This window comes from Haliotis asinina, chromosome 11, assembly GCF_037392515.1.
Source record: "Haliotis asinina isolate JCU_RB_2024 chromosome 11, JCU_Hal_asi_v2, whole genome shotgun sequence".
Classification (NCBI taxonomy): domain Eukaryota; kingdom Metazoa; phylum Mollusca; class Gastropoda; order Lepetellida; family Haliotidae; genus Haliotis; species Haliotis asinina.
This window is the reverse complement of record NC_090290.1, coordinates 20343631-20483453: the sequence shown is the minus strand read 5'-3', so window position 1 is coordinate 20483453 and position 139823 is coordinate 20343631. Positions and strand designations below refer to the sequence as shown.

General features: G+C 38.6%; 3 protein-coding genes across 3 annotated transcripts; 1 reads left to right on the top strand and 2 right to left on the bottom strand.

The window, feature by feature from the left end:
* Nucleotides 1-22203: 22203 nt before the first annotated feature.
* LOC137256305 (E3 ubiquitin-protein ligase HECW2-like) lies at nt 22204-86608 on the bottom strand. Its single transcript, XM_067794064.1, has 30 exons — nt 86579-86608; nt 85001-85476; nt 72556-72666; nt 71870-71970; nt 65656-65725; nt 57176-57339; nt 54274-54422; nt 53372-53469; nt 50801-52768; nt 49259-49363; nt 44641-44791; nt 43816-43907; nt 42401-42525; nt 42122-42204; nt 41381-41483; nt 40621-40773; nt 37988-38036; nt 34069-34095; nt 31783-31963; nt 31492-31595; nt 30970-31087; nt 30205-30318; nt 29401-29553; nt 28317-28415; nt 27295-27427; nt 26492-26638; nt 26170-26284; nt 25583-25668; nt 24722-24834; nt 22204-24244 (listed from the first exon to the last, which is right to left on the bottom strand). The coding sequence occupies exons 2-30, from the start codon at nt 85281-85283 to the stop codon at nt 24133-24135; spliced, it is 5307 nt and encodes a 1768-aa protein (XP_067650165.1). The 5' UTR covers nt 85284-85476; nt 86579-86608; the 3' UTR covers nt 22204-24132.
* A 187-nt stretch (nt 86609-86795) lies between these two features.
* On the top strand, nt 86796-109568 carry LOC137256018 (BRCA1-associated RING domain protein 1-like). The gene is made up of 11 exons (XM_067793674.1): nt 86796-86942; nt 95483-95539; nt 97424-97602; nt 98797-99833; nt 100790-100870; nt 102888-103060; nt 104429-104534; nt 105745-105874; nt 106686-106787; nt 106964-107085; nt 108594-109568. Exons 1-11 carry the CDS (start codon nt 86878-86880, stop codon nt 108924-108926), a joined length of 2385 nt encoding a protein of 794 aa, XP_067649775.1. The 5' UTR covers nt 86796-86877; the 3' UTR covers nt 108927-109568.
* Nucleotides 109569-114695: 5127 nt separating this feature from the next.
* Nucleotides 114696-133121, bottom strand: LOC137255637 (elongator complex protein 2-like). Its single transcript, XM_067793096.1, has 20 exons — nt 132980-133121; nt 132056-132149; nt 131367-131437; nt 129845-130007; nt 129137-129217; nt 127257-127321; nt 125993-126059; nt 125203-125367; nt 124643-124738; nt 124176-124276; nt 123736-123858; nt 123439-123594; nt 122869-123060; nt 121402-121561; nt 120409-120539; nt 119789-119960; nt 117803-117921; nt 116790-116911; nt 116179-116277; nt 114696-115405 (listed from the first exon to the last, which is right to left on the bottom strand). The coding sequence occupies exons 1-20, from the start codon at nt 133103-133105 to the stop codon at nt 115255-115257; spliced, it is 2454 nt and encodes an 817-aa protein (XP_067649197.1). The 5' UTR covers nt 133106-133121; the 3' UTR covers nt 114696-115254.
* Nucleotides 133122-139823: the final 6702 nt, after the last annotated feature.

Genomic DNA, 139823 nt, shown 5'->3' with positions numbered 1-139823 from the left:
TGAAGAAATTGCTACTTCATAAGTTCATGAGTATTTGACCCTCACTAAGAGCTGCTTATTTATAATTTTGGATTGCGTAATTGTGATGTGTTTTGTGTATTTTCTGCTTGGAATACAAAGGTACAGCTGCATCCTCCGTAACAGCCTTGTTTTGGTGACCTGGGTCTGATCCACAAAGTATTCGTAATGTTACGACATGTCGTAACCCTATAGTTTATCATAAGATTATGAATGTTCTAGGGCCGCAAATGCTTTGTGGATTGGGGCCCAGATGGATCATCAGATGTATGACCTTGCTACCCACTGTTTAAGTTTTTTTTGTATTTTTTTGGAAACACTTTAAAAACATTTGTGGTACTTCTGTTTGCCTTAAATCTTTTCAATACACAGTTTATTTGAGGGAAAACGTCATTTATTATATGAGAAAATATAAGACTAAGCATTCCGATTAATTTGTGTTTTTTGCACAACCTAATTAAATCATCAATTTCATATTCTATTATTTATATTGAATATTACAGAATCTGACTCATGCTAAATATAGTAATGCCTAGTTTTTAATATTAACGTGATCTTAGATAACTTCATTTACTAAGTTATGATGAACTGTTCATTTCTAATCATGTAACATTAACTTCATATCTGTTTACTTTGTTGTAAGGTTTAGAATATTATGCAGTCAGGCTCAAGTCTCTTCACTGAAGACAGTTATACAGTCTTGCTTGTAAATAACTGCGGTTCTGTGAATTAAAGTTGCTTCAAAGCTGTATGCAAAACAGGAAATTTTAATTCCAATTCATTAGTGATTGTTATATAAGCAATATGTTTACTGTACAGATCCTCAATAACTCTTAAAGCCTTATTATTTTCTCATGCAGGAAGTCTGAAATTCAAATCTTGTTGAGTGTCTCATGTATTTGGATAAGTGTGTCATGGACTGTGTTTTGTATTTTTTTTTTTTTTTTTTTACATGCCAAGTCAGTTTGATATTGATGAAAAGCAGATTGTTTTTCCAGTCAAAGTAGACATAGCCCCAGTGCTATTCGTTACACTCCTACACTGGGTCTAACAAAACCTAGTAGGAGTTCGCATCAGGTAACCTTTGAGCGACCCATGACCATACAATCAAATGCGAGAAGGCTAAATGGATTTAACCAATCAGACAACGGCTAGTGTTTAGGGTTTGGTAGGACTTACAGTATACACCGGTCACTGACAAAGATATCTCAACTGAAGAAAATGCGCATATAACACTGATATTTGACCTGCAGTATGTACACATTTTGGTTATCTTGACTTGTTTCCATTAGCTAATATTTCCACAAGCTGACATACTTGAATATTGCCCAAAACACTATTGTCAGTGACTGTTTATTAACTGTTATCGAGTGCTTTATGTACATCACCCAGAAGCTATCGTAGGGAATATACCATTCGGAATTGTTCGGATACAAAACTTTGGGTGGGTTAAAGTTCAAAAGGTATGTGCAAAAGGTATGATTTGGTAAGCTGTGCTCTGATTGGTCAGTCTCAAATGTTACCTGATGCGACCTCCTACTAGGTTTCGTTAGACCCAGTGTCGGAGTATAACAAATAACACTGGGGCTGAGGTTACTTAGACTGATTTTTTTCAGATTTCAAACCTTCACTGCGAGATTAAATTTTGAAAATAAGTGAAAAATGAAAATAAACCCTTTGGTCTTGCTTTAAGAATAAAAGAATAAATTGTCAGTTTCCTTTGTTTATTAGCACCTGTCCAATATTTTTTGTTTAGAAAAGGAGTATAAACTATGTAAGAAAAGACAAAATCCAGTCAAGGAAGGTACAATAATGGTGATTTTACAATATCTTATTGTCTGCCATTTTCTAAGATGTACTGGAAAATTCCAACATGTGACAGCCCAAGGTCATGTTAACATTAGATTGTTGTTTACCAGGTTCATATTTCTACGTTGTTTAGTTGTTGCACGAGAAAAGTATATTTGAAATGTTGATACTGTTTCTATTACAACTGGTTCCATCCTTTCCACAAAGATTGCACAATTTTATCGTGGAGAGATGAACAGGGGAAATTATGATGGCAAACTCACATAATAGGCAAAGTGTTTCTGGTCTTAGTGAAAAGTTATCACACTTTGAATTCCATATTGTGTTGTATAGACAACTTAAACAAAGGATGACCTCTGAATTGTGTTGTGCAAAATCAGGTCAAGGTCAAGTACAAGGTCACTCTAGCTAAGCCTTGTAGGATCAACACAGCTGTTCTTGAAGTTCTGATTTTTCCATTGGAATCACCAAAACCATTATAAGAAAGCAAGGAAGTTGAGTGGTCAATTGTGCCATGGTGTGTTTTCCATTGTCATTATGTCGACCCAAGTTCACTCTCCCCCTTTGTTATGTAAGTCAAGTGCCTTTGCCTTGACCATATTTGGTGAGGTGTTTTGAGCCGTTTAAGCACTTTTTATCGACATGATGACAGGTAATCAATGGCAAATGGTTGCCCTGGTACAGGGAACCAATATTGAACATATCAAATATGTTGTTGCACATGTGTTTGTCATGCAATCCGGTCACTAGTGTGTTGCTACCTGCACGCTCTATCACTGGTTGATTATATGATGTTGCTGCAAATTGTAGGCAAATTGTTCCTCGTATTCCTCCAGTACCTTCAGTGAGCTCTTTTCATGTTGTGTAAAAGGTAGGTAAAACTGATTAACATTTCTCTGTCAAAGAGGTGTGAGCACCATTACCATGGTTACAGCTGAAATAGTAATATCCAAAGTATTCCTTCCTTATTCCCATGTCTATGTGTTGTCATGACGATATTGTGCTCAGTTGACTCCTTTGGTTGACTGTATAGTGTAGAATTTTGACTTGTAATGCGATAGTGTTTCATTCAGGACACATGTTTATGATGTAATGTGTGTTTTTCTTAATTTAAGAAGGATTTTTCCGATCTGTAAATTCTGAAATGTTTATTTATAATATTATTAGCTAGAAATTGTATGTGATTCTAAACAATGTAATCCGCCAAGTGTGAATGTTCAACTTGTTATGTTACAAATGCTGAGTTGAACTTTTTTTTCTTTTCTTTTTTTGTTTAAATTCTGGGGTGTTTTTTAAAATATTTTTTTCTGCAGTCATTGACTTAATACTCATTTGTGATTTTAAGAATTGTGATTCAAAGTCATTAAATAATTCTACTTTTGAATAAATGAGTGATTCAGGTAATACCAGAATCAATTTTTAGGGGACTGGAGACAAATGTCTCAAGGTATGTTTTGAGATTACTTTGTCCAAAGTGCTTGATTGATGGTTTAAGATCTTAATGAATGAAACCCAGATTGTATGTGTTATTTTTAGAGTATTATGGCTCCAGCATTAATATGGTATTCACTCAAGCATTTGTAAGCTTCCTTTTGTTTTGTGGCTATAGAATTGTTTTTACAAGTGTAAACTTAGATCTTTTAGAAGAGCTGGCTCAAAGCAGCATTAGCACAATCAAGGGGAGGTAAGTGTGTGATACATTTCTCATTACCTCCCTTTGGTGATTTGTGAAATGGCAGTCATTTACTGGAAGGAAAATTTTGTATTGTTTATGTGAAAATAAAGCTTGCAGTTCATGGAAAAGTTAATTAAATGGTAAAGTTTGTCAGGGTAAATGAATCGTAAAGTCAGCCTCCAATATTCATGATTTTCTGAAAGAAGTTGCTCAACAAATTCAGTTCAGATTGTAGTTTCTGTTCCAAATAGATGAGATCTTTGTTTATGGATACCAAGCCTTACTGCCATGATATGTCATCACTGTCAGTGAGATTGGGTGTATTAGCCAATATCATGGGTCCAGGTCCAGTGGTTTTGTCTGTCGTGCTGTATCAGTGTCCACTCAACTTTCCAATGTTAATTCTGCTATTTATTTAAATAATCAACAAGCAAACTGGCTGGTATAGCAGACATTTTAGTGATTTTTACATGTGCTAGTGAACCAGAGAACACCAGCATTTTTAAAGTTGTTTCCACCCCCTGAAAGGTAAAATGAACTCCATGTGTGATTAATACGCAAAGAACTGATGGGTATAACAAACTGGGTGGTTGTATTTTTTTTTTTATACAAGCCACTTGCATTATATTTTAGTTGAAATACTTATAATGGCCTACAGTTATAAAGAGCTGAAGACAGTGATCGCTGTGAGTTCTTCAGAACTGTAGTTCATTGTTTCCTAAATATGGATCTGTTGTTGATTACCCTGACTCACTATCTCTGCCGTGTCTTACTAACTGTTCTGGGGTTTTACTTAACATAAATCACATTTTCCAAGTTACTGTAACTTGTTCTCAGAAAGCTGTGATGACTGTAGAGAATGCCATTATGTTGAAATCAAAATTGTAATTTCTTTTAAAAAGCATTTTCTCTCAAAGTCAGTTACTCCCAGCTTTAGCTTCCAGTTTCTGAGCTAGTTTCTCTTGTCTCCATGTTGATGATATGGTCAAATGCCACATCTTTACTGTGGTTGGTATGTAAAAGACACAAAAGCCATCGGCCCCTTTTTGTCCATAATTTGTCATCTTTCTAATGTTGGATGGAACCTCGGATAACTTGAAGTATTTTACAACTTTAGTTTCCTTTCAACTTCGACTCAGTGATGTTTAACAGTATGTACATAATGACTGACAGTGTTCAAATCATGTCATGTTGTACTTCTGGCAGTAATTAAACTGAGTTATTATCCTCTAATATTCTGATGAAGAAAAAGAATTTATGGTTCATGTTCCAAAAGTTGACATTATGTGGAGCAGACCTTCACATTGGATTCTCTTCTTTGTATACACTTGAGAGACCATAAGGTGGCCTATTTGTGTCCACTTGAAAAGCCAAATTTATGAAATGATAACAAGCTTTCTTAATGTCACAAATTGAATCATACATGTTCATTTGACTGCTGGATATCTCGAAATTTGTCAGTTGTCAGATAACAGTAGGACATTTGTGGAGAAAATAGCTCCTAATTGCATCTTCTGGGGAAGTGGGGTACTCTAGTGGTTATAGAAGTTGCTCATCACATCAAAGATCCGGGTTTAATTTGTCACATGGGCACAATATGTGAAGCCCTTTTCTGGTGTCCCCCTGGATCAGTATTGCTGGAGTATTGCTAAAAGCATTGTAAAATCATGCTCACTCACTCTTTCATTCCTGTGACATATTGGTTACAAAAAGGTCCAAAACTTACAAGGGTTACAAGGAAAAAGGAGGCTAAATTTTCTTACTTAAATTTTGACAATATTTTTAGAATTAGAATTTGAAATTTGCCTTTTCATGTGGTCCAAACGGGTCATAAAAATACCATACCATTAATGTATGAATTTCATAATGAAATTGAAGTCAGTATATAATGTGTGAAAGTTGTTTTGTCCTGTTCCAAAAAGCAGCCTTAGAGCTATGACGGTCTTAACTCTGATACTTTTATACGGACTTACTGCCATCTTAGCACTACCATAGCTTTGTGGAACAAACAAATGTCCCCAGACATTTTGTTGATTGGTCTGCAGACTGTCTGGCTTGAAATGGCTGTCGAAAGTATTGAGAAACAGTATTTCCAAAGGAAAAGCTCAAACTCCAGTTTCAAGACAAATCAGCTGAATTGTTGAATTGAAATTGGCAGTTTTGTATGCCAGCATAGCCAAGAACTGATTGTCTTAGAACGCTTTTCAGACTTTATAAAATCACTTAAAATTTAAGTGTTATGTTTTTATGTATTTTGTGTATAGATTTTTTTCATAGTAACATTTTCTGTAAGTGTTCACATTTAAGAGTCACCTGCCTGAGTGTACCAATTGTTTGTGACAGCAAAAATGTTCTGAGCTACATTTGTAATTTTAAAATGTTTTTCTACGTCCTCCATGTCTTGCTTTTAATGAAGTTTCAGTTTTATAAACTGGAAATATCCATGCTTGATGAACATGGTAATGATTTAGAAAAGTACACGAGGGTGTATTGAGAATGCATTATGACCTTCCATGCAGTCGTCTAAGGTTGCACATCTGAGTTTTGTGGGGCAGTGGGGAGGTGTAATGGTTCAAGCATTTACTCATCACGTTTGTGGATCCCACACATGGGTTCAATGTGTGAGGCCCATTTTGGTGTCTACATATTGCTTGACTATTGCTAAAAGCAGCGTATAACTAAACTCACACTCGGATTTCCTTAATACGTTGTCATACAACTAAAATACTGTTACAGCTGGCCTTTAGACAGCTCACTCACTCACTCAAAAGTTGTCTGACTGGAAACACCTCACTTCTGTGTGAAGGAAGTTCCTTTCATTATGGTGTTGTCTTGCAGTCTTGGTAACCTTCAGTGAACTGTATGGGACGTGCCCCAGCAGTATTGTCTATGTTTGCACCATTGTGGTCCGAGTCAGCAGTATGGGAAGTACCCCTGCAGCCTGATTGAGTTGTCCCTGACAGTAAAGTGTGTGTTACCATTTGTGTGGCAAGGGAGAGCTGTAAGGATGGTGCCCCAACAGAACTGCCTGTGTTTCCATAAGTGTGGCCTGAATTAATATTTGGAAGGTGCCCCAGTAGAATGGGCAGTTTCCACCAGTGTGGCCCATGCAAGCTGTATATACGGTGACCCTATAGTATTGCCTCTGTTTCCCCAACTGTGGCCAGCGCAAGCTGTATGTAAGGTACCCCTATATTATTGCCTCTATTTCCCCAACTGTGACCAGAGTGAGCTGTATATGAGGTACCCCCATAGGAAGAAGTAAAGGAGGTGCCCTACATAATTATCTGTGTTTCCACCAGAGTGTACTAAGGGAGCTGTATGGAAGGTGATTAAGCAGTATTGACTGGAAAGTAGCCAGTTGGTGACCATGTGCAATAAGTCCTCATGTCAGCCTTCTCTGTTCTGTATATATGTATGTATATATATCCAATGTTGATTGTAGAGCTTGAAGATAACATGTGTCACAACTATATAATAAAGCACTAGAAACCTGAACTGAGCTTTAAATTGTTCTTGTTACCAATGGGTTTACTGTAACCCTCTTGGAATTTCACACCACTGAGAATCCAGATCTGAGTTGGTCTAAGGACACTGAGTCTGTCTGGAAGAGGCAATTGAAGTGGATCAGATAGTTGTGTTTGATGATGTTGATGTACCTGTCAGCACTGGATATGATCATTATTTACCACTCAAGATTTAACACTTACAATGGTAATATGTCACCAAATTCAAGCAACTAAACACAACGTTGTGGGAAGAAATGTTTTATGAACAGTCAGTGGCCATGTGCCTCATCACCTCCCTTTGCTGTTTTGTGAAATGGCAGTCATTTACTGGAAGAAACGTTTGCATTGTTTATGTGAAAATAAAACTTATATTTTATGGGAAAATTGATTAAATGTTAAAGTTTGTCAGGGTGAATGAATCTTAAAGTCAGCCTTCAAGATTCATGCTTTTCTAAGAGGAGTTGCTCACCACATGCATGCAGTTCAGATTGTGTTCATTTAGTTTCCATTCCAAATAGATGAGACACTATTTTTGTTTATGGATGCCTGTCAGTGAGATTGGGTGTATTAGCAAAGATCATGGGCTTTTTTTCCCCTTTTTTTTTTTTTTTTTTTGTGTGTGTGTGTGTGTGTGTGTTTTTGTCAGGCAAGCAAATTTGTATATTGTACTGTACCGGTGTCCAGTTGACACTCCAATTTTAATTATGTTGTTTGCCACACAATGCCATGAAACAACACATGACCCACAATCAGTCAGATGTGTCAGGTTGAGAGTATCAGACCAACACAAGCATGAAATATCACACATTCAAATTCACTGAAACAACTCTCATCCAGTCCATCGAAAGACACCAGCAATCACAGCCTTCTGTCACACAGTCCAAACAAGTGTCTGAATGCATGCCTGGAGAAGGTTGCACCACCTTTCAGTAACCAACTTTGTTTCTGAAGGAGAAGGCGTTATGTGGGGGCGGTCTGTCTGCAGCTTGGTTCTTATGTGTTCAATAGGATCTTAAAGTCAGCCTCCAAGTCTGGTAGACGGGCTGATCATTCCAAGCGATGGCTCTGGAATGGCATAAATAACACTGCACTATGAGGCGCTGAGAATGCAGTTCAGTCCGATTAAACAAGCTTGCTTATACTGTCTCGCTCACATCCAGAATGGTATCCATGTAACACACCTGTCACCATAGCCAGCTGTAGGACACAGAGATAGATATTGCATGGGGTAATGCAAAAGAGATTTTTTATGACACAGAACGAATATTCGACTGTGAGGTCCTTGAACAGGACATCTCGATGACCACATGTCTCAGGGCATGTGGGTCAGGGCAGGTTCTTGGGTGTCATCGGTCATATAGAACTTTCTTTTAGTCCTCCTCTTGTCTACGTTGGGAACAAGTGGAATGAAGGTGTCCATCTTGATAAGCAGACAGTTGATCTTGTGAACATTCAAAATCCAAGATGATGAACTTCTTGACCTTGGGTTTGTTGTGTGTAGTTAGTTAGTTACATGTGATAATAATTATGACACAAAAGGGCCATTTTTTTGACAGCTGTATCGGTTACTTGTATTGGATACATGCTTGTATCTTTATTCTGCCAAATGGTCTGATCTTTAAAACATATGGAACACCACCAGTAGGACTCACACTGTGATGTGTAATTACCTTGTTTGTTAGTTTGGGGTTTGAAATTGAAAACACCCTTCAGATGAAATCTTTGTAGGGCATTTAGAAGTGGAATGCATAAGAAAAGCAAGATTTATGGATGTCAACTTCTTTATTGTATATAACACAACGTTTCGGGGCGTATGGGTGCTCCTTCATACATGATTTGCTTTACCCACGCGTACGAATAGACAACACATTTGTGGTGCCACTTCCTTGCTGATGGTTCTGTTCTGGTTTAAGTATTCGCTTGTTGTACTAAACGTGGGTGGGTACAATGTGTGAAGCTCATTTCATGTGATGTTGACGGAATATTGCTAAAAGACACGTGGGGTTGTTCCTGTGTCTTCAACATTGTTCAATAGTTCTTAGTAATTTAACAGTACGTAAAAACTTTCCGAATACAGAAATACTAAAGTCATCAATTTGTAATAAAGCTTTTGTTTTATCAGCGTCCCTTTCTAAACTGTATTGATCTTGTTCATCAGTGACCATGTACTCTATGCATCCATACCACGATCCTAAAAGTTAGGAAGGGATAGTCACATGGGCTGCACTTCTGATTGTAACACAGATTTTCATTCCACATCATCTTCATACCACAACTCTTTAAATACAACCTTTATGTCGTCTGCAATGTCTGTGGGTAGACTTCAGACGATGTACACGTCAACATATCTAAGCTTATGGTGTCACAGGGCGACAGTGTGACTAACGTCCAAGAACCGTTGACCAATGACTCCTATAAGAACGGAATAGATCGGCTGCATCGGTCTAGGAAATCATAATCAGAACCATGGATATTTGTGCACCATGGCGTATAGTTATCCCATTGATGACATCCTGTCATTGTCAGTGTGCTGACGGGATTAACCTCATTGGTCATGTGGACAAGACTTCAGTCTCCTGATCAGAAGGTCCGTGGTTCGAATTCCAACACGGGACTCGGAAATTTAATTTTTATGGCAGCTATGTTTGCAAAGGAGGGCTAAACAGATAAGCAATCGTCCCTCCTTCGGAGAGCTAGTGGTGTCATATTTTTTAGGCGACCAAACGAAATGGGCTTCATGAACCTTATCTACGTTCACGAGTCAATGAAGTCTTCACAAGCCTTCTTGATCACGTTCTTGATGCCTGACACCAAAGTTGCAACGAAGAAATGCAGTTACTGATTATGGTTCAAGGTCACATCTGGTGCTTTTAGATGATTCCCATGATGCTGATCACTGGATTGTCTGGTCAAGACACAATTATTTACAAACCACCGGCATGTAGCTTGATTGTCGCTGACTGCCGCATACCGTTGATTCTTTGGTCGGCAACACCTTTTGGCTGAATCAACCAATGTCTTCTGAGTCATGGATGTGCACATTTCAGAATGTGCCCTTGGTGGTGGACCATGAAGAGTGCCCCCATGTTCACCTCTGGTCATTTTACTCAGATGTTCTCATTTGTGAAACTATTCACTCTTATGATCACTTCACTATCCACACATCTGTCTGTCTCACTGTCTTTAAACGACAGTATTTCCCCTACCGCCTAGCCCTCCTTGCAACGCTAAAGCCCCAAAACGAAGCGAGTCTAGATTTCCTTGCGTTGAATCTTCCATCTGACTGGGGCGCCTTTCCGTTCAAATGGGTTTATTTGTTACTATAAAAATCATATATATTCGAAGACCATGCATAAGCCTATAAACTTACATCTTGTAGTGGTTTCTTCATGCGTTTTATGTCGTAATAAAAACCACACACAACAGGGCTGCTTTGAGATTAATGTCTATCTCTATTGTGATCCATGAAGATCCGGGTTAGAATTGGTCTTAGACAACCCCACCCCTGAAGGTCCCGGGGTAGAATAGGCCTTCATCAACCCATGCTTGCCATAAAAAGCGACTAAGCTTGTCGTAAGAGGCGACTAACGGGATAGGGTGGTCAGGTTCGCTGACTTGGTTGACACAATTCGGTTCCCAGTTGCGCAGATCGATGCTCATGTTGTTATCACTGGATTGTCTGGTCCAGACTTAATTATCTACAGACTGCCGCCATATGGCTGGAATAGTGCTGAAAGCGGCGTAAAACTAAACTCACTCACAATAATAAGTGTTTCTAAAGTGAAAGAGAGATGTGACTGGTTCATCCAGCATCCCAGAGTAGACGCCTTATTGCATAAAAAGTCAGCCAAGGGATCATTAACAACTACTTGTCATTCTGGCAAGCTGGATGCAGGTTATGGAAAGAGGCAAGTAGTTACGAACGCCAAGGGAAGTAATAGATATATCAGCCGTAGATGCATCCAGGGTAAAGTGGAGATCCATCGGAACATATATCATGGAGGGGTCGAGGATGGATACATGATATATCAACCAAGTCTGACCACCCAGTAACATCAAGCAGACTCTTGCATCCATCAAGATGCTAGGCAACTTTTTAAATCTGGAATCACCATGGGGCCATGGCTTCGTGAATCATGCCTAATTATACATGTTACACTCAGTATTTGAACCCATGAAGGTCTGTGTTAGAGGTGGTCTTCGGCAACCAGTGATGCTTGTTGCAAGAGGAGACTAACAGGATCTGAAAGTTATGCTTGCTGACTTGGTTGATAGGTCATGTCCCAATAGAATAGATGTTGATCACTGGATTGACTGGTCCAGACTTGATTATTATTGATTATTATTTACAAACCACTGCCATATAGCTGGAAAATTGCTGAGTACCTGTAAACAATATTCAAGATTTGCTAAGGTCCAAGATGGACATCGTTTGTTGACCTTAGAAATGTATTGAGCAGTATATTGTGTAAAACAGACAAATTGTCTAGTTTTGCATATTTATTATTTGCATTTTCTGGCAATAAGAGTCGCAGGCGAGGTGAAATAGCTTCTCTCACTCGCTCACTAGACAGGTAGCAAAATGGGGAATATTTACAAAATAAATAAATAAACATGTGGTTGGACAACTATTTTCAAATAATACATACGACACATTAACAGAATCATGTAAAACCATACAAAATCACAAATTTATACATACAGTACATGGATATACAGTGGAAATTGTAAAAAAAGTGATTATCAATAACACATTGATCGTAACAGTTGTGATTAATACCTAGCTATTTCTCAACAGATACATGCACAGTCTATGAATATATATATGACATATCACTATCAAAGAATGGTGCAAGTGAATGCTAGATGAAGTACTAGGCACTGTTAGGCTGACAGAAACATGTAATAATAGGTGGACAAGTGACTGTTATATTGGCAGCATCACAATTTCTTGGCTTGTGGGGATGCCATGTGGGGATGTCTGTATATCCTGGTGTCTGTTGCAGTAATAATAACAAAAATAATAAACATATTTTGTAAAAGAAAAGAGTCCATTATCATAAAATTAAAATTCATCTGTGTCTGTTCATAAATGAGGCTTAACTTCTGAAAGTCAGTGGAACAGTTCCACATATGTCTGCCATTGCCAAAAAAACCTCAAAACATCCCTACTTATCAAAAGACAAATATTTTCAAAAGAGCTGTCACCATCTTCTTTTTGAAAGCTGGGAAGCTGCCAGTAGACAAACCTTTAGTAATGAGGAATATATTTTGATCTAATTCAGGACAATCTCAACATGAATCTAGCTTACACAGCCTACACTTTTTAAAGTCATAATACCCTGAAACATATCGGCATGATCCAGATGATTAAAAAAAATGTGGGTTTTAACGACTTTGTCTGGCATGAATACATTGTTCTTTGAGACTGACTGATTCATCCGAGTGTTGCCAGTAGTGATTACCTGTTTGCTGAATCATCGATTTGGTTAATAATGAGGTAAACTTTATTCATTCATCAGCTGACAGCAACATACAAGGGTCCAAGGTACAGGACTATCACGTTTACTCAAAGTACAGTTCTGATTTATTGCACTCCTGACTGAAGAGACGAGGCCTATTGGTTATAATTTACATAAAACAGATACATGTAGAGAATTTGAATTCTATTCTAGTCAGAACTGACAGTTGTAATTGTCTCTGAAAACATGGAGTTAAACTTTATGCCAATTTTAGTGAGATTCGAGCAATAACATGGTGGTGGACACCTGAAACAGGCTTAAGCCATGTGTGGAACTGAACCCACTTCCTTGTCATGATGAGCGAACACTTTAACCACTGGGATACCCCATCGCCCCACCTACTTTACAGCAAAATAACCAAACTCTTCTTCAGTGAACTTAATGATATAGAAACTTATTGATTTTTATTAGAAATCTTGGCTTGTGATATATATGTATCGGAGACTTTATGACAGAATACAAGTGCATTCTTTAAGATATCATGAATATGGATTATGCTCTTTTCCAGTTTTGATAGAAAGTAATTAGTTGAATAATTTATTACAAGGCACATCAACAGTGTATGGGTAAACTGCAAACTGGATACACAGTATTGAAGTTACGGTGTTTCTCTGTCAAACAAGTTCCTGGCACAAGTAAGGGAAGCAACTCTTCAATAATTTTATTATAAATTTTATTATAAAATTATTTCAAATCACCAACATTTTTGCAATATCTATATTTGATCATAACTGCCTCTTGAGGAAAACATTAAAGAAAAACAAAAATAAAGTCTGTGAAAACAATGGAATGACTATCAACTTGAGCTTTATGATGTGAGCTGACATTTGACTTGGGATATATGACAAACAACCAAATGAGTATTGGAGACATATTCTCTGAACAGGTAAAACCATTTATTGTCTTTGTGACTTCTTATTGCATAACTGGACTCTCATGGTTATAAAGTACATCTTAAATACCTACACACAAGCATCTAATGGTAATATATTTTTTAAACTAATGCTCACTCTTCCTTGAGTTTGTGAATAAGGAAATGAAATTAGTCAGCTCAAGTGAGTTGAGTTTTACCCTGCTTTTAGCAATATTCCACCAAGAGTATGGTGGAGGGAGACCAGAAATGGGCTTTATACACTGTACCCTTATACCACCCTAAAGAGGAAAGTGAAATATTGTGGCAAGACCCAACAGGTATTTGTGGTTCTTGATTGAGTTTTCATTGAACAAATGAATGGGAGAGTAAACAGGATAATGTCTGTGAAAAGAACAAAAAACAATTTCAACCTGTAAAACAATGACTTAAAATAATGCCATTTACCTATGTAAACGTTCCCTGTATCACAATGAAGAAAAAAAAACTGACATACATCCATACATATGGTCATCTGTGAATATGAGAAACACTAAAATATGCACTGCCAGAATGTGATTTAGCAAGAAAAGCCACCGTTATTCAAGATTTCCTTTCAGTTAGCCTTTTTATCTATATGTCTAAAGGCAGTGAGTGAATATGGTTTCAAGCCACTGTTAGCAATATTCTGTCAGTATCACTATAATGGAGTACCAGAAATGGGCTTAACATGTTGTACCTATGTGGGGAATCGATTCCGTGTCTTCGGTGACTTGTCAGGAGCCTGTATCTAGTCAAAATGTGCTTGATTCAGTAGGATCACCTAATAAAAGTCAGTATGACAAAACCAGAATGTATTGATATTTATGCAAAAAGCCATTTTGGGTCAAGGGCTCAACTAATAACTAATTTTGCACTTGGGTGATACTGGTTCTCTGTAATAGGACAAGTAATTACTTTATTGATATGGAGAGAAATTAAATGATTCTACTCCAGGTAGCAGCAGTCTCAATGAAATCAGTCACATTAATGAATATGTAAATTAACAAAATTAGATTACAAAATGACATCAATGAACACATTATAAACTTGAGGTGCTTCTGGATTAACAAACAAGGTTTGTTTATACATCATGGTAAGTGGGTTTTCAATGTTTGAATTAAACTTCCAATTAAACTATTCTCACAGCAAAGTTAACCACAACCAAAACAATCAATATAGTCATGCACATAGAGGTTTCTTTAAAATACTGTTAGCTTATCTGATTAAGCAGAAATACCACTCAAAGCATTTCTGTTTGCTTGATGACGGTATATGAATCTATGCTGCAGTGAGCCAGTCAGTTAAGATTTACATAAGATGTCACATCAGCAATATTTTAGTCAAATCGTGATGAGAAGATATTTGACAATGGAATATGTGCTATACCGGAAAGTTGCATCACAATATAAAGAGAATATTATCCATAAAGTATTCCTTTCTTTCTGTCAGCTTCATGTAAAATGACACATACATTCTAACATTAAGTTTTTCAGACCTTGTCCATCACTGTCTAAAGTAGAAGTTCTGTAAAATTCCTAAAAATATTCAGCTATATTTTCATTAGCTTCTTGCATTGTGGAAATGCCTGAGCTACATGACATGACTTTTATCTGCGTACATAAAACAAACCTGCACCATTATGCCCTAAAAGTAACAAGCAGTTATGTCAATTTCACGAAAGTTCAACAGGTTTGAAGTTGGTGTGGACAGCAGAAGACAAGGTATCACGAATAACCTTCACAAGTCAATTACACGTTCTAATGGGTCTGTGTCAGTAGACCTGTCATCACCTCTCTAAGTCCTCGTTACTCAATTAACACGCAACTTTATCTGCTTGTACTGCTCACTGGTGAAAAGCATCCTGATCCTAGAACACAAAGGAACACAAAGAGGAACCTGGCAATGAGCAAACTTTGTCAGTAATTATTGTGTACAATAAACATTTCAATGTTTACATGTATGTTGATACATCTTCAAATTTGATTATCGTATAATATATACTCAACTGTGGTTTGTACATAAACTACAATCTGTCTATAAAGCACTGCCTATTGGAAGACTCTATAAAGCAGTTAGAAAAATTACTAATACCCCTGGGCCCTAATCTGCAAAGCATTCATAGTTGGTGTCATAACTAAGTAGATCTGACTGTCGTAAACTGTCTAGTTTAAAGTAGACCTACAGTTATCGTTACTGTCTAGTTTAAAGTAGACCTACAGTTATCGTTACTGTCTAGTTTAAAGTAGACCTACAGTTATCGTTACTGTCTAGTTTAAAATTGACCTGCAGTTGTCGTAAGTGTCTAGTTTATAACAGACCTGCAGTTGTCGTAAGTGTCTAGTTTATAACAGACCTGCAGTTGTCATGTCTAGTTTATAACAGACCTGTAGTTGTCATAAATGTCTAGTTTATAACAGGCCTGCAGTTGTCGTAAGTGTCTAGTTTACGTTATGACTGTTTAACTATAGTTGCTTGCAGACATGTGACTGTCGACCTATCACTGTCACAAAGATATAAACCCTTTGTGGATCAGAACTGTGGAGTTGAGGGATGACTCCAACTATTTAGCTTCTTAACACAATTCAATGTAGGATTAGGTTTTGAGACATAATCAACTTGACACAAAATATCTATGGTGAAAAATTTAGTGTTATCCAGATCGTGCCTCAACTCCTTGCAGAAAACATGAAGATAATTCTACTTCATAATGATCTACACAGCTGGTGATGCAGCACAGCTTTTTAGGATTTCAGTTACCTTCTGATAGTCTGCTTGTCTTTTTATCTACAATGATCAAGTGCTGATGGGTCTAAACAGCACAAACAAAATATATATACACCTGTCATTTATGATATAACACTTCAAATTTTAATGACATAAAATGCTTCCAAGTACCCAGGACTTCTTCTGAAAAAGAATCACAAGATCAGATAACTCTTCAGATTTAACAAATTACATTTTCAACTGATACTGAAATCTGTACTGCTCTGATTTTGCGTTTGTTTAAAAAATAAGGCTGTTTCTTAAATACACCATATGAATACAATTATGCAAGATTCGTGTTTGGTGACAACTCATTTTTCAACATGAAAGCAGTGTAATTCTTACAAAGCATAAAATACTTTGGCCAATACATTATAAAACAAACCCAGACTTTGAAAACAGATCTCCAAAGTCCCAATGCTGCCATTACTAAATGTGCATTGAAGCTCTTGAACATTAACGACAACAGTGGAATCAGTTAGTGACATCATTTGTTAGCAGTTCAGTTAGATCAGCATGTCATATCTAACACATATCGCATTAGCCACAGATTTGTATCACTAACAAACAGAATTTGATTATACAATTCTGCCAGTAACAAAGACTTCATATACACCTTGAAAGATTCAGCCACTGAATTTGGAAATGAAGTTGGAAACAATGAGTGAGTGAGTGAAAGTGGTTTTATACCACTTTCACAATATTCCAGCAATATGGGCTTCAAAGAGTCTGTTTATGTGTGGAATCGAACCCAGGTCTTTGGCGTGACAAGTGGATGCTCTAACCACTAGGGCAGGCTAAAATGATCAATATCAGAAACATTGTTGAACAAAAGAGGATTAATGGTTATCAATATGAAGAGTGTGTTATTGATAATATCATACATAAACATTTGCTACAGAAAAAAATTTTAATTTCCTCAAACAACATACAACAGTAGGACTTGAATCATGTCCTGCTTCTAAATTATGTATGGGACACTGTTTTGTGAGCAGTCCACGCTAAACATAATGGCTTCACATCTGATGTCAAATATATTGATTTTTATCAGACTTTCATGGCATATTTGCTCAAAATGATGACTTTGATATTTGTCAATAATCGATTGATATTTAGTTAACAATTATCCATCTCTGTGATCTATATCCAGAGATGGCAAACCCAAGGTGTTGCAAACAGTAGTTACAAGGTTCAAAATTAATAGTTTGGCCATAAAATTAGTAGTCAGCTAAATACTTAAAATAATGATTGATTCCGAGAAAGATAATATGACACTGATAAAAAGAGTGAACCTTCAATTTCACATACCTTCCGACGGCATATTTCCAAATTACACTTCTTGTTTCTTCAATTTACTTCAATTTCTACTGCAATCACATTGGTGTAGTTTGAGGCTAAATTTGTAGTGACTATGATAAAATCGTAGAGACTGGCATATCTGTATATTGATAGCAAGCACTATTAGACACTAGGCTACCCCACTGTCCCTCATTAAAAAAGTAAGGAGCAGTGGGGTAGCCTCGTTATCAAAACGTTTGCTCATCACACTGAAGACCCGGGTTCGATTCCCCACATGGCTACAATGTGTGACGCCAATTTCTGGTGTTCCCTGCTACGATATTGCTGGAATATTGCTGAAAGCTGCATAAAGCTAAAACACACTCACTGAAAATGAAGTGTGAAACAAAATGAAGGTGATGTGAAAAAGGAAACGTAATAACGTAAACGTAAAAACGTAATGTGAACAGTTGAATGATTCTTGTTACTGACTTCTGATTCATTCCTCTGATTAGATACATGGTGACGTTCAGCAATATTTACAACCAACAAAAAGGGATTGCTTGGTTATGGAAACTGATCAGACTACAACACCCTGCTCTTCGTCCACAGTGATGGAAGTACCTGTAGCAGTAGCATGTGACAAGGCAAGAGAAAGCAAGGAGCATGCAAGGATGTAGCAAAGGACGAGGTACTCCTTCTGCCACCTTGGGCCTCTGGGTCTGCTTAAGGTTCGTGGTAATCTATTTCTTGTTTATTTGTAATCTAAACAGATAACCAAGACACTGGTCCAGAAGCTTAAGGAAATCACATCTTAGAATTTAGCATATCCAAAATATTTTCACGTATGTGTTTTGTTATTTGACTCTGCAATGTTCCAGCAATGTGGGAGTGGATTGCCAATCGAATCAGTGATCCAGTGATAAACAGCATGAACTTCAATACAAAATGATGACATGCTCAATCAGTGAGCCTGACCACCCGATCCTGGCTGTATTGTAGTGTCAAAAGTAAACAAGATAATTCAATACCGAACTCATGCCTCTCAGAAAAATGAATCGAATACACGTTGTTGTTTGTAAGGATCGTGTTTAATGTCTCATGGGATTTAGTTTGGAATTTTAACTTGTACGAAAAAAAACAAAACCACCAATATGCTTCTTACTCACAAGTCAATATTGAAACTCCCATCACCACCCCCTCCAAAAGAAACAAACAAACAAAAACCCAACAAACATCAGCGGTGAGCAAATTTGGGACAAAGGACTTATGTCAAATATCATAGCAGATCAGAATTAGACATCCGAAAAGCATTTCTTTTTCATACCCCTACCCCCCAACATCTTGGTGAAATAATTTGCAATGTGTAGTGTTGTGTAGTAGGATATAGTGTAAATAATTATGTTTACAGCAGGACCTTTCATTTACCTAATTCTCAACAAGAAACTAAATTAATGAGCATCTCTTTGGCTGCAACATATATTTTTGTGTGTGTAGATTGTAAACATCTGTACATAGCAGATGCATATTTCTGTGTCTTGCATTGCTTCAATTTCCAAAACATAAAAGTGTACATAACTGCTAATGACTTCGGAAATCTTGGCCCATTTCTTATTTTAAATAATTCTTGTCAGCATGATAAGATAAACTTTGTCTACCAAGCCCTTGAACTGATTCCACTTGCATGCTCCAAGCACTGTGTAGTTCTCTGGTAATGAAAGCTGGCGGTAGGCACAGAAGACATAGGACACACATCTCATACAGCTTGCATAAGTATACAAAAATATACATCTCAGTCATTACCATAGCAACAGGCATCATCATGATCATTTGTACAATAAGGAAGAATCCTCGTCTGGCTGTACAGTCATTTATAATTACAATATTAAACATCCACAGCCACTAGGATCTGGCGACTACAACCTAGTGCATGAACAATACTTGTGGTTAATATGCTTTGTATTATGCACGTATATACAAAATGCTGAATATCGGCAGATCTTACAGAGACATGGCAGCACAACACTGGATTACAGAGCGTAATTATGTGACAAGTGTAAACAGAATGTAAACACAACACACATATACATATACACAGCTGGACTAGAGTTAGTGGATAAAATAGTAATGGGTACGATCCACAAAGTGTTCATAACGTTATGATCTGTCTTAACTCTATAGTTTATCATTGGCCTATGAATGTCGTAGCGCTATGAACGCTTTCTGGATCACGACCCTGGTTTCAAAAACGTGTTAACGACCTTGACCTTACAATTTGTGCTTGAACTCACAAATTGTCTACAACTGTTATTTCAATAATATTTGTTAAGTAACAACAGTAAAGAATAATGTTAACATACTCGTAACCATGGCAGCATGATCCAGATACTTCAATGTAATGAACAAATGGTACATCCCATAATTGCATGTACAAGATAAAAGTAGTAAATCTTCCAACATTGCATTTAACAATGTAATCAGTTCATTAACAGGTGCTGACGACATTGATCAAAACTGTACAGTTAGCAGTTGCAACAAACAGCTACCAGATGCATTTAAGAAATGTAAGATGCTAAAACGCATATCTATCGTGAATTTGTTAAATGCTGTCCTTCCTTCACATAAGGAAAGTAATCCTTATTTACAACCATACTGTGACAAGGCATTCACCCCAGAGTGATATATACAGTATTATGTACACAGTTATTGACAATATTCTGGACATATTCAAGGGAGTGAGCAGCAACAGCTTGCAGTGTGCAATAACCGATTCTCAGAGTTCATGTTCAACTTGCCTATCCATATATAAATGCTATAAACATGACCATATTGAGCCTCATCATTGTAAACAATTCATCTAATCATCAAAATTCATTCACAACCTATACTGAATGAAGTAACTTTTCATGCTCCAGCTGTACGCCATTGTACAAAGCGGATACTGACAAAGGACATCCTTTTCCAAATCCAAACTGTCCATTTCTGTGGTATATACAGCACTCCAGATAAGCTGTACTTGGGAATAAAGTATGCAAAATACTTCACAAATTATTTTTAGTGGCTTGAATACGAACAAATGTACCCACAGCATTTCAGGAAATCAATTGTGACATAACCCTCACAGTATTTATCCAAAGTTATCTTTTGAGCTTGCTTGCTGGCATTTTTTCCCATATCTAAATTTATTGATTGAATTTCAGCATCACAAACTCCACTGCAGTGAAAAATGCAGAAAAGAAAGATCTCAACAGTGCTATCGTGTGATACTCATACACATTAAAAGTCTCATAAAACAGCATACCTCTACATTTATTCACTCAAAAGGGTCTCTTTTCAAATTATCTACCTAACTGAACCCCAAAATGTATTGATTTCCTAAAGAAAATTCCAAACATAAATAAAATGAGTAAAAACATTATCTGGAGCTGTGTATAAATACTTATTCTTGATATCTAAAGTCTATTTTCACCGGCCTATATTATCGTGTGACTCTACTTCCTATGGCAGTTAATGGGGGTTTTCATGATCCTCAGCACAGATGGGTATTCAGGAGATAACCAGAAAATATTTTACCACAATGAAAATTTTGTTTTACAATATGAGTATATAATATTTTTTCCCCAGAGAGAAACAATGGGTTATACCATGACATGTTAATTTAGTTTCATGGTTGTCCTCTCAAAAATACAAATCAACACTTTAAACCTGGCCAATGATATTTCAGCAAGTATTGGCCATGGAAATGATATTTCTCTAAAGATCTATAATACTACATACTAAACAGCTGGAGCAAGCAGCCAGTATTATTTCTATTTAGTCCTCACTAAGACATCCTTGTTCCTTGGTTTACATATCTGCATTCCTAAAAACCAAGACTGAGGATAAAATTTTCTGACTTTACATGTTATTCATCATCTTGAATCCTAATAAGAAATATCAAGATCTCACAAATTGTTTGTCTGTTGTAAAAGAAAATAGATTAATACTGAATGACCAAAAAACGTGTCCTAAAAGCATCAGATACAGCTACAGCAACACTATTTATATCTTCATCTGTTGTATCCATGGCAACATTTTCACATATTTATAAACAATTACAAAAATAAAGGAGAGAACGTAGGAACAAATTCATGGAACTTTTGTAATAATTTTGAGTTTTCTTGAAAACAAAATCATAAAAATATTTTTGTTATTTAAATTACCAGTTTCTCTGAAAATAGATTTGCAAACCAACCAACAAAGGCTTTAAGGGAAATACTGCGCACACAACTACAGAATCTTCAAAAGGAATCTTTCACATCATACAAGCACTATATCAAATGGTACCTTAAAAATATCCACAATCACACAAAAGCATCAAAGCATCTCGTGCCTGTATCTTCTCTCAACCCCAACTTGCACTAATCATTCAAGCACTATATTAACACCATGGTGTAAAGAAATGGTGCAGAAAGTTGACAGCACTATTTCTAGTATACATTCAAAATGTTACTTTCATTATCAATCCTTGTTACACCTGATCTTTGAGAGTTAACAAAGATGTTCACTAGTCCCTATCAAGAGCGTCAAATTGTTTCAAAGATATATACAACATCTGAAGTAAGTATTTTTTCACCTAACATTCCAAATGTAAATAAAAACCGCTTGTGTTCATAGTAATTCTAGATTGTTGTGAAATACAATGTCAAAATGCAAAAATGTTCAGCTTCTCATGAAACATACTTTAAGTATTAGATATTTTTCGATCCACATATTAAAATGTAAGAGAGCACTAACATACGTACAGTTAGTGTCATTTTTTTGCATATTCATGAAAAACGCACAATTTCATATTTCCCTCAATTTCTAATGAGTGACGTTCCAATGATACATACTACTGCACTGAGAACACAATGTTTTAAAGTAGTTGTTAGGGAAACTGCAGCACATGTATAACAATCATGCAGTACAACAGTTGGCTCCCCTTTCTGTTCATAATGCTGCACGTTTGACTCTGATTCTCAGCTGTATCACTTCATTATATCAATAGGCTGACTATGAACTAAATACAAACAGACACTAACTTGTGAATTCTAAATCACACTATGAGACATCTTCAGTGAACTTTGGTGATGGGGCTGGACTAAAGCTGACAAGCTGATGTAGTCTTTGGTATGGTGCAAGTTACTTCTTTAATAACTACCACTCAAGATATGCAGTCGTAGCTACTTACTGCCATTTTGACTATCCAGTACCAACAACATCCTATTATTTTAAGAGCATTACACTGCTTTCAGTCTTATGGAAACTTTATTGCTTGTGTATCATTTGAAGTTAGAAGTTGTATGTAGATTTTGGTGTTAAGGGTCATATTAACAAAAACATATCTTCATTTATAATATATATGTCTCCAAACCTGTACATGGAAGATCTTCAAATTTTTTACACTGAAATTATGAAACTATATTAGGAAAAACACTACCATGAGATGGCAGAAAGTGAATTTCAGTCCATGGAATTTCTAGTTTATACAGCTACAGTTTAGTGACAAATTATTTTTTAACAATACTCTTAATTTTACACAGTTTTTACCCAATATCAGACTTGACGTTAGCGTGGCTGTAAGAAGGATAGAGATCCATGGCAGTAACCAATACTGGATAGTCAACAATGGAACAGCCCCTAGTGATGATTATGTTGCTATTACACATCACGCTTGAGCTAATTTTGCATTGTGGGGGTTCTTATTGCCAATGTATCTTGGAGCCTTGAACCTGGTCTTTGACCTGGAAACTTGACGCTACATGGCTGAAACTTGGGTCTTTCTCCATTTTGCTTGGTTCATCCTGCAAGTGGATTGATGCCCTGGGCAGAGATTAAACCAGCTTTTGATGGTAGATATATAGATGTATAGCTGTGTTCGAGCTTTCCTCGACAAGTTACACCTATTGTCTATGGAAACAAAGTCAAACTTGACTATTGTGTCCTTTGTCAGTGAGCAGAAATAAGGCAATGGCTTTTCATCTTCATCCTACAGCTTGAGTAATCACACTGTTTGACCTTGAGCTGTGTTGCTTTGAGCATGACCTTCCCGTTTGACTAGATGTGTGAGTGAGTGAGTGAGTGAGCTGCTTGAAGACTAGGTGGCAATTGAAGCTGTGTCTCCACACCTAGAACAGAACAGCCTATATCCCTGAACAGCATCTGTCCCAGATGCACCATCTATATCAAGCTCTGACCTCAAACAGTACATTTGCCCTGTATGCAGGGCCAAACAGAATTTTTAGCATGTTCGAAACAGATCTCTACCTGAACATGGGACCTGAACACCCATTTCAAGCCCTGAGCAGATTTCTAACAGAACACAGGACCTGCAACACAGACTCTATCCCAGCCTGAGTCATGACTTGAACAGATCCCTCCAGGAACTTAGGGCCAACACAGTCCATCACAACTTTTATGATGCCCTGAACAAATCTCTACCAGAACACAGGACCTATAACACAGATTCCTATGTCATGAACTGAACAGATCCCACTCAGAACATAGGACCTGTACACACAGCCAAACACAAGCCCTGGGCAGGTCTCTACCAGAACACAGGGCCTGTAAGACAGAACCAAGCACTGCCAGGATCAGTACCTGAACAGATCTGTACCAGAACACAAGTGATTGTTCCATCTTTGTTCACTCAATGCCGAAGGTGCTTGTTTCCTCGACTGCCATGACAAGTTTCTCAAACAGGGATTCAGAGGAAGAGTATGGTGGAAGATCAAGTCTGTTGAAACATGTGTGAGCTCTGGAACAAAGAGTACACTGGACTGAAGTCATGCAGGATTTTTCCTTTCTCCACTTTTAAGTGAGGCAATTTCTGGGACCATTCATGCAAACTCAAAAACATTGGTTACATAACATTCCTTACTGAAAAGCAAAGGAAACAAAACTGTTGGTCAAGTTTTAAATGGAGGACATAAACATGAATGTTTACTTCCATGAGAATGCTCTTTATGAAACTTGTGTTTCTTTTGCCGTTTAGCATAGAGTAACATATGCATGAAGTTAAAACTCTTTTTCAAAATATCAGGAGTGAGCGAGTGAGGTTATTTTTGTGGACTCGGCAATGGCTCAGCTTTATGTTAACATCAGGAACAAATAGACTAGCTTCCGAAAGAATTTGTCCCAGAGATTGTCCTTACATCAAACTACTTTCAAAAGAAGGATCAATGCTGTTTTTACATGAAAAAGCAACACAAACATGATTTTGATGATGACAAACCTTGGAAGACTTGTCTGTTTGCCCCACTTCTCAATACAGAACTTCCTTGGGCCGTTACTGCCCCTCAGTGCCGAGAAACCTTCATAGGGTATGCTAGAGGTGCCTGTTACAAACTGGAACCAGAGTGAGAGAGTGAGTGGGTCTATCGCAGCTTTGTATAGTATTTCACATACATCATGACATGTCTTTTTGATGTGGATGGAAAATCGCGTAATAAAGGCATTAGAAATTGTGATGAATCCAAATTTACTAGTTGGTGACCCTTGCTTGCACTTGCTTATTAGGCATCACTCGAGGATCCTCTTATGTTTATGCCTGTTTAGTTTTACGCCCTAAGCAATATTTCGGCTATATGGCGAAGATCAATCATGGAGGAGATGATGAAAGCTGGTTAATTCTAGACCACCACTGCAGAACACACCCAGAACTAAGATGGCTGTCAATAGTCTGTAGCCTATGCTCTACCAAGAGGGAGAAGGCCTAAGTAAATAAGTATGGCAGCAGTCTGTAAATAATCAAATCTGGACCGGACAACTAAGTGATCAACAGCATGAGCATCAATCTACGCAACTGGGATATGAGGACATACATGTCAATTAAGTCAACGAGCCTGATCACCCAAATCCTGTGAGTCACCTCTTACAACAAGCATGAGTTACAGAAGATCAATTTTAACCTGGAGCTTCATGGCTTTCACCTTCTGGGATTCTGGAGGACAGAGATTAGGTCTGCTGGGAGTTATAAAGTTACAGCATCTTGCTGACCCTGTTTTGAGTCAGGGTCAATTAAATACCCCATATACCTAGCTCTACTTCCTAGCTCTAGGAGGTAATGAAATCTGGAGTTAAACTCCAATATTACCTGCAATAAGCGTAGCCTCCTCTCGTTATTGAACTTCTCTATAGCCATCCAGAACCACTGTATGACAGTGTGCTGGTCGTGGTAGCCTGAAACATCAAACAATCATCAATCTTGTTCCTTTGTGAACAAGAGGGGATTGTAGGGAGATTATGGGTGCCTTAAGGTGAAGGTGCAAGTCTTTTCTGTCTAAAAAGTTGTTTACTTTTCCCAGATGAGCAGAATTGTGAATAGTTTTTTAAAATGTATTTTTCGAGGAAAAGACATAACAATGGGGCACGTTTGGGAGTGAAATTTATGGGATGTCTGTTTACTGCCGCCATAACAGCTCTCTCTAGATCCATAACAGATTTGTGATTTTAATACACTATCATAACACTGAGAGCAATGATGGGATACAAATGCAATATATAAACTCAAGTACGTTGTGTCCATAAACATCACTTGCTAGTGAACATGTTCAACTAATGCAACCCCTGGTAGAGGTGCTAACATAACTTTACACAGAGATGCACTGTCTTGGACTAAAGGGCTCAATTTGACTTGACCGGGCAGGGCAGGGCAGGGCAGGGCAGGGCAGGTTTCCTCACCAGATCTATACTCCGTGTTCCTTCTCCAGTCCGAGATATCGATCTCCACTGTCCCGGCAATCACAAGTTCTAGTTCCCTTGCATCAAACAGAGACACAAGCCGCGACTCTATCACCTGTAATGCAAAACACCTGATATGAAAATATCCTGGTTTTAGTACAATGTACTTCATAAACGCTTGATTAGTGTCTGTCAAGAAAGACATCCTATCCTCCTTGGTAAACAATGATTGCCTCTAGATCTTTATTGGACAAAAGTTTCAGCAAAAGCACTAGTGTTGAGCTGCCAAGTGTACATGAGATAGGAAGTAATGGTCACTGACCTCATGGAAGCCCCTGATGAGACTGTCGGTCTGTTCTGTGACTCCCCGCTCCAGCCTCCACTTCACCATTTTCTCAATGTATTCCTTCTTGTTTCGTTCTGTCACTGGCAGGTTCTTGCCGTTCGGCCGCAGCTCTCGTTCTGTCACCTGGAGATGGAAACTTTGGATCAAAACTCATATTCTCTGGCACGGCTCACTGCAGTATCTTCTAGTTATGGTTGATGAAATGAAAATATCCGGCCCCTGGGCTTTAGATCATTTTCAGTTCCACATTGTCAATATACAAACTGTTTGCAAGCATGTAACCTTTCCCTTGACATATGCCCTGTATTATACAAGCATGCTTTACACATGTAGTCAAGGTTGATATGAAAGTTTGGAATCAGAAATGAATCGCTACGAAAGTTTGACCATTGTACTGAGCGTCAATCTCCAAGGGAGAGAACTCTGTACTGAACCTCGGCCTTTTATGTCATCACATTCCAAACTACAGACAAAAATAACTGAGGTTGAGAATCAGAAATATTTTACATCCACCAGGGCAAGTAACTCTATAAACATTTATCAGAGATGTATCACAGATGTTTTGTTGACATGATCAATGCAATCACTGTCATCATACCTTACCACCTGGTCCTGTTAGTCACCTCTTACGATAAACATGGGTTGCTGAAGATTCTAACCCATACCTTCATGGGTTGATCTGGTATGCAATGTCAGTTGCCACATGCATAATGCTGTACACAGTAGTTCTAAACTTGCATGAATTCTGCTGGTTTGTGAAACTTAGTTCCTCGTCTCACCTGTCCGAAGACTTCCTCGCTGACAGAGAAGGTGATGTCCAGGTCAACATCAGTGATATCATTGTCTTTAATCCACAACAGACTCTGGTAGAACTCTGCATCTATCGTCTCCACATCCTCCAAAGACCAAGGCCTGCAGCCCACAAATACACACACATCAGTGAGTGATTGATTGAGTGAGTGAGTGAGAGAGAGAGTGAGTGAGTGTAAATAATCCAGTCTGAACCAGACAATCAAGTGATCAACAGCATGAGCATCAGCCTGTGCAATTGGGAACTGATGTCATGTGTCAACCAAGTCAATGAGCCTGACCACCCAATACCGCTTGGTGCCTTTTGCGACAAGCATAGTCGCCTATTATGGCAAGCAGGGGATGCTGGAGGCCTATTCTATCCCGGGTCTTCACAGGTCTCAGACAGTGAGTGAGTGAGTAAGTATGTTTTTTTGCCGTTTTTAGCAATATTTCATCATGGCCCACAAATAAGCTCCATAAAATGCATCTATGTGGGGACTTGAAACTTGGCCACAGGCATGACAAACCCACTGCCGCACATCAGGGAGTAACAAGTATCGGGAGTAATTACCACAGACATAGAGCTCGCTGAACAAAGTACTACTCAAATTTCTTTTGTCTTCTAGTTCATATCTAACATATAGTGAAGAAAACCCCAAAACTTTGAAGAACCATTTCCCGTTGATTTAACTTCAGTTCATAATTTCAGAGGCCTGTTGCAAACTGTCATGTTGAGAAAGAAAAAAAACCAAAAAAAAAAAACCAACTAAACAGATGTGCTGATTAAATGTCACGTTAAATCGGATTTTACAATAAAATAGGCCTCATAAGTTAGGAATTTAATTTCCAATTACGGACATGTCAAGTACAGCGATACAAGGTCGCAGGCTACTGTCACTTCTTGGGCTACTAAACTTCCAACCTTTCTTATTCTGTTTTGTGTCTATGTGCGAGTGAGTGAGTATGGTTTTATGCCACTTTTTGTATTCAATGACTCAAGGAGACTCACACTCTGAGTAAAGCTTTATAAAAGGGTCTTGTGAAGAAGGCATCCAGCAGGTACTGATGGACTAAAGCCAACCCAAGGACACGACCAGCAAATCGAAACCTGAAACAAATCAAAGTCAGTCCATAGTTCCACATTAAGGCTGTTATGATACATTCACATATTTGGGGAATCTGACTGTAGCCCTTCATGAATACATTTCGTTATTAGTGGTCACCAGAAGTGAATATGAATTACATTTTTTAATATAATCTGAGCATGTTTTACTTGAACCCATATTAAAGCGAGATATGCAAGAATGTAAAATGTACTAGCACTGCAGTAGTGAAAGTCATGTTAGTGTGCAAAGGCTGCACATGATGCTGTGGGCTACAAGCATTAGTGTACTACACACCACATTTACGTGTCATGTCAGATCACTAGTTATTTCAATGACAAATCCATAGTTAACGTGAGCATTCCATATTGTCCATCAGTCACTTAACTACAATATCATATTCACAAATAATCATTCATATTCGTTACCCAAAATTCGTGTTACATCATAATCACTGCATAGTGTATTCATTGCAGCCCTATTCCACATAGATATTATTTATGACAAAGCCCTACAGTAACAGCCATTATTAGTCACCAGTGTTTCAGCTAATGTCCTGTAAAAATCCAGAGACAAGCCAAGATGGAGTAGAGGGTGGAATAATGAGAATGACAACACAGTTTGGACTTGATCACACAGTTCAATGCCCTTTTACAACAACCAATAAAAAACATAAAGACCTGTTCTAAGCTGGGTTTCCAAGGAGTTCTCGATGAATGTGTAAAGATGAGTAAATAGGTCAATGTGTTTTTCAGGAACAGCCAGACAGAGTACAGGTGAATAGGTGTCTGAACACATTGCTCAGGACAACCAGTCACAGACATTATGTACCTTCAGTCACTTCTTTAAAACATGAAAATACTTCCTATGAAACAAGTTAACCAAATGCATTTTTGATATGTTTTGCAAAACATGCTATGATATTGGCTAGCATTTTCTGGAGCACAACTTGAAGCCCAGACGTTTAGTCTTAGAGCTTCTGTTTCTTACCACTCATGGGCGTTCTCCACAAAGGCTGACATGGGACTGATCTGTACAGTGTAGGTATCATTGGCAGAGTACTCAAACAGACCATAGTACGGGTTGAACAGCTCCCGGGACAGGAGGAAGAAGAACTCCCTTGAAGGGCCACCATAGTCTAACCTGTGAAGCAAACAATGGGGTTTAGTGTTGTTGTATGCAGTAACTGAGATCATTGACTCTGATAAACAAATAGTTAATGAGTGAGTGAGTTTAGTTTTATGTTGCTTTTAGCAATATTCCTCCAATATCACAGAGGGGGACACCAGAATTGGGCATCACACATTGTACCTATGTGGGGGAATCGAACCTGGGTCTTCAGCGTGATGAACGACCCTTGATAAACATCTAGCGTTCAGTGCCACACAATCCACCAAATCACTGTACAAGACCACTAGATTCAGTTACTAGCTCTAATCTGGAATCCCTTACAGCTCAGCTGGGACTGAATAACCAAGAAATATAAGCTTTTCCATGGCATCCAGCCAAGGCAGTTTTTTGACAAGTAAGTTTGCCATACGCTCACAATCAATATCGATGAGTGTATAAGCTCATACCTGAATTATATTTCATGTGACCAGAAAACTGTTCAGACTGAACATTGCATACGAAGACAATTCAATGACTGTCACGAATGGGACAGAGAACTTTGTTTTGGTTGGTATCACTTCATTCAACAGAACAGAAAATAGTCCAAGGTACTGATCATAACAGAATGGACATGATATACTGGATAACAGGTGAAGGCGGCCATGATATTTTAGATGCACTTACCCTTCTTCCCCAGCAAAGGTGATGTACAGTTTACTCTTCTGTAATTCTTTCTTTGGCGTGGACATGATTTTATTGAAAGCATCTTCTAGCACATGGTCTCGCCGTACTGTCAGCCTGCAAACACAGTAGCCTTCTGTATTGATATGCAACCACACAAATGAGCTTAAGGTATACACGACACTCAACATTTTCAGTGACCTCTTCTTTTCACCCTGAGATAACTCATTAAGAGGGTCTGAACCTGGGGGCTTGAACTTGATTACTTTACCATATCACTTCAAGAAAATGTAAAAAAAGTTTCTGTTTACCATGGTACTTGATGAAAAGGACACCTTTTTAGCTACGAAAATTTTTGTATAAGCTAATCACACCTTCAGGTAAATTGAGAAAAATAAGTCATCTTGTGACTTGGATCTAAATTTTTTTTTTTAAATCCTTGTGCTAAAAAATTCAAAAGATATGTTAAGATGTTAATCATAATTTCAGTTAGTGAGTGAGTCCAGCTATAAGCCCCTTTTACTACTATCCCAACAATATCACGGCTAGGAACACCAGAAAAGGGCTTCACACATTGTACCCATGTGAGGAATTGAACTTGGGACTTGGGTGTGACGAGGGAATGCTTTTACCATGAGGCTACCCGACCGCTCTTAATTTCAGTTAGAATACTGCAGCACTGACAGAATATCAAATAGACCACTGGAAGAGAAGGTCACCACTATGGTATCTATACAAGTTTCTCACAGTAGTCAAAGCAGAACTTACTTCAACTTCCCTGGCCCCTGCCCGAAACCTTTTGATTCCAGTTTCCTATAGAAATTCCTGAGTTTAGCTTGAAAGTCCCTCTTGTATGGTGCTGGCACCCTGGCTGGGGCTCTTTGGACTGGAAATAATCAGTGATGGATTATGAGGACCAAGGAAAATATTTTTGTCAAAATACAAAAATAACAAGACTTTTATTTAAACGTTTTTTCTTGAATGTTTTATGTGTTTCAGTGGAATAGCTGTGGAACAGAAAGTGAATTCAGAAAATTGTTGGCAGCCATGGCACATAATCATACAATACTTCCATTAAAATCTGGAAAGGGTCAACATTGAACAAAACCTGAAATGGTATAAGACAAAAATTATGGAAATCCTGGACTACTCTGGTTTACATCGAATATAGACAATGACCCATATGATGATCAGATATGAAATACAACTTATCAAGAACCTAGCCTGAGATCGATATTGAAATCAAGTGGTACATACTGGACTGCAAATGTCTCTTTGACCTGTCCCTACCTGGTGAGCCTTGAGGAGAGCCCTGTGTAACACCATCGTGAGCCTGTGCAAGTCTTGGCGTAACCGTCGGAGGGACATACGACATTATTTCATTCTCAAACACACTGCAAAGACAAGGTCATGACATACCATGTAAGCCTTCTTCAAACCACAAGCCTATCCCAGGCGAGGAATATTCAAAGCATGTAACATCATTACTCCAGTTTATACATCAGATCGCATCCAAATTGCATATATTTCCCAGCTCCCTTGGAAGAACACAACTAGTATTGACAATAACGTAACTCTCACCTAAGTAATATTGTGAGATCAATATCGTTACAGAGTCTGTCGAGGGCGTCAGTGCCATGTGAGCGGATCTTGTGAATCTTCTCCTTCAGCACGTTATTGTTGGAGTACTGGGGGAACGTGTCCTTCAAGATGTCATCAATGCCTTGTTGCCGTAGAAACAGGACCACTTTCTCATTGTATGCTGAAACAAAAACAAGAATACTGTTTCAAAACTCTTCACAGATTCATTCTGTGAACTGCATCTATTATGATGATGCAATAGACAAACATCAAAACCAACAGATTAGAGTCTATTACCTTACTACTGGCAAACAAGGATAGTTGTGCACCGACCTGACAACTGTCCCACACGAGCATGTATGAGTGCTGCCCACTGGTGCTTGTCACTGTGATTGAAGGGGCTGATATGATGAATCAATATCATCATCATGCACTGCACATGCACTAGCCCACATCCTTTCACAAACCAAACGGGTATGTTCCTTGCTGTGCATCACCTACTTCTTCTCATATACACATTCTCTGCGTCGGTACAACTTAACCGTGTTTGCCTACTGACCACATGTAATTTTTCTACAATTTTGTACGATGACCTGATAAGTCAGTTGTATTAGTACAAAAAGCCAAGTGAATATCTCACTTCAAAAAAATCATCCAAAGTATAATCAGACTAGTTTTACATATTTCACTGACTGAGGCAGAGTGAGCTACATGGCGTCTATCATTCAGAAGTGTAAATCCTTATATGGATAAAACGTGTGAAGCCAGTTTGTGGTGATCTACTGTCGTGACATTGTTTGTTGTTTAATGCCGCATTCAGCAATGTTTCAGAGTGAATAGACCCCTTACTGATAATGAGAAATCAGAAACTTCATCTGAATTAGCATAATGATGGAACATTATGTGTCAGTGTCCTCAGGATATCATACTGAGGGCATCATATCATTATTTGTTCGTTGTTTAGTGCCATACTCAACAGTATTCTGGATATATAGCTGTGGTCTGCAAATGGCCCCAATTTCTCAAAATAAACTTACGTCTGATTTACTCAAATTTGAAAAATTGCATGAAAATGGGTTTACCAGAATGGTCTAAAATTAAGATTTTAACTTTAAAACACAGTATACAAAATGAGATCAGTGAATAGATTATTTAAATTGTTTGGGCTTTTTTTTTTTTAAAAAAAAATAAAATGTTACAAGGTACAAGTTTAGCTGTTTCAAGTTGTCAACTCAGTTTGAAATTTGAGTAAAAACTTAAGTTTGTTTCAAGAAATTGGGGCCTGGGCGAGTAAATTGGACCAGATAAACCAATGATCAACAGCAAGAGTATCAATCTCTGCAACTGGGATACACACAGCAAGCCTGACATATAATTCCGTTAGTCACCTCTTACCACAAACATTGCTTGCTTGAGACCAATTCCTACCTGAAGATCAATTCAGAAATGTATCTTTACAAGCAGGGAATCGTATCAAAGTAAATTTATTATGGTTTTGTTATGATAGATCCACGTGTGATTGATACCATCAAATTGAACATGACACATGAATAAACATAATTATACAACAAAATGAAAAACAGAAATCTACTGTGTGTTAGTAGGTACTCCATGTAGAACCATCTTCAGTTACCCAGCATGTCTCCTTTCTATTATTACAAATAATCTGGACCCATCTGTGAGTTTTGTTTGATGCAATATTCTGCAATATTCCAGATATATGATTGCAGCCTGTAAATAACTGAGTCTGGATCAGACAATTCAGTGATCAACAGCATGAGTATTGACCTATGAAATTGGGATAAAATGACACATGTCAAACAAGTCAGTGAGCCTGACCACCGCATCCCGTTTGTTGCTCTTTCAACTGAAGATCATTTCTAACTAGGATCTTCACGGTAGCACTTGGACATCAAAGCTACTGTGGCAAGAGGGTTCCAGGTATTAGTCATAATAAAAGGGAGATTCTACCCAGGATAATCAATGATAAAGATAAAAGCAAGAGTATGTGACACAGCAAGCAAGCAAACGGGAAATACATTTCCCTATGTTCAAAGTGATGTCTAGCCAGTGAAAGAATGAGTGGTTTTAATGGGAAAACTTGCAAATTCATTTTGGTATTATAAACTGCCAATTCAAAATGTTACAAAAAAGAATCTTCATTGTGGTCAAATGAGAAATGATCTGTCTTCATGTGACATTTCTTCCTGCACTCTTGTTCTCAAATCACGATAGAAGGAAAGACGGAGAAGAGAGAGGAGGAGTTTGAGCTTAATTCCCACTCACGTGTTGGTTTGCTAGCCTGCACATAGTCTGAAAACAAAAACTTTCCATGTACCATGCAGTCACACAAAACAAGGTCCTGCAATCTATCATATACCACTCAACTTTTGTTTAGCATCACTCAAAATAGGTTCCGTTTTGTTTGGAATCCTATAACGGCCCTTGTTTTTAAATTCCTGAACAATGTCTTGACATTTGACAAATGGCTGGTATCTCCAAAGTAAAAACTTACATTCACATTTGAACTAAACTCATTCTCTTCTGTATTGTATTAGTCTTCTATCGATGCCAGGGATTTGGAAAGAGTGAATGAAAAATGGCCCATTAAAATTTTGATGTTTACTATCCATACAAGGGCAGTGGCCCATTCTAAATTCAGAACATGGCTAAGGTCCATTGTCAAAAGTTCTCTTTCCCAATCCCTGCTACGCATTACTGAAACAGCAGAGATTTGAACAATTCCTGGTCATGGTTTTCGCGGGATCCTTAACAAATGCTGAGTAGTATATATGTAATGAACACTCTTCACAAATACAGCACAAGTAAACCAAAGTGACACAATAAATGGCTGGAGAGAAATATTCCATGCATGGTGGCAAAAGTAACACAGGATATAAACCTCACACAAAACAGGATGAGATGACAGTGAAAGCTCATTGCTACATGATCTTAATGCTGACGTTTTTTAATAGCTGAGTGGGACTGCAAATTGGTTATTCTCACTGCCCACCAGTAAAGTATATCAGTAGAGGAAGTAACGTGTGCGTGAGATGGTCCCTCAGTATATTTTTCTTTGTTTTGTTTTTTTTTAATTCGTTTTCATGATCTTGTTGCCAGCACATACAGGATCAAAACAGGAGTATCCTACCTTGTACCCATGCTAGAATGTTGGGCAGAAGCATTACCAGTGAAACTATTTCAATATTTTGTTGAGGGATGGCAAATGAAACACAGGATTTCAGGCATGAATGTAATATAATGCATTATGCTTGGAATTACATTTACAGAATACAGTACTGACTTACGCAGTTTTGGGAGATGAGTCCCATCTGGGATTCAAACCCACACTTAGTCCCCCAATCACAAGCACACAAAGCCAGCAATCTAACCCAGCAAGCCAATGCAGCTCATACTAAATTGTAAGTCTGACAACAGGTAGTTTAGATTATATACTTGTTTAAAATCCCTAGAAGTGTACTTCAGCCACGAGAACCACACCTATTACATTTCTCTGTAGCTGTACCAGTAGGACCAAAAACTTGAAAAATTCAAAGTTTACGCAAAAAAAACCCCTATGACCACCATTGAATATTTCAGCAAATGAGCTTTCACTCAAAAATATGACCTCTGTTAGTCCACACTAAGATCACACAAGTGTACAAGAATACCATGGTTTACAAGAGTTAATGATATGATACAGATGGTTACAGCTCTGTCACAACCCGTCACATCCATATCGTTATCAACTACACCTTCCCTTGGGGTAGTACAATGGATATATTCCACACAGGCGTGCTGACATACAAGGCAGAAAGCTACTGATTAGAAAACTTGTGACACACCAATACAACACTTAACAAGTAGACATGGCTAGCTTTTATACTGGCAACAGTGTTTAATGATTGAATTACTTTCCTCTTTCTCTGGATTGAGGGTAAAATATATAGTTTACTTCATTTGTGCATTTGCTTGTTCATTCATTCATTTTGATTGAAGTGAAAATATAGTTTAGTCAATCATTCATGTTCATCCATCATCCATTTATGCTGAAGCAAAACAAAATAGCGAAAGTGATTTTCTTGTCTCAAACTACATAAAGTAGTAAGTTTGGGACAAAAATTTTTAAATATTGATTTGCTTCATTTTCCAATACATTATCGTTGGTAAAAAAGCATAAATACAGTAAACTACTCAAGATGAAATCAAGGGGGCTACTAGTTTTAGTTTGTTATAACTGAAGTTTCTTATACTCGTTTCCACTAAAACATGCTGCCAGGTGGAAACAAAAACTGAAGCAATGCCCACTGAAATCCTGGATAGAATGAAGAGAAATAATTTATGAAAAAATATTTCCACTTGCTGATTTTTGTTTAAGAGTGGTTGAATCTGTAAACTGATAAAAACAGTTTTCCCATATTTTCCAGCATTTGAAACCATGTCATAAAAACACTAAATACAGCATCATGTAGCTATTACCAAATGATGTAGAGTATTTAATTCTGTGTAGACTGAAAATGATCCATCATCAACTTTTCACCATCCTAGAAGAGACAATTTCTATCCCCAAATGATGTAGAGTATTTAATTCTGTGTACACTGAAAATGATCCATCATCAACTTTTCACCATCCTAGAACAGACCATCTCTATCCCCAAATGATATAGAGTATTTAATTCTGTGTACACTGAAAATGATCCATCATCAACTTTTCACAATCCTAGAAGAGACAATCTCTATCCCCAAATGATATAGAGTATTTAATTCTGTGTACACTGAAAATGATCCATCATCAACTTTTCACCATCCTAGAACAGACAATCTCTATCCCCAAATGATATAGAGTATTTAATTCTGTGTACACTGAAAATGATCCATCATCAACTTTTCACCATCCTAGAACAGACCATCTCTATCCCCAAATGATATAGAGTATTTAATTCTGTGTACACTGAAAATGATCCATCATCAACTTTTCACCATCCTAGAAGAGACAATCTCTATCCCCAAATGATATAGAGTATTTAATTCTGTGTACACTGAAAATGATCCATCATCAACTTTTCACCATCCTAGAACAGACCATCTCTATCCCCAAATGATGTAGAGTATTTAATTCTGTGTAGACTGAAAATGATCCTCATCAACTTTTCACCATCCTAGAACAGATCATCTCTATCCCCAAATGATATAGAGTATTTAATTCTGTGTACACTGAAAATGATCCATCATCAACTTTTCACCATCCTAGAACAGACCATCTCTATCCCCAAATGATATAGAGTATTTAATTCTGTGTACACTGAAAATGATCCATCATCAACTTTTCACCATCCTAGAACAGACCATCTCTATCCCCAAATGATGTAGAGTATTTAATTCTGTGTAGACTGAAAATGATCCTCATCAACTTTTCACCATCCTAGAACAGATCATCTCTATCCCCAAATGATATAGAGTATTTAATTCTGTGTAGACTGAAAATGATCCATCATCAACTTTTCACCATCCTAGAACAGACAATCTCTATCCCCAAATGATATAGAGTATTTAATTCTGTGTACACTGAAAATGATTCATCATCAACTTTTCACCATCCAAGAACAGACCATCTCAATCCCCAAATGATATAGAGTATTTAATTCTGTGTAGACTGAAAATGATCCTCATCAACATTTCACCATCCTAAAACAGATCATCTATATCACCAGTGTTCAATACAAGCACTGACAGCTGAAATTGTAACAACTGAAAGATGCAAAAGAGTGAATCCTGTCTGAATCATTAAAAGCCATTAAATGTTGATGTTACAGATATAGAAATCAATGGCTGATTTAATAATAACTTGACACAGATATACCCGTCTATTTACAGCTTGTAAAGTTTGACAAAAGTTGCCAGAAAGGAAACCAAATTTTCAAAACATTGGTAGGTTAAAGAGGAACAATAACAAATCAGGACCTTGGTTTTCATTCTTGAAAGGTTCCTAGTCCTAAGACTGCTTAACTTTAATCATAGCCAGTATGTTAAGAATGGACTCAACAAGTTCACTGAGCTATGAACGTTTTGAGAATAGATAGCCTTGTCAGCAAATATATAGAGAATACTGTTGCTGAAACAGAGTTTGATGAGGGAAAGCTAGCCATGTCCACATAAAGAAGATGATGATGATGATCATTATGGAGAAGATGAGGATGGAGATTACCTGTGGGGATGACGGTGTCTGCCACAGGCTGCCGCGGAGGGGGCACCGGCTGAAACACATGGAAACAGCTAAAATACATTTTGTCCTAGTACCATAATGGCAGTAGAATTTACAAACACATTTCAAGCACGGACAACACAGATCCTATGAATTATTCATAATGTGTTTCGGACATGTCTGGAATAATGAAAGGTTTGCTGTCTGCAATCTGTGGAGAATAACTGACACTTCCTGATATCGGTGGTTGCCAGGATGCAAAAAACCCTGAGTCATTGACTCACAAAAACATGTCGTGATAGCCACTCCTTAATTTTGAAGCATTGATGCAGAAAACCTGCTTATTTGACTCCTAAAAACATGTTTATTATCCCCTCTAATAACATGAGGGTCACATGCAGACTTCTAAACTTTTATTCCATGGCCAAACCCTGTCCGATATGAATTCATGAGGGATAGAATATCCACAAATCTAATAGCCAACTAGTATCCTTTAAATGACCTTTCTGTTGTTACTAAGAAAATGTAGAAAAAAAAGAAAATTGTTTACACTACGTAAAACTGTTCCCAACAAATTTGTTGCTTACAGGACATTGGGACTGGATAAGCAGTTGGAAGAGATTTATAGGACTTGGAATTTTGTGTCTGGAATATATAAAATAAAATCCACTTCCACTGAAATGCTGATCACTTGAGTGAACAAGTTTAGTTATACACTGTTTTTAACAATATTCCAGGAATAACATGGCTGGGGATACCAGAAATGGACTTCAGTCTTTCTATCCATGTGGGGAATCGAGCCAGGGTCTTTGCCACGATGAGAGGACGGTTTAACAACTAGGCTACCCTATCCCCCTGCTGAACATTTATTTGAAAACCCTGTTTGGAGTGAATTTTGTTATTTCATGATTTAGTACTCAAAACCAGCTTCTTCAGTAATTAAGATTACTTACATAATTATTTAAGAAGCATATTAAACATTTGTAGTTTGCAGTTTTCTTTCAGACAGGGGAGACCTAAATTCTCTCAGCATAAACAATATTACGTCACTTTTGCAGCTAATAATCATGCCTGGACCAGACAATCCAGTGATCAATGGCAGGAACATTGATCTTCACAAGTGAGATATCCATGCTTGGGTAAGTGAAGATCAATTCTAACGTCGATCTTCACGAGTCATGTACCAAACAAAAGACTTGCAAAAACAATTTGAGGTGACAATTGAACTGCCTCTTCCAGAACAATTTCAGCAAATACTGACTGAGATGCACATGAAATTACACAAAAACAAACAAGCCAGGAAGAATAACAATCTTATTGAAATTCAGAGTGACATTTAGGTTCAGTTTTAATCACTGCATGTATTTAACCACCTCTGCAACAATGTGTTAAGTCACATTGCTATGACTGCTTTACAAAAGCAAATCAATATGAAACAGTGAGTGAGTGAGTTAATATTTAACGTCACATAAGCAATATTGCAGCCATAACGTGACGAGAACATTCTTTGAAAAAGGAATTGATGTATATGGTAAAAAACCATTCGACGGACAGCAAAACAACTAGACTATCACAATAACAAATAAAACTAGTTAAAACTAATATCACCATTCAGACAATATGATATAAAAACAGACTACAGATCAACAACAACTGAAGGTAGATCACCATACTAGAGGCCATGGGGACTTACAGTACCTTTGCTACCTACATGGTCCCTAGCTGGATTTACACCATCCCCTTAGATGCTGGCGACTGTATGCAAGATTAGCCATAAATTAAAATGACAGAAATACTACGGCTACAAAAAATGGAAGATTAAATTTGACTTCAATTCTTTTGGGACTTTAGTACCCAATATGAAACAGAAGCTTCTTGGTGAGAGTTATCTACTCTGCATGTATGACAGTGACTGAGAGAGTTTAGTTTTATGCTGCACTCAGAATTATTCCAGGTATATGGCGGTGGTCTGGAAGTGAACGAGTCTGGACCAGACAATCCAGTGATCAACAGCATGAGCATCGACCTGCGCATTGGGAACTGATGACATGTGTCAACCAAGTCAGTGAGTCTGATCACTCTATACTGATAGTGGCCTCTTACAACAAACATAGCGGCCTCTTATGGCAAGCATGGGTTGCTGAAGACCTATTCTTCCCCGGACTTTCATGGGTCCATATGGTGGATAGATGGATGAAGTGACTGAATGTTATATAGTTTTGTAATATTCAGATAATGACATCTTGTGATACTCAGCCTGAGAAGGGGTGAGTTTTGATTTAACTGCACAATGAAATTACTGCAGCTTTATGGCGATGGTCCGCAAACAATGGAGTCTGAACCAGACAAACAGGTGGTCAACATCATGAGCATCGACCTACACAACTGGGATACATTGACATGCATCAATCAAATTAGCGGTTCTGACCACCCAATCCCATTAGTCGCCTCTTGGGTTACTAGAAATCAAACATATATAACTGGTCACACAACAATAATTTGTACATAGGATCATGTTTTGACTTACAGCATCCAGTCTGAGAGGGTAGTGAAGATCAGTTATTTAACTGGTGCAAACATGTATAACTGGTCACACAACAACAATCATTTGTACATAGGCTCATGTTTTGACTTACAGCATCCAATCTGAGTGGGTCATTCCTCGCAGCTCGGCTGGGTCCTCTAGCAATAGGCGTCTGAAGAAAGTCAGGGTTGATTGGAGGGATGTCTGTTGGCAGCCGTGGGTCGATGAATGTGGTTGTTCGGTAAGCATGGTCAATAAAAAATGCCTACAAACACAAAAATACTATTGCTAAATAGTCCTTTTTTTTTATTTGTTTCTTTATTAATTGTTTAACATTCTATATTTTAAAGTGTACTCAATAATGTATGACTCATGGTTGGCTTGTTCTTAAACACTGTATTCAGCAATATTCCAGCTATATGGTGGTGATCTGAAAATAAATGGCACCTGGACCAGGCAATCCAGTGATCAAGAACATGAGCATCAATCTGCACAAATGTGCAACATCATCCTGCATGTTGGGAGACAGCTGGATACAGACAGTTTGAATCACTGTCTACCATATATTCCTTGAATGTCAGTGAAAATGACTCACTGTCACTTATCAGTGCTGTTTTATAACCTTACGGTTGTAAACAGTCATTCCTTGTGACAATAACTGATGACAAAGTATGTCTTGCAATGTAAGCAAATGATCAGTTTTCAAATGTAAGAATGAACGGATGTTGACAAACACAGCAGTCTTCAAAACAGTGAATGTGTCTATATCACTGATCTAACTTAAATACTTAATAGACAGAGTTAACAGTGAGACTGTGAGTTTGTGTATTTTAAAAGTCAGTTTATGAGTGAGTGCTGTTCACTAAACCCACCTTCCCTGTCCTGTCAAACTTCATCTCCCACCCTCGGGGCAGCTCCTTTTCGCTATCAGCGAAGAGGTTTAGGAAAGTCACTAGGTCACGGTTATGCTGATACCTGGAAGGAACATTTTCACAAAAATACAAAATATATGGCATCAGGGTTTTACCTACACTTACAAGACTCCAAGGGATCCCAATCAATAAATGTTATGGGGTTCTGACTGGTAATGTGAGGTGCCTGTAAAGTAATGGAATGGTGTAGTAAATGTTCAGAGAATTCCTTCACAGCCTGTAATGAATCAGTGGTCATGTGGACAGACTGCTCCTGATGCCCAGTAGGTAATTTTGTGCATCACTTCAGGTGAAGTGGTTATTAGTCTCTGAGTTCATTTTTAACATTGGTGAATACTCGACACATGTATTGATGAATACACCAAAACACCTCTGCAACAGACATAAAGCATCAATACAATATCTCATACTCCTTATCGACAAAAGTTTCTTATGACAAGTCTGTGCCCATCCATACACCCTTCTACCTTGTTTACAGCAGGAACGTTCCAATTTTTGAATAAACCATGTCACTTTTATACAGGTCTTTTCAAGTCAGTGATCACACTTTGAAAGTCAACCTTCAAGTCTAAAAGCACATGTACAAAACTTAAATCACTATTCTTTGTTATTTTCTTGTGTTCCTGACAGATATTCATTCAACCATGTAAAATGAATAATAAATAAAAACAGTGTACAAACCTTTCAAAAGCATGCTGGTCACGTCTGATGCGAGTGATCATGTGTTTGAGAGTTCCATTCCGGTTGTAATCTGCCATGGCAGCCTGCAAAAACAGCGAATGATTGAATAAGATTTTCTACCGCTTTTAGCAGTATTCCAGCAATATCATGGCAGGCGACACCAGAAATGGGCTTCACATATTGTACCCATGTGGAGAATCAAACCCTTATCACAGAAATGCAATAATGGCAAGTCTTCAGTGAAATCCCTGTGAATGGGACAGCTGTTTGGCAACTCACCTCATTTGCCTGTAACATGGGAAAGAAGTCTGGTCGTGTGAGGAACTTGATGGCTGGTAGTTTATGGATGGTTCTCTCAGCTAGCGGCATGGCCTGGGGTGAACTCTCCGTAGATGCAGGAGCAGCTGAAGTTGACAGACAGTAGAGTTTTACTCCACTTTCAGCAATATTCCAACTCATTTTCACTATCTTTTATACTTAGAAAAAGACAATTACTAACTGATCCCACCATACTAAAGAGAATTTTACTCTGGCTACAAACTACTGGCAATACGTCGCACAATGATAAAAGACTAATCTGAGTACTTGACCCGAACACAAAATGCCAGTGGCAGGTTGGGGGTCATCCCTGATAACTCCAGGGTAGACGCTCAGATACGTCTCCACTATACCCTGGATGCATCTACGGAGCAGCCCGATAAACGTATTACCTCCCTTGGCAGGCTTTTTATCCTATCAGGTGTCAATGCTGGGAAGTTGAGCAAACCAATCACTGCTCACTTTCGGTTTTTAAATTATCTAACCAATTCAACTTGGCAACACAAACCATACATTGGTTCTTTGAAAGATATAGAAGGAGTTCATGTTTATATTTAATATAAGTTTTGGACCTATCAATTTGTCGCTATATTTTCCCCAAACCTGAGTCGCACTGTGAACAAAAGTTTGCTGCAGTGATGGCACGGCGGCTTAGCTGATTGGCTACAGTGAGAATGTGAAGCCAGCAAAGGGAGATAATAAACACATCGGGCCGTGCCATAGACGTGTTTCAGGCTATAGTGGAGACTTATCAGAAAGTACACCCTGGAGATATCGAGGATGGGTGGGAGTGGGCAATAATCTATATCACAGAGACCGATAATTGTTAAGTACATATCAGTCAATCATTGATAAATATTGGAAAAGTAACTCTTGAGCAAAAATGCCAGTGAAGTCTGAAAGAAATCATACTTCACATCACTAGTGACATTATTAACAATTTCTGCGTGGAAAATAAACATCATCCTGAACGTCATTTCCAATAAATAGGAGGGTAACATTGTGTTATGTGAGAGTAACTTAAAAAAAACCCTGTATCTCATAACAGTTATATACGACACTATTAATAACAATTTTCAAACCAAAAATCATAACTAATTCTTCCCATCAATGATATTCCTAATCATTCATCTCTTCAACCAGACCTAATTAGCACAGTGTCAAAATTGACAAAGCAATTCATAATGTTATGCCCTGTAACTCGACAGTTTATCACAGACTTATGAATGTCATGGCACAACAAATGTTTTGTGGGATTACATATCTAGCAAAGTGCATATAATCAAGCTGATTTGCGAAAGGACAGAGAACAAACTGTTCCCTGTGTCAGTGACTGATGGATGCTGATTTTGACTACAGGCAACATCTGTACATACCTGCACCAGGAGAAGCTGTGTCTGAACCAGACGATGTGTTCTCTGGGTCAGTCTGCCGACTGGCTGTTATTGTCCGTCGTATACTCTGGTACCTGTAAACATTGACAATCCCAATCTCTTCAATATCAACACCTTTCACGATACATTCATTCTATTTTGATAAATAGAGGCTAGGAGTCATGTTCCCCTTGAACATCCAGGTAAGTCTTTAACAACCCATGCTTGTCGTGACCAACAGGATCAGGTTGTCATGCTGACGTGGTTGGTGCATGTCGTATTCCAATAGGGCCTGTATGTTGGTCTTGGCGCTTAGCGAGACCTTAGTCAGGCCAATGACAACAATGTTTCATACCTTTTGAATGGTCTTTTAGTTGCCAGTTGACAGAAAGGAACTGGTAATCCTTGCAGGAATAACAAATTTCCAATCTCACCATCCGGATATCCCCAAACTGGTCATGTCTAGCACAGTTAAATTTGGCAGTCGCAAAATTTTGAACTTGAACTTGTTCTAGAACACATGCTTGTCATCAGAAATCTGGTTCCGGAAGTAAACTGGGTCCTGTCTTGAATATCACAAGTTGGTGCACGCAAAAGGAGCTGGAAACCAGCTATGTACTGGAAGTAGCACCTTGTGAGACTTACAGGCCTATTGAATAGATTAGTACTTACATTGTTGATCACAGTATTGTCTTGATCACTCTGATTATTTACTTAATGTTGTCATACAGGATGCAAATGTAGCAATAAACAACAACCACAAGACTGGACCTCATAGTGTCGCAATACACTGTTGGGTTCAGTTTAAATGACAGCCAGTGCACCCACCTTCTGTCCAGTTGCTGTCTCTGTTCTGAGCTGATTGTTGGGCGGCGATGAGCAACAACATGTCCAACCTGGGGTCGCTGCCACGTTGTTGTTCGGTTGTTGTGATCGATGTAGAATATCCGCCCATGGCTGTCTACTCGAGCCTCCCAGCCTGGTGTAGGGGAGAATTATGCATAAAACAACTGATACTCCTGAAATTACTACAACACATCTGTAATTACTACAACACACCTGTAATTACTACAACAACACACCTGTAATTACTTCTACAACACTCCAAAAATTAATACTACAACAGAGGACTACACATTCACAACAAATTGAGACTAAGTAAGAAAAATATACTCAATGGTAAAAGTAACTGTTAAGTCATTTCTTAATTCAACAATTCAAACTGATAAAGGAACAAAACACTGTATACTTGGTGTAGGCTTTAACTTTTCAAAATTGTTTTCTGAAAAATATATACACAGTATATTAGTTCCTTTTTATTTCATCATCAGTATAATGCCTGGTTACATATGTGAGGGAACAAACAATTTTGACCCTCCTTTTTCGAAACAAATGCAGAGTGGGTAAATATAAGGGCAGGTCAAGAAGTTGTGGTACCAACTAATCTTAGGAGTGCTGTTGGATAGTGATCTTCATCAGCATTTCCAGTTATTTTACTCAAATAGATCAACTAGTTCGAAAGCAACAGGTCATTGAAGAATAATGGGGTATACATATGAGTACTACATGAGATGTTGAGGGCTTGAGTTCTGATTTTAGATGACAATGCTTTGTCTCACACCTCTTGATTGGCAAAGCCTGTAGTACATCAATGTGGCTTTGAAGAACTTCCTTATCCTCCATATTCACCTGACCTGGCCCCAAGCGACTTGCACCTATTTCCAAAATTTCCAAAATCTCCATGGAAAATGCTATGCCGGTATGCTCAAATCTGCTGTACTCCCATGTATACCACATTATTCTTCAAGGACCTGTTGCTTTCAAACTAGTTGATCTATTTGAGTAAAATAACTGGAAGCGATGATGAAGAACACTGTCAAACAACACTTCTAAGTTTAGTTTGTGTCACCTGTCTAGAAGTTATGTAGGTGTAGAACCTTTTTACGTTTTTTTATAATAACTAGACCATCAGTTACTTTTGCATATGAGTGTAATGCTGCCTGGCAATGAAAGATCAACCATCCACTAATGTTGAAAAAAAATCATAAATTGGCAAATCAATACATGCACATTACTTTCTGACTATAAAGGATGATGATTATTTTCAACAAAACAGTAAATATGTTAAAAATCAACAGATGATCTCTTACCATGTCACTGTTGATCAGTGTGCTTGTCAATTTCAATAAAACTTGTGAATTTGAAAACAAAATTTTGATAAACTTATTTCATAATGGAAACAAAAAGACATACAGTGGAATCTGCCTAAACCAGTCTTCCTTCATTCTGGACTGACAATGTGATTTCTGAAGGTCTCGGATGGCGAATAACAATCCATGTACCTCAATTGCATTCCTGCTTGGATATTTAGTAAACAATGTTCTTTCAGCGTAGACTGACTGACTGAGAGACTGAGTGACTGTAAGTGACTGACTGACTGACTGACTGACTGACTGACTGACTGACTGACTGACTGACTCTTAGGGCTGAAACGGGTACCCAGCTATTTGAGTACGAGGCGGGACGATGTTTAATGTTGGATATGGGGTGAGTGAGTGAGTGAGTGAGTGAGTGAGTGAGTGAGTGAGTGAGTTTAGTTTTATGACCTGCTCAGCACTATTCCAGCCATATGGCGGTGGTCCGTAAATTATCGAATCTGGACCAGACAATTCGGTGATTGACAACATGTGCATCGATCTGCGCAACTGGGAACTGATGACATGTGTCAGAGAGCCTGACCACCGTATCCCGTTAGTCACCTCTTACGACACAGCGTAGTCACCTTTTATGGCAAGCATGGGTTGCTGAAGGCCTATTCTACCCTGGGACCACCACAGGTGAGTATGGGTAACAGTTATGTCTGATGAGGATTGAAAGTAAATATCAAAATATGATTATTTATATTGAAAACCAGTGATTTCTTTCAGGTCAAACTGCACAGCTTGCTCCATGGGCTGATGTTACATTCGTAATGCATTTGTTGCTTGAGCAGAACGATGGCTGCAGACTATAAGACAGCTAAGCCCTGTAAAGTGTCATATTGAGGAAACCTGAGTGAGTGAGTAAGTCTAACTGTATGCCACACTCAGCAATATTCCAGACACAGGTTCCACTACACTGTATTATAGCTAAAATGGATAGAATTATCATTAAAACGACCGCTCATTATCAGAAATGAGCGGTCCACTGTAACTTGATAATGCCCGCAAAATGCTTGACGACGGGCCATTATCAAGCCCGTTGTTAGGTGACGTCATAAGTAGCTCAGCTGTTGAAGTTCAATCACCTATGGCTCGATTGAACTTGGGTTCATTATTGACCATATATCTGGCTTACATTCGTCACATGAGCCTGTGCCATTATGCTTTTTCCTGCCTGTGCCAACCATAACAATTGTACCATAAATTACAACATACAGCAATGAAAATATCGACTTGAAGTCTAACGTTGTTGATCACTGAAAACAATGGCGGCTGGTAGTATGAGCAAAGGTCAAGGTCGAATGTCGTCACTCTCAATAGTGACGTCATCTGTGTTGTTCTATGACGTGACTATATTTGTAAAATGTGTGTCAGTGACCTCCGTCGTTTTGTTGTTGGCAGTAAATGCTTCTAAACCGATGCCGCTGTTTTTATTCTTATTTTATTAAAAATTCTATTCATTTTAGCTATAATAATGGTAGCGATATTTTTCAGGGCATTATCATTTGCAGAAGCCCTCGGTCTTTTCAACTTTTCTTTTAATGAAAGACCTTGGGCTTCTGCAAATGATAATGCCCTGAAAAATAGCGTTACCCTTATATGAAAACTACATGCTCCCCAAGTGAAGTCTGTATGGAAACAACTCATATGGACAGAGGCCTTTGACAGCTGTGATTGGATGAAATAGTGTAAGATGTTCATGTGTTTTAAAAGCACATCCATCCAGTAATTAAAACTGACCACAGTTTTTTGCAATTAGTGCTGTCATTTTTATCACCATGGCTTATGCTTGTGTGAACAGATATTTTCAAGTAGGTGACATTTGGTGCAGAATGGAGGGTTGATGTATTCCACTTCCTATGCTCAGAAAATTCACATGACAAGTTTGACATAATTTGTGTTTCATTGTAGTTTAATGGCCAGACTGTACCCCTATGTACATGGAATGGCTGTTGACAGCCTGGATAATTTAAAAAAAAATATAGGGTTACTATAGAGTTATATGGGAAAACATCTGGCATGGTGCAACCTATATGGTGGCAGTCTGTAAACAACTGAGTAGGGGACCAGACCAAGAGGAAGTCAGATATTTTCCAAAGGCATACACCTCAGACATCATAATACATGTCTTTGATGTTGACGTCGATAATCAGACCCCTGGCTAATCTGGATTCCTGTCCAAACTGGGCTTAAGTGCTGATACCAACCATGTCTGGTTTATGAGGATTCCACTGTATAGTAACGTAACCAAAAGAAGGGAGATAACCAGTGTTGTGTTCCAGGATGACACTGACAGAGGAGAGAAGGTGGCACCAAGGGTCAACACAACAGAGTTACACTACATGGTTCTTGACACTGATCAACTCTCATTTCACAGCCCTGTCTGACTGAGGAGAGACGCTTCCAGCAAAGATGACTTCCTAGAACACATCAAGGGCCCCTTCCCACAAAGTGATCTGAGCACTACAGTATTGCAAGTTCCATTCTTTAGTGAAGACTTATAAGTTAGTACAACCATTCCTATCATCACCAAACTCTACATGACTGTCATAAGTCACTTTGTGGAATGGGATTTGGCAGCCTTGATTATCCAGTGCACTACATGCATAATTCTATTTTGACAAATACCCCAGTAAATTTCACAGACATTTCTTGGTTTTGAGTCAGGATACAGTGATATAAGAACACCCTGCCGCTCATTATGATTTGAATAAATTGACAGTGCTTTACCTGTCATGTTGCATGCTGTCTTGTAAACAAAAGATGACATTTAGAAAAAAAAGTCCAGCATAAAATTATAGGTAGATATTACTTCTCATTTGATAAAATGTGATTGAGTATGGTTTTAAACTGCTTTCAGCAATATTCTAGCAACATCATGGCAGGGAACACTATAAATGGGCTTCACACATTGTACCCATGTGGTGAGTGGATTCCAGGCCTACACTTCAACCACTAGGCTACCCTATTGTCCCATAATCAAATCTGTCCAGGGCTCACTTGAACAAGGCTACGATTTGATAAATTAGATATACCATGCTCTCGTTCAGAAGTCAATTCAGTTGTTAGATGGTTTCAAACCCACTAGTGATCCTGGTGCAGAATTGGTAGTAAGAAGGGTATTTTATCAAAACAGAATGAAGACACACTGGATAAGCTAAGATTGGGGATCACTATTACATATTTCTCTGCCAGAGGTGTCCCTTCATGAGTCACACAGAGCTGTGAGACAAGTGGTAACTTGCCATTGATACCTTTAGGAAGAGGCTCTTCACCAGGGGGTGGTTCTATACGGTGATACTTAGGTTTCCGTGCTGGGACTTTAGGCAACGCTGCATCATTGTCACTTACTGGAAAGACACACACACACACATACATTAAAATTAATTAGCAACAGGCATGTGAAACATGTTGCTGATCAAACCTATACTTTTTCAACACCCAACATTCAATTTCTTTATAACTGGTCTTCAACAACTCATGAATGCTGTAAGATGTGACTTAAAGGACTGGGTGGTCATGGTCAAGTGGTCAGACTCGTTGACTGGGCTGACATATGTCATCATGGCCCAATGATTAATGCTCATGCTGTTGACCACTGGATTATCTGGTCCAGACTTGATTAATTTCTGACCACTGACAAGAGACAATAAACAAACCAAACTAATTTCTCTCTGTGACTATAGTTAATCTGTTCTAGCAAATGGGAGCTGTAACGCTGCTATGGACAGTATTTCCGTATAAACAAGATAGCAACGTCATGCATGCCAACCTAGAGTGGGAAGGAATTCAAATGATCATGCAAGTCCTGTGCATGAACGAGAACAGCAAGAATATGGTACTCTCAGAGTAAAGAGTGAATGAATCTGGTTTTACACCGCTTTTAACAATTTTCCAATGATATCATGGAGGGTAACACCAGAGATGTACCCATGCAAGGAATTGAACTTGGGTCTTCAGCATGACGAGTGAATGCTCTAACCACTATGCTACCCAACAGCCTTTTCAGAAAAAAGAGGATCTTGGAGTTGCATCAATGACTAGCAATAGCAGATCCCCTCCTAGTAAGGGGAAACAACTCCAATCAGCATGCCTTTGAACTGCAGTTCAAGGTATGGCAGAGTTGAGCATGTATGAGGAACAAGATCATCACATGATGTAGGTAAACACATCCTCAGTGCTTAAGGACATGTTTACTAAGGCTTTATTTAAGGAAATGAAACCTTGCACCGGGCAAATGAGCCGAATCAATGAGCAAACACTTTAACCACTAAGCTACCCCTCCAACAACAGCAATGACAATAGTGCGATGACAATAGTGCCAGGCTCGCCAGCGAGGGAGGTCAGTGAGGTCCACCTGTGACCAGGTGTAAAAAACTTGGAGTTACCTTTGTGTGCAGACTCTAGTATCAATGTTGTCACAACTCCTAGTGTACAGTATAATAAACTGCACAGTACAATAAACTCGGTGCACCTAGTGGCAGCAAGAATTGTATACTCCTCTGGGAGCTGAGACTGACAATACGATGTGACGCTACGATTGACATCCAATGATCAACAGAAACAAATAGCAGTGCCCTCAGCAAGTACTAGTTGCATGGAAATGTGTGCTAAATAAATATCCTATCCTAATAACCTTTTTGAACCTTTATGAACCATAACAAAATGATATATAATGCACTGACCATTTACAAACCATTAACAAACATATTCTGGAACTGAAAAGCACATGTAATCTTACTTTATAAATTGCCAGCATTGTTAAGGAGGAAGTGGAGAAAGCTTACCTGAAGATGCAACGCTTGTCCTCTGCCCTGGTGACGCAGAGTCAGGGTTGCGCGGTTGCCACACAGCACTAGCACCAGGGGGCGTTGACTCACCCACAGCCCCACCTTGTGACCGGGCACCTCCGTCCATGCAATCTCTGTCATATCTATGTTTCCTGCCCTGGTTGGAGCCACTATGGCTGCCTGTGTTCGCTTGACTGACCTGAGGCGTAGGACCACTCTGACTACTGCTGGGGGTTACGTGACTACCTTGACCCCCAGGCACCATTTGACCAGCCTGAGGTGAGGCCTCAGCCCCGACAGATGCACCGTCACAACCTTCTGTATAACTAGCTGCCATGCTGCCAAGTCCAGTTTCTGAAGTCTGACCTTCAAGTTTTGGACTGCCAGACTTCTCTCTCTGTTTCTGAGTCCATATCTGCAAATGTTGAGCAATCTGCTGTCTGTTCTGCTGCTTCTCCTCATCAGACAGTATCCGATTCCGGGGGTGAATGCGGGGAGGGGAGGGGGATGCGTTGTGGAAACTCGAGGATCTTTGAGGAGAGGAGCCATTGACACTGTGTGCCTTTGAACACTTATGATGCTCTTCTGCACAAGCTCTGTCGCCATGGTGACAGTCTGAAGGTGAGATTCCATCCATTGACTGACTCTCTAAACCACCAGTCCTACGCAGTTTGGGATGGGATCTAGTGGACTTGGGCTTAGAAGTAGCCGATTCTATCGAGGGTATTAATGCTAATTGGTCCGAGAGTGTAGGAACTGAGTTCCGACTACGAGGGTGATCAGGTATATGAACATGAGATGAGCTTGTTGCTGCAGCAGCACTTAAGCGTCTGACATCACCTTTCGTATGTTGCACATCGGGTCTTTGTGGGGTCGTCTGACCTTCTGAACTCTGACCCCAAGGAAACACTTCCTGGTCACCACTGTTCACAGGAGTTACACCTCCACCTTCAGCACCTAAAATATCAGTTATCTCATTATGAGAATTCTCCCTTGAACCAGCAAAGGCTTCAAGACTGTTAAAACTAGATCTGTCAGCATCCTCGTCTTGTGACCCTGGTTGGGTTGGCCCAGTATTTCCTTGCATGTTTACAGGGCTGTATGTCCGAGGAGGAAGGGGAGGGGGTTCTAGAGCATCTACAGGGGCAGTATCACAAACAGAGTTAGGAGAAGGGGGAGCAACACCAGCTTTCTTATCAGTCTTTCTGGGTGGGATGGGTGGAGCGCGTACCCTTGGCGGAAGAGGGGGCGCCTTACTTTTAGCTATATATGTCCTGGGGGGTAAAGATGGAGGTTCAGATCCTTCTCTTGTGGGTCCAGATCGGCTGGATTCAGGCGACCATGAGTTTTGAGAATCTCCAATAGACACAATACTTGCACTTGCACTAAGTGTCTCAACCTCTCTATCAGTCTCCGACATGCCTTCCGTACTAGGTGTCAGAGTGTCTGAGTTACTGCCATCGAGATCATAATTATCATTGGTCGCTACCGACCCCAGTTCAGTTTCACTGTTGTCCTCTCCCAACTGACTGTCACTGCTGTTGTGTAAGGTAGTAGAGGCCATAGACGTTGTGTATGTGATGGAACCTCCGGAGTTATCACTAGATGACACAATTGATAAGGAGGTCCCAGAGTCTGAGCTGTCAGTCTGACTGTGATAGGAGCCACACACAATATTCGGCACAGCTGATAGACTAGGGAGGCTCCCATTAATACTGTCCTGTTCCTCTTGCTCGTTGTGGGCTTCATCTAATATCCGCCCTTTTGACAAGTTGAAGAGCGACACTTTTGGGTCGTTTGTTCGCTGGTCTGCTGGTTGGCTGCTGCCAGGAGAAAGGCCCGGGTCTGTGTGACGGTGTCGATGGTGGTTCACCTTACCAGTTGGCGGCGTCACATCGGAACTAAGGTCGGAAGGTAGGGAGGTTTTCCGTGGATGACTTCGTTTCCGTTTGGAGGATTCATGACCTGTGGCAGATTACAAAATTGACAGTGTATTTTGAAACAGTAAAGATGTTCCCTGATCTTCAGCAAAGTCCCTGAGTCATCAAGAGCATTTATCATATACCTAGTTTGTTCACACACAGTACCTATTTGGGAATCAAACCAATCACTGAGGCAAGTGAACACCTCACCCGCAGGTTGACTTACTTAAAGTAAACAAAGTCTTACAAAGAAAGAAATACGGATATTCTTTCATAAACCAAATGATAATCAAGATGTTATTCAAGATGTTTGGATACTTGCAACATCAACTCTTTGATCAAATCATATTATTTTATTTTTCAGTCACCCGACCAAAATGAGCCCAGTGGAGTTTCATAATAAAAGCCAATAACACAAGAGTGTATAACTATGTCCCACATAGATACATTCCGACCAGTTGACACAATATCCTTTACACAGACTACGCAATACTTTTTACACAGACTATGCAATATCCTTTACGCAGTTGGCAAAATTCCAGATACACCTTCACTACCTGTAATCACAATATAAGCCCAATTTGCTTTGTCAGCCTATCAAATGCCAGAAACTGTTCATAAATGAATAAATCCTCACAGTTCCTACCTGAAAGGATTAACTGAATGTTGGCCTTGAACTTCAGCATGCCTGTCACATTGTCGGATGGGTTGCGTCTGTTCAGATCCAGACTAAAAGAAACAGGGCTGGAAAGAAGGGAAATAATAAATCAAATAAAACATATATCGCAAGTTTGGAGAGATCCATTACAAACAAAACACCATTACAAGCTGTAGGCTGTATCTGTCACCCTGGGTCTGTCATCCCAAGATTACTCCACCATACAAATTACAGCCTACAGTTATAATGTAGCGTCACTGAAATAAATGAAGAAATAATCCTTTCATCTTTACATCTGTTATTTGCCACAATGGGATAAATATAAGATATTGCCGAATTGAACATAAACTTTACTATGTCCTTATAGTGACCTGTACGATACTTGTTCATATACGAACAGAGCATATTGATTGGGCAGCTATTTTAAGACAATTTACATTCAAACGAGACTCAAAACAAAACGAAACTGGCAACGGGATCCAGGGGAGGTTATTCAGTAGCGCAACTGGGTGCTTTTGCCATATACCAGGATCTGGATTCAAACATTGCACCCATTCTAAGAAATGGAAACCAGGGGCTAGATTTTCAAAGCTCTCTTATCGCTAATATAATCGTAAATCAATGTTAATGTATGGCACTTACGGCTATCTTAGCGCTCAGAGAGCTCTGATAATCTGGGCCCTGAGCATAGATTTTCAAAGCTTCCTAAGAGCTAAGACAGTAATAAACTGGTGTTATGTATGGCACTTACATCCATCTTAACACCGGAGAGCTTTGAAAATGAAGATCCAGATCTTTAGGATGATGAGTGTACGCTTGAACCATGAGATGGCTATTTGACAGAATAGTGATATAGTACACAAAAATATTGAGGGTGTAAATATATCTACCTTGGGCCTTGCGCTACTTTATCCAAAATTCTCTGTACTGAGACAGTCACCTTGCCCAGGAAGCGGCTGATTGTAGGTCGACTCTTTGCAAACTTGTCCTTCACCTCAAAGTCTAGGATGTCTGACATCAGAACGTCAATGTTGAAAATCTGTAGGAAAGGATATCTCATAAATGACACATCTTGAAAATGGCGTTCCAAATAAAGCTAATAATGAAAATCCACTTGTACTGCCCATTTCCATGCAGGACATTAGACTCAAAATGCATTTTTTCTTCCGTCAATTGACCAGTGAACTCTTGAATTTCATCTCAGTTCCTACATTAACTGTGGTTACCAACCACACTCTAATCTACAGATACAAAATCCCAGAGTGTGTAATGACTATCGTCCAGTTGCCCTCACGTCTGTAGCCATGAAGAGTCTTGAACGGATTATCAAAAAGCTACTAATGCGAGAAGTAGAAGACCAACTCAACCCACTCCAGTTTGCCTACAGACAGAGACGGGGTACAGACGACGCTACGCTTACGCTCCTGAACCTCATCTACAAACATCTGGAAACCAGTGGTACATACGTTAGAATCCTCTTCGCGGACTTCTCATCTGCTTTTAACTCTATTCAACCCCATTTGCTTCTGTCTAAACTTTCGAATTTGTGTGTAAACAGTAACTTAGTCAAATGGATAAACGCCTTTATGATTGACAGACCTCAGTGTGTTACTGTGAACGGAATGAAGTCTTCCACTGCCAACCTGTCTACTGGAGCACCACATGGATGTGTTTTATCACCCATGCTGTTTATAATTTACACCAATAATTGTGTTACTAAAGCAACAAACTGTTTTAACATCAAATTTGCTGATGATGCAGCTATTGTTTCACTTCTGAAATCTGCTGACCTTGACTACAGAAATGAAGTATCTAACTTTACAAATTGGTGTAAAGACAACTTTTTGATCTTAAATACTAAGAAAACAAAAGAAATGATTATTGATTTCAGAAAAACTTGTGATCCTTTGGCCCAGATTTCAATCAACAACGAAGATATTGAAATTGTAAACACATACAAGTATTTGGGCACTGTCCTGGATTCAAGATTATCCTGGAACGATAACGTTGATTATGTTTACAAGAAAGGTCAGCGGCGGTTGTACTTCCTTCGTCGTTTAAACACTTTTAGAATTGATTGTTCACTCATGGTTCTTTTCTACAAAACCTTTATAAAGTATTTTAACTTTCAATCTTCTTTGTTGGTTTGGTAACCTGTCTGTTCAAAACAAAGCTAAACTCAACAAAATTGTTGACACAGCACGCAAAATCATTGGTTCAGAATCAGTAACTCCTATCGGCCAAATTTACGAGCAGCAAATTGTTAAAAAAGTGCAGAAAATTGTAAATGACAGCTCTCACATTCTCTATTATGATTTTGAATTTCTTCCATCAGGACGCCGTCTGCGCATGCCGACAGCCAGAACAAACAGGTTCCGTCAGTCTTTTGTACCAGCTGGTATTCGCTATTTTAACAGTTAATAATTTTTATTACTTTTATACCATCTTATCCCATGAGGCTTCTTTTTTACAAACTGTTTTCACCTTTTATCGCAGCATGTTAGTCCTATCTTACCGCAACATCTTAGTGCTCTTTGTATGGTATTTATCTGTATGTGCATGATTTTAGCGTTCTTGTAAAGTATGTTGTGATTCAGTGTCTTGTTTACGATGTAACCAAAATTTCCCTCGGGATAATAAAGTATTATCTCATCTTATCTTATCTTATCTTATCTCAGTAAACACTGATGGCAACAGGTGAAAGTGACTTCAGCTAAAAAATCAGCTTGGTCCGCAGGCCTCCAACAGGGTCTAGGGTCAACTAATTTGCATCTCGATCTGCAGATTTCCAGATTTGTGGAAAATTGCCATCCCTGATTATACAGATTTCCATGAACTTAGGCATGTCACTTGGCTAAGGAATCACCCACCTCCTGTGCTACTGGGTGGGATGTGACAGCAGCTTTCGGAATGTTCAGGAGCTACGTTGAACAACATGATCATCCACTGACCAAAACCAACTTAAGTTCACCCAATTTGTGTTTTGTACACTGAACATTTAAACAATTACCAACATCTGTACACTTAACATTCAACCAATCACCACCATTTGTACACTGAACATTTAACGAATTACCACCATCTGTAAATTGAACATTTAACCAATTACCATCATCTGTAAACTGAACATTTAACCAATTACCATCATCTGTAAACTGAACATTTAGCCAATTACCATCATCTGTAAATTGAACATTTAGCCAATTACCATCATCTGTAAACTGAACATTTAACCAATTACCATCATCTGTAAACTGAACATTTAACAAATTACCACCATCTGTATACTAAATATTTAACCAATAACCATCATCGTACAATCAATGGGATTTGTGTGTTTTCAGACTGGGTAAAGAGGTCAGTTTTTCACAAAAGTTTCTTTTTTTGTCCCATTCAGGCAAAGTGTCATGGTGAGGTCACGGTGAGGTGAGGTCACGGTGAGGTGAGGTGAGGTGAGGTCACGGTGAGGTGAGGTGAGGTGAGGTGAGGTGAGGTGAGGTGAGGTGAGGTGGTTCACATTCAGCAATATTCCAGCAATATTACAGCAGGGGACACCAGAAGGCTATCTCCTCTCTTATAATGTATCAGAAAATGACAAGTACTTTCTCTCATCCTTCAGGATAACCTACAACAAAAATGCCAACAACCTAATGGTAATCTGGGTAGTCCACAAGAAAATTCCTCTTGTCCACTCTGAAATGTATTTGCTTACTGGTTGCTTCAGAACACTGACTCCAATTGCATTAAAGTATATCCTCACTTTCAACTAATCAAGACAAAGTTGATCTTTACCTGGCCATTCCACTTTGGGTTGGTTGTGTTCTGTTCAATGGATGACCTCATCTCCTTCATGTGGTGAGTCTGTTGTTCTTCTGTCTTCCCTGGGATGACCAGCAGCTTCACATATGGGTCAGGGTTGAAAAACATGCCCTTCTTCAGATTAGCTGCTTCCATATCTGGAGAACAAATTAATATGGCACTTGAATGATTACCCTTACAAAAGACATTATTAAGTGAACAGGGTATTTTTGAAAATCAGTCACTGATGAACAGTGAGTAAGTGAGTGAGGATGAACAGTGTGGGTTGGTTGGTTGGTGAGTGAATGAGTGAATGAGTGATGGAAGATGAACAGTGTGGGTTGGTTGGTTGGTGAGTGAGTGAGTCAGTGAGTGAGCAAGGTTTTAAACTGCTTTTAGCAATATTCCAGTTAGTAAGAGATAGTTATTCACAGTGAAATGCGGTGCTTCAAATTACTGAGCACAATTTTTGAAAATCAGTCACTGAACAGTGAGTGAGTGAGTGAGCGAGGGAGGATGAACAGTGTGGGTTAGTGAGTGAGTGAGCGAGCGAGCAAGCGAGCAAGAGAGGGGTTTTAAACTGCTTTTAGTAATATTCTAGTCAGCAAGACATAGTTATTTAAAGTGAAATGCACTGCTTCAAATTACTGTGCACAATTTTTGAAAATCAGTCACTGAACATTGAGTGAGTGAGCGAGTGAGGATGAACAGGATGAACAGTGTGGGTGGGTGGGTGAGTGAGCGAGCAAGCGAGGGGTTTTATGTACTCATCTTCTCATGTAAGCTGGCCCCATCTCAAAATCTCTCCCCCAGCATTACGCCTTTGCTAGCTTCAACAGCATAAACAATGTTAAAATTTGTATCATTTTCTGGGCTAGTAAAAAAATTGATACTATAGTTTCTTGCTGTGTGCAATGCAGACACTTGCTGTGTCATTTAAGTGAGTGAGTGAGTTAATGTTTAACGTCACATCGGCAATATCTCAGCCATATCGTGACGAGAACATTTAAATTAAATATATGCATATGGAAAAATCTGTCAACGGAGGACAGTAAAACAACTAGCATATCACAGTTTTAAGTAAAACTAGTATGGAAAGTTAAAACTAATAGCACTATTTAGACAATACATAATAAAAACAGACTATAGATCGCCAACAACTGAAGGTAGATCACCACACTAGGGACCATGGGGACTTACAGTACCTTTGCTACCTGCATGGACCCTAGTTGGATTTACATCATCCCCTCAGCTGCTGGCGATTGTACGAAAGGTTAGCCAAAATTAAAACAACATGAATACTACAATTAAAAACCTGGCAGACTTAAATTTACTGTGAATGTTTGTGGACTTACGCACCCTCTCAGGAGGACAATAATTTTACAATACTTCAACCCCCTTTGAGGGTACAGCCACCAACAATTCAAGTTACTAATTCAAACTACCAATCATTAAAATACATCTATTTACAGAAACATACTATTAAAATTCACCCAAAAAATCAATTTCTTTTAAAAAACCTATAATAAAATGAGAATTAACGTTGGTAAAAAGATCCTTCATTGTTTTAACTGTAAAATATTTATCCCTTGTGATGGAGAATTCAACACAGTCAAGCAGAATATGCTTGACCGTGACTCTCTCATCACAAGGGATGCAAAATCGAGGATCCTCACCTTTCAACAGGTATGCATGAGTATATCTAGTGTGGCCAATACGACATCGTCGTAGTATGACCTCTTCAAATCTGGATTGACAACCCAAGTGGGTATAACCAATGTAAGGTTTTATCTCATGTAATTTATTTATACCCACTTGGGTGTCCCACTTCTTTTGCATCAGATCACGGATATAAGATCTAATGGTGGCTTTGTAATCACTGTAGGGAATAAGAAGCGGTGTCACAGATTTGTTGAGTGCTGCCTTGGCAGCAAGATCGGCCATTGTGTTCCCTGAAATGCCTACATGGCTGGGTAACCAACAGAAGACGATGTCGTATTGGCCAGTAGCAAGATTATTATACAATTCAATAATGTCAATTAAAAGTGGATGTTTACATGATAAATTTTTAATCGCCTGGAGACAAGAAAGAGAGTCTGAATAGATTATATATTGTTTACGTTTAGGGTGTCTTTGAATATATTTGAGAGCTGTTAATATGGCGTTAGCTTCAGCTGTAAAAATAGAACTACTAACTGGTAATCGAGAAGATATTGTTCTGGATCCAATGACAGTGGCACAAGCCACAGCGCCACCATCCTTGGACCCATCTGTAAATAAGGATTTATAATTGCTATATTTATGTTTTAATTGATTATATTTTTGCTTATATTGTAATTCATTAGTCTCTGATTTTTTAAATGTGGTCAATGTTAGGTCTACTTGAGGCCTGACCAACTGCCAGGGAGGAGAAGAAAGAAGACGGGAGGGAGCTATGTTTTCCAGCTCAATCCCAGCAGCAGAAAGAAAAGGTGTAATTCTATGTCCCAGAGGCGGGACAAGAGAAGACTTTTTGTTGTATAAATCCTCATAAAGGGGATTAAAAACACAGTTATATGCAGGGTTAGAATGATTAGAGTATAATTTAGTAATGTATTGTAAAGCTAACTTTATACGGCGCTGCTCAAGAGAAGGTTCATCAGCCTCAACATAGAGACTGTCAATAGGTGAAGTTCTAAAAGATCCAAGACAAAGTCTCAGACCTTGATGATGGACAGGATCAAGAAGTTTAAGATTGCTTTTGCAGGCTCCCCCGTAAACGATTGAGCCATAATCAAGTTTAGAACGAACTAGTGATCGATAGAGATGGAGAAGGGTAGCTTGATCCCCTCCCCATTTTGAATTTGAAACAACTTTCAACAAGTCAAGTGCTTTCAGGCATTTAGTTTTAAGTGATTTAATATGTGGTAAAAAAGTTAAATGTGAATCAAAGATTAGACCCAAGAACTTGGCTTCCTTCACAACTTTAATGGGCGTTCCATCTAGAGACAGTTCAGGATCTTTATGGGGTTTATATCTACGACAAAAATGTATGCAGTTAGTTTTCGATTTAGAAAATTTGAAGCCGTTTTCAAGACACCATTTATTTATTTTGTTTAAACAAAGCTGCAGTTGCCGTTCAATGGTATGCATATTTTTCCCACGACAAGAAATATTAAAATCATCCACAAATAACGATCCATCAATTGAATTGTTTAAAACTTTTGATAAACTATTTATCTTGATGCTAAAAAGTGTGACAGACAGAATACTGCCTTGTGGAACACCCTGATCCTGATTGTAATGATCAGACAGGGTAGAACCCACTCGAACTTGAAACTGTCTGTTATTTAAAAAGTTGGCAATAAATTGAGGCAAACGACCTCGCAAGCCGAAGTCATGTAAATCTCTTAAAATACCATATTTCCAGGTTGTGTCATATGCCTTCTCAAGATCAAAAAAGATAGACACAGCATGTTGATTATTAATCAGTGCATTTTTAACAAATGATTCCAGTTGCACTAAGTGATCGACAGTACTTCTGTTTTTACGGAAACCACACTGTATATCAGTTATAAGGTTATTTGTTTCCAAGTACCAAACAAGTCGATTATTTATCATGCGTTCCATGGTCTTGCAAACACAGCTAGTTAACGAAATCGGACGATAATTGGATGGATCGGTATGATCACGTCCAGGTTTAGGTATGGGTACTACTATGGCGTCACGCCATGATGAAGGAAAGTTACCCGATGTCCAAATATCATCAAAAATATTTAGGAGAGTTTCTAGGCAGGATTCTGGTAAGTGCTTCAGGAGTTGATAATGTATGTTATCAGCTCCTGTAGCAGTATCATGAGCTTGATCAAGAGCAGTATGGAGCTCATGAATCGAAAAAGTTTCATTATAATCTTCCCCATTATCTGAGTTGAAATTAATAGTTTTCTTTTCTTGTTGTTTTTGATACTGCTGGAATTTAGGTAAATAATTAGAAGAGGAAGAGTGTTTAGCAAGGGTTTCACCCAGTTTATTTGCGATATCTGATTTATCGGTAAGTACTTGATCTCCATGTTTAAGATGATTGACAGTAGATTTAGTACCTTTACCTTTAATTTTCTGGACCATATTCCATACCTTGGACATGGGTGTCCGAGAATTTATTTTAGATACATAATTTTGCCAAGATTGGCGTTTGTTCTGTTTAAAAGTACGCCGTGCTTTAGCATTTAAAATTTTAAATTTATTCAAATTATGCACCATAGGATGGCGACGGAAATAATGTTCTGCTTTTTTCCTTGCCTTCCTAGCTTGTTTGCATTCATCGTTGAACCATGGTTTTCTTATGTGTGGAACTCCAGAGGACTTTGGTATACACTCATCAGCTATGGAGTTCAATTCATCAGAAAAACATTTAATAGCATCAGGAACGTCAGTAAAACGTTCAGGTTTAAGCTTTTCAGCACACAGTGTTTCATATAAAGTCCAGTTAGCCTCTTTAAAATTCCGTCTTGATGATGGAGGAACATGGGATGGAGTTACAGCTTTTAATATAGTAGGAAAATGGTCACTTCCACAGAGGTCATCATGGACTGACCATTCGAATTCATTAAGTAGTTCTGAATTTGTGAGTGACAGGTCAAGAGCAGAATAGGTCCCTGTCCCAGGGTGTAAATACGTATTGGAGCCATCATTATAAATACATAAATCGTTGTCAGAACAGAAGTCCTCCAACAACTTACCTTTAGCGTTTATATTTACACTACCCCAGAGAGGGTTGTGCCCATTTAAATCTCCCATTATAATACAGGGCTTCGGGAGTTGGTCACAGAGAGCTTGCAGATCAGTTTTGGCAAACGTCGAAGACGGCGAAATATACAGCGAGCATAGCGTAAACGCTACATGTAAAGTAATTCTCACAGCAACAGCCTGCATATTAGTATTAAGTGATACAGGGCTTTGAATAACGTTTTGTCTGACTAGAACGGATGACCCGCCAGTGGCTCTATCACCCGGAGGTGAAAAAGAATGATATGCATTAAAATGGCGAAGGTCAAATGCATCTGTTTGTTTTAAATATGTCTCTTGGAGACATAACGCTGAAGTTGTGAAATCTTGGACTAATAGCTGTAATTCATGTAAATTAGTCCTCAAACCTCTGCAGTTCCATTGTACAATATTGTTGGAATAAATTATCTTTTGGGGGGATTTTTGGGGGATCTACCCCGCACTCTTTTGGAGGGCGACAAGCTATGTGCCCTAGAATGGACGTTTTCAGAAACGTCCATATCTTCAAGAGACCCATATTTATTAAACAATTGAATTTTATTTTGTGACCCCTTAGGAGCTCTGCCACTTTGTTGCTTTGAAGCATCAGACTTAGGTTTGGGTTTAGTTTTAACAATTTGTTGTCTATCAGCTGTTGAATGAGACTCAGAGCGTGACTGTGAAGATGACTTATGATCAGAGGACTTTGATGTAGCAGGAAGTGATTCCTCAGTCTGGGATGATATAGCAGGGTATAAAACCTGTGGGGAGTCGGAACTGACCCAAGTCAAGGTAGTTTGGCATCCTGTGGATGATTTTGTTATTTTAGAGTTGGATTCAGATGATGATTTTGCTACTGTAGCATAACTTTCTAGAAGGTCAGATCTCTTCACCAGTTTCTTTGCCTCAGAAAAAGAGATATTTTGGGTGAACTTTATTTTGTTAATCGCCATTTGCTCTTTCCATATTGGACACTGTTTTGACGAAGATGAATGGTCGCCAGAGCAGTTAGTGCATTTTTTAAAGTCACTGTCACAATCTTCTGTTGTGTGTGTCTTCTCACCACAGTGAGCACACACAACAGACAATGTGCAGGTAGATACACCGTGTCCATATTTCTGACATTTAAAACACCTGAGCGGGTTGGGGATGTAGGTTTCAACTTGGATATTGCAGTAACCCGCCTTTACTGATTTGGGAGCATTTGGCAATGAAAAAGAAAACAGATAGGTATTTGTTTGGATTGTTTCATTGTTTTTTCGGGTGGAAAAGCGCTTCACATACAGCACACCTTGAGCCTTCATTTCGCATGCTATATCAAGCTCGGACATGTCAGCAAACAACCGATCACGATCTCTGACGATACCTTTACTTGTGTTCAAGGTCTTGTGAGCAGAGACCGTGACCGGAATGCCCACAAAAGATTCAATGTTCATCAGATTGGTTGTCTGCTGTTTCTTGCCACACTCTATTAGTAATGCACCCGAACGCAAGCGTCTAATGTTCTTGACATCCCCAGCAATACCTTGAATGCCCTTAGATACTGTGAAAGGGTTCAACTTCAATGGTGTCTTGTCCAGAGTCTCATTAACGAGGAAACGTGGCCAATACTCAATCGATAGAGACGGTCTATGAGAAGTATCAACGGGATCAATTTCAAGTGGACGTTTGGTTTTTTTGGGGGGTATTTCATAAGCCATGATTGGTGTCATATGATTCATCATCCGAGCTCCCCACCCACCATGGAGTATCACAAGGACAATGCTAAAGCAAGCGGGCCTCCAGCTTGCAGCACCAAGGATACCCGGATGATATACTCCAGCAGAAGAATTAAGAGATTAATAATTCTACCAGATTGGCCCATGAGCCACCGCCTTCTGGCATAGGGCTCTAGGCAAATTACAGAACAACATACTTCAAATTCAAAATGTTTTAGATTATATAGTCAAGTCCAAATTTACAACGATTCCAAATGATATATGTGCATTGATAAATATAATAATGCCCCATGCACAGGGCTTGGCATGACCAGCCGATTGGTCGAACCGGGCCTATTCGACCACCCGTCTAGGCGAAGTCAGGGCCGAAGTGGTGTATTGAGCAACAGGAACACGGTTGCAAGCTCCTATTGCTCTCAACCACCAGGATCCCCTCCTCCGCCGACACAGGGCTGCAACCCACGGCAAACGGGTTGGTGGACCAAATATCCTCCCGGGTCCACTACGGGGATGTCGGTGAGCTCTTGGCGTTACCCAGCACCCACCACGAGGAGGTGGCTCGCCACGGGTGCCCTGTGTCATTTAAATGTTCAACTGCAAATCATTTTTCATAATATGTTTGACTATCAGTTGCAGTGTTCATGTTAGTTACGCTGCATTTTTCAAGCAATAAAATAATAAAAACATGCAAAAGGTAGTTTGCGTGCATGTTTTGAACACACAGATTCTGACCATAATCTTAAAAAGTATGTTAAAACAGCAACATGTAGAGAAAGCAATAAATATTGAAATTATTGAAGACTTACTGTAATGAAAATTTCACACACAAAACATTTGGACTACATATTCATAATTTTATTTCTGCACGCACTCATACAAGACCTACTGCGAACACTGTCTAGGTCTGAGTCTAGATCACATTCATCACTATTAAATTGAAGTCTTTTCTTCTATATAGTCTTCACCATTGTCAGATAAAAATTCAAGCCACATACTAGAAAGAGTTGTCACAACATATTAGGCTGGATCTACCTCGTTACATTCATCAGACTAATTCCTGGTCTGAAACATAAGGTCCATAATGGCTCTAATTCTAAACATTTCAGCTACACTCGGTGTTGAGACGGGCTGAAATCTGATCATTGATTGAACTAGGTTGGCAACAACTGATAATGACTTTAATCAATCATAATTTCCTGCATGCTAATTCATTACCTGGAATTACATAATAGCGATAATCATACCAGATTGATTTTAAAATATTGCACGATCAATTGATCCTGAGGGTCTCCATACTAGAAATTAGAGGAATTAATTAGCCTTAGTTATCATAAAGAGAACCTCCAAACTACATTGAGATGAGATCTTGGAGCAAGTGTGTGGGTGAGGAAGACGCTGAGTAGTTAAGTGGTCAAGTGAGTGGTTGAGTGGTTGAGTAGTTGAATGGTTGAATGAGTGGTTGCGAGGTCGAGTAATTAAATGAGAGTTTAAATAAGTTGTTGAGTGGTCAAGTGAGAGGTTGAGGGAGTGGTTGGTTGAGTGAGTGAGTGAGTGAGTGAGTGAGTGAGTGAGTGAGTGAGTGAGTGAATGAATATAGTTTTATGATAAGCAATATACAGTCAAGTCTTGGTAATCCAACATTGTTCATTGCACAGCAAATTATTGGGTTTACTAAATAAATGAGACAGCATTATGTGTATCCAGTTTGTTACCAACAAAAGCTGATTTTCGGATAAACAGAGATCGGATTAACCAGACTTGACTGTATTTCAATTATGCAATCACAGATTGACACCAGAAATGGACACAGTGTATCCAGGTCAAACTCTAACTCAGGTCTTCAAGGCTGAACACTAGACAACCTCACCTGCTTCCAATATAATATGATATACTTAGTAATCAAGGCTGACACAAGCCGGGGCACTTGTCATTTATCCTAACAGGCACACCATGACCACCACACCTACAAAGCAGCTACCTTGTCAGATGTTATCATTGTCCACAGTAACTAACCTGTGATGAGTACTTTGAACTGTGTGTTGTCCTGTAGTGGAATAGTTTCTCCATTGACAGTCTGACTTCCCTGAAAACATCAAAAGAAAAAATATAACCACATTGTTCTCACGTTCATATTGACATCCAACCAATGAAACTAACATTTTTGGTACTAAATCAAAGTCATGAAAACACATTACAAAACTGATGAATTGGTAAGTTTCTAACAAGAAGACAAAGTCATTAATATCCCCTGGAATGGCAAAATACTCTTCATGAATGTGTCTACAAGTTATGACTATGTAAAAATGTTTTGACATGTACACAGCAAAGTGAAAGGAGAGTACTGAAAGATTCAGCTCCAGAAAGGAGTGCTACCATCGAATTCAAACTTGCTGCAATTGAAACACAAAACATATTTTATTCAGAAATCCAAAACTACCAAAAAGAACCAGTTCACAAACAGACCTATCTATGTGCCAAGTTTGCTAAAGAGAAAAACCCAGAAAAGGTAAATACAAAAAGCAGTTTTTCTAAATATACGGAGCAGCAAAAGAAATACAACACTGGTTTCTTGTCAAATTTTAAAATTGAATACAATAGCAAAAGGAAATAGAAACATGAACGATTACTTTTATGAAATTTCATTTTTTTAAAAATTGCATTTTTTTTGCTGTTCAGTATATAGGTGTCAACACAGCGAGCTTCACAGACAATTTGCTAGTCCTCAATAAATCGTGAGGGAATATGGTTTTATGTCACTTTCAGCAACATTCCAGCAATATCAAGACGGAAGACATAAGAAATGGGCTTCACACAATGCACAATGTTGGGAATCGAACCAAGGTTTTCGCCATAATGATCGAAAACTTTAACCACTAGACTACACCAATGCCCCCTCAATAAATAACTTATGACATCATGTACACATGAATGCTACACAAGCACATCCCATTCTAGTAGCAGGCATCAAGAAAACAGTAGTCTCTTTGTGGAATTGGCCTATTCTTTCAAGGAATGGAAACTTCAATGCAAAAGTAATTCCTTTACAAAAAACACTTGTTATGTACACATGAGATAAAATGATGATAAGGTTAATGAAAAGAAATATCAGCATCAGGATTAACATGATTCAGTTAAAGACCAAACAGTATTTAAAAAAGACAAAAGGAAATGAGGAAAATGAAAAAAGACATTCATGAGAAAAGGATACAGATACTTATCGTATCAACACTGCCCCCAAGAAATGCTTTCTTAGTGCATGCTTGATGCAATTATTTCCCATTAGCGCCAGATATGATGTGAACATGTGGAAAATATGCAACATATTATGCAATCAATCTGGATTTTTCTGCAAACATGCATGGAAATAATAAAAATATCAGAAACTCTGTGTATGTATCCAGCCTTTCATTCACAAATATTTATCTATCGATCAAAAGTGGGTGTCATATCTAAATGAATTCATGCCAGAACAATACTGAAACTGTCAGTTCAAAAATAATTTTTAAAAAATATATAACAAGCATCAATAAGGTAAGAATTCCCAGCCACAAAATATCACATCAAACTTCCAGCTGAAACCTTCAGAGTGTCACAGTGACCTTGAAAATGACATAAAGGTCACCAAAATCAACTGGGCCCTACACCATCTCTAGATGAAGCTTGTTGTCAAACATGAAGAAATTCCAGTGACCAGTTCTTAAGATATCTCGCTGACAAGCTAAACGTATGTGAACATGCAGAAACCTTCAAAGTGTCAGTGTGACCTTGAAAATGATGTGTAGGTCACCAAAATCAACTGGGCCCTATGGCATCCCTAGATAAAGCTTAATGTCAAACAAGAAAAAATCCAGCAACCAGTTCTTGCTGACATGGGTAAAATGCTAAGCCCCTCTGTGACCTTGAAATGAAGGTCAAGGTCAACAAACCTGACCAGCACCTTTCTCATACTGTGATGATCCTAGGTACCAAATATGAAAAGACTGTGGGCAACCATTCTTTACTTATTTCATTGCATATAGACAGACAGGTGGAGCCTAATACTATATATCCCGCTGTGTGCTAAACGCATGGCGTTGGATAAAAATGATTATTCATTCCTACATATCAAAATGTTGCCCCCAAGACTCACAATATTGAAAACCCTTTAAAAAAATGTAAATATGCCAAACATATGAGACCTTTAAAGTTTAAAGCTTGCTGCTGTAAAATTTCAGACTAAATAAAATATTACAATGCTGGCATACCAAATTTACAGCCAGCCCCACCAGATGCAAATGTGTTAGTGTGTTTGAAAAAGAAACAGTAAATAAATTTAAATCCATTTAACTGACATTCCTGGTCTGAATATATAAATCAATAATTTGACATATAGTGTTATACTTAGTCAGTGTGAATTATTTCCTGTAGATACAGTTGGCATCCTGCATCTCCTGGGATCCCAAGTTTAAAGTCTACGTTGCTGAGGACACACGAACGTAAAGATCTACATTGTTTTAGGAGACACGATAGGGATGTTTTCCTCTTTTAAAAATCTGCTTTTGCCAGTTTATGAGATAGAGCCGTGTATCATGGCTTAGAGGTGATACAATATGTCCTGATAACTGTTTAATGATATAAGATGATATATATACAACGAAACTATTAGCAAGGAACCTGTGAGACATAATCATTTTGCTACAATGTTGCTGATATGATACATACGCTGATACAACTTCTGAAATTAGAACAGATGTGATGGATAAAATGACTAAGACTTTATTTCGCATACAACAAAACTTGTTTTACATTAACAAACACTTAAAAAGCTGTTCATCTAATAGAAATTCAGCATTTGAAGCTTGAGAAAGTACTGTCAAACACATTCAGTATACCCTGATTTGATGTAAATAAATATGAAAGTGAACTTTCCCTTTGGAAGTTGTGTTTCTACACCAATACTTTAACAAACAACTCAGTGTAATATATATCTGAATTCAGAATAACTGAAAAGAAAAAAAACCCTGCTTTCTAAGTTTTATCTTTTCTTTCTTCACTTTCTTAACTAGCTACATCGTGTAGTTGTTAATTAATCATTTGAAATATATTTCAATCACTTCAAGTATTCTACAGTTTGAAAATGTTTAATTTCTGTAACTGAAACACCGAATGCATTAATTAACAAAAATAACAGATACAAACAAATTCCTGTTTTAGCTTTCTTAGTAAATTACGTAAGTAGTATCGAGACATATCATCTCCTATGGGCAGACATCGATGTATCATGGGCCCTCATGATATATTGCCTAAATGTGATTTGTTACACACTGCTGTCACTTCTGTTTGTAGAACTATTGGTATCTTTACCAGTAAACGTGACAGAGGTATAAGTTTTAAATTTTAATAGTAAGAGCTTCATGGGGATTTTCAAGTTGAATTACAAGACTTGGTATCAATGCTCTAAATAAATAGTATTATTTGGCATCGACTATTGATTTTTCGACTGGTTAAAGGTCACTAGTATCTTTATGTGATCAGACCTGTAACCTCATATACTCTGTGTAGCAAAGCAGAGCACTGTAAGTTCTTAGTCACTGGGGTTCGAGATGAAAGGCGTGTGTTCAATCTTACATGTCATACCTTCATGGTCTTTCGCTCTACCCACCATTTTTATATTTTCACCGTAGCTTACTTATTCTTTCATAATAGGGTATTCCAATTCTTTTAACACTCTTAACTTTCTTTCCTATTTCTTGAATTTTGATGATTTCTATAATCCATTTGGCGTAAAAGCGGGCCAATGAATTGACTGTTCCTCTCTCTGCACTCCTCCCTTGTAACATTGCTCCCTTGTAACAAATAGTGAACTGTGTAAAAAATTAAATGATAGTTTGCTGAATAACTTTTTTATTTTTAGGACAAATTCTGCAAAAATATCACAGAGTTGGTCAGATATTTTGATTATTATCAGCTTTCCATGGATTGTATGTTAAGTAGTTTTTGAGTTAGAATGCAATTCATTGGGCTACTTTTGAGCCAAGTGGACAATTAGTGAGTGAGTTTAGTTTTCTGCCACTTTTAACGATATTCCAGCAATATGACGGGGGCAACACCAGAAATGTCCACATCATACATATGTAGACAAATGAACCCAGACCTTCGACATGACAAGCAAACACTTTCACCACTAGGCAACCACTTGAGATACCATATCTACCCAAACTAGGTATGGATAGTTAAACGTAAAAAATGCAAGATTCTACAGTGTGATGACAGCAAAAACACAATAATTAAGACAGTGATATAAAAGAGGCAGTGTATTCTCAAGAGATGCAGACTTAGGATTCCACGATACATGGATAATTCTATATATCTACAGCATGTGGGCTCGTGCAATCCCAAAGCAATGAACTGAAAGGGGAAAGCAGGATGACAATGGTATGTTATACCGGATTACCTATCCCAGGGCTGTAGTACAACCACAGCCATTCATGAATCACAATATTCTAAATTGTGTCAAGTGATAGTTTCCTCTGGCCTACATTTAGCTGCTGCAGGGTGCAGCAGGACATGTTTGTTCAGAAACCAGGACGTGCACTCATTTTGAATAATGTGGACACATGGCCAAACCAGCATGACTATTTTTTGCATGATAAATGCTACAGGAAATTATTCTTCATTGTGTGAGTTGCTTTATGCTGTTTCCATTTCCTTTTCAATGATCAAAAAAAAGAAAAAAAGGACAATACTTCCGCTTATGACATTCTATACGTAACACATATAATCCTATTATATTTTCTTCCTAGACCTTCTCGGTGGCCAATAATCAGAACCAAATCTGGAGTGAGACAGGTTTTTTCTAGCCTTTCTCAGAGGCAAATATTCAGCCCCAAGTTTGCAGCAAGACAGGGTTTTTTTCTTGTCTTTCTATCCCTTCTCATAGGCCAATACTAAAGGCTAATGCCAAAACCCAAGTCTGATGTGAGACAGTTTTTTCTTTTTTTCCAGTCCTTTTCAGGGGTCAATACGTAGAAATTAGACCCAAGTCTGTAGTGAGGCTGATGAGGCTGATGGAAATGATGATGAAATACATTTGATCTGTTTAAATATTTTCAAAACCCATTCCATTCAAGTTTGTTTCAACAAAATGCACATGGTACTGGAGACTTATTCAGCCTCATGCCCACAACTAGGAGACAAGCTTGGAGCAATGATGACTTAGTCTACTCAAGGATCTTTTCTAAGCAACGAACATGGAGAGCTCATGAACTATACTGCTCAAGGACAAACTCTTGGTGACAACCCTTTTCATACTAGAGACATATTCTGCTTAAGCATCTCCTCTGGGAGACAAGCATAGCATAATAGGTTTATATTCTGTTCAAGGACCTTTCTTCTGGGAGATAAGCGTGGCATACTAGAGACATATTCTGCTTAAGCATCTCCTCTGGGAGACAAGCAGAGCATAATAGGTTTATATTCTGTTCAAGGACCTTTCTTCTGGGAGATAAGCGTGGCATACTGGGGACATATTCTGCTATAGGATCTCCTCTGGGATACAAGCATAGCATTCAAGGGGCATATTCTGCTCTAAGATATCCTCTTGGAGACAAGCATGGCATTCAAGGGACATATTCTGCTCTAGGATCTATTCTGGGAGATAAGCATGGCACACTGGAGACATACGCTGCTCAAAAATTCCCTTTGGGAGACAAGCATGGCATAGTGAGGCAATATTCTGCTCAAAGATCCTCTCTGGGAGACAACCATAGCATACTATATTATGCTTAAGGATCTCCAAAGGTAGACAAGCATGCTGTACTAAGGACTTCTTATGCTCAAAGATATCTTGTGGGAGATAATCATGGCACACTGCAGATAATATTCTGCTAAAGGATCTCCACTGGGTAACATGAATAGAGTACTGGGAATCTGTTCTGCTCAAAGGTCTCGTCTGGGAGATATGTCATCTGGGAGATATGCATGGATTACATCGTAAAGGATCTCCCATGACAGCTGTGCATGGAGTAGTAATCAGCTTTTCTGCTCAGAGATCCTTTCTGGGAGACAAGCATGGATTACTAATCAGCTATTCTGAAAAAGAATCCACTAAGGGAGAGAAACATGGAATACTGCAAAATGTGTCCTGACCCTGGACTGTCAGGTGGGAAAAACCCCCTTGGGACAGTTTGCCTCTTACCATGTCCCAAATGAGATAATCTCTGTCACATTCAACACACAGTTTCAGTACCTTTCTCCTTAGATTGGGTCTCTTTATCTTGATGGTAGGGCTTGCAGCAACCATTTCTCCAGCATTGCCTTGATAGTACTTGAAGCAGATCTCGGTCACAGCTGGAATTGAAAATGAAAGAAGGCAGGGTAAGCTTCATCTACCTGATGTCATCTGGCATGATGTGGGATCAAACAATTGACTTTCCACTCTAAAGCAGATACTTTATCCACTACACTATGTAGAGGTTAAAAGTAAAAACATTCATTACAAAACACAAAAACATCTGACACATATCAGTACAAAATGCTGCCTGGGGTGGGACTGGACTAATACCCACAATAGACAAATAAGCATGCTAAATGAATTTGCTGAAGGCACCCTATGTGTTTTTACCAATTCTTAGCAGAAATTGTAGACACTGTAAACAAGGGGCACACAGGGGCACACAGAAATGTGTAATATGCTTCAAAATCTGAAGCAAAATCAGTCACACTTGTCCTTGTCTGATCATTCCAGAAGAGCAGGTCTTCAAACATCTTGACCCTGCTTGAACCAAAGTGGTGGAATTTCAACAAAGACTTTGGGCATTTGGAGTATATTATCTGTAAATTTGTACTGTATGTTTAAAAAAATAGTTCTACAATTTTCTGCCCCAAATTTCACCATGATTAAAGTAGTCAAATACCAAAAAATAAACAACTGACCATCACTAAAGTTGTGGCTAATGGCCTCGAAGTCCCAGTGGATCTGTCCTGTTTGTCCTCCATTGATGCCACGATTCTTACAATCCCAGAACTTGGAGGAATCGGTCTCACCTGTGAAGGAAATCAGTGTTCTTGAATCATGAATCAAAAATAAATATTTTTGAAAAATATATTCTCAGTTCAAAGGTGAGTCATCATGATCATGCAGTGTTCATGAATAGTGTGTGACCATCTGAGAAATCTGACAGATTTGCCAACGGTCTGTTGGAAGTCTACAACACACCTGCCCCAGTCTCCAACTGTATATTTCAGAATGACTTTGACAGAAGTAGTCACATATGTAATATATCTCACAGTGATTCTCTTTGCTCTTCATGAACATGAGTCAAAATGACTTGTTGGAACTTGAAACACTGAGTCAAATTTGATCAGTGAGTCATTATAGTTTGCTTTGTTTTTATGAAAAAATAAAAACAGTTTCAGGTTTTACATGTATCATGGATTTATATTTCTAGATGTCTGTCAAGGGACCGTTCATAATTTATGGCTAGGGGGAATTATGATGAATTTTAGAGAGTTGCGTGTATGATGTGAATGGCCTCCCAAATTAATGTACAAAGTGACATCAATTTAACTTAATTTAATTCTGCAAAACGAACCTCTGTTTGCTGTTTATAAATTTTATGTTTGTTCATAATTTCATTGCCAATTAACAACAATTATAAGACGTTAAATAATGCTAAATTTGAATGTAACTTAAATTTTTATTCTATGGGTCCTGTGAATTTTCAGTGGGTCAGACAGAAATCTGAAATCTGATCCAATATCCTGTTACTTTGAAACATCATTCATGAACACTGACCATGATCTTATTATTCTTAGGGTACAACCTCAGGGCATTGGGGACACAAGAACGTTCCCCACTATATTTTCAACTTGGGTACTGTTAACCTTTGTAGTCATTATTAGAATTCTATTATGCAGTTAAAATATTAAACTTTGTATATATATATCTTCATGTTCAAAAGCAAAAACCAGGTGGATTTGAAAGTCATACGGTAGATATACAGAAAGCTAGGTTATCTAAAATAATTTTGGAACCTGTTTATACTTTGTTTTCACCAATATTCACCTGCATCTTGACACTTAAAACACCTGTGAATGTGAATATTCAACATGCATGTTAGGGAGAGAAAACAGCCAAGATGCTCTCTAGTTTAAACAAGAGTCATCGGAATATGACATATCCCCCCGGCCCCCCCATATTTGAAAGGACAAATCATCTGACAGTTACTTAATGTCCTTTTAGAAATGAAGCCCATCCATCCATTTTGAGACTGAGCCCGAACTGTTTCCATGGAAACAAGGAAAAATAAATATGCCGAAACTTTATAAATAGCAAAAGGCATGATCTTGTAGTCTGCCTGAAATATCTGCCAAGTTTTGCAGAAAAATGTTGTACAGTTTTTGAGTTCTGCTCTGGAAACAAAGCCCATCCCTAAGTCTAAAACATTTCCATGGAACCCATGAAATTAATAAATAACAAAAACCCGTAAATAGCAAAAGGCACCACATTAGGTTTTGATTGATATATCTATCAAATATCTATCAAGTTTTGCAGAAAAACATTTAACAGTTTTTTAGTTCTGCTCTGGAAACGGAGCCCATCCCTCCATTTTGTGACTAAATCCAAAATGTTTCCAAAGAAACCGAGAAAATAATAAATCACAAAAAGCTGTAAATACCAAAAGGCACCACAAGTTTTACTGACAGATATTAAGAAGTTTTTGAGTTCTGCTCCGGAAACGAAACACACCTCTAACTTTTGAGACTAAGTCTGAAACGTTTCCATAGAAACCAAGAAAATAAGAAATCAGCAAAACCTGTACATAGCAAAAGGCACCACTTTAGGTTCTGATTGATATATCTATAATGTTTTGCAGAAAAATATGGAACAGTTTTTGAGTTCTGCTCCGGAAACGAAGCCTGCCCCACAACTAGACTAACACCAAATGTTCCATGGAAGTTTGGTCTAAAAAAACTGAACGGTTTCTGAGTTACACTCCGAAAACAAAATGATTACGGACGGATAGATGGACAGACAGACGGACAGACAGACGAGGCATCGCCATATCCCTGCATTACATGCCGGGGTGATAATGACTGAAGACAAAATATTTGCATAAAACTTCAACCATATTTTCCTACAAACATCTGTGGTTTATAAAAGAAAAATTAAAGCATAAAATAATTCTTTTTGCAACACCTTTGATGAAAACCAATAAACAGTGATGTCTGCAACATGGTAATGTTTGTTTGGTCTTTCTGATTTACACAAGTTCAAGACCAGTGATATGTGGTCCAGAACATGAGTAAGAGCCTGATCTTACCCTTTTTAAAAAAATGATAATAATTACAATAAAATCACAAAAAAAACAAGCATTAAAAGAAAAAGGAACTAGGAATCTTAATTTCAGTTTCGCTTAGGCAGTATCACAGAAGATATCAAACTGTACACCAGATGTTGGCCTCATGGCAGCCATGTCTGAAGTAAAATTAAAATATTGCTTGTAGATTTTAGACACATTACAACTGACATCATTCATACAAAGTAGCAGCTCCATATGCAACCTCATTTAAATACAAAAGAAACAAGATACACAGGATTAAGACATTTTTGTATCAGATGCACACAGCGATCTTCCTGTCAGTCCTGCAAGTGTTGAGTGATAATGATGTTTGTACCTACACCAAAATGCCACACTCACTGCAATAAAGAAGTTGACTAGGCATAGAACTTGGTTTTCCTAACTTAAATGGTTGTTCCCAAAATACCATTGCCATTGAGAACTGTTTGCTGGTCCATAAGAAAAACACTTGATTCAGACATGCTGCATAGTGTTGATGCTGAATACAGTTTTGTGTTAAACACCAATATTCCAATCAGGTCAGCTATTCACAAGAGAGACTAAAAAAACATTGGTGAAAAAAAATCCTACCCAACAACATTGATAGTATCTTATTTTAGCTCCAGGCAGATTAAGACTGAGCACAACCTGATCATAAATTCTATCTTATCTCAGTGAGGTAAATCTAGCCTCTCCCACAGACCCTGAAACAAATACATCCATGAAAGCCCATGTAAGACTAGAAGGGTTCCATTTAGTGCTTTGTAACTTTCACCGGTGCAACCCACTATTACAGAATGCAACACAGAGATTTCTCCAACTTGCACGAAGTACAAGTCAATTTTTTGAGTGGGTGAGCTTCCGAATAAAACATTTAAAAAATTCAATAGCATATTTCTCTTATTACATATTGCAATGAAAGTAGCACATTTAAAGGAATTTGCATGGTGCAACTAAATTTTATCTTAGGTTGCACCTGGTGCAAGTAGGTTAACCTCTCCTAAACTCAGCTCTCCTAGAGTATGTGGCAAGTCTAGATTGCCATAGTTTCATGATAAAGTCATTCGGCTCCTTTTCATTAAATTTATGAGTATGCTTCATGAAACAGTGATATCTGTAAGAGGGACAGAAGGGAATGTGTGACCAGTCTTCATCACTTGGTTGGCCTTTTGTCATGTTATGCCATTCAACAACTCATCAAAATTTGGGCTAGAATTCACCTTTAACAATCCATGGTTGTAGTATGAGGAGACTAACGTAATCTGGTAGTCAGGTTCACTGACTTTGTGGTCACATGTCATATCCCAAATGTGTGGATATATCCTTGTGCTCTTGATCACTGGATTGTCTGGTCTAGACTTGATTATTCACAGAATGCTGCCAAATAATTGGAAGACTGATGACTGTGGTGTTAACAAACAAACCAAACCAAAGCCACACAATTATGTGGATACATGTTCATGACATTAATCACATAAATACTACCTTCAGCCTGGAACATTGCTGAGAGCAACAAAAAACTGACAAACACTGAATAAGCATGACTGAATATGTATCGAACAGCACTTTTATAACTAGCTGTATTCTAATCTATATATACTATTACAAAAATGTCAGGGAAATTTGGATTTATAAGACTGATAAAATACAAATGATGAAGCAAAGGAGGAAACAGATGATAAAGAGAAATTAATGGAAAATGTGACAATATATTCCATTCCTATGGCAATGTTTCATCGGGGGAAGGATACATATTACTTTTGCTCACATGCTTGGCTACTGGTAAGCCAGCAAGATGGAATATCCCGTCCTTTTTTTTAAACGCTTTATGTAACACACATTAAAGCAAAACTGATTTGAATAAACAGAATCTAATAACCTTGCCTGTTTATCATTCATAATTATATTCACGTTAGTTCAGAATCAAATATTTTTCATCTCCACTCACATAATAGTTGTGAAAGTGAAAGAGATATAGTCAAATAAAACATAATAAATCTAAACCACATTACAAGTACCATTTTCCTCCACATACTTCAGAGTCGGAGTCAGAGCTTGTTCCCAGTAAAAGACCATAAGCCCAACATACATTTTAAAAATACAGTGTCTTCAGGGCACAGTGACCTTTTCGGGGTTCTTATGATAATCCTTTCAACATTAAATAGATATTAAGCAACAGATTTTACAGTAGCTAAGTTAGCATTCTGGAGAAGATTAACTACAGATTATAAAGAATAATCATTTGTAACCATACTTTTTGATACTAGCTCTTAGTTCAGTGTTCATGAATAGCGCCTGACCCTCTGACAAATCTGGCAGATTCACCAGTGGTCAGATAGAAATCACCAACCCACCAGCCCCAGTGTCTGACTGAATATTTCACAATGTCAATGTGTGAAGTTGTTATTTGTGGCATGTGACCCTTGTTTGCTGTTTAAAAATCTTGTGTTTGTTATCATATAATGTTAATAATTTCAATGCCAATTATAAGAAATGTCAAATCTGAAATGTTTGTTTATCGTTATTCTGTAGGTCCTGTGAATTTTCAGTGGGTCAGACAGACATCTGAAACTTGAAACATTTGAAACATCATCGTGAACACTGTTAGTTGTGAATACAATTCACACTGAACAATGCATGGAACTATCTTTAGTGTAGTTCATGTCTTTAAATTTACATGATGTAAGATTATAGTCAGTGGCAATGTAATGGCTTGTTTCTACAGCTATCTAAAATTGCTAAAATATCAAACAATGAATACTACCTACTTAATGGGTAGTAGTACACTAGATCTATTGTAGATCAGTGCTCATGACATTAAGCCCTTGATTGTCAGGTCTGAATGTAACTACAGTGGAAGCTGTCTAAACCGGCACTCACTGGGACTGGAAAGATAGTCTGGTTTAGACAATGTGGTGGATTGTAGAGCTGATGATAAATGTACAAGCCATGGATGGGACTGAGATTTTATGCCGGTATAGGCAACTTGCTGGATTGGACAAATGCCGGTTTCGACAGCCTCCACTGCATTTAAACACTGCTGGCCTGCTGGAATACGTCTGAGTGCTGGGATACAACAAAAGCAGCTATTTAACTTGCATGATGTGGGATTAGCAGCAGGTCTTTTCACTAGTTCGAAACCTTTATCTTGGTGTCCTTAAAATATGTCTACTTGGCCTTGCCAAAGATCACAGGTTTTAGATGATAATTTAAGAGTTGAAAGATAACTTCAAGCTGCGGCTATTTCATTGATAGTGGATTTAACATCTCACCATGGAGATGCTTTGTTGTCATAACTAAGAGTACTAATTGACTGATCTACCTAATTCAAACAGTGCAGACATCAATGCTTGTTCAGCTGTTTGCAGACAGCTTTCTTACAGTAATCCTTTTGTAAATGCAACCATCGTGACAGAACAGAATAGAACAGAGCATTTTATTCTCTAACTCCTCCCCAAGTGGTACATGAGAATATAATGAGATACAATTTAACTTAAATATACAATCAAGGTGGTGCTTACTAAAATAGGTAGATAAATTATCATCACAATTCCTTTACAATTTCATTAATTTGACAAGGCATTAAGAAATTTAGCGACATTTAAAAAAATTTTTTTATCGAAATAACCATTCAAGTTTAAACAGGTTTGGCTTTTTATAAAAACATTTTCCTATGTACATCATCCGTTGTGGGAGAAGAGCTTCACATTTGAAAAGGTAATGGAATTTGTCCCCAACAGCCAGAGAATTGCAAAGTTTACATTGTCTATTATATCTAAGAGTGTTGTACCAGCATCCTGTTTCTATCGGTAAATTGTGATGTGATAACTTAAATCTAAGAATTAGACCATGTATAGATTTAGGAAGGAAGAGGTAGTTCTCAAAGCATAGATTGTCTTTAAGATTTTGATAAATTTTCCTTTCTGACTTGAAACTAGTTAACCTTGTCATTTTTGCAAATATTGGTCTTTGAGCATTGTTTCTACTTTTGAAACCTAAACTTCTGTTGAACTTAGGAATGGGTATTCATTAATTTCTGAGAGTCCACATTTATCTAAGATCTCTGAGTGAGTGAGTGAGTTAATATTTAACGTCACATCGGCAATATTTCAGCCACATTGTGACAGAAACATAACACTGAAATGGGATGTATGTGTATAATAAAAATCTGTCGACAAAGGACAGTAAAAAAACTAGATTATCACAGAAAAGAACGTAAAACTAGTAATTAGACCTAAAACAGCTTATCGAAAGAGGACAATACAAAATAAAAATGGGCTATAGATTTCTAACAGTTGAAGGTCGATCACCATACTAGGGATCACATACTGGGGACTTACAGAACTTTTGCTACCTGCATGGACTCTAGCTGGATTTACATCATCCCCTCAGCCGTCAGCAATTAGGGAAATCTAACCATACAGTAAAAAGACACTTATTCTACGATTAAAAAGGTGGAAAGTTTGAATTTACTTTGAATGTTTTTTTGACTTACCTACCCTCTCAGATGATGATTTCATTGTTAAAGAGTTTGTTAAAGCTAGTTTATGCCAAAATTAAATTATTCTTTTATATATCTATATATTAACATATAGCGGATATCTTCCTAATTCCCCATAAAGCATCACACTAGGAGTTGAGTTTTGATGACCACACATATTTTAGAAATTTCAAATAAATTTTCTCTATTATCGATAGACATTCAAAACCCCATATTTCTGATTCATACATTAATAATAAGGACTATCACATTATTGAAAGCTAATATCAAACAATCGGCAGATTCAGATTACGACCTTTTTCAACAGTGAAAAAATTGCTTTGGTGGCATTTTCCACTAAACTTATTATTGTTGTTACAAACCTTCCATTTCAATGGAGCTTGATACCAAGATGAGTACAGTCCTCGACAATTTCTATGGGTTTGTCCCTATAAGTAAAGCATAATTTATTCTTTGATTTCTTAGAGGGACCACTCACAAAGACAGCTATTTTGGTTTTAGACAAACTTTTAGCGCCCACTGTGGACGTAATGCAATGCTCATATACAGTTTGCAAAACTGATTCTACAGTTTGACATCAAGTCAGGCTAGCTCTGCTTGAAAGTTACTAGCCCAGAAGTAATTCACTTGTCCAAAATCTGAAAAAATCTGTAAAATCTAAACAAAAGATTAGAAACAGGCAAAATACCATCATTTATCCGGCCAGTGTATCTTAATTTAACAAGTTGGATAGAGTGAAATATATTTAAAACATGATCACATGAAAGCTCACTAGGCAGTCAGGCCACTGACAGTGGAATTTTACTAGCCCAATTGGATTTTTGCAAGCCATGGGCTAGCTGACCACTGGCTTTTTTGCACACTGGGTATGTGGGAGAGTAATTGGAGAGCTGGGACCAGCACCATGTGTTGGTTTTGGGCTATCTTCGCAAAGGTTGAGTCAAGGTAACCGAACATTCAGATATCTGTCTGACCCACTGAAAATGCACAAAACCCACAAAATAAAACTTAAATACACATTTCAAAACTGATATTTCTTATAAATGGCACTGAAATTATTTCCAAATGTAAACTTAAAATACTGCAAACAAATGTGACATGTAACAACCTTGGTCAAAGCCATGGTGAAATATTGAAAACTGCACATGGGCTGACGGGTTGTAGACTTCTATCAGACCATCGCCAAACCTGCCAAATTTTGTCAGAGGGTCAGACACTATTCGTACATACTGATTGGACAGACGCCTGTTGTGAAGAGTATGTAGAGTGTACATAATGATGTTTTAACAAAGTTTTAAGGTAGGAGTGCACTGAAGCATGAAAACTGAGTTCAATCTTGCAAGTTCAATCAATAACAGTGGCCATGACAACAGAAACACTGGAAACTGCATGTGTATGTGTGTTCTTCACTAGTTCATCTTGCCCACTGACATATCAAACTGCTAAGTGCAAAATAGGATGTAGATCGTTACAAAGTCAAACAAAATAATCTATATTTTGCCTCAGTACTGATCGTCATTCAATTATGTTTATAAAGAATTAAAATTTAGTTTTCCTCTATAGCTTATAAATCATGGGTGGCATGGAAAAGATCTACACAAATGTAATTAGATCTTAAGCTATAGAAATGTACTCATTGTTTATGAACGCATCACACAAACATGTAAAAACTAAAGAGAAAACATTAAAATATTTGTTTTTCAAAGAATATAATGGGACACGCAGTCATGTCTAGTGTGCCATGCTACTGACAGATTTGCAGACACATCTCCATCATGTAGCCAACTCCGACCAGTCTGGAGTCAATTTTGAAGCTAAACACTTCATATGCAGCTTTCAATTCATTACTTTCATGAAATACAGAATTAATATGTTTTTCATGTAAATTATTTTGCAAATGAAACTTCAAATCAATAGAAAACACCATTTGCTATTGATAACCATTCATTGATGTTGCTATACTGCTTTCTATGCATTAAACATGTTTAAATTATGCAAACTGGTGTTGATGCCTATAGTGTTAGATGTACCCACAGACATAAACACATGATCAATATCTGTAAACTTGGCTGTTACACAGAATAATACTGTGCAACAAATAGACTACGAATATGAGAGAGAGAGAAAAAGAGAGAGAGAGAGAGAGAGAGTTTTTATGCTTCTCTTAGCAATATTCCAGCAGGGGACACCAGAAATGGATTTCACATATTGAACCCATATGGGGTACTGAACTTAGTCTTCAAGTTTGACCAGCGAACACCTGAACCTCTAGGCTACTCCACCCCATCCGAACACAATATGCAAAACAGACACAATACATAAAACAGAATATCATTCTAATAATATGACAAAAGTGCTGGAAAATATACTCAGCATGAAAACTTATTTTTTATTGCATCTACACTAATTTCATGTATATCAAAGCACAAAAATGGTAAATAGGAAAAATTACACACTTCAAATCAAACTATTTAAATACAACTGTTCTTAAAACCTTAAAACCAGTACAAGCCCTTTAGAAAATTTCAACCATGATCAATTTGGAAATTTAACTCTCAAACAGTATCACTAGTTTATTAAAATCTGACAAAACCTCTGAAGAATATTGTGTTGGATAAACTCTGTAATCTGTCAATAGGTGCAGATTTTTCTAATTACTTAGTGCAAGTGAGGTATTCAGACAACCACATCTCATTTCTTTATTTTGAAAACAAACCAAATGGGCAAGTATCAACTTAAATGGAATAACAACATGGGTATCTGAGAATTGTGCTGAAAATATCTTAAACTTTGAAAAAAAAAGGCGATTCATTTTGAATGTTACTTTGTCTAATGGGCCACATATTCTAGTTTTATTTTGTCAGTAAGAAACTGATTTCAGTGATGTTATGTCTTGTTGAATATGTTAAAAGACAAAGGTTTAGACTTATTCTAACATCAAAATATGTGTTTGCCTCTAATATGGCAATGTTCCCTGTTTCTAAAGAAGAGTGAAACATTTATAACATATTCACAACTGTTTAGATGCCTGAAATGACTTTTCGTCTGCATAATCACCCAATGGAGGATGTCGACAAAATTGAAGATACTGGGTGCAATGTTTTATGAGAATTTGTGTTCACATAAGTTCTAAAAGTGTTCAAAGTGTCAGTGACTGGTGTCTGCGTAATTCCCCAATGTAGGTTGTCACTAAATTTGAAGACATTGGGTACAACCGTTCATGAGATATTGCGTCAACAAGAATCAGGACGTATACATGGATGCTGCTTAGTACATAATCCCAATAAGCAAAAATCTCAAGATCCTCTTTGATGTATTTCTTCAGCATTTGTTTTAACAATTTCATTCCCAAGTCTTTGAATGTCATTTAGAAGTGTAAATACATAAGAATGAAGATTTTATGGATATCAACTTCTTTATGAGAGAACACAACGTTTCGGAGTTAATGCTTACTCCTTCATCAGGTGACACAACGTTTCGGAGTTAATGCTTACTCCTTCATCACCTGATGAAGGAGTAAGCATTAACTCCGAAACGTTGTGTTCTCTCATAAAGAAGTTGATATCCATAAAATCTTCATTCTTAATTTCATTCCCCACCACACCATAAGATCAGGTACATTCAGGACTACTCATCATTCATAACTATCATACAACTTCAAATACTTTATACAATCACAATATGACATCGTACCAGGTGATGTTGACATCGTAGCTCAATAACCTGAACTTAACCTCTTTGTGTTGATGTAAGACCGTTACATATCAGGTCAACAAAACACCAGCTCCGAATGAGCTGAAGGGGTGTTGAATCAAATGGGCAAAGTGTTCAACTGAATGGACCCTATCCATTAAATATATAGGTGTATGAGTGACTATGAAGTCAAATGTACCAAATGAAATTATGCTTACAAGTTACACTATTAAAGGTACAAAGGGTGATAAAAAAATATTATAAGGATTGATTTTCACATTGTGTAAGTTCATTGGAGTATGAACCTTGCATGGTGAGGGTCAAACTTTCACAGGGATGCCTGTCCTAAGGTTCATACTCTCTGGCCTTTACTCTCTGAAGGTTCTTACACAAATGAATATGATGAGCTCAAGCGAGAAAGAAAATTCTTAATTAAATATTCAAACTGCAATTAAAATACTTTTGTTGCAGCAATCTTGCAGAAAATACATTGTATTGAATCACAAGTAATTATCACCTCATCATTAACTGTCACCTGTGGTTACAATTACATTTGATAATCCTTTTGAGGAACGTAAAACAAAACTGTATTTCAGAATATTACATATCAAAAATCAATATCCTCTCATGATATGATCAAGAGACGTTTATGCTATCTTTAAATACAATAGATATGTTACTATTGTTAGGGGCATGCTTAGAATGAATGGACCTGTGAAGGTCTAAGGTAGAACAGGCCTTCAGCATGCCATGATTGCCATAAGAGGCGACTATGCATGTGGTAAGAAGCAAGTAATGGCATTGGGTGGTTAACCTCGCTGACTTGGTTGAGACATGTCATTAGTTCCCATTTGGGCAGATTGGTGCCTATGTTGTTGATCACTCGACTGTGTGGTCCAGATTCGATTACTTACAGCCATATAGCTGGAATAGTGCTGAGTGAGGTGTAAAACTAAACTCACTCACTCACTCACTTAGAGTGAGTGAGCATTGTTTTATGCAGCTTTTAGCAATGTTCCATCAATTCCACTATCACAGAAAGGGACATCAGAAGCCATAGTTCATACGAACACGATGAAGACATGATTTATGGCATCACTGACTACAATATACTGGTGCACAAAATCATAATACAGTAAAAAATCATGAAAAATTATCGGTTTCTTACATGAGTCATTTGGGGCTATCAACCACACATAAATTTCTTGTCTTGCCCAATCTTAGTATCAAGAGTTAGAAGTTAAGAAAAAGTTTTTTGTTTATGCCGCTTTCAGCAATATTCCAGCAATATCACATGGTGGACATCAGGAACTGGATTCACACATTGTACTCATGTGGGGAATCAAACCAAGGTCTTTGGCATGGCGAGTGAACACTTTAACCACTAGGCTACCCCACTGCCCTTGGATATTAAGAGAGGTCTGCACGTGTGTCAGATCAATGCCTATGGTGTTTGTACCAAGGAAGTCCCAAATGTGTACGATGAGAAAGATCCACTAACTTCATGCTGGTACTAGAACCCTTACCATTTATCCCAAAGGAACAAAGAAATAATGTCCCCTTTGACAATGGGATGTAGATCAAGTTTTTCAAAAGATGGAAGTATCATGTGACTAATTTGCGTAAAGGGAGAGTCAAAATTTGATATTGATGCAAACTTCAATTGGGGTGTAAACTCTGAACGTTATTATCATGAGTATAGCTATTGATGGTTTAAAATAAATACATTTAACTCCAGCAGGGCATTGTCTGGACTAACAAGAAAAAAGGGTTTGGAAAATATGTCTCGCATTTGCAATCTTGAGTAATCATAAAAAGGAAAGTAATTTCTAAAGTTGTTTACCTGCAGGAAAAAGGCCAATCCAATCCTTAGCACCGACATCCTCTTTGATATCCCATGATACTACAGCAAAGCTGTCTACTCCAAGGGTAAACTCAAACTTGTCAACTGTGAGCTTCGACCAGTTTTGCGGACTTATCAGATTCAAGTTGGAGTCACTGTTGCTCCTTTCCCTTAAGGGAAGAGGCTGTACATTGGAAAGAGCTAAGGATCTTGAAGATGGAACAGAAAGATCATCAATAGAACTATAGTCCGAGTTCTTTCTTGTAATGCTACCTTCCGCCATGCTGTCGTCACATACTACATGGTCTCTTTGATTCACGATCCTTGAACCAAACACCTAAATTTAGGATATCATGGTTTTTGTTTCTTGGCCATTCTTGTTGCTGAAGAAACAGTGTCTACTCCATTTCTCCTTAATTCTTCAGTTATAGTTTCTTCCTTATTGGTCAAATCCTGGGCCTCTACATTTCACCATCCTAAAGAAGACAAAAAGTCATTATGCTTACCAAAACACATATAACACCTGGAATATTAAACATCTGTTTGGAATTAATTGTTCCAGTATACTGGCAAATAAGCAAAACAAGGTAACTGTCTTAATAAATAGTTGGAATTATACAAGATGGATTCAGTTTTAATTGGCTGATGAAACATGCACAAGATCTCAATTGACTTCCATATACAAAATACAAGTATCTGATGTAAACAAAATTGAACATGTCCAACATTTATTTTTTCACACAACTACTAGTATCTTGGCAACCATCCATTTACCCCATGAAATACTATGAATTAATAACCATAATAAGATGAATCAAAATTTCATGATTTTCGTTCACACCTGACATCTAAACAAAGTTGAATTTTAATTATGCTGTTACAAAACAAGTCCATGAACATTAACACCATGCTTATCATCACCATAGGGATATTCAAAGGAGGATGTGTACTATTGTTACATGGCACTGTCATCAATCAAATGATGAAAATTTGCATATCCCAAGCTGGCTAATTAGTTAAAAGAAGTGTCCCATGAGTATATTTTGCCAAATCAGTTCATGTTTCATCAGAAGCAGAATTATAAATGGACATAAGATCACAACGTTTGTAGTCAAAACAAAGTAGCATTATGGTAAACACTCCCATAAGCACGAAAACGTGATAAACCTGCCAAAAGTACCACTTATCTGGAACTGTCAAACACGTCAAAACAAATGTCATGGAGTACAACAGTCCAGAGTAAGTTTATATAAATGTCCATTTTTACAGAAACGACAAAAATAAGGCCCAAAAGATTGCTGAATACTTACTTTTGTACCTGGGAACTAAAATAGCCACACAAAAATTGCTATCGGCCCCCTGTATCTGCGAAATCAATTAAAATGAATAACTAGTCAGCCCAACCCACTTACGTATTAGTCATAATTCATTGGCACAATACGGTCAAAACTACTTTAAGTGGACATTATACGTTAAACCATACTTAAATATTTTAACCTGCAACGAAACTAGTATAATATCATCAATAAAGAGATCAATTGTCAAAGTTTTCGGGACAAAATGTATCATTTCTCGTACCGTCCTCCATCGTGAACACGGGATTATGGGTAAATTAGATTCCCTTCCCTTTCCGGTATAAACATGTGATATTTCTTTAAAACTGGTTACATTATCATCTTATGTGTAGCAAAATGTTTGTATGCTTGTGAATTGTAATGGGTATGATGAATTATAAAACAAGACTAGGGCGTGTTATTTGATTGTGTGTTATGTTTGTCAGTGACCTCAACCTATCTCTTGCGACGCTGTATTTTCTGTGTTCTGAAATGGATTAAGTTGTCCACTGAAACTGTGTTTACATAAAGCGGCGCCAAAACATGGCGTTTACGAAAACACAGAAGGCTCTTGACGTTTTGGAAACTTCACTGTCCTGCACACAATGGTAAAATACTAAAACTTTAACAAAATTAAAGTAAATTAAAAGTGTTAGTTCCTAGACACTTCCCTGTGTCTTGTCAAATGTGGGGCACTGAAATCGCTGACACTGGTATCACAGATGTCCAAAGGGTCACGATCCAACTTCCAAGTGATCGGCAAGTGTGTCGAACAGCTAGCTGTCAAAAGTAAATATTATAAGCGATGTGCAACAACTTCTAATGTTTGAACCTAGGGGCATCATAGAATTGAAAATTTATGAGTACTCTCGAAATGTTCAGTGAGAAAATGTTGAGTCACCTGCATTACGAATTCTTTTGAGAATGATGTGTGTAAAACAGTTATTTTGTTATAAGTCATAGACATAAAATGTCTACTTGGGGTGTAGTGCACTTTTCCCGAATTTTTAGGATGGATATTCTCGCACCCAAGGTAAACCAACCCTAACCTTTACCATGTTTACTCGCTAACCTTAAAGGGGCACTGATGCGGAGCAATATCCGTGGATTGGTGTAAACTTTTGTTATTGTTTTTCTCCCGTGAGTACCCGGATGATATCCCAGGATTCGTGACTGGTTCGTGACCTCTGCTGCGCAGTCCGTAAGCGCAATTGATAGTTTAATTATAGACAGATCAACTTAGGTGAAGTCATTTTTACTTCATTACTAATGTATTATGAAAACAAATGAAACACTTTGAAGGTTAATCATCTGGCAATGGTAGAAATGGTAAAAAAAAACTATTAGGACGGAAAAATAACAAAGCCAATGTTCGTCTCTGTATTTTGTCTCATAACCCTAATTAGTTTACTGTCATATTTGTATGATTTTGAAAATTAACGGTCTGCTTATACTTATAGTAAATTTCTAACATGACAGCAACATTTATACATTGTATAGATTGCCAATGTGGATCCTATTTCACACACATACGCGATCTAGTATGTGTTTTCTGTCATATAGATTCTGCTGAATGCTACAACAAATAAATTCAAACAAATTGCAACAAATGAATGTAAAACAGACTAATTTCATAGCAACAATGTCAGGTTACTACCTTGTTCAGGAATGTATCCATCAATATCCACATAAAAGAACGATCTTCCATTCATCTGCACCTGGTAAATAATCCTGCTCTGTGTCGTGTCTTACAGCAGTCTAATTTGCGAAAAAGTAACACATCGTTTCACGTCTTTCACATTGGTGAAAACCTGATAAACCTCTCATTGGTCACCCAAGATAGCACACCTGGCAACTAACTGTATGATGTCCGCCATTCTCAGTAATTTAGTTAACCAATAATGAGCAATCAATCAATCAACGCAAGGGTGGTTAATTCTTTGAAGGGAGTATGTTGTTTTTACACTCGCACTTTACGACAGGATGTAGTCAGTACAGATTAGTACATCTACACGCACTGTCTTTTGACAAATCCGCTGTAGAAGATAAAAGTAATTAATCAATCAGTGTGTTATCGGTTAATCCTTTGATCGATGTTTGTTTTTGTAACCCAGCTGATAAACCCTCTTGCATCACTTACATGCACATATTACATAACATACAATACATTTGCCATTACAGACCTTAATTTATAACGTTGAGTATTTACTCCAGACAGGAGAAATGCCAAATGGGAACCTTTGTTGAGTAACCTGGATGGTGTTACTACTAATTATACCTGTTAAAAATTCATTAACTGACCATCCAGAGAATGATGACAAATAACACGTGTAGGTTTACGCCATCAAACGCGAGTTACAGCAAGGATCAAGATGTGATTTCTGTGTCGTATGCAGCCTGAAAACACTTAGGGCCAAAACTCTTTTTAGGATACCAACGGAACTTCGTTATGTAAGAAATACATATAGGCATTTGCTGTGTACTTTGGTAAATAGGTGTACTAAGTTGGAGGTTTTTACGTAAGAAGATTTTCAGATTTCTCTACCAAAGGCAAAGTCATCGTTTTTAGTTTACGAATTCAAATAAATCAACCGTGTGTTTTTATTATCATAAATAATAAACCAGGGTAGCTGCCAAAGCTACCCAAATTTACGTGTGATATTTGCCATCACAGCTGAACCAACACTCAAATCTGTCTAAATATAAAGCTTTGCAATCTTTCGGACTGAAATGGCTTGCTACGTGCCTGTAGGCATCACATGTTCACATAACATGATTAAATAGGATCAAATTGGATCAGTCACTGTATATACCATCCAAGCATCCGAAAAAAAAATACACTGCTGGGATATTTTGGTACGATCAGACAAGGAATACCGTGGATATTTTTAAATAATGGCATATGATGGGCATCCGACCTCCTGATTGTTAAGGCGAAGAAATTCTGCTAATATGGACAGGAGCCCAGTCCCTTTGTCCGTCACGGTCGAGGGAGCGGGCGCTGACCAATTTGCAGTTTGATTTCGTAATTAGACCGTTGACGAGAAACATTTTTCGCTCCGCATCAGTGCCCCTTTAAGGATCTAGAAGGGGTGTGCCCAAGAGCTAAGGATGAAGAAGGGGGTGCCCAAGGGCTAAAGATACAGCAGCACGCTCATTAGCAAGCACTCAGCAGTCCCCGCGTAGCGTGCCAGTAAACTGCACACCAGCCTCTACTTATTCTAGTCTAAGAATCTGACTGAGATACGTCCATAGACAGCATCGTGTAAATAAATGTGTCCGGGGCCAGACAGACCATCATGAACAAACAGACTTAATGTTGGTCCAGATGACATCCATTAACAAACCAATGAATCTTTTTCTTCATACTTAAGAGTTAAGTTGAGAGGGCGCCGTTGAGAGAAATATAGTGAGGGTGGAAACTTTCATTGCAATGTCTTGCTATAAAACACCCTTGCATACTATATTATTATTTTAAAGTATTTTAATATGTGCAGTTTAATACTGGTATGGCTCTCTTAACATCAAAATCAAATCCTGTCATAGCAAAATCATTTTAATTGCAAAAGAAAGCTCAGGGGTGTCTGTTATGGTTTTACCTTCTCTTTTTCATTCTTATGTTTTAAGGTATAGTTTGGCATGAAATACACATGGGCCCGTTTTTTTTTGTAAAACCTCTTTATCCAATGATCCAGTCAATCTCAAACTTTGCAAGTGGATGTTTTGTCAGACAGCCTAATCACAATGTAAATCACCAATTATATGCTTTTGTATGAAAAAATCTGTCTATGTAACTGTCAACAAAATAAACACAATGCCATTTAAAAAATGATCAAGAAGCTATAACACTGTACCTGAGGCACGAGGATGTTGGTAACTCAAAGACTGGATGTCAGCTGTATTACCGATATTAACATGCGATTTTGAAAATGCTTATTCTTCACCACATAAACATGAATAAGTAAATTCAGTGCATTCAGTATATCTGCATCATGAAAGTTGATCAGTGTGCTGAATAATTTTGATTGTATACATGTGGAAAACTGCTAATGGGAGGGCAAGAATTACCAAGCGATCTACCTGCCGCCATGTTGGGATGCTGGTAACGTTTTTAAACTAGGAATTAAACTATAGTTCTATATAATGTTTTTGTTGTTTTTTCTAAATGTTTTAACTGCAGAATGTTTTGCAGAATATTGAAAAATGGGCTGCAGAATTTGCTTGAATTTGCCGCGGAATTCTTAAAAAATTGCTGCGGTATCCAGGATGGACTGTTCTACAGTGTTACAGGTCATTGGTTCCCTCCTTCTGCAAGCTGTCAGCATTCTGCTGTTTATTTTGTTGACAGTTACATAGACAGATTCTTTCATACAAATGCATAAAATCAGTGATATACAATGTGATTAGGTTGTCTGACAAAACACCCACTGGCAAAATTTGAGATCGATTGGATCATTGGATGAAGAGTTATTTATGAAAAATCAGGTCCACATGCATTTCATGCCAAACTTTAAGCTTGATGTAAGGTTGCAAAATAGATACTACAAGGTTTGTTGGCTTGGTTTGTACCAGTGATGGCAATACTGGATTGTCAGATGAATACTTAAATACTCATAGGCTGCAGTGTGGCATTTAGCTGGAATATTGCTGAGTGCATCTGAACAACAACATACAGTGAAGTTCTACTTAACACACTAGTTTCCACAATTGTCACTTTCATTGTTTTATAGTCTGTTGGCTATTATTGGTTTGTATTACAAGGGGACATGCACACTAAATGAAACACCTAGAACAGGTAGGATTGGTGTAAGTTAATGCTTATTGCTTATAATATGTATTTGTTTCACTGTTCCAACTGACCGCTTGCAATACTCACCAAATACTAGTGATTTGAAACTGACCATTTGTGGAACTACTTTTGTCTTTAGTTGGATATAATTCTGAGATATAAATTTTCACTTGGCAAGGCAAAATTACTAGGATTCACAATCTTTATTTCACTTTATTTACTTTTTCTTTTATTTCAATTTTTATTTCCACTCTACAACATATACAGTACCAGCATATATATTCATTCATATACATAATATATATTATATACACATGTTATTCCAAGCATACAATCTTTTACCTTCAGGCCGGCGTTACCAAATGCCCTGTTTTAAAACTAGAAAAGTTCGAAATTCTTTTATTCCATCAATTATCCGCCTTTCAAATGACTGTTCACTGTCAGTCTTTGTTGTCGTTTTACATATTTTAATCTGTATGTAGTTATTTATGTTTTAACAATTTCATGTATGTTCACTTTCACTTTCACACACGCACACACACGCGCGATAAATACATTTCACATCAAACTGAAGTGGATTTACATACAGAATGTCTACACTGAGCAATGCCAAATGCAATCATATACATAAAAGTATATAGTTTTGGTCTGTCGAAGTAGAGGTTACAGGTAGGAATTATACTTAATTCGTCAGATATAAAGACAGAAGCTCTCGTATGTAGACAATATACCTGTGTTTCTGCTTAACAGACAAGTATTGTAAGTGCTAACAAACTCTGTACATAGAAAATATAGTCTAGGTAATGTATGTTAAAGAAGATGTACATGCTTCCCCTTCTATTGGAAAAGAAAATGTTTTTGACGTTTGCATTTTTATTTCTACTCTACACCACACAATACAATGGTATACATATCTCCACTCACACACACATGCATGCACGCACGCAAGCACACACGCATGCACACGCACACATCTACATAGATACTAGATATTTCCCCTTCAACTGCAAAAGGGTGGATGGGTTTACAGACAGGAATTCCTGATATTCTGGCACTCGCCACATGACTAGTAAGGTAGGTATAAAAATATACATAATTTTGGTCTTCCCAATAAAGGTGATTGCAAATATATATTGTAATTCAGTTCATTCAATCGTGTACAGAGGCAAAAACTTCATATGCAAGGAAGGTACATGTGTTTCAGTTACATTAGGTATTTAAATTTCTCCAGGTCGTGAAAATATGGTTAGTCCAATTTTGTTTCAAATAATTTATGGAAGGATGACCAGAAGGAGAACAATTTGCTGCTTGAACATGTTGAAAAGGCTGTATCTGGTGACTTCATGGTATTTTATAATTTCTCTTTAGGCATGCTTAAGACGAATACTTTAATTTTTCATACATTGGTTTACAATCACCTTTTTTGTTATCAGGCACACAGCATTTAATGGGTTATTGTGTTTACCCGGAAATCCTGGCAGTATGTTTTCTGCGCTAAGTGTAATTTCTCCTTCTGCAGCAATTATCTTCCAAGCGGCCAGACGTCCCCAAACTTCTCTTACATGACTACACTCATAAAAAAAATGCATGACAGTTTCAGGATCTCTTCCACAGAATGTGCACATGATGGAATCTTTGCATCCAATCTTATGTAAGAATATGTTGGTTGGTACTATTCCATAAATTATTTTGTAATGTAACGATATGAGGTCACCACTGTGTGTGCCATTAAATAAATATGTTCCAACATTTTGGAGTTATATTGTTTCTGGAATGTTCTTTCCCACCTTTTATGTGCATATGATTCGTTGAAACCTGCATGAAGCAGGGAAGTGTAAAATACTTTTGTTCCCTTCATTGTACTTTGGATCTGAAATACGTTTAAGGGTCATTTCACTCTATTTGATTTACATTTTCGCTTAATGTGAAATTCATCGATACGCTTTCATCACAAATTGACCATAAGCTTTTATAACTTACAACCCGAAACTACAAAATGGAATCTGATATTACCAATTACAGTGTTCCTAACCCACAAATATAGACATAGCAGGGGAGTGTGGTAGCGTAGTGGTTAAAGCGTCTATTCTTGAAACGGAAGACCAGGGTGTATGGTACAATGTTGAAAACCCATGATATTGCTGAAACGTGACTAAATATGTGTAAGACCTTGTTCACTTTCACTCATTTAGGTAAATACCAACTTTCAGCGGATGTTAATATTTTGCTGTTTCGAGAATGCAAACTTCATCTCAAACTAAGATGAATGGATCTTTTCAAATACAGAATAATTTTGTTACAATGTTCTAAATGATCAATACCAAAGCTTGAGCATTATTTGTAATTTTATACTGAGCAGCTTGAACAATAAAGTTATTACCTAAATGTGTACTGGGTAAGTAAGATTCATTTCCTCAAATCAGGGGCACTGACGTGGAGTGAATAATGTTTCTCACCTACGGTCTAATTACGAAACTAAGCTGAAAATTGGTCAGCACCTGTATAAGTCTGAAAGATTGCAAAGATTTATGTTGAGATAGTTTTGAGGGTTGGCCCAGCTGTCATAGCAAAAATCATACGTAAATTTTGGTGGCTATGGTAGCTACCCTAGTTTATTATCTATGATAATAAACCCACACAGTTGATTTGTTTGAATTCGTAAACTAAAAACAACGACTTTGCCATTGGTAGAGAAATCTGAAAATTTTCTTACATAAAAAAACCTGATTACACCTATTTACCCAACTACACAGCAAATGCCTGTATGTATTTCTTATGTAACAACAAAGTTCCGTTGGTATCCTCAAAACAGTTTCGGCCCATAAGTGTTTTCAGGCTGCATGCGACACAGAGATTACATCTTCCTTGCTGTAACTCGCATGTGATGGTGTAAACCTACACGTTATTTGTCATCATTCACTTGATGGTCAGTTAATGAATTTATAACAGGTATAATTAGTGGTGACACCACTCAGATTACTTGACAAAGGTTCCCAGTTGGCATTTCTCCTGTATGGAGTAAATACTCAACATTATTAATTAAGGTCTGATGTGGCAAATGTACTACATGTTATGTCATATGTGCATATAAGGGTTTATCAGCTGAGTTACAAAACAAACATTGATCAAAGGATTAACCGATAACACACTGATTGATTAATTACTTTTATCTTCTACAGCGGATTTGTCAAAAGGCAGTGTGTGTAGATGTACTAATCTATACTGACTACACCCTGTCATGAAGTGTGAGTGCAAAAACAACATCCTCCCTTCAAAGAATTAACCACCATTGCTATGATTGATTGATTGCTCATTATTGGTGAACTAAGTTATTCAGAATGGCAGACATCGTACAGTTAGTTGCCAGGTGTACCATCTTGGGTGACCAATGAGAGGTTTATCAGGTTTACATCAATGAGAAAGACCTGAAATGACGTGTCACTTTTTCGCAAATTAGACTGTTGTAAGACACACGACATAGAGCAGGATTATTTACCAGGTGCAGATGAATGGAAGATCGTTCTTTTATGTGGATATTGATGGATACATTCCTGAACAAGGTAGTAACCTGACATTGTTGCTATGAAATTAGTCTGTTTTACATTCATTATTTACATTTTATTTTAATTTATTTGTTGTAGCATTCAGCAGTATCTATATTACAGAAAACACACACTAGATTGCGCATAGGGCGTGTGTGAAATAGGATCCACATTGGCAGTCTATTCAATGTTTAAATGTTACAGTCATGTTAGAAATTTACTGTAAGTATAAGCAGACCGTGTGTTCTTTTATTATTTTTCAAAATCATACAAATATGACAGTAAACTAATTAGGGTTATGAGACAAAATACAAAGACCTACATTGGCTTCTTTGTTTTTTCTGTCCTAATAGTTTGTTACCATTTCTACCACTGGCAGATGATTAACCTTCAGAGTGTTTCATTTGTTTTCATAATACATTTGTAATGAAGTAAAAATTAATTCACCTTAGTTGATCTGTCCATAATTAAACTCTCAATTGCACATACGGGCTGCGCAGCAGAGGTCACGAACCAGTCACGAATTCTGGGATATCATCCGGGTTCTCATGTGAGAAAAACAATAAGAGAAGGAACAACCAGTTCACGGAAATGGCTCCTCATCAGTGCCCCTTTAAATCGAGGGCTTTAGTGACAAGTGGGTTTACATACTTTCATTGGACCATAACCAATGTAATCATTATCATGAAGACAGTCCCCATGATTACCATGTATAGAGAAACATGAAAGATTATTTGGAATAAATACCTATTTCAGCAAATGCTTTTTTTGTCTGTATAGGATGTTTTTGTAATTATTTGTTCCTTTGGTTTTTCAGCAAAAAGCTTCATCCTACCCTATGTACTCTAGGTGCATGCGATCATCTGTTTTGTCGGTAAGAAATGATTGAGTATCAAATTCACTTTAGTGCTTGTATATCTTGTTGAATATGTTATAAAGATTTACCATTACTCATTAACTAATCAAAGTGAGGCATGGGGGCAAACAGTCTAGGGCTTGTGACCATGGGAATTTGAACTGACTGGAGCGAGCCCAACTGTGACCTGATCGCTCCCTCCTAAATTCTGTGATTCTGCGGTTGCAGAAAAAATCACAGAATTTAGCTTACCATGCAGAAAAACGTCTGGTCTGCGGAAAATGCATTTTCTTGCAGAATCAGTGCATAATTTGCCACTTTTCTGGTGCAGAATTTGCTTATTTTAAAAATTTAGTGAAAACTGACTGACAGCCGAAATGAAAAGTAGAGTTAATGTCAAAAGTAGAATCGGTTACACATAAAATGAACTGACATATTTACTGTGACAACATCTTCAAAATAATCATGATCAAAGATACTTTATTAATAAAGGAAGGTTTAGGCATCTTTCAAATAATATTAGATGAATTTCACACTGCAATTACATTTTCAAAATCGATCATTTTGAAAATTGAAATTATTTCAGATTTAGTTCAAATATATAATTGTTATTTGCTTGAAACCGAACGTTGTTCGTCTGCATCAAAGTTATGATTGAGAGAAGAGAAATAACTTTCAGCCAGTGTTAAATTCTCAAACACAGAAAAAGGTGTGGGTGCTTTGTCATCAAACTTAATCAAGATGTGATGTGAACTGTCGACTGAACTTTATATCTGTGTTTGAGAATTAAACTATGAAGGTATATGTAATGTTTTGTTGTTCTTCCTAAATGTTTTAACAGCAGAATATTTTGCAGAATATTGAAACATGGCGTGCAGAATTTGCTTAAATTTGCCACAGAATTCTTAAAAATTTGCCTCAGAATCCAGGAGGGACTGCCTGATAAAAGAACCTTTGTGTAACTTTGTGTGCAGACTCTTTCAGTGATGTCACAACCCCTAGTGTTTAATACCTGTGAGCTTTAAAAAAAACCCACAAAGCCGTTGGTAAATGACCGGATGGTGGCTACATGAAAGCGTGCAATCACCCAGTTGTTAGTACAGCAACATGCTGTAAAAATTTGACTAAGACCGTGACTATGTGTCCCAGTCCACACTGCTGTGAATAGTTACCTTGGAAGTCACATTAACTTGGTGCACCTAGTGGCTCCATAAGTTGTATGTTCCCCAGGGAGTTGAAATTATAAGATATGATGTGCTGTTAGATTGAAGGGGAAAATACAAAGCGCTTGAGCATGCACATTGGATGGACTGTTGTGATACATATTACCTCACACATAAATGACAAAATCAAAATTCACATTGCTGTGTTCAGTAAGATAAATACGATCAAATCCCGATGGGTTGAGTCGCAGGGGACCTAGAAATAAATTCGACTTTTTGATGTATTCGCGTTATAGGCAAGTCTATGCTGGTAGAGAATATGGTCTTGACTGACAGGTATGCCAAGTTATGCATAAGAATTAATATTCGAGACCCTAGCATTTGACTCATCGGGAATTGACTGTACATTGTACACTGGTTCCTCAGGGCCCATGGGTTGATGTACCCTCAATGATGTACCCTTCTGGCTCAGTTAACATTAACAGACATCAAGGGTACACAACCCATGTCCCGCACATGACCAGTGGACAACATGACGTTGACTTCCTCCATGGCGTCTGTGAATTGAATCCAGGTAAGATTTGGTCTTCATTATAAGCAACATACTGGTCAAGGCATCTTGAAATTACAGTTGCTCATGACTTCAATCACTGGAATTTCTGGTCCAGATGTTCTAATGTCAGGATTATGGAGAAGTATTTCGAAACTGAAGCAGGTTTCTTGTTTTGTTTCTTAACAGTGACTGCTGCACATCCTTCCTGGGTGCAGTTTGTCCCGCGTGTCACATACCTGCCCATGTGAAGGACGCACAGGTGAACAGGCAGCTGTCCAACCTTGTCAGCCTCTGTAAGGAGCTGGGGCGGATTCTCACCTGTAATCAAGACAAGTCTGAAAGTGGTGCCATTTTACAGGATGCAGGTAATATGCCCCTGATAAGACCTGAAAAACAATGTTGTGGTTCTGGTGACCCTACTGACCCTTGAGTTCTGGTGCTGACCCTATCTTTTAAAGCAGTATGAATAGAATAAGCTTTCAGATACTATTGTTTTTTTCCAGCAGTGATGGACATTGGTCATTCTGACAGAGAAAGTTGACATTATGGCCGCAAGCTTGATTGAATAAACAATTACACATTGGTAAATGTGTTCTTGGTTCGTACTTTACTAAGTAAGAAAAAAAACACCTTACCTACCTACCCATAATTTAAAGAGGTGTAATCGGAACCAAAACATTTTTATTTGGCCATGTAATGCCGTGTTCAATGGTGAAAGAGCTCACACTGAGCACCTTGTAGACTTAGAATCACACAACTTTGAGGGGGAAGTTTTTACTGGTAAAACAACTGTGATTTGACTCCAGTTGTTAATACAAACAATGGTCAACACTCTTAATACACGTTTCTGGTGTGCTTTTACCCCTCCTTCTGAGAAGAGCACAAAGTCAAACATTACTGAAGCATTGTAAAATCATTATGAATTGCATAGTTATATAACTACATGTCACTGCTGGTAAATAATCATCACAAAAAACACAAGTATGCATGGTGTATGGACTTGAGAATATTTTGATGGTGAGTTAGGATGTTGAACCATTTTGACTGCAAACAAAGATGGCTTAGTTGACATGTTTGCACACTAGAATATTGCTTTTAACCTTGGAAAAAAGTTCAAATAGGTCTTTAATGGTGTCTTAGGTTTTTTATTACTTTCCCTAGGAAGATACTGCAGTGTAATATTTTACGATATTATTACACTAGTGTTTACCGCAAGACTTATGACGTCATACTGATTAACAGTTATGACACTACAATACTAATGCCGCTATCACAATGATGCTAGACCCTGCTTGACTCATGGAAGGCTGAAAGCTTTCACACGGTAGGCAGTGTAGTCACAGTTTATATCAATTTGAATTGTATAATAAACTTGCTTCCATAAAATACCATTTTATTAAACTTGTGAAAGATTGCTCACTAGCAATTGCGGTTCTTACCCAGTAAGCACAAAAGCACTGGACCTCTAGTTAGTGCTAGGCCTGGAACTCTGTTTAAAAAAACAAGCGCCTTGGCATTTATTATAGAAAAAACGATACTTATTTATTTTTATGTTGCAGACCAGTCAATTCAAGATCTGCAAGAGAGTACTCCTCAGTCTGGACAATCAAAGCTCTTGTCCAACACAACAGACATAGTATCTATCAACGATGTCATGGTCACAGGTCAGGGGGATCAGACTCAAAATGATGAGACTGGATCTCGTGTTGGGAGGAGTCTGAGAAGAAAGAAACAGACGTCTAAACCAACCAGATTACGACAGTCTGTGGAAACGGAACAGAGGGATAAAGATGGCACTAGTGAGGTCAGGTCAGGTCGCAGCAGGTCAAGAAGAGGTCGACGGAAGATGCAAGATGCACCTGTGCAGGATGGGGATAGTGGAGGGACGATGATGGATGAAGGTGTTGAAGGGAAGGTGGGGAACTCCCGGAGTGTCTCCAGAAGCAGACGTGGAGATAGAAATGAGTCTGAAAAGAAGCTGAGAGATGTTCCACCGTCAGAGCAGACGACCTTGACCCAGTTATTTGATGAAGCTGTGGATGATAGTGGAGGTTCTCCTGTTCCTGGGGAGATGGAGCGTGGCCAAAAGAGAGGACGACCAAGGAAGGGTCTCCATACACCGGTCAGGGAAGGCAGCAGAAGCAGCAGCAGACAGAAAAAGGTTAAACCAGCAGATCAGTCAACAATGACCCAATTCTATGACTATGATGATGAAGAACTCCCACTTTTAGACATGGAAGATGATACTGACAGTAATGTTACTACCAAAAGTAACCAAGGAAAATCTGGTCCTGGAGCCAGAGAAGCATCCAAGGAGTCAAGAAATGGACGTGGAAAACCTCATAAACAGGCTTCGTCGACAACAAGCTCCCCATCCAGTTTCGAAACGCCAAGGTCAGGTGAGGCTGGTCAGTCAGATCAGAGGAAGAGGGGAAGAAAGTGTGTCAAGAGCAAGGAGAAGACCTCACCTGTGTTTCAGCAGAGTCCAAGGAAGAAAGGGAAGAGAGACCTGGATTCTAGCATAGTGGAGTCAAACACAGGACACTCCAAGCGCAATGCTCGAGGGGAGACTCAGCTGCATGTGGCTGCCATTAAGGTCAGTCTCAGATAGTAGCTGAGTGAACTTTTCTAATATTAATAGAAGAATTTAGGACATTGTGGGATGTGTCCTCTTTTATGCTTCTTTTCAGGTGATAAGTAGTTGCTATGTAATTCTTAATTCATCTGGGTTTTTCTTAAAGCATTGTTTATAACAACCAAAGCGGTACCAGGGAAGTAAATGTGAATAACGACTTTGTATTATGAATCACACAAAATGAATAAGAAAGAGAAAAGTTTAAGAGTTAGTTTGTAAGAGCTGGGATTTACACGACAGTATTTGTAGGCATATAAATTGCTAATGGATGCAACAAAATATATTAGCATGTCCACAAGGATGTAGAAAAAAACCAAATACTTTTTGTAAAAGCTTCTGTCAAGTAACAGCAAGTTATCACTGAATCTGGTACGAACTGGGTAATGGCATCATTTGCAATTTAATTACTGTAGCAATGTGATGATCATGGTACAATAACAATTGAATTGCAACTACATTACTACATAGTATTAATAATAATAACACTTAAGTCCACTATAAAAAACTTACCTCTGACTAACCTATTTTATATGGGTATGAATGAGGGTGTGAATGGTGTTTAAAACAAAAAAAGAGGTAATGTATGCATAATCTGCATTATGTGCGATATACATTGTATCAACACTGGAAAAAGAAATAAAAAAAATAATTATATTTAAGCGTCTGGGACCCCATTTTGTAGTCCAGGACCTCTGAAAATGAAGAGTATGATTCCCAAAGACGCATGATAAATCCTTGGAAGAGTTACCTCCCCTTTGATCGTTTTGTTTGACATTTCTTCAGTACATCAATAGACATATAGAGGTTGGTCTTCATTATTCACTCAGATTTGCCAGCACTAGTTTCTGCACTTTATTTCATCTTTGTCAGTGAAGAAGGAATGTGCTTGAACCACCATTTTGCCCACTACATTGCAGGGTGATGTTGACAGAGTGATGGCGTTATTGGAATCTGGTGCTAGCCCCAACGTCCGGGATAACGCAGGCTGGACTCCACTGGTATTTACATTATTTATATCGAGAAAATAAGCTGTGAAGATCCGCATTGAACTAATGTGATCAGGTGGTCAGCTCCACAGACTTCCAATTGTGGTGATATGTTATAGTGAGATTGTGAAATTAGTCATTTCATGAAATGACTAAAAATTTCAGTCATTTTGTTAAATGATGAAGAAGGTCATCCATATCGTGTCAGTTTGTGTAAGGACAGTCAATATACTTCAGTCATTTCGTGAAATTCGATTTCATCTGTATGTGGTAGACAGGGGTTCGTAAGGTGTGGCTGCTCTGGACACAGCAAGTATCAAACAAGCAGGTGTAAATGCTTCAGAGTCAAGCTGAACTGCAACAGTCACCGCCATGAGAGTTTTAACTGTTAGTGACAACAAGTGATGTTGAAACTGTGATCCACTTTTACAGATTAAGCTATCAAGTGAAATTTAATAGCGGTTTGAAACTTTGATAGTTTATTGAACAACTTTTATCCTAAGATTCTGAAGATTTAAATGTTAAATGGCTAGATAACTGTATCCACTGTTGTCCGCCCTGTGCATATGCATAGATGTCATACGCGCTTTGAGCATGTCCCTCAGTGATGTGGAACTAGCACTTTATAAATACCCTTATTATTATTATTATTATTATTTATTATTATTATTATTATAAAATTATGAGGATTCACAATCTTAATTTCACTTTATTCGATTTAATTTTTGGTTGAAAGTGAAACTCACTGGTACGTTTTCCCTGCAAACAGACTACAACTGTTCCTATTTGAGCCGACCCATGAAGATCTGCTTTAGAATTAGTCTTTAGTAACCCTTGCTTGTCGTAAAAAGCAACTAACGAGATCTGGTGGTCAGGTCAGCTGACTTGGTTGACACATCATTGTATCCCAATGGCATAGATGGAAGCTCATGATCACTGAACTGAGTGGTCCACACTCAATAAATTTGCAGACCGCTACCATATACTTAGAATATTGCTGAGGGCGGTGTTAAACAACAAACAAACAAAACACAAAAGTGAAAATGGTACGGATGTGTTAGATTCTGAGATACAATGTTTTTCTGGGGAAATCACAAATAACTATTTTCAAATTAAAAAAGTGCCCCCTTATTATCCAGATATGGCAATTTTCTGCGGATTTAAGTGCAAATCAGTCAGTCGTGAGATTCATCTAAATATTTAGAAATATTTAGTGGGGGTGAGGTCCAGCTTATCAAAGTCAAGTACCCACATGTGTCTTTTGGGCAAACAAATTTCAGAATTCCCATAATCCTATCCCATAAAATTGGTTATAAAATTGGTAAACAAAGCCATGCTTCTTTTTTCCTAATTTCTTTCTAAGCTGACACATGACTGGATCACTTCGGTCAGTGGAGCAAATAAGAATTGCTGTTTTAGACATACATCAGTAACTGCAAATGGTGGTGTGAATGGCAAAAATGTCTGTGCTATATCTACTGAAATATTGTGATAAGTTTGATCAAGAATCATTAATCAGCAAAGAAGTGAGCAATAAATTCAGTTGAGAATGGCTTGAAAAAAAGCAACTGTCAAAGTGAAAATCGTAAAAATACTTTGAGGAAATATCACAAAGTTTGGTGAACTTTTGTAAAACAGGGATGGCATATATTTTTCGCGGAAATCTGTGGATTTAACTGCAGGTCGAGCCTGGACCCTCTCTCAGGTGAAATCACTTTCACCTGTTGCCATCCCTGATCATCTACTGGTCCAGTCTCTGAGTAATGTGTATGAGATAGACCAATGTGTGAATCTAACTTAGTGTTTCAAGAAAACAGAAGAATATAATATTTCCCTAATTGCCTAGTTACTGCTGCTGACATTTGACCCTTGTGAAGTATCATCTAAGTTTGATCTTTGAAAGTCTATTATTTTTTTTCAATTTTATTGGCACCTTGGTTGAAAATCTTTTTCATATGGCATCTGAAATTACATTTCATCCAGATAGTTCAAAACAAGTCTGTGAGTATTTGTCATATCCATCTTGCAGCATGAGTGTTGTAACCATGGCTATACTGCCATTGCTGAGATCTTGCTGAACCATGGTGCCATGATCAACATCCCCGGTATGGACAACGACACCCCATTACACGACGCCGTCAGCAACTACAGACTGGATGTGGTGAAGCTGCTAGTGTCTAGAGGAGCTTCCATAACTACCAGGTTAATAAGATACAAACACAGTTCACTGAATTCTTATCACACGCAGGGATTGGGTAAGAGAACTTTGACAGTGGGCTGTTTTCAGGATTATTAGCTATTTTTTAAATTTAGAATGGGCCATGGCCCATCAACAGGAAACTTCAAAATTTTCATGGGCTATTTTTTATGTTCCATACCATGTAATGCTTTTTCTCTGACTGCTTGCACATTTGGTTGTGCTTTTGCCTTTCACCTTCACCTTGATGCTTATTGAAGAACACGTTTTCTCTGTGTCATCTTTTTAACAAAGTTATGAGTGAACGAGGAAGTTCTTTTGCAATTTTAGAAATTTTACAGCACCATCATAACAGTGGACTCGAGGAATGGGTTTCACTCGTACTAATGTGGGAATTGAACCTTGGTCTTCAGCTTGATGAGTAAGCGCTTTAACCACAAGGTTACCCAACTGATCCAGGTTAATGAAAATGTTCATCTACAATTTTCTCTTTCTTTTTCTTGCAAACTGTTCACTTGGAATACTGCTCAATGCCTTGTGAAGAGCCCAAACTCTTAGTATTTTGGTCTGATGTTACTTTCAAATTGAGGAGTTGAATATGTATGTTGTTCTCTGTTGTCTAAACCATCTGATGACTTTACACTGTGCAGGGTTTAGCGAGGATCCAGAAGTCATTGGTGTATTTTAATCAGCTTCAGAGTTTTGTCAGCTACTATCCCAAATTGCTTTTCATCAGATTGTAACCATCTATGTCTAATCAGACTTGCCATTAAATATTTGAAATCCTGTCAAATGGTAAAACCCATTAAAATCTGGCATAGAATTAGAAGTGACTAGCAGGAATGGGTGGTCAGGCTTGCTAAGTAGGATGACACGTCATTGTAATCCAACTGGATTGTTTGGTCCTGACTTGATTATTTACAGAATTTCACCTTAGAGTGAAGTAGTGCAGTGGTAAGTGGTCGCCTATAATGCTGAAGGCCTGGGTTTGATCCCTGGTGGGTGCATGTAGATTTGAATCCTGAGGTAGGCACATTTGTGGAGTATCATTGTAAAAGATACTAAAATCCACGTTGTCTCAGTTCACTTAGCTGAAAAACGTGTATCCGTGAGGATGTGCTGACGAAATGTGAGAGTTGAGTGCTTTGCACCTAACAGGCAGCATGGTTGTATGATACCCAGGGAGCAGATAAAAGTAACAGAAAGTCTGCTTTGACTGGGGATAGTAATGTACATAGCACCGTGAACGTTCAATGTGCACGTATATGGGCGCCATATAAGCGGACTATTACTATTATTGCTGTTAAATTGCTGAATGCAGCAATTAACCAACCAAACCCAAATCAGTAAATGTAACTTTCTTACCATTTCAGAAACATGAAGGGGCAGACCCCACTTCACTTGGCCCAAACTGATGACATGAGGCAAGCCCTAAACACACCCGTGTCTGCTGGACCAAGCCAGACAGATGTTTCGATGGTCAGTATGTGAGATTTATGGGGGAAGGAATTTCCCAGCAACATATGCTTCTGATAAGAGGCACCTATATAGTCAGCAATCCTTATCTGGAGGCACTGGTGGTGCTGTCATCTTGGTTGCAGGAAGTTGCAGTGCAGAGATGCATGCCTTTTGTAGACAAAATCCTTATGACCTTGGGTTTGAATCTTGGTTTTGCCCCAGTTTTGTTTCTATGTTTTTGAAGTGATAAACTTCCGTAACCTGCATCACATTAGGTTTTCTAGTGGCGTTAAAAACAAACAAAATGCCAGTTAATGTTATCACTGGTCTGAGTTTGTAACAGTTCTTTTAATGAGGGGTGTAAATGTTTTAATGCATAAATATCTCTGAAAAGTTAAATACAGAAAATGAGACCTTTAAAAGTGAATCCCAAGTTCGAACAGTATTAAAATATATTCCCAATACGCATGCCAAGGATACCAAGTATGATCCTTCTGGGAAGTAGAAGATACAAATGTATGTGAATTGTCAGCTGCAATGATTTGTGGAGAGAAGATTCTGCCATGACTTAAACTTGCTTCACTTTCAGTATGTGGTTCCATTATGTCTACTCTTGTTTTGATGGACCTCCATGGTGTTGCGGGTAGTGTGTCTACTTGGAGAACGGAAGGTCACGGGTTTGATTCCCAGCCATATCGTACCAAAAGACATTAAAATATAGTACTTGTTTGTCCCTATCTGGCATTCAGCATTACTGGGTGCAACAAGGACTGGTTGGCTTGGAGTCAGTATAATGTGTCTGTGTGGTATTCATGCTAAACACCCGTGAAGGTACTGGGGTAGAAAAGACCTTCAGCAACCCATGCTTGCCATGAAAGGCGACTATGCTTGTCGTAAGAGGCAACTAAAGGGATCGGGTGGTCACTGACTTGGTTGACACATGTCATTGGTTCCCAATTGCACAGATCGATGCTCACGTTGTTGATCTCTGGATTGTCTGATCCAAACTTGATTATTTACAGACTGCCGCCATATAACTGGAATATTGCTGAGTGCGGCATAAACTAAACTAACTCACTCACTCACTCACTCACTCACTCACTCACTCACTCACTCACTCACAGTTTACCTGCCACTCTGACAGTTTAGAGAATATCACAGACTGCAACATACAACAACATTCACGTTTCCCATTTGCTTGAAAAGCTTGTCATGCAGATTTCTTTTTCAGACTGTGTGTGAACAGGAGTACTTGCCCCTCTGCTTCCTGGGTACATCTCTGTCAAGGGACCAGGGCAGGAGTCTTCACAAATGTGCATCTATGCTCCACGCCAAGGTCGTAGATCAGTTCGTACCCGAAGGTAAATAAATTCAATTTGTTTCAGTTCGCAGTGGACGTTTTGAGTAATATACATTATTAAATCTTTACATTTTTTCAATGCATTGCTTTATCGACCTGTGTCCTTATCTGCAAAGTGTTTGTAACGTTATGACTTGTCGTAACTGTATAGTTTATCATAGGCTTGTCATAGTGCTATGAATGGACCCTTGACAAGTGATATTCATTCAATGAGAATATCACGTCTAAAGTTTTTACATCTTTGGATCGTGTGAATGTGAAACCAAGATCTATATTTCTCTATGACACAAAACTTGTATCGTAAAATGATTGTATTAAAATTACTGTAGTTTGACCAAGATCTGTTATGGACTTCTTTTTAATTATTCAAACACAACGTTTCAAGGTCTTTTCCAGACCCCTTCATCAGATGAACTAACAGTTAATGCTATGACTTTGACCCTATGATGAAACGTTGTGTTTGAAGAATTAAAAAGAAGTTTAATCCATGAGAAATCTTGGTCATACATAACAACTTCTAAATGCCACTAAAAGACATTGTACTATAGTTTTATTCCATGTGTTAACCTAGCCTGCCATTGATTGAAAAGGGAAGTAACTCTAAATCGGTATCATCATGTGAATGTAGTCATGCATACTTTAAGCAGCTGCATGAGATTTAGAATCAGAAGCTTACATTATGGGTTTACATTTCCGTTTTCAGCAGAGAGGGGTCTGTCGACTGCTATGTTAACTCAATGGTTAATACAGTGCTGTGTGACATTAGCCTATGATTACTACTATGTTTTCACCAGTATTTTGTGTTGTTCCAGTGACCCATGTGATCACATCATGTAACCAGCACGGTCAGTGTCCGCGCACGCTCAAGTTCCTGAATGCTGTCATTGGTGGCAAGTGGATCCTCTCAGTAGAGTGTATGTAAACATATCTCAACATACCACAACATATCTCAATGTTATATGCAAGACCCATGAAGATCTGGGTTAGATTTGGTCTTCTTTTATGCTAGTGACATTCCAAAGCTAGACCTGTGTCTAAAATACAAACCTGTGACAAGCATTTTTCCATGTTTCTCTTAATGATGTTCCAGGGCTGGACCTGTGTCTAGAATACAAGCAGAAGGTGTGTGAGGAAGCCTTCGAGGTCCCAGGGCCAAGCACGAACCCAGACTCACATGCCGCAACCAAGGGCAGGCTGAATCGGAGGCAACAGGTTGGTACATGTCATTGCCTGTCTCCCCTGTGATTTTTTGGATTAAAAGAAGCTGTTTTGTACATATGTGTGCATGAATGAGACTGTCTCCAGTAATTGAATAGCTGACGAATGATACTGATTGTGTCCAAATGGCTGATTTGTGACGAGTGGTTCTTTGCTCATGCTGTCAACCACAAGTTTGTGTGGCTGAGACTTATATAGCATAGACATTTTAGAGGTAGCTTGACTGTTGAATACTGTGACTAAATTAACAGCCACTCTTATTTCATATATGATAGTATTTTCTTGTGCACCAAAACATAATGCCTGTCTATCCCACAGTTCCATCTCAGTTTAATAGCATTACTCTCCCACGTTGTATCTCCTTAGTAACGGTGCTGGAAGAAGAATAGTGTTGCTTGTGTCAGCGTTATTGATGGACTCGGAATTCTTATAGATATCTATAATAATGAAATGTAAAATTAAACTTGTGAAAGTTTTTTCTTATTGTTTTTACTTATTGTAGTGTTTGTTTTGTAAATCATTTGAAACCAAACTTATTGGAATAGAAGCACACAAAAAAAAAAAAAATATTCAGAAATCCCAAAGTACCAATAGGTACCAGTACACTACCAGACATATCTTTGTGCCAGGTTTGGTGAAGAAATAGTGACCACTTTTAAGTTCTGTTCCAGAAAAGAGCAGTACCATCAAATTCAGTCAAAGTCAAACTTGTTGCCATGGAAACGCTGAAGTATGTTTTATTCAGAATTCCAAATTTCCAAAAAGCACCAGCACACTACCAGATCTATGTGCCAAGTTTGGTTTAGACATAGTAAACAGTTTTAAGTTCTGTTCCTGAAAAGAGCACACAAACCAAATTCAGGTGAAGTTGAACATGTTGCCATGGAAACACAAAATTATTTTATTCAGAATTCCAAAACTACCAAACAGCACCAGTACACCACCAGACGTATCTATGTGCCCAGTTTGGTTTAGAAATAGTTAGCCTTTTGGTTAGCTAGAGAGCACACCCACTAAATTCAGTCAAAGTTGAAATTTGTTACCGTGGAAATGCCCAAAAATATCTATATATTATCAGAAATCCAGAAGTACCAAAAGGCACCAGTACGCTGCCAGATCTCTCTATGTACCAAGTTTGGTGAAGAAATAATGAATGGTTTTGAAGTTCTTGCCCGAAAAAGACAAATGTGCATGGATGCACAGAAAGAGAGAGCGCATTTTAATATTCCCTGCAAAACATGCTGCAGGAAATAACAACTGACTTGTTAAACTGCAATATTTATGTGTGTGTCTCATCAGTAAAGTATCCTTGATCATCTTCATGGTATTAATCGGTGCCTGCTTTGTTGTCACAATGCTATGATTGTACCTTGCTGTATTCCCACTTTGTAATTGTAATCAAAACTATATAATCAATTGTTGATTGATTCCTGAGCTCTGATTATCTGTATGAGCGATGACCAGCACTTTCCAAAATAATAAACAATTACTTTTTTTCCCAGCTGCCTGGCTTATTTGATGGCTGCCAGTTTTACTTCTATGGAAGTTTCTACGCGCCCACTCCAAAGAAGGAGGACCTCCAGACCCTGGTGAAGAGTGCTGGTGGGAAGATCATCTCTCGGGAACCCAAACTGCAAAATATCGATGACTATGACCAAACTGTTCCCTACCATGTCGAGTCCACCAGTTCCCTGAAGGACTGCAGTGTGTTTATCATTCATGACAAGAGAGTGTCGTACCCTGCTGTCAACTCGTCTCGGATGTGTGCGCTGTCTGCTAACTGGATCATGGACTCCATAGCTTCTTTCAGACTGTGTGATCCAGTAGTCAAGTGATTGACATTGAGTGAACTGGAATACTGCCGAGTGTAGAACAAAAAAAACATGTATCATGAGCTACATTTTATCAAGAAAATTACTAAGTATGCATTCATGCACTATTTTAACTGTGATCTACACCAATTGTTACATGTTTAGCTCATCTGTCATGCCCAGACATTACATATAGTTACATGAAAAATATATGTGTTGTTATATTGAGTAATATATAAGTAACCTGCGTTATATAAGTAACCTGCGTTCCGCCTTGCATGTGTTATCGGTACACTTATATGTTAGGATGATTCACTGTTATTACTATTGACTGTTGACTTATTGATATACGTACATGAAAATGTTTTTTACTTTCACTTAATTTTCATGTTTTGCTTGTTTGATCCAGTTAAGCGGACATCTTGCTATCGCTATTTCGACTGAAACCAAAACGTCTGGATAAACGGGGTTCGACTGTATCCCATTACCTTCTCAGTCACCCAAGGATGATTTACCTTGACCTTGACCTTATCTTTTGTTTGACAAGAACATATTCTTGATATGTTCACAGTTTATTTAGAAGTTTTACAAATACATTTATCCATATATGTGTACTGAAAGCCATTAAAAACGCAATTGGTGTTTGTTTCCCTGGAACTTACAAAACTTCTTTTGAAGATTTTTTGCCTGCGATACAGAGGATGTAAGGATCAATGGCTGATATTCTTGCCCATTTCGAGTTTGCGTCCCAGAGAGTCCTCTTTTATTAACTTTGATGCTTAAAACTGAACCTTTGACATTTCTCGTAAACACAATTACAATTATAAAAAACCTGCACGTGCACGTGCATTACCTGCACCCAGGCCCTATGAAAGCACAAGGAATTGTGAAAATGAATCTGTGGTGACTGTCAGGCACTGTAATGTGCATTCATACACCAAAAACAGCTGCTGATACTGCAAGGAGGACAACTGGGACAAGACAACGTCATGTCTGCACTAAAACGATGCAAGATACTTCAAGGCAGGTTTAACGTACCATTTGCAGATGGACGTCAACGGATTTATTTATGTCGAGAAAAACTTGTACAAACCTGTAGAAGTTATGAATTCTTTGAGGAAAGCCCCCCTTGGGGTATATATAAGTATTTTTATGTCCCTATGACAGTTGTAACTATTTTTTATATTAAAATATTTACAAAACAAAAAAGAAAAGATAAGCCCTTATGTATGTAGGCCATGCAGATTGCGGATACAATCCATTGGGATACTGTCTGTGTATTAGCCGAACAACCAGTTTTGCCACCGCCACAACAGCAAAATAGCTGTTTCTCTTAATGTAAGCTTTAAGAGTTTTCCGAACGTCCAATACATGACACAGTTAATTCCGGGTCTGAAGATATGGCATGTAAATCGCCTACACGTCTACCCAACGTAACCGCGATCGAGCAAGCCGTTTTCCAACTTAACAGTTGCAACGATAGTTTGGCCAAGTCACAAAAGAGAGAAGAGGACAACCAATCCAAAACTATAGACAAGTCCCACGGAGGATTTGTCTGTCTCATGACCGGACGCTGTCTGTCCACGCCTGCAAGAAAACGCTGTACCAGGGGGTGTTGTCCCAACAAGGCACTCACGACGGGAATGTGGAAGGCTGAAATAGCCGTGGAGTAGCCTCGAATCGTAGAAGTGGTTAAGCCAGATTCTAAACAAGACTGTAAGAACTCCAATGCTTCAACTACAGTCAAAGAAAAGGGATCAAGAGTCCCACACCAGCGTGCATAACAGGCCCATCTATCCTCATACTGTACATTCATGGAATGCAGTAGGCATCGGTGGCAATCGCTCTCGGATCCGGAATCCGAGAACAAAAAAACGGAATCTGGTTCGTCACTCCAGAGGTAAACAGATCCACCTGGAACGACCCGAACAACTGGGAGATAATCCTGAATATCTCCCGATTGAGCAGCCACTCGTGGGGCGCTAGAACACAACGTGAGAGCGCATCTGCATGCACGTTGTTAACCCCTGGGAGATAGACAGGCATAACCCGTATGCTGAAATGATCGCACCAAAGCAGAAACTGCCACGCCTCCTGTCCTTAAGGAGTGCAGCGAATCCCGGCAAAAGGAGGCTCACGCTTCCACTGTGGCATGTGGCCATCCCTGAGTGTGGATATGACCCAGGGATTGGACATGACTCTCTCCCATTCCCGGAGCAATAACAGGAGGCGACCACCCACAGGAATTTTGGGTAGAAGGCAAAGTGTCCCGGCCGACGGCACAGAGATTGCCGCTTGCAACGGGACAACTGAGGGCTCCGGAGATACGCTTACTGGGAAGCCGGGGCCGACTTCCCCTTCTTCTGAAAAGGCGGCTGAGAAGCTGCCTTGCCCTTGCCTTTACCCTTACCCTTGCTCTTCCGTGCCTGTAGTGGAGCAGTCCACTTCGGCGCATCCTTAGACTGAGTCACAGGATAGCTTGAGCTGAGGACCGAAGGCAACGCGCAAGAGGTGGAGGGTTGTTCAAGCAAGGGCTTAGAGTCCTTGAATTGACTAACGGCCTCCGTGGCCTCCCTAACTACCGTCAAAGCCCCCAGGTTGAGCCGAGCCAGAAAGGCAGAGACAGCAGTGCCTGTTGTGTAGCCGGTGAATACCTGGCGACAGACAGCTATAACCTACGAAGACCCATCACAGCACACATCATCTGACTCGCGCAAGAACGCATTGAGTCGCAGGCCAAATGTGAATGCACCTCCGTAAGTTGCCGTTCTAACGAGAAATATCCTCGTCCCTGTCCTCCTGTGACACCAGCTGCCTCTGCAGGACAGAGAGGTAGGCTGAGTGCACCGCAACCTTAAGTTGCTGCATGGCGTTCTGATATTGCTCCTCAAAGGAGCGGTAAACCTGACAAGGCGACGCCTGGCTTTGGCCAGACGAACCCCCAAGCGCAATCGAGGCGTACACACACTCGTCGACAATGGGAGGGTCAAACAGTGCATCCTCCCCCATCGAGTAGCGGCGGTTAAGCTCCGGGAGATCAAACCGCGAGTGGCTACCCGACAAGAGTGGATGAATTACCTCACTGATGAGTGAAGGTAAAAAACGCAACTGGGTCTCAGCCACCCGACACTGAGCAAACGCTTCCCCAGGAAGACGAGACTACGCGGGATCGGGTCCATAGGGACAACCACCTGCGGCAAAACTACTGCGATACGCTTGTGCACTTGCCGCAGGTACGATCCGAGTGAGAACTTCCCCCGATTGCTCCGGACCGCCATCCTCGTCCTTGGCCACCTCGCTACGCATCTCTACAAAGGAGTCCTCCGTACCGAGGGATACCTCCGAAGGAATGCACAAGGACAACGGATCTAGAAGACCCATGGGTTACCGATGAACCCAGGTGCCGAGAGATCCTGTGTCCAAATATCCCTCCCTGTCTGTAACAGGTTGTTATAAAACAAGAAGTCTGCCGCCCGGCTCTTGATTGTGCGTGGCAAAAAAGCCCTGCATTTTTCACAGGCTTGATCATCATGGTGTTCCTCTGCTAAGCACCTCAGACAAATCAGATGTGGGTCTTGATGTGGAAGAGTATTCCCACACAAAGTGCAGGGGCGGAAGTGTAACAATCAGAACCAACCTAATGGTAACTGATGTACAGAAAATATACACAATTAAACACACTATAAGCAAAATATAAACGCACGGGCGATGATAAATTGCTAAACCCAAAGTAAAGTACATTTAACCCAGCTTAACACATTTCTTTGTAAAAGTGGCTAAATGCAATATACAGGCGTGTACATAAAATTGCGTGACACCATGATAAAAGACTAAAAGTCTTAAACCCATGTACCCATTTTGACTGAAACAAGTAAAAAACGGGTTGAAACATTCCAGCATGTAAGAAACATACTAACACACAACATACAGGAAAATGACACAAGCGAACACTTCCTCTAAAAACGAAGCCATAAAGACCGCCATCTTGCCAGCCACATGGCAGGAAGACCGGACCTGACTGGCAAAAGTTACAACAATTTATGAATGAAAATTTCAGCCATGAAATTCCAACTAACGCCCGTGCGAAAGGAAAGGAACCAAACATACAGTTGCTGACTCTTTTTCACTCATCTCTCAGGTTTGTAGGATTTGAAGCTATACTCTGAATGGACGCGTCCGTTCACTCGAACGACAGCATGAAAAGTTGGGTGCGAGGTAGATGGCCAGAGTCACCTGCTCTTGGCTGTAGGGGGCATGAGGGGCCCTATAAGGGTGGTCTCACAAGACAAAAACAAGTTTTTTGTTTTGTAAATATTTTATTATCAAAATAGTTACAACTGTCTTAGGGATTTTTTATAGACACAAAAATCTTATATGTACCCCAAGGAGGACTTCTTCTGAAAAAGAATCTGAAAGTTTCGTACATATCTGAAATTATGTAATAATTTGTGTTCAGGAATTATTGATCATGGCAACGAATGTATAGTGATTCTTATTGAGTAGTTTCTAACAAACAAGTGCCACCATATGCAAGTATTGCAATAGATTCATTACATTATGTATCAGATGCTCACTCTCCACTGATCCATAAACCGAGCTTAAATCGTATCTCTTCATGCTTTTGCCTTGTTATTTGCATGGAAAACTTGATGAATTGTCAGTGAACTTTGACTGAATGAGGTAAAAAAAATATGATATATCATATTATAAAGAAGTTTATGACAACTTTTTCATTATATTATGCAGAGATGCCAACCCTGAATCAAATGAAAGCGGAGTCATGCCTTGCCCAAAGCAACTCTTGAGCCCTGAAGGTGCTAGTTTGGGGTAAACGTGAGAGGGAGATCGGGGCCCTTTTGATGGTGGGTGTCTGGAGGGGGCCTGCCCTACAAAAATAGATTTAGTCTGCTGGAAATATGCAATTTCTGGGCGTACTTAACCAGCTACTACCTAATTCAAATGAATATATTCAAATGGCTATTTACTAACATTCTTTCAAACATTCTAAATTTAAAAACATATTTGTATTTTCTAAAAATCAGAGTGTTTTTCAAACAAATTGGAGAGTAGATTTTGTGTTTGAAAATCAGTGTAACTCCTCTAAAATCGGTTGGCATCTCTGTGTTATTTTGGTGTAGGTTCTTATGCTGTTGTTAAGGAAGAGTTGCTGGAATGGTGTATAACAACCTGTACCACACGTTATCAATAAAGTATCAAACCTTTCTTATAGTTCATCAACTTCTAAAATGCCCATCAAACACATGAGGTAAGAGAGTTGGTGTGTGATATGCATTGATTGATATGTTTCTCTTATGGAGAAGTTCAGACTTAAATAGCAGAAACTAAACAAATTTCAATTTGGGATTGGGTGGTTGAAAATTATTTCAAGCCCCCCAAATCAATATCTCAGTGATTTAAGTGTTCAGTGTTCGCTGTTTATGAAACAAGATGAAGTGCAAGTATTATAAGTGCAAGATGAAACGTTTCTGGCATAGTTCTTTCTGAAAATCGTTTCAAACCGAAACTTTTGAATCCCTCCCATATTTTCTACACTATTTAGTGAGTTAGTGCATTTATACAGTAGATGACTGTATCACAAGAGATGGCGCTGAACAGCCAGTGGTCAATAGTGTCAGCACCAAACTGCACCAACAGCAAATGAAGAGTCTTTTGTCAACAATGAACAGTCAGGTCACATGCTATCAATACGGTTGTCTGTCTCCAGCTAATATCCTCTGCACTTTGCGGCTCTATCACAGAACCCTAAAATGATTGAGTTGGACAACACAGTGGTTGATAAGTCCATGTTTATTTACACCTTTTCTGGAACGCAGATCTGATTCATTCTTCTTAAGCACCTACTGGTTGCTAGGTCCTTATGAACGTGCAGATCTGGGTTAGAATTGGTCTTCAGCAACCCATGCTTTTTGCAAGACATAGCAAACGAGATCGATGGACAGGCTCACTGACCTGGTTGACCACGCTATCATATCTGCCGCATTGACATACAATAAACAAGAAGCTGTCATCTCTATTATTTGCCTTTTATATCTGCTGCCAGTTAGCTTGAGTATTGCTGAGTGCAGCTAAAATATAAAGAACTTGAAGTCCTTAGGGTCCTCCATTCTGCCCTCAAATCTTAACTTATCACAGCCCTTTACAGCTGATGCAACCTTGACGTCTTGGCATCTTGTCACATGACTCATCACCAGACTTGTCTGCACTTGCATCCTCCTCCTCCTCCTCCTCCTCATTCACACCCAAGCTGGAGGAATGGTAATGAATAGCTTATCAAGAGAAAATCACTTGCTTCTGTGTCTGTGAAGCTCAGTTGTAGTGTCAGACACACACATCATAATTTGCTTATATCAATATCGTACACTTTTACTGCATGATCCAGTCCACAGCTGGCCAGCTGCAACCAGGAGCCAGGTTCTGATGATCCGGCTTGACCAGGTCGAGGACGGAATCGCAGTCTTTTCACAGCTAGATGATGAGCATTTCTGGTTGTTAGGGAAGTAATATTATCAAACGATAAAAGTGACTGAAATAAAAGAAGTCCTGTCCCACGGATTACTTGGTTTAGGGATTTATCAACCCAGAACTTCACATTTTCAAATGAAATATTTTAATCCTATTTTACCTTTGACTTCCTTATTGAACACCCCACTGCTGTATACATTTTTTAAAATTCAATTCAGTTACTCATACAGTGAGTTAGCACATTGAACTCACATGGAGAATTGAACCTGGGTCTTCAGTGAGATGAGCGAACACTTGAAGCTCTAGCCTACCCCACCACCCCAAGTACTTGTAGAAGACTGAGTGTGTGACTAGTTTTACATAGCTTCTGTAACATTCCTGCAGTCTCTGGATATATGTGCTAAAATCTGACTTTGTATGCCACTCTGCAGAACCAATCAGAATGCACCTTACAAACCAGACTCAATGAGAGGACAGTGATGTAAGTCCCATCAGTAATGATTAAATTTTGAGAAAATACTTAAATAACAGTGAAAGCGAAAGACCCTCAAAAAACTTGTTGGCATAAATCGTTATGGTATTTTCTGTTTCCTCATCTTTGTTTGTCTAGTAAAATCTAAATGAAAAAAAATATAGCGGGTAAATTTTTTTATGGAAATGATGTTAAAGCCAAATGGACAGATACAAATTTCATAAGATATGGCCACAGTCTATATTATGATCACTAGGGTGGAAGTAGCTACAAAAGATGTGTCCATACTGACAGGTAGTGTTCGTGTTCTGAGAAGGATACGATTGTGTGAGAGTGTGACAGCACGTCCAGCTTCTGTCCTTTGCACACCACCGGTACAGAAGAATCTGGCCGCTCTCTAGACCAATGGCAAACAGGTACCTGCAGATCAGAACACAACAAATATAGCCCAGATTCACCCTCAAATTTAAAATTTTATTTTTTGCCCATATCACTATGCTGACTGACGGAATCTTGTTTAAAGTCAAGCTGCTTCACCGTGGTCACCAAATGCTAAACAGATGGTTGACAGACTTTGCAAAATTTCAAGCTGTAGGATAGATAATACTGATAGATTTGTGGATAACAAATTCCTGTATTTTGTCAGTGCAACATAACAGCACGGAACTGCAAGTAGTGGGTACAAGAATCTGCACCGAACCATTCCCCATACCAAATTATTGTTATCCATAAGTTTCTCAGCCTTGTACTTCCCAAGTTCTAAAATTCAGTTGAAAAAAACAAAAACAAAAACAAGCACAGACTAAACTAAAAGAGACAACCCACAAAATCTTAAATTTAATGTGAACTAGTTGTATAACATTTGTCAATACTATCAGACCTGGCATCTAATAAAAGAATTGCAGATAATGATTCTTTGTTATCCCACTTACTGGCCTCCAACAGAACAAGGTGCACTGTCCACTGCTGTCACAGAATCGGATAGGTCAAGCCTGGACACTGCTTCAGCTGCAGGAGTATCCCCAGTCACACTGGACACTGACCACATCATGGCCTGCGAATAACACCAGGTGTTCAGGCTTCACAAAAATATGCATAGAAACTGACCCTCTAAATATGAGGCCCTTCCAAGCTAACCATGCTTTACGCATTCACCTTAGAAGAAAACTACTCGTTTATATATTTTGATTATCATAAGAAGCAGCATGCATGTGATCAGGGCATAGATAGCACAAGTTATTCCTCACAATATGCAGACCAATCATAAACCTCACCATGTGACCAATATGGACAATAACAGCACACTTACTTGATAACAATGTTTAGAATCTATGTCAAAACATCGCCTTTACAGAAAAAAAGAATGAGTGAGTGAGTTTAGTTTCACACCACTCATCAATATTCCAGTTACATGGCGGCTGTCTGTAAATAATCGAGTTTGGACCAGACAATCCGGTGATGACGTGTCAACCAAGTCAGCGAGCCTGACCACCTAGTCCCACCAGTTGCCTCTTATGACAAGCATAGTCGCCTTTTATGGCAACCGTGGGCAGAAAAAGGAAGTTGTATATCCTTAAAAATTGTCATCACTCTTCATCAACTCAACTTCCAGAATGCCCATTAGAGAAGAAATAACATTACACAATGAAACAAAACAGGCCCCGATTAATACTATGATCAAGATGATCGAGGATACCTTCATTGAGATTGTCACCCAGGTACTGGTATGTTTGTTAATATTGCAGTTTTACGAATTAGGATATAGCAGTTTGTGTCTTGATTTAGAAACTTAACAATAACAAACATACTTTTTAAAATTCAATTTGATATTTCACTTGTTATGAATATCTATTAGACATTGATAATTGCTAACACAAGTTAGATCAATAGACTGACCAATTTTTCTATCAATCACTCCAGCACTAACTATACTTGAGCTGACTACCTTCTTGTCCCTGGACACTGTGATGTAGTACTGGTCATCGTGTGTCCAGCAACATGCCCATATGATGCGGGAATGTGACCTCTTCTTGTCCACACTGATGACTCGCTCCCACGTCTCACCTACAGAAATACATGATGGAATATGAAAGCAGTTATCTGAATGATGATGATGATGATGATGATGATGACGATGATGATGACGATGATGATGATGATGATGACAACGACGACGACAATGATGATGATGATGATGATGATGATGATGATGATGATGATAACAACACTGACACTATATCTTCCGCATGTCTCATTGACTTTTAAACCATGTGTGACATTAATATGATAGTTGTAACTTTCAAAAAATGCAAATATTGTCATTAAATACTACATAGCAAGTTACAACTTTGATATGAAAAAAGGGGAGAATCAGTTGGTCTTTCCTCTCCCGAGAATACGAAAACAATGACCTAATAACACAGAACAAACGGTTTACCTTGACCCCAAAACCTCACAAGGGATCATTGAACTAACCCTGCCCATGAATACTTAGCTGTGAATCTGACATCTCTCCTAGGCTAAGATCTCAGTCTAACCCCTACCAAGGCAAGCTCATCAGTGTAACCCCTTCGTAGAACATGGGGCCATTAATTTAACCCCTTCCAAAACAATCAACAATCGATGTAATCCCTCCCTAGAACATGGGGCCATCAATTTAACCCCTTCCAAAACAATCAACAATCAATGTAATCCCTCCCTAGAACATGAGGCCATCAATTTAACCCCTTCCAAAACAATCAACAATCAATGTAATCCCTCCCTAGAACATGAGGCCATCAATTTAACCCCTTCCAAAACAATCAACAATCGATGTAATCCCTCCCTAGAACATGGGGCCATCAATTTAACCCCTTCCAAAACAATCAACAATCAATGTAATCCCTCCCTAGAACATGAGGCCATCAATTTAACCCCTTCCAAAACAATCAACAATCAATGTAATCCCTCCCTAGAACATGAGGCCATCAATTTAACCCCTTCCAAAACAATCAACAATCAATGTAATCCCTCCCTAGAACATGGGGCCATCAATTTAACCCCTTCCAAAACAATCAGTAATTGATGTAATCTCTCCCTAGAACATGAGTCCCTCAATTGAACCCCTTCCAAAACAATCAGTAATTGATGTAATCCCTCCGTATAACATGAGTCCCTCAATTTAACCCTTTCCAAAACAATCAGTAATTGATGTAATCCTTCCTTAGCCATTTAATGTAAGTGGGTTGTGTCAACTTTGAACATAAAATCTACATGTAGGGGTTAGTAATGGGTGGTTCTTGTACTAATAAGGTGTGGCATTTTGTCTCACCATCTGTTTGACATCAGAAGGAAAACTTTCTATGGCAATTTTGGTATCATACATGCAGGATGGTTAAGAGACTGTTCTAACTTAGTCACAAGATTGTATTTTGTATTGACAGTTGTGGTGCATTCTGCTGTTGAGTATGTCCAGTGGATGCTAATTTATTGTCTACTTTTGATGTGGACTTTGTAGCCACTGTTAAACCTCGACCACCTCTTCTGTTTGCAATAAGCTGTACATTAAATAGAACATTAGCCATTATGATATGATAGAGTAACAGTACGATGATCTTATATATATCCCAGAGTGAGTTGTATTTCCTCATTTATTACAATATATCATCATGAAACACTGAAATGCACTTTGAGCTCTCTCTCACTTTCTGAATTTCGCTCTCACAAGGTTAGAAAATGGGCCCCGTAATCCCATATTGTCCTCCAGTTAGCATGCTTCACTGCTTTGTCTACCTAAAACAAAAGGTGCTGGCATTCTGGGACGACGCCTCTTTGTCTCCCACTGTAAACCGTTCCATAAAAAGGAATCATCACTCTAGCCCCTACCGAGAACACAGAGACAGGTTCTTACCCCTCCCCAAAACAAAGAGCAGTGTGTAGAGGCTTCACCTACCTGTTTGTTGATACAGTGACCAGGTCCGATCTCGAGACACAGCAAGCAGGTACTGCCCACTGTGTGAGAATGCCAACTGGGTGACTGTAAGTGTGGCGCCCTCTAGTGAAGCGATCTGTCTCCATGTGGATGTGTCCCACAGCAGGATGTTGGCAAACTCAGCTTTAGAGGCCTAGACAAGATTGTAGCTGTACAGTTCTCATAGAGTGAGTGAGTTTAGTTTTAAGCCACACTCAGTAATATTACAGCAACATTCTTGCAGTCTTAAAATAACCTAGTTTTGACCAGACAATCCAGTGATCAACAGCATGAGCCTTGATCTACACAAAAGGGATACTATGACATGTGTCATCCAAGTCAGCGAGCCTGACCACCAAGTCCCATCAGTCTCCTCTTATTATAAGCATGGGTAACTGAAGATCAATTCTAACCCCGGTCTTCACAAGTCAGATGATGGGGAACAGTAGATAAACGACTGCAGAAAATATTCATACACACACACACATCTGAATTATTATTAACTTTAATACTGCATGCATAAGAATTTCATAAACCTGGCATTATATGAGGTTAATCTCCAATATTAAAGTGCCATCTTGACATCTGGGCATCTCCCATACCTTGCATGCTGTAGCGACTATTGTTCCTGCTGGGTTGCTGGCCAACGCAAAGATCTCGTATCCATGTCCGTACAGTTTCTGTGTCTCCGGCCACAATGTGTTCTGCAACAGATTCTCCTCACTTGGTGGCGCTGGAAAAGAAAATGATGTCACAAAGTACAGGGGGGAGGTAGCATAACAGTGAGTAAAGAGAGTAAACCTAATTCTGGTATTGCTGGAATATTGGTAAGATAGGCATAAAACCTTATTTACTCATTAAGTACAGGTGATATAGTATCTGTGATTCAGGTGAGATATTGCATGTGAGTGATACAGGTGAGATAGTACCTGTGATGATACAGATGAGATATTACCTGTGAGTGATACAGGTGAGATAGTACCTGTGAGTGATACAGGTGAGATAGTACCTATGAGTGATACAGGTGAGATAGTACCTGTGATGATACAGATGAGATATTACCTGTGAGTGATGCAGGTGAGATATTACCTGTGAGTGATACAGGTGAGATAGTACCTATGAGTGATACAGGTGAGATATTACCTATGAGTGATACAGGTGAGATAGTACCTGTGATGATACAGATGAGATATTACCTGTGAGTGATACATGTGAGATATTACCTGTGAGTGATACAGGTGAGATAGTACCTGTGAGTGATACAGGTGAGATAGTACATGTGAGTGATACAGGTGAGATATTACCTGTGAGTGATACAGGTGAGATAGTACCTGTGAGTGATACAGGTGAGATAGTACCTGTGATACAGGTGAGATAGTACCTGTGAGTGATACAGGTGAGATGGTACCTGTGAGAGACACAGGTGAGATATTACCTTGAGTGATACAGGTGTGATATTACCTGTGAGTGATACAGATGAGATGGTACCTGTGAGAGACACAGGTGAGATATTACCTTGAGTGATACAGGTGTGATAGTACCTGTGAGTGATTCAGGTGAGATATTACCTGTGAGTGATTCAGGTGAGATATTACCTGTGAGTGATACAGGTGTAAAGTACACATCAGGGTACTGCTCATTAGGATGTGGCTGTAGTTCTCTGTCCGTCTTCAGACTGTCGTCTCCCTGGAATATTGCCTTGTTGGACAGCCCTAGGGCAGGCACACTTGCTCCCTCAGGCAGAGAGGACACAGGCTGGAAAATCGAGTGTGAGCACACAGACTAAAGGGCTGGAAACTGATATTGGATTAGCAGGTGGGTGATTGGTGATCGAGTTTGCTTCAGATAGTGGTTAGTTTCTTGTTTAATGTTGCACTCAGCAATACTCCAGCTATGTGGAGGCAGTCGGTAAATAATCAAGTCTGGACCACACAATTTAGTGATCAATATTAAGAGTACAGATTTATCAGTTGGGATAAGATGAGATGTGTCAACAAGCCGGGCCACCTGGCCCCGTTCTCTCGAAACAAACTTAAGTCTGAGTTTTTACTCAAATTTGAGAAAACACATTTCACAGCATGAACTGAAATGGGCATGAAACTCACACTACAGGAGACAGGTTGAGTTTGGTGGCTAGATTACTAAGTTGTTTGGGCTTCTATATTTCAAAAATGCAGCTGAGTTAAAAATTCAGCTGTTTGAAATAGTGAAACTCAGTTTGAGACTTGAGTCAAAACTTATGTTTATTTCGAGAAATCGGGCCCAGATCCCACTAGTCACCTCTCAAGACAAGCATAGGTCACTGAAGATGAATTCTAACTCAGACAAAGGGTTCGTACAGAATTTCAAGACCAAAATGTGAGGGCTTTCAAGGCTTTTTCAGGAAAAATTAAGGCCAGGATGAGAAGCAATTATGTTGGTAAACCTAATAAAATTATATAAGACATTGACCTAACTCTGTCTGTAGCCATCCAAACACCACGAACACCAACAAAAATGATATTAGGAAAATATCTTCATGCTTTTAAAACAAACTTGTAAAAACAGTTGTAAGCAAATCTATATTACAAATACCCACACACACACCCACACTTTAATGTTCCTTAGCAGACACAATCTTCACTTTATCAAGCTTTAACTTGAAATTCATGGCTTTTATAACACTTTTAAGTCTTTTCCAGGCTTCTTAAAGGCAAAAATAGATTTTCCAGGCTTTTAATGGCTAAGTTCCCAAATTCCAGGCTTTTACAATATTGTACGAATCCTGTAAATCTCCACTGACACTGACAGCTTCAGTGTTTTCACATAAATTTCCCATTCCAATGTACAGAGCATAACAACACTCCCCTAAGGCTTGCAATATTTCAGATTACCCTTCCTACGGTCTAGTTCACATTTATTTATGAATCCCTCCAAAAGGACATGATGCTCCAGATATGTGTATTACATTTTATTAATCTCCGTGAAAGACCAACAAATAAACATTTATATTGATTTACCAAAAAAACAGTCCTGGAAACCTGTTTTATCATGACTACCACATATTTTAACCCTGTCCTTACCTTCTTCTTCAGCTCAGAGTCAAGAGGAACACCACAGATCTGACAGAAGTTGTTGATAAAGTTGCGCGGTGCATGGAATACTCGGGCAACCTTTTCATCAGCACCAGAAACGAACTGGTACCGACTAATCATGCTGAGACACTGTAGGTCGTAACCATGGATTTGAGGTCGTGCTAGCTCATACCAACATGTCTGAAATTGAATGTAGAGTTACTTAAGTATTATAGTGAAAACAAAAACAACAACATGAAACTACAAATTGTTTACCAATGTGTGATATGCATCAATAACGAGGATTTTCCAGATGAAACAAGCACTGAACTTTTTCTTTCATGATGTAAAATAATGTCTGGATTTCAAGAAGTTTAGTATCTTGTTCATGTTGAATGTTTCTGAGTGACTTAGAAAGTAAACAAATAAAATATCTGGTTACTCTGGCGTTCAACACCACACTCAGTAATATACCAGCTAATAGCAGTTATCCGTACATAAATGAGTCTGGACAAGACAATTCAGTGATCAACAACATAAGCGTATAATGCCATCCAAAACAGCAGGCCTACTACCTACCTCTCGACCTGGCGACACCCATGGGGCATGGAGTCTCGTTGTCTGGTCTTCACTCACACTAACCAGGAACTCTCCTCCCTCTTGATCCCAGTCTACATCCTGCACGCTGGCAAAATGACCACCACCTGTCACGGTCGGCTCCCATGTCAAGGTTGACTGAAGCGTATGAACAATTAGAAACTCAGTGGAACTCAACAAGCACCACTGCACACAATTTAATTAACTGTACAACTGCACAGTGTTTGCAATACTTTACTTTGCCAGTTGGCCATCAGGGCCTGCTGCTGCCTTTCTTACCTGTTCGAAGGACCACTGGTGGAAAGCTCCATGATAGCCATGGGCTAGGATGGATTGACCATCAGGGCTCGTCAGTCCTCCATAGAAACCCAGACTGTTGCCACCCACTTCCCCAACTCTGACCTACAACAACACGATCATCCGTTCAGTCAGCAGCACAGCATCACAGTTTGCAACTGACTTATGCTTTCATCATATACGCTACCGGTGTACAGATCTGAAGACCTCTCCCGACCATATCTCCACATTGATAAATGACCACAGACTAAATTTTAAATCAAACATAATTTTAAAATGATCACTTTAGTTTATCTTGATAATCAATCTTGCCTGTTATAATCATTTTTACTTATGATGTCTTTTAACTGTGGTCAACCTATTGTCTCTCACAGCTTGATCAATGTTTAATCTTATACGATGTCCAACGACACAGAACTGACCTTTTCAAGCCACACTCCGGCTGCCACATCAAACTGCCACACAATCATTGTCTTGTCCATTGACGCTGACAGAACAGTCATTGGCTGATGCCACCGGTTGTCTAGCAACAGACGTTTCAAATTCAAGTCACTGGATCAAATGAGTTTCATTGTCTACAGATCTCCCCTCTCTATAAATCAAAAGCTTGCATATATCTGCACAGTTATATTCTAGTCCATTTTGCTCAAAAGTGGACTGATGAACTGCAATCTTACTCAAAAACTAATGAACATAAATACTCAATGAAATGCTGATCACTATCAAAACATCATACCAACTCTGAATTTTGGTCCATATCTGTGTTTCCCACCCTGGACCTGCTGGAATGTACTCACTATGTCAGTCTTGTGAACAAAGAGTTGTATTACAAATGGAGTGGCTACCTTGTCCAACTATCAACAAACAATTTCCCTGCTCAGATATGTACCTTTCATCTCTTGCGGCTGCCATTTGACTGTGTAGATCCAGTTTTCATGGCCACTCAAAACCGACTCCAGACTCACAGCTAAAAATCTTTCAACATCTGCAAAGTGCTGACTTGGTTCATTTCACAAAATAACTACATCAAGATGGCTTAACACCTAGAAAAATATGTGTACATATTTGAGCAAGTTTCGTTTTATGCCACACTCAGCAATATTTCAGCTGTATGGTGGCTATGTTTTTAGAGACAGAAAATAGTTATTTATTGACACTAAATCTTCTAAAATTGTTTGGTTCTTTGTGCATAATCTTTTCAAATTTCAAGCAAAATGTATATGAACTCTGACCTGACTAGTCCTTGTTTTATTCCCAGGTGCAAGCCAGGATACCAACAAAAGTCATCTTGTGCTGGTACAAAGAAATTTGATATTTTCGCATCTCTACACATGCAACTCAGAATTAATTGGGTTACAGAGATTTTACCTTTTTCTACTCAGGTTACCAGGTTACTTATTGATAGTCCATGAATAGTGACATGACTATTGTAGTGAGACAGGGACTCACTGTTGTGGAGAAAAGCGAACGTGTTCTCCCTCATCTTGATGTCCTCGTCCACAGTGAGGCTGCTGATGGAGGAGGTCGTCCCTGTGTTGCTGTCTCGGTGGGCCAGTCTCCAGATGCGGATAAAGTGATCCTGGGAACAGCTAGCCAGCAGCAGGTCTCCGTCATCTGCAAAAGGACAGGTTTTGCGTGTTTGTTTATATGTTCATTTGTTTGTTTGTTGTTGAACACCACATTCAGCAATATTCCCGCTATAGGTGATTTGTAAATAATCAAGTCAGGACAAGACAGTTCAGTAATCAATACCATGAGCATTGATGTCTGCAGTTTGCATATATCATGACATGTGTCAACCAAGTCAGCAAGTCTGACCAACTGTCCTATTTGTCGCCTCTTACAAAAAGCATGAGTTGTTGAAAACCAATTCTAGCCATTGATCATTAGATGCTCATACGTTTTCAGTTAACATAAGGAGTTTCAAGGGTTATTTATGACATAAAACAAGTTAAATATGTGAAAATAAGTCTGCTAATTACCAAAACTATTTAAATGGTTAAACGGTGACATGCTGTAATTAATTTTTGACCAGAACTATTAGAGTACTAGGATGCTTGCAGAAGACAATGGATAATGCCCACAGACCATATCATCATTTAACCAGATGAATACATAATCTCCACAGAACAATGTATGATATGTACACAGATGAGTTTGTCATCTAGATGAGGGACACATCCCTCTCACAACGAAGACAATGTACCAGTTGTTTGGTTCAGCATCAGCAGCTACTCACCCTCCACAGCAAACTCCATCCCCCTCACCCAGTCCTCGTGGCCAGTCAGTACTCTCTTCTTTACAAACTGTGGACAAATCTCAAGCTGATCACTGGTTATATACTGGTCAAGATGCTTCTTTCATTTCTTTTACTAACAGGGTTGGTAGGGTGGCCTTGTGGTTATAGTGTTCGCTCGTCATGCCGAAGACCCGAGTTCGATTCCTCATATGGGTACAATGTGTGAAGTCCATTTCTGACATCCCTCACTGTCATGTTGCTGGAATATTGCCAAAAGCGGCATAAAACCAAACTCACTCACTCACCCAACACATTAGGTCGTACATAAATGATCTCTAGGTTAGCAAAGTTGACTTAAGTGATCAAATAGATGGTACACAATGAGTGAGTCAGTTTAGTTTTATGCTGCACTTAGCAATATTTCGGCTATCTGGCAGTGGTCCGTAAATATTCCAGTCTGTTCCATGCAATGTTCTGATCAACAGTATGACCAGCTGATCCCATTGGTTGCCTCCTGTGACAAGCGTGGGTTACTGAAGATCAATTCTAAAACCGGATCTTCATGGGTAGATGTTACACAATTTTATGGAAATCTGGCAAAGTAATTCTGCCACATTTGAAGCTAATGCTAGTGAAGTAGCTGCACTTAATGATTCTACAAGCACTACTGTTACCGTTTATTCATAATTGGCTTTGCATTTGTTGCATCATTTTGTGCGAGTTTGTTTGATATACAAGGTCTATCATGTTATGTTTTTGACATGTTAATTGAACTTTTTTTGTGTCATAGTTGTCCAGTATCAGTCTGACCCCACCTATCAGGGGACACCATGTCAGAATGAGCTTTGAGCAAGCTGGGTATTGAATGTACTGAACATCACTTCTTCCCTGGACTAGATATGATTTGACCCAAGGTGGTGTGTGGTCACAGGTCACAGATCAGTTGAAGTCAAGAAATCTTGGCTGAAAAGAGTCCTTGGATGGGTGACCATTTTAGCGGCTTGACTCATGAGAGTTTCAAGAATGCGAGTCCTTCTCCATATGGAAGTCCATGAACAATGTATGGTCCCACATTTGTTAAACTTGTTTGCCACTGTCTAAACAGCAGTGAATGGGTACCCAGTGGGATGGTCAGTACCTGTTAGGTTGAGTTGTAGTGCACACTGATCCAAGACTGGGGCCAAATGTTAGCACTTTGAGCACACAGGTGCTGATGTAAGTGCAATAGTTGTACACATGTTGTTATTATTATAATGACACATACCTGTCCTTCCTGCAACACATAAAGGTGGATCTTGGAGTCATCGGCACCACATGCCAGTACTGGAACTGGAATCGAATACTACAAGTGAATCATAACAATCAGGGGATTTTTCGTGTTTGAAATTAAAGAGATGCAGAGATCAAAGATGCTTTCTCCTCTGATATTTGAATCAGGGATTCACCAAATCTTTAACATTTAGCATGAAGAATATGACAACAACTTTTAACTTTTCATGTATCATTTCAAACATTGTTTAACATAAACCATTCAGTGACAGTAGTGCAACAATGGAGAGGTAAAGTATCTGCCGATCATGTTGACGACCCAGTTTTGTTTCTCTGGGGTAACCTAGTTTCGGGGCTTGATGTGGGCACATTTGCATAGCATCCATATACAAGATACTTAGATCTACATTGTCTCATTTCACACACCTGTAAAATGGATAGCCATGAGATGTGTTGGTAATGTGAGTGTTTGGTTCATTGCGCCTAACAGGCAGCATGGCTGTATGATCCCCAGGGAGTCTGGACCAGACAATCCAGTGATCAACAGCATGAGCATAGATCTGCACAACTGGGATCCAAAAACATGTCAACCAAGTCAGCGAGCCTGACTGCCCGCCTCTTTCAACAAGCATAAACACCTTTTATGGCAAGCATGGGTTACTGTAGGCCTATTCTATCCTGGACCTTCATGGGTCACAAATCCAACAGATTATGCAAAGATGGGTTGCTAGAGGCCTATTCCACCCTGGACCTTCATGGGTCACAAATTCAAAAGATTATGCACAACTTAATCATGTAATTACAGTGACTGTGTGAGTGTTCATTATAAATCTGATTAATGTTTTCACCAGATTTATGTATTTATCACAGAAGTGTGATTTCAACAGATATTTTACCCATTTCTTAAGAAATCAATAACATCAGTATGATCTATTGTGCTGATGTGTTCTTAACGAGTCAAGATGGTGCCTTCACTGGTACCAGAGTCCTTGACATTGATCTTGATAGCTACTGAACCTATCCCATCCTCCATTATATGAAAATGATCAGCACGCTTCATGAGCATTGATAACAGGACTGCCTGGTAATAGGACTCAGTGACATGTACACCCATCAGATTCTTAACACTAATAGCAATCAATAGTTCACTTTTGGATTTGATATACAATAGGGCTAGGACAGGTTCAAATTTTCTACCCTGGTACCCTACCCCAGTTACCCTACCCTAATGGGATAATTCTTATATTACTAACTGAAATCAAAACTGTAAGAAATGGCAATATATTCTTCGATAATTGCAGTGTCTTATCTATGCATTATATTCAGAACAAATGACTGTAATTATGTCTAAATTGTAAAAAATTACAACATTTCAATCCTAAAAGAATAACATATTACATTGTTTAATGTATAGTCACATGATCATAATGGGTCTGGGTACTGAGATGATCAAGTCTCTGATTGGATAGCATCCTCTCTTCTTCCCACCTCTTTTAATGTGCAACTATATTATCCAATCAGAGACTCTCTACTATTTGGTGCGGGCCTGTAGCCTGAGATTTGTTTACTTCAGGGCATATTCCCTGACTTCCTGTGAGAATGGATGCAAAACATTTTGAAAGTTTTAAATGGCAATAAAATCAGCAGGTTATTGATACGCAAGGCACTTTACAGAGGTCAGCAGAGTATAAATTGTTCATCTTTTTCAACAGTCAAAGCGACAGAAGCAAGTGTCCGAAAACGAACCAAGGTGAGCCATTTTGTTTCGACTTACTATCACACCTTTCTATATCTTATATATTTAGGTCCTACTTATACATATATCAGAGTCAAGCGCTTATGGCCTTACATTACACACATCTGTCGCTCACTTACCCATAGTGTCTGGGATGAGAGAGAATGCTGCAGTCAGAACAAAACCTGTCCCAAACGTCAACACTTGGACTTCTTCAAAATCTGTTGAGAACCAAGAAACAGTTGAGGTTTCCATATTTAACATTTAAAAGTATCTAACAACCAGCTTCATAATTTCCACACATAACCAAACTAGAAGCTTTTTGACATGTCTAAGGGACATATGGTGGTAGTCAAACAATGTCGAGCATGGAGAGTCCTTGGGCGGGTGAGTGTGTTTGGCAGCTCCTGACAGTTCCTAGCGCTTCAGTCCTGCCTCACAATGAAGGAAATGTAATACAAGTGGTCCCATCTTAGACAAATGAGTTTGTTCAAAATTGCCTCTGCGTACACAGCAGGAAATGGGTACCCTGTGGGATAAGTCAGGTGACTACCAACCTTCCACCACCTCACAGGCAGCTAATAATAATATTCAGATTCTGATTACAGTGTCCCGTGAGCAGATGGATACTAACCGCTATATAAGTGAATTATTATCACAATCATTACTACTATTAGTCTAAATAATCAAGTGATCAATAACATCATTGACAATGATCATCAGTTAGGATAAGATGGCATGTCTCAGCACAATGCTGCAAGGCATCATACAGGATAGATGATGAAAAGTGATAGACCAGAATTTTAAAATTAGGTAAAACTAAAAGCAGCAGATCAACTTAGGAGTACCTTTTCCTGGCTCTCGTCTCCAGATTCTGACAGTTGAGTCTGTTGACGCTGTTGCTATGTATACAGCTGCAGAACTGTTGTCACAGTCTTTGGGACACACCTTCACCGTTGCCAAAGCGTTTACTGTCCCTGTATGTCCCTTTAAGGTGGCGGTTAAGCTGAACTGGAAACACAGAACCCAGTCTAAGTAAACTTAGTCTCAGTGTATTTCGTTACACTCCACCACTGAGTCTAGTAGAAGGTTGTGTCAGGTAACCTTTGAGCGACCAATGACCGTCCAATCAAATGCGAGGCTAAACAGATTTAACCAATCAGACTATTGCTACTATTTAGGGATCGGAGGGACTTTCAAAATATTCAGGTCACTGACACAGATCTCTCCACAAACAAAAATCTGCATAGTTACACAATTACTTGACCTGCAGTATATATGCTTTGGGGTTTCTGTTGACATAGTTACCATTAGCTAATATTTCCGCAAGATGACATCCTTGAATATTGCCAAAACCACCATTTTCAGCGACTGTATACTCACCGTTGTCATTCATGGTTGTACGTACACCATGTGCATCACCCAGAAACAAGCATACGCTAAATAACATTCGGAATCATTCGGGTACGAACCTTTTCGAAATATAAAGTGCAAAAGGTATGTGCGAATGTCCGCTTTTGCGATTTGGTAAGCTGTGTTCCTATTGGTCAATGTCAAAGGTTACCTGACGCTACCTCCCATAAGGTGTAGTGGAGTGTAACGGAAAGTACTGAGGATAAGTTTACTTAGACTGACAGGTAACCAAACAGTTTTCATTGCGTGTCTTTGGTGGTCTAAGGGGAGGTAATCATCATTATCCTGGTCTGCTGGTAATGTAAGTGTTAATGTTTCCAAGTCTACCAAGGAAAGAATCTTGATAAGAGAACACATTCATGAAACTGAATCATGAAAGTGAAATATGTTGTACTACAATTCGCCTTTTAATCTTGTTTAGTCAAGGGAGTTTTTAGTGTGGCTGGATGAGAACATATTTTAGCCAAGACCACAAAAAACATAACACATAATCATCTGAAATTTGATTCAAATGAGTGTGATTAGTTTTACTCCACTTTTAGCAATATTCAAGCAATACCATGACAGGGGACATCAAAAATGGGCTTCAGACTTTTGGAATCGAACCTCGATCTTTGATGTGATGAGCAAATGCCTCAACCAATAGATTTCTCCACTACTACTAGTTGTAACACGCTAAGTTCATGAATTTTAACCGTCTTTTTAAAGCAAACAAAAATAATCTAACTGTTTATCATGATCTATATCATGTTTGGTTGATGTTGTTTCTAAAGGACATGATAGAAATAGGATGCCTTTGGACCATGATGGAGAAAAATGCTACTTGTAGAAATGATATCTTGATCATTGCAGACTTGATTATTTATTGACAGCACCACATTGGTGGTACATTGTTAGTGCTAATGTTAATCTAAATTAGTTCTGTTAGGAAACGGAACAAACAAGCCTGCTGCTCACCTCATCTCTTTCCTGTCTCCATACTCGGGCCGTCTTGTCCACAGATCCAGACACTAACTCATCCTCATTGCCTGTTGCATGAAGAGATACAGGAATAGAGTGAGTGAGTGAGTGAGTCATATATAAAAAAAGTGAATGAGTGAAATATGTTTATCACTGCAATCTGGGAAAGAATCTGCAAATAATCTAGTCTCGACCCAACAATCCAATGATCAACAGCATGAGCATCGATCTGTGCCACGTGTCAACCTCTTGATCCATTGTCGCCTCTTATGACAAACATAGTGAAAATGTCTGCAAGTGGTAGACAACCCCCCAACACACACACACAAAAAAATATATCAGTGACAAAATTCAAAACTGCACTATTTACAATGCAAGCTGAAACATTCTCCTTTTATACATAGCAGTAACAACTATTGCTTAGGGCATAGCTAAGCTACCACTTTGCATAATGATTTTAAATTGATTCCCTGAGGTGAAATAAATGTTGGAAAAGCAGTCCTTAGAAAGAAGATCATACCGTAGATCGGAATAATATTCACACTCATTTAAGAAATGAAACTTTTACTGAGGCCTTCTCATAAAGCAGATACTTCACCCCGAGTATATGGGAATTGACAGCAAAAATGATTCCTAATACACTGTAATCATTTCTACTTTGGCCTCACAGGTGCCACACAACTTACTGTTATCTGGATTCCGTATCCACTGAACACAGTTGACTCTGTCCTGGTGACCAGTGAGAGTGCAGATGACACTTGCAGGTTTTGTTGACCAGCCCTGGGTAAAAAACAGTTGTAAATGTCATCATGATAATACTGCATGACTCAACTCCAGCAAATTATTAAATCTATAGCAGAAATTAACAATCCCTTTGCTATGTGATGTCCTGATGACACATCTGGGCACATAAAACGAATTCATTACATTGGGCACCGAAGTGGGGTACCACCAATTTTTCAGTAAGACAAGCAAAACCCATAAGCACTCAGCTTACATACTTAGAAAGTAATACATTTATCAGGCTGAGCCGTAGATGCTTCCAGGGTATAGTGGAGACTTATCGGAACATATGCCCTAAACATAACGAGGATAATAACTTCCTTCTTAAATATTATATTGTTATCTTTCCTCAGCTATAGACTTATACTCCCATCATCATTTAATATGATTTATGTGGATTTATTGGATGATTCTCTAATTTCACCCCAAACTCCCTTGAATCTCTCATTTATTTATTTATTTATCTATTTCTTCCTTTATGTTTTTTTATGTTTTTGCCCTTTCCTAACCTAACCTGCCAAATTACCACACCTGAAATAAATCGGTTAAATGGTCAGTATTGTGATGCAATCTTTTAAACTATCGACGCAATAAAGAGCTGCGAACCACGGCGATATATAACAGTCAGGAACGTGTGGCCGAGTAAACATGACATACTTCAAACAATCTGGTACATTTTGACAGAAACCTTTACTCTGTACCTATTGTTTACATTTTGTCAACCTACGTGTCTGCAGTTGTCAAAGTAGTGATTCTGAACGCATCGGTTCAACTCAGATTATGAACTGTGTAAATGTTCCAGTTTGATGTATACATCAGATCATTACCTCTGGTCGATAGATAGCCACAGCCCTACACGACCCGTAGCAAATCAAGTTATTTCGTCCCCAATCAGCACTTTGAGGTGTACGATTGCATCCGCAGCTGATATAACATGTGTTTATCGTCGCCATCTTGGATAGAATTGATTTTCTCGCCTTCTATTTCAGAAGAGCTCGAGGGATCGCTGCCTAGTTGTCTATTGAACACAATGATTACTCCCTTCGTCCGCTTCATCAGAATAATAACGAAGATCATATCCATCTATGGCGACACCACGGTTATAAAACAATTGTAAAGCAAGTGGCACTATTACTAAGGGCTCTGCGTAGTGATTTGGTTATGTTAGGTAACCATGTTTTTGATTACTCGATCTATACATGCTAGACAAGGGCCCCTGCAGTTCTGTAGTTGTTCGGTTCGGTTCGGTTGTGATTATTTACCGCTCCTCTTTCTCTCCGATCCAGTCATTACTGAAGAGCCAGAAGCTGTTGAAAATCACCATTGCGCCCAGTGCTCTAAAGTTGCATCCACCACGTCATAAGTGTCATTCATATCTTGGGTCTTATTTACAAGGAAACGTAGATAGCAATCAGCTGAAGTTTTGTGTGTGCAATATCTGGTTGTTAACACCAGGATCAGTGTCAAGTGGACATGGTTTTTCAAGAAGGTTTCATCAGCTATGTTTAGCGTTTAGATTTCACAGAGTGTCATGTCAATGTTAAAAACATGTGGGTTTCCGTCTTGAAGCATCAAGGATACTCAGTAGAGTTGCTTTTCCACCAGACTGCCAATGTGCCATCAGCCCTTGGACATAAGACTAGGCGAAAGCATAAATGAAATTATGCATTTGAAATTCTTGTTAATGTTGCCATTTTTAATGAACCGTGTGCAACATCTCAGAGTAGATCTAGCAGGAATGATATTCACAGAACCGGCTTCATTGCTCCACCTATCTTGAAGAAATTGCCCTCAGCTACCAGAATCCCTTCCTACACGACACAACGTGCCCATTATCCTTTGCCTTCTACAATCATCAGTTGGGTGCTCAGGACTGACTCAACGATGCGAGAGCTATTATCATGAACCAGCGACCGAGTATAGTTTTACGCCGCCTTTAGCAATTTTCAAGAATATCACGGCGGGGAACACCACAAATGGTCTCCACAAATTGTCCCCAATGGGCTTTGCCATTGGGGAACCGAATCCGGGTCTTCATAGTGACGGGCGAACGCTTTAACCACAAGACTACCCCACCCCTCGTCAGTCAGCATTCACTACTTCACGGGTGTCACTTGCGTGTTGAAGACCTGATAATTCTGCATATTTAATTTATTTTTGTTGTATAAGTGCCATATCAATTTTATCATCAGAATTCTCTGACGATATTTCCCACTGAAGGAGACCCTGTAAAGGACAGCTAGGGTACTTAGTTTTCCGTTGACAGTTCGGTGAATACAAAAACAAAACTACACATTTGTGGGATTATATTTATTTATATCTATGTGGAAAAGGTTTTGTCGCTTCTAATTATATCGAATTTAGCTGTAATTGTTGTCACATTGGGTGAAATATAAATTTAATCAGTCATTACTCTTCAACACCCCTTTGCTCTCAAGTTCAGTTCACGTTCTAACGTGCATGGTGCAGAGGATATTGTCACGAAATACGGAAATATTTACCGTGGTTTCCTTTAAGAGTTTCTGGTCAGAGAATATGTGTAGACCATTGCTTCTGCTCATGTTCTCTTGAACGTAATGGAAATAAAAGAACACAAACTAAATTATAATGGTACAGTAATAAATAGTTTTAGTCATTGTTCTAGTTTCTCTATATATAGACCGACGACCTAAAGAAAGTACACAGGCTGTGTTTCTTGGAATAAGATATAAATAACAAAACCTTTTGAGGAAATGGAAAATGTACGTCATGGCACTCTGCCTTACAAGCGTTTTATAAAAAAATGATAGTTTAACAATAAACAGCGATGTAGCGATGCTCACTGCAGATGGTTCCTACGATGCAGTAGGTCCGTATTAGGTCCAGCAGCACGAAGTCGTCTTGTTACTGTGGCGCACGAGACGACCCAATGACATGGCTGCTTATGACGTCAACACCCGGGTGTAATCGTTTGGGTCGATTTCATGTCTGCATGACCTTTCATATTGAAACGGTTAAACAGCCGAATCATGGTTTGCTTAGGCCAGGATTAGAAGGGTTGGAAGCACCCATGTGTGACATCCCTTGTCCTGGAGCCGACGTATCTTGGCATCAGTCTTGGTATTTTCTCGTGAGACAATAATCACAATTTTGCCAATAATATTGGTTAGACAAGAGTTGGTCAAAGGTCGATATTTGCGTTGAGTGAGGTTTTTTTTATGTTCTACGCTGCTTTAAACAGACTTTCGCCAATATCACGACAGGGGACCGCATAAATCGGCTGCACACACTGCACAAATGGGAGAATCGAACCCAGAGCTTTGCCGTGACTAGCTAACGCTTTCTCCACAACCCAGCTAACACAAAACTGTTTTTAAAAACATCCCAAAAACATTTCCTGAAAGGTTCCAGAAACGTTTTTTTAAATGTTTTATTCACGTGATTTTGCATGGTTCCAGAAATGCTTTAGAGACACATTCGTAAACGTTTAACTATAAGGTTTTCAAAATGATTTCCTGAAATGTTTTTGAAATGCTCAATATAAATGTTTTATTCACGTGATTTTGTGCGGTTCCAGAAATGTTTTAGAAACCATCCGGAAATCACGCTGTTTAGTTAACTTGTGCTTTAGACTGGTATCATCAGTCATGCGGGCATAGTGCTCACGCAGAGAATGTCCTCCATCGAGCTTGTTCTGTAGGCTAGTAACACACTGACAGCAAACACACGTGTTGTTGCGGAAAGGGTTCCACTCAAAGTTAATGAATCCGATGACAGCCGGCAAGTTACTTGCAGCATCTCTGTTACCAAAGACACTCTATAGATGGTCTTACCAAACATGCGATAACCATGCTCGAACGAGCATACCCTCATGCGGTGAAGTAAATATAAATCTGCCAGCAAGAACCAGGGCAGACATCTGTCTTGGTCTGCTTGTACTCTGTTCAATTTAGACTGTGATAGATACTCGAAATCTGTTATGCATGGGCAGGCTCATTAATATGAAGAGACACCATTTGCCTCACCATGTATTTCTCATCAGATCTATGAACTTAGAAGTCCACGGGTTTCATCTCTGGCATTGTGAGAATTCTTCATAAATACGGCTTGCATCAGCACCTGGAGTCTTATGTACAGACAGGGAACTTTATAAAGCAGACTGCGCGGAAGAAACTTGTGAAAAAGTATGTCATAAACTTTGAAGCCACGTCATACAGACAGAGATTAGTGGAATCAGACCTACACGAGTTTCACCAAATACACCCGAATCTGTGCATGCACAAAGCCTGGGTGAATTCGTAGAAGACATCAATCTGCAATGCAGCGGCTAACTTTGTGGTGCAAACCTGTGCTGTCGTTAAAGAGAATCAGGGCGATAGTGACTTGTATCACAGGTGTGGTCTGTTCTACGCAGATGTTCTAATCCATATTCTCCAGTACCGTGATTATCTGACTGACCTCCTCGATGAACTGTGGTGTGAGATCATGTGTACATCTTCATAACCTTACTGATTGTTATTTCACACTGTGCATGTTATCCAGTGTGACCAGTTTTAATCTCAGGTGACAGAGATACTTTCGCGACAGTTTGTGTGCAGCTTGTCCGCATGTCCAACAGATGCTACCAGAGATCTGTTGGTGTCACATGATTACGACAACGGACCTACCAACGCTCAGACCTCATGCGCAGCGTGCATATACCCTAAAGAAAATCGCTTGAGAAATAATATGTAATATTTCCATTGTATTATATATATGCTATTATGTCCTTGTTCACACTTGAGGAAATAACTTTTATGTAAGGATTTTGTGAATTCGGGGACTGAACAACACAACTCCCGCAGTACTGAATTAAATAAATTCTCCGCAATACGACTTGTCTATATTCATGCTTAGTTTATTTGTTTTGCACAAATGAGTCCACTTGACACAAAGTGGGATAGCCCTATTGTGACGACAAGGAAAGTCGAAATCGAACGAAAAATAAACGAAATCAGTCGAAAACAACATCTGTCAGCTTGCGAGCTTAAGTCGAATGTGTCATCAGGCAAAAGTGTATATTTCCAGCAGGTGCTCCCCGGACTATCACGTGCTGTTAAGGTAACAAGTTAAACCAATCAGGACTTACTTCCGTTGCACGAATTTTTCGTGCTCGTTCGTACTGAAGGAATGGCAGCAGACGAAACACATGTGTTCAACAAGTCTCTTGGAAGACAGGTCTCAAGGCATTTGTTGTTACTGAGAAACGCCCAAAACACCAGTAAGGTAAGTGCATGTATATATATGAGGCCGCCTGTATTTTCATGTGTTTCTCATCTTCAACCTTACAGCAAGCCAGCGGTTGGACAAAAATGTTTTCCACTAAGATTGCAGCTTATTTATGAAAACTCTTTCCAAAATGAATAAACCCATTGCTAAAAGGTACTGTTGATATAATAATCGTAAAATGGGTAAAACAAAAGATTTCATCTTTCATGTTTTTACATGTTTCATGTAATTATAAGTGTCTTATGATAACCTTATCTAAACATTGCGAGCAAACCAATCACTTATCCTTAAGGCGATTTCGCTAACAAGTTTGGAGTTCCTTTTGTCAATGGCGGGTAAAGTAGTTCCGCCCGTAACACCCGCTCAAAACGGCGTTTCAATCCCCTCAAATGCGTACACCTAGATATTATTTTATAAAAAAGGGCGCTTATTTATTTTGGGGGATTTAGCGTTTAAAATATTTGTCAGATGCAGTCTGCTTTCTTTCACATGTTCATCCCACCTCATCCCCTACTTCGGCACCACTTCCGTTATCCTTGCTCTGTGTTGTGCTGCTGCTGGAAACTTGGAGAAAGAATAAGATCATATTAACCAACAACTACTTATAAGGTGCAAATGAAACATTCTAAGATACAAATGAACACAGGTGTCGAAGGCTGGATTCGATCTCGAGACGCTGGCGTGACAGTCCACTGCTCTTACCTCTGTGTCACAGAGGTCGATGACAATTGAGGTCATTTTCCTTGTGTTATCCTTACGGTTGTGTAATTCATAAATGAGCTTACTCAATTACAGTGTTAATCACTACTAGTTATATAAGTGTACACTATTGACATAACGATTTGATTACCGCATTGAAATGAAGAATGTTTCATAATTTGGGGGTTCATAAAACTTTACTCATATTATATTGCTTTGCCACGAAATTCCATTACACACTGTGTGCTGAGGAAACCAGCATTCCACGTGAGACTAAAGGAACTAGAAGAGAGACAATAGCTGATTATATTGCCGAGAGGTGTGCATTAATGCTATAGAGGAATCCAGCGTGTCACAGATTGGAGGCGTGGACTGTACTGTGGAAAATGACGAGGCAAAGTTTGGAGAATATAATCGTGGACGATTAGTAGAGAGGACTTAGGTTTTGGGAGGAATTTGCAGAGAAAGCCGAGAGTTCTTTTTATATATGAATTTATATATTATATATGATGAATTAGAAAGTTATTTATGTTGCGTACACAAAAAAACATAATCATTCGTTCCAGATCCAGAAAGCAGGGCCTGCACAAATTTAATAGAAAATCGTTGGTGGTGTGTGAAACGGCAGCTGCCGTCTACTCATTCCACTCGAGCTAACTTCGGCCATCACCTCTCACAGTATATCTGGAGATCATGTATCGTGAAGGAGAGACAGGCCTTTGAATGTCTCCTGGATGCCATCAGAGCACAGAACCCTCTATAATAGTGAGTACAATCAGTCGTCCTATTAGTATCAATACTTTTTCTGTAGCTCTCCACAGCAACATTTACGTTACATTTACCTTAAAGCTTCATTGTTCCATTTAACTTCCGGCTAACAACCACAGGTTCGATACCCATTTCCTTCTCAAAGTTTCTTCTCAGTTTCATTGTTTTCTTCGTGTGCCCAATACTTATCGTTTTAATTGTATTTCAGCTTTTACAGCAACTGGCTGCATAGCATTGTGAGCGGGGTTACGGACGGAACTCTTATCCTGGTGGTTCTACTCCTGCTCTACACGCCCAAAATCGCCGCCGTAGCGAGTCCCATACTGCTACACAGCTTTTGTCAACGTCGCCTCTATTGGCATTTTGTGGCTCATACAGTGTATACAAAAATCAAATCCCAGATTACATCAGGATACTTAAACACTTTGGCCACACAATTCAAGGAGAGGACGCATCTGTAGCCTCTCCTTCAACTAGTAATCCAAAGCCGAGTACCAGTGCTGGTTTAACTGTGTCTACCAGAAGTGGTACTCGGTATAATTACAAACAAAACAGTCAGGGCTAATCTTACAAACACTGGCTTTTATGATAGGTTCCATGAAAGTGAGCCAACTCGTTCAGGGTTTTATCAATATTTAACCAATATTCTTTAAAAAAGCAGGGTGTAATGCTGGTGACACGTGTGGCCGCGTTTCTAAGTTTTTTCTATCATATCCAAAAACATGTTTTCCCAATTAGTAACATGGCTTGTATCAACTTTGATATATTTGAGCACTTAGATGAAATTCATTATTTTAACACGGTCCTTTCACAAAATGGGGTTTCTGCAGGTTAAACAGCCGAATCATGGTTTGCTTAGGCCAACCCAAAACGTATGTTAAAATGTCGCCAAGGGTTTTCGATAATTTGCTACACATTGTTCATATACAGGTGTCAGTAGCCAGTGTAAACGCAAAG

Bases quoted from the DNA above. Each gene is read 5' to 3' on its own strand.
- LOC137256305 (XM_067794064.1), bottom strand. From the start codon at position 85,283: ATGGCGGAAGGTAGCATTACAAGAAAGAACTCGGACTATAGTTCTATT. The intron at 44,792-49,258 runs GCAAGTTACCAC...CCCCTACACCAG, and splicing joins TCTTCCTAAAGGTATCAATG to GCTGGGAGGCTCGAGTAGAC. The intron at 30,319-30,969 runs GTAAGTTCTGCT...CTGTGTTTGCAG, and splicing joins CAGGGGCCAGGGAAGTTGAA to GCTGACAGTACGGCGAGACC.
- LOC137255637 (XM_067793096.1), bottom strand. From the start codon at position 133,105: ATGGCGACGATAAACACATGTTATATCAGCTGCGGATGCAATCGTACA. The intron at 123,061-123,438 runs GTAGGTAGTAGG...ATTCAATTTCAG, and splicing joins GGGTGTCGCCAGGTCGAGAG to ACATGTTGGTATGAGCTAGC. The intron at 119,961-120,408 runs GTATGGGAGATG...AATCTTGTCTAG, and splicing joins TAGTCGCTACAGCATGCAAG to GCCTCTAAAGCTGAGTTTGC.
- LOC137256018 (XM_067793674.1), top strand. From the start codon at position 86,878: ATGGCGTTTACGAAAACACAGAAGGCTCTTGACGTTTTGGAAACTTCA. The intron at 95,540-97,423 runs GTAAGAAATGAT...GTTTCTTAACAG, and splicing joins TGCGATCATCTGTTTTGTCG to TGACTGCTGCACATCCTTCC. The intron at 103,061-104,428 runs GTTAATAAGATA...TTACCATTTCAG, and splicing joins GGAGCTTCCATAACTACCAG to AAACATGAAGGGGCAGACCC.